The sequence below is a fragment of the Strix uralensis genome, chromosome 3 (genome assembly GCF_047716275.1).
Source record: "Strix uralensis isolate ZFMK-TIS-50842 chromosome 3, bStrUra1, whole genome shotgun sequence".
NCBI classification, from domain to species: domain Eukaryota; kingdom Metazoa; phylum Chordata; class Aves; order Strigiformes; family Strigidae; genus Strix; species Strix uralensis.
This window is the reverse complement of record NC_133974.1, coordinates 72,485,021-72,628,151: the sequence shown is the minus strand read 5'-3', so window position 1 is coordinate 72,628,151 and position 143,131 is coordinate 72,485,021. Positions and strand designations below refer to the sequence as shown.

Here is a 143,131-nt window from a genome sequence, read left to right as displayed (position 1 = left end):
ACTTGGTACTTTAAATGGTTCCTCTTTAGCTCCTATTACTAGAGCAGTTTCTTTTTTCACTTTACATCCCCTCAGAATGTTTTTCACAGGTGATTTTTCGGCACCCACATATACTAAAAGCTCAAACTCCTCTCCCTGGGGACCTAATTTCAATTTTATCAAGGGCTCCTCTGATGTCTTTGTCCCCAGGAAATAGAGCCCCTGACACCCCTATTCTTCTTTAAACATCCTTTCATCCCGCTCTCGCTTTCTACAATTCCGTTGTAAATGTCCCTTCTTTCCACAATAATAGCAGGCTAATGTGTTTTCCCCAATTACTGTCCCTCTCTTTTCACCACCTAACGCTCCAGGTGATTCATTAGAGCGAGATCTCGGAGGCTTCTCCTCTCTCCGCTGAGTTTCTCTGACTGCTGCAACAAGTATTTTTGCCTTCACTCTCTGTTTTTCTTCATCCCTTCTAACATACACCTTCTGTACTTCTCTCAACAGCTCCTGCAGACCCTGATCTTGCCAGTCATCTAACTTTTTTAATTTCTCTCTGGTATCACCCCACGATTTGGCCACGAACTGAGTTTTCAGTAAAGCCTCTCCCACCGGGGAGGTCGGGTCTACCCCCGAACACATTTGTAAAATCTGTTGTTCGCTCTCTGCTTTATTCCCCGGCCGGGCTCCTCCAGCACCGCGCTCAGACCGCAGCGCTCGGCGCAGCCCCCGCGGGGGTGCAGCCGCCGTCGGGCCCCCTCCCTGCGGTGCCGCGGGGGGGCCGGGTCCTGGTGCGGGGTCGTGCCGCGGTCCTAGGGGCCGCCCGCCGCCGCCAACGCCTTCCCAAACCTCTGCCCCACTATTTGTTGTTTGTTTCTGTTTTTCTTGGTTGCTGGTTCTGCTAGTTGATGGAGGGGAAGGAGCGGTAGGCTTTGGTTCCTCATCCTCTGAGCTTCCCTCATGAGGAGGAGGAAGATTTTCTAAAGGCTCCCATTCTTTTTCTTTGAAAGTTTTCTTATTAGTGTTTTTATTCTTTAGTAATAGGATTTTTGATGTTATTCGGGAACCTCTCCACACCTGAGTATAGTTACATTCTTCTTGATTATAGGGTTTTTTATTGCGTACATATGAATTTAATGCCTGACATGTCCAATCGTCCGTAGTTCCAAATTTTGGCCAAAATAAATCATCAGATTTGATAGGTTCTTTGGTCCACTCGACCATGCAATACTGAATCATTTTTTCTTTACTTTTTCCTTTTGTTTCAGGCCAATTATACCAATTTTTTAGCATACAACCCAGGGGACTGTCCTGAGAAATATCGGGCAAATCGCTCCCTCTCTGGGAACCTCTCCGTGGGTTCCCCGAGCCGCGGGATTTACTCCCTTTCTGGCCCATAGTCTTTGCCGGCGTCCTGAGATAAGACTGATCCCGTAAACCCTAGGATAATGCCTAGCCTGAAAACCCTTGCCTGAGTCCTTTCAAACCCTTTCTTTCGCTTCGCTTCGCCCCTTCGCCGGCCAGGCCCCTCGCGGGACTCCGGAAACGCGGCTAGAAGGGCTCCGCACTCGCTTCGTGACACCGTCACGTCTCAGTCACACCGCACTCACTCAGGCAGAAAATCACCCCTCCCGCACCAGGCGTCACTCACAGTCCGAGGTCTTCGCCTGGATCCTTCGCGGGGAATCTCCGGGGAGCGTCGTCTGGGGATTTCGCTTTTCTTTTGCTTGTTCTTACTGCCTTCCGTTCGTGATACTGTCGGTCCGAGGAAGTACCGGAGTCCAGGGGCCACCTAAAAGGTGGGGCGCCTCCCCTGAAAAACAACGCTCCACGGGTCCCGAAGTATCACGTCGGGGTCACCAAATTGTTATAAATGCCGAGGCAGAGGCGAAAATATCTTTAATAAATTTATTTGCAATAAGAACAAGCAAAAAAAAAAAAACTAGGCACGCCGGGGGGCAGGGGGGGGCTTCCCACTCCGCACCGACGAGCACCGGGTGGTGCTACGTCACTCTCTTTTATAGTCCCTCCTTCACATGCGCAGCAGGGTCCCTCAAACTTTCCCGGGCTTTCTGGTGTTGCTGGGGCTCCTGGCAGGGATTCCTCCAATCATATTTTACTTGCGCAATCCGGTGTTGCTGGGGTCTTCTGATGGGGGTCCCGCCAGTAATTTTCCACCTACTTAGCATCTGTCACTGAGGAAAAAAAACCTCCAAATTCCTTTCAACAATAAAACCATGACAAATCTCCTTCAACTTATGTACATGGCAAATTCTTAACAAAGTCGTCATATTTTAACACGAATCACCACCCTATTCTTCACATGGTTAATTAGTTGAAATGGCTTCTGTTGGAAGGTAAAACAATCAGTTGGAAAGCTAGTTAATGAAACAAATAATTAAAGGGTAGGGAAGTATTTTTTAATGACCATGATGCATTTCATAAAAATATGCTTCTGAAAGTATCTTCCTTGTGATATGGCAAGCCAATGCAAATTCTGCAGATTTTTTTTTTTTACACATATTAGCACACCTAGAAAAATATTTCAACTGTCGTACTGCAGAGTCCCAAAGAACTGCCAAGCTTTTTCCCCCCATACCAGTTAGCTCTGCCTAATAATTGAGGTGCAAAAATTCTAGATTTAGTCCCAGTTTCACTGAATTTCCTCATGGGATTTATATCTGTATTTATATTCTGCTTTCTGTCCTGAATAGTTCAGTTACTTTGTAGTTGTATTGTTTAGGATGAGAAGATAAGCACATCAGCAAAGGAGCAGTACCAAAGGCTGCAATGTAGACAGGATTCATGCAGATATCAAAGCAATTGTGCCACACGTTTTGAAGAATGAAAAATATCTTCCCATCAGCTAGGTTCACGTCATCCTGGAGTTTTCCTTCATGCTAGAAATCAATTCCTACAGAAGGTTGTAGGCCATTGTCTGTAAGACTTGCTTCTTCCACATATTTCATGCAGGAGAACAGTAAAATAAATAGTCCCAGATTATGTCTTGGGTTTTGTTGGTCTTTTTCCCCACAAAAGTACTTTGATTTATTAAAGTTAGTAATTTTGAAAGGGAGGAATACTAAAAAACCCACAGAAGCGCTTATTTCCCCAAATGCTTGCAGATAGATATATATATGCAAACTGAGAATGAAAGAACAATATTCTGTGTGGGGAAAAAAACCTGGCCTACTACTGATGTTACTTTTATTTTTTTCATTCTCTCTTTCTCCTTCCCTACCATCCTTCAACCAATGCTTGACCATACAGGTCTTAGAGGCAAGTTTACCAGTACCTGATGTTACTGAAGACAATTTGGAGCATGATGCCCCACCACAGGAGCCGCAGCAGCCAGGAGCTGTTACAGCACCTCAGGAGCTGGATGGGCAGCAGCCAGAGGTGGCTTCACCCCTCCAAGAACCACCCGGAGAGCAAGCAGAGGCTGCTGGAACAACGAGTGAGTAAAAACCTGTATTCACAGGACAGATCATAGAGGCCTGGATGCTAAATGGCGTGAGAAGTTTAAATGGGGCTCAGCTAGCCATCTCCTAGCAAGCAGGCAGTTACTCAGGTGATCTCTTGGTTGCTCAAGTGCTTCTGCTGGGGCACTGTTTTGTTGGGATGTTTTCTCTATAGCAGAGTTCAGATAACAAATGGGTTGTGGATTGAAGGTGTCAGTGTCGGTGGCGGGGGTTGCTGCCCATTTCCCCCTTGGGGACGGTTCTCTGCTCTCAGTGCACCCTGCGGTGCCTCTGCTTGCCTGCTGCCAATCTCTCGACCATTCACCTGGAGGAACAGCTCAGTTGCCACTTCTTATGTTAGGAGTTTCTGCTGCATAGTCCTGTCTCTTCCTTCACAGGGCAGAAATCCTTTTATGTTCATTAATTAGTGACGTTAATAATAATAAACTATTTTGAATTCACAGGAAGGGACAGGCTGCCGATCCGTTGGCTCTACCTTGATTAAAGTTCTCTTTCCTACTGCTTTTAATCAGATTGCGTTTTGACCACAAAGCCTTCCTCATTCCTGTCTGCTCTGCCCTAGGAATCTCTGTCTTGCCTTGCTGCACAGTCAGAGACGTGCTGCTCTTTCTCCGGTGCAAACTGGCAGCCCACCTCTCCTGCCCCCATCAGCCTCTTGTTGCTGTTCCCTTCCCTCCGATTCTGTTTGCAGCCGCAGGGTGAGAGATCCGCTTCAGCCACGCCGCTGCACGCTGACCTTTTTGGCAGGGGTGCTAAGAGGGAGGGATAGTTAACCAGTGCTGGTGTGAGAGAGCAGGAGAGGGATGGGGAAAGGCTAGGATGGAGCACATGCTTCAGTGTCAGCCTGTAGAGCAGCTTAAGGCATTTGTGTAGCCCTTGGTGTACTTTGGGGTTTGAATTCTAGTAAAGGCAATTCTTTGCCACACCTTCAGATGAACTGCCATAACACGATTATCCCAGTGGAAGGCTGCCGTATTTTGTGCTGAACTTTTGCGCTTTTTAAAAAAATCATATTGGTAGAGGCTTTTGGCACTGTAGAAATGGGATGCAACGTGTTTTATCTTTCACTCATGATAAACACGGCTTCTCTTAAAAATTTTACTCTTAAGTGGATAGGGATGGAGAAAGGATACTCATTAAACAGAGTCATGAAGGAAGAGAAAATAGTGATGATCTGAAGTAGTGTCAGAAGATTTCATGTCGGTATTCAGCTTCTGGGTCAAGTAACAGAGAAGGCCTTTGAAAGGGCATGAATTTCAAGTTAATAGTCAAAGGTTATCAATCTTGCTGAATAATTCTGGGTTGTAGCTTCAGTTGTACAGAAACTGCGTTTCTAGGATGTGTAACGAAGAAGAGGTGAGAAGCTTCCTTTGAATGCAGATACTTACATGTGACCAAATGCATGACGTGTTGTGGACGCAGATAGCGTTAGGAATTTGTGTGTGAGTAGATCGCCTGAAAAGTCTTCGCTTTCTTTGATAATCAACTCCTGTGGTTTTTTGCTGCTGCTGTTTTAATCAGGATTTATTTTACCGTTGTCAGTGGAACCAAGCCTACAAGGTAGCATAATTTATGTGAAAGGGAAAACAGTTCTACAGGTTTGCTCTCAAAGTAAAAAAGCCCTTTATGGAGGCAATGCAGCGTGTATTTGCTGGTAACAATAGCTGAAAATTACATCATCTGTAGAGACAAAGAAAACCTGTCCGGTCAAGCATTGAAAAGATAGTTCTTCAAGTAAAGACTATATTCAGATATTCATAACTGTTTATATCCACCCCTCTGGACCTTAGAGAGTCTGGTCCACCTGTCTTTAGGCAGATGAATAAAGGTGGGGAAGAGGTATCTCTTAAATGCTCCATGCAGAGAGATCTCTCCAGATAGAGAAACATACCATTTTAGCTCTACACTTCTTCACGTTCCCCACTCATCCTTTATTTCATCTTGTTTGCAAAGTCTGTGAAGTGAGAAATAAAGCATTGTGACACTGAGCACGGAGGCAACACAGGTAATTGCCTCCAGTAAAAGAAAGTTTATGATTGAAGGGTTTTTGGGAGTTGGTTGGTTTCTTCTTGTCGTCGTTATTTGAATCTCGCATTCAGAAGACAATTTGAGAGATGATCCAGGCTCATCAAAATTGCCACTCTCAGATTAAATGAACTGGGAGGTCTGGTAAATTAAGTGGGAAGTTGGTGCTGGCAATCAGAGCCACAGACAAAGGCTGTGAATGGCTGGTCCCAGTATCCGTGTATCATCAGAACTTTGGAGATATCCCACGTACTCCGTAGAAAAGTTGTTCCTGTAACAGGAGGTCACCTCTATCAGATGCTGATCCTTTACATTTTATTTAATCGTATTGCATCCCTTTCTACTAGCAGTAAGAGCTCCTGGAGCGTTCCATTACTACAAGTATCCGGGTAATACCTTTCTGAAACTGCTCGACAGCAGCGTTTGAGACAATTGAGACTGTAATTAGGTTGTAGAGAATTCCAATTCAAAAAAACTCAAACAAATGACACCAACAAAAAAACCCCAACCCCTAAGTGACAATAGCAAAGAAGCAAACGTTTCAGTGTGGAGAAACAGCAATGTTTCACGTGTTTGTTGTTCGTGAGGGGTGAACTCCTTGGGGCGTTTAACTCGCACCTCTGGAGGTTTGGTCTGGATGTTTTGTGGCAAACCGCACCGAGAAAGCGTCCCAGAAGCGGGAGCTGAGGCGGTCTGTCGTTTCGAAAGGGGCTGTTTCTTCCTGCCGAGCCGCCCTCTCCTCCCTTCGGGGGAAACCACACGAATACTCCAGGTGAAAATTTCAAGCGGGCTCCTTCGGGGCAGCGCGGCTCTGGCTGCGCGCGGTGCCGGTGCCGCGGCGGGGCGGGAAGAGACCAGACGCGCGTCAGCAGCCGGCGCGGGGCGGGGCCGGGCCGGGCCGAGGGGCGGGGCGGGGCCGGGCCGAGGGGCGGGGCCGGGGCGAGGCGCGCGGCGGCGGCGGGGAAGCCCCTTGCATTGTTGCTCTTGTCTCCCCGTTGCCGGGGTTTCCGCGTGTGGCAACCGGGGGCCCAGTGCCTCAGCGCGGGGCGACTCGCTGGGGTGTGGGTGCCGGAGCGCGCCTCCGCCTCTCCGAAGTGCTGTTTGACCGACTCGGGATTTCCTGGCGGTGCGGGAGCGTTGAAAAGGACCGACCGGCTTCGACATTTCTGTCACCGCGAGAACCGTTTCCAAGGCAAGCTTGCGGAGATTTTAAAATTTCCTGTCACCTCAGTCAGACGTTTGATGCGGTCCTTGCAGCACAAGGCTGTGCTAAGTCTGGAGACGCTAACCAGGGGGTTTTCTGCCGTCCCAGAATCTGACAGTGTCTGCAGCTGAGGAACGGAAAGGAAAGGCAGTGACCGCAGCGATGATGCTGTTTCACGTTAATCGGGCAATAATGCAGTAAAATACCTTAAGAGCTAAACTTGCTGAAGTTGAAGGAAATGCAGAAGTTAGCGTCAGTGATATGTTGTAAAAATGTTTGCATGAGAGAAACGAAGCTCTTGCTCTAGAGCTGTTTTCATTTCAATGAAGCAAAATCCAGAGGAGATTAACGCCGTGGCGGGGGGGGGGGTGTCTGCTTGCACGTGTGGCGGCAGGGTCCCAGCCTGTGATACCAAAACCTCGACGCTGTGTCCGTTGAACTCCGTACATCTCATTTAAGAAAGTAGCGCGTGAGCCACTGAAGTGTGAGAGCTGGCACCATAAACTGATTGGGCTTTGTGAAAAGGTAGTAGTATTTGGAGGAGCAAAGAGTTCAAAGGAAAAGACATCTTGCACTGCTGGTTTTGCACAAACTTCTATCGTTCCGTGGGAAACAAAATGGCATTATGAAATTTAAATAAACCAACCCCACTTTTGTTCCTAATGATAACTAATTGACACCAGAGTTTCTCTCGGCTTGCTGTTGTATGCTGTTGTATTTCCTCACTCATGTATTTTTTGCTAGAGCCAGTGAATGAATTCCACAAATAGTGGAGGTTCATTAATGCAAAATACTTTAGCCTCACAACACCTATTGACCACAAAGCCTATGTCTCTATGGTGTCTATGTTACTCTTCATGCAGTCGTTTTGCTAAAGAAAGTTTTTAATCTGTTTTTCATTGTGCATCGTTAGGAGCTCTCAAGAATGCCCCAACGTAGGAGCCTCATCGTTAGGAGCTGTAAAATGAGCTTTTCTTTTCTTGTCATCATTTTAGGTCAGCACAGTTTTTTGGGTTGGTTTTCTTTCTCTCAGAGGTCTTTCTCTGCACGGAAAGTATACGGAGCTTTGCTTCAGGAATCATTACATAATTTCTGTATATTCTTTGAGTAATGATAGGATCGCAATAATTTTTTTTTCTCACATAAGTTTGCCTTGAAGTAAAAAAACAGCAAACAACAAAAAACCACAAACCCAAAGCCCCCACAAAAAGACCTGCAACAGAAGGAAGGAGAATGAGAGGCTATAAGCTGGAGAGGTGCATTTGCAAATAAACTTCGGAAAGACCCACACAATGAGATGAGGAAGAAAAGGAATTCTAGTAATCTTAGAACAAAAACTAGTCGTGACAAAAAAGCAATAGTAGCGCACAGAAGAGGCACGCGGATAATAAAACAAGCATGTTTAGGAAGGTTTGATAAAAATGAAGAAAAATACATTAAAAAAATTATATATATTTCTATAATGGTATAATATAACATTAAATTGAGAAGGAAACTAACTGGGTTTTGTTGTTGTTGTTTAAACAGTTGGACAAACAGAACATTCCAGTGTAACTTTGAAAGAAGACACCGAAACTATGGAGACAAGTCCATCTGACTCAAGCACCAAGGACGGTGTAGTAGCTGCTGAGAAAGAGGATGCTCATACAGTCGAGCAGTTGCCGTCTTTGGAAGAAGACGCAGAAGACCATGCATCTAAGCCACAGTCTTATGATCTGGGATTTAAAAAGGTTTTTAAATTTTTGGGGTTCAGATTCACAGTGAAGAAGAGACGAAAATCAGAACCTGCTGATTTTCAGCCTGTTCCACTGCTTTCTGTAAAAAAGACAACACAAGTCCCTGAAGGAGCTGGTGATCAAAAAGAAGTCGGCTCAGAAGAAACAGCGATGCCTGAGGATGCCCTCTCTGCAGAAGACAACACCAAGGACACACTGCGAAATGAAAAAACAGAAGATGAATCTCCTAAAACGCCAGAAGCAAAGGAGATTTGTTCTCAGTCAGCTGCCTTAGCCACTGATACTGCATCGCCATTAAGAAAATTTTTTACTCGGGGATGGACTCGATTTAGAAAAAAGAAGAGGTTTAGCAAGCCTAAAGAAGATGAACTACAGTCTCCTACTGAAGAAGATGGGCAAGAAAAAGAGGGGGCAACGTTAATAACTGAAACCAGTGAAAAGGAGGAAAAATCTGAGAGGAATGTGACAGAAGTAACTATTGAAGAGCATGAGAAGGAGCAAACTGAAGATGAAAAACAGCAGTCAAAAAGGATTGTGGCAGACATAGGAGTGGAAGCAAGCGGGAAGGAAGAGCTAATCAAGCACGATGAGCAGGAACAAAAAGAGGCTGTAACAGCAGCAACAGCTAAAGAAAGTGCGAAGGAGAAAAAGGCTGAAGATGATCAAGAAAGGAAACTGCTGGAAGTCTCAGATGATCTTGGTAAAAAGGAAGAAGAAACCGAAGAAGGAGAAGAAGAAAGTGAGCAGACAGAGAAACCACTAAACACAAGCTCAGGGGTACCTGTTGTTTCTGACATTGTGAATGGAGAACTGAAAACATCCTCAGAAGTCCTACCTGTGGGAGAAAAACTGGAGTCCACAGAGAAGTGTGAAATAGATGACAGAACTGAAATATCCTCTGAAGAGAGACCTGAAGCAGGATCCTTGGCAATTGAAATTTCTAGTGAACAGCTTAAAAAATCTGAAGGAAGAGAAGGAAATAAACGTGCTCCACTAGAGAAAGAAACATTTGATGAAGAAACAGAGGAAGCAGAATTGAAAATATCACCCACAGTAGAAGACATCACACGAGGAGAAGCTCTGGATACAACCACAGGGAAGAAAGAAAGCAAAGAACATGAGACAAAACTGACTCTGGGTGCTCCTGGATTGAAGTCCTTTTCTACTTCTGAATGTTCCGTTGACACAGAGGATGATCAACAGTCTATCAAACCCACTGATGAAGGATTACAGGGAAAAACTCGCATAGTTATGACTGATACTATCAAACCGGATGAAATGACCACAGAAATAACGCCTGAAGAGGCAGCTGGAAAGAGGCCTCCAGAAGGTATCACAAACGAAGCTGAACTGCTGTCTTCTCAAGAAAAAAATAAACTGCAAGGCAGCCCTTTCAAGAAACTCTTTACGGGTACTGGATTAAAAAAACTGTCTGGAAAGAAGCGTAAAGGCAAAAGAGAAGAATCTAAGTTAGGGGAACAGGGTGAACCAATTCAGCACTTACCAGCTTCCCCAGATAGCCCAGAGGAACAAAAAGGGGAGAGTTCTGCTTCTTCTCCTGAGGAGATGAAGGAAATTCCTTCTTTGGAGAAACCTGTAGACGGAATGCAGGTCACTGAAAATGAAGATGCTGCAGTTTCAGATGTGGCGCGAAAAAGAGAAAGTGTTACACCCTGGGCATCATTTAAAAAGATGGCGACTCCCAAGAAGCGTGTCAGAAGACCTTCTGAAAGTGATAAAGAAGAAGAAATTGATAAGACAAAGAGTGTTGCAGTGTCTGCAACTGAAAATACTATTGATGACAATCAGGGAGAATTAAAAGAAAAGGGGATGGACCAGAAACCAGAGAAAACCACAGAAAAGCCCAAAAAGAAGGCTGGCACCTCTGTGTCCTGGGAAGCTTTTTTATGTGGAGGTTCTTCAAAGAAAAGAGCCAGGAAGTCATCATCATCATCATCATCTGATGAAGAAACTGAACATAAGCTTGGTCAAGAAAGCCAAAAAATAGAAGAGTCTGGACAGAACAAAGAAATGGCAACAGGTGCAGTTCTTACTAGTTCTCAGGAGAGCGACCAAGGACAAGGGAATTCTTCCCCAGAACAAGGTGGAAGCCCATCCGAAGGGGAAGCTATTTCAACACGGAAATCATTTAAAAGGTTAGCCACTCTAAGAAGGAGATCCAAAACCAGAATGGAAGAGAGAACTGAAGACTCTGTTGTGGGATCTAGCCTTGAGCATTCAACGTCGCATGGTGAGCCTGGAAAAGAGGAATCATGGGTTCCATTTAGAAAACAAGCTAGAATCACGGTGACCCACTGCTCTCTGTGTCATCACCTCACACTCTTCCCATAACTTGTTTCTTCTCTGTACAGCTACCCTCACTTTAATGGCCTTTGACTTGGCCTGGAGTTTCAGGGGATATTTCTGGGAGGTAGAAAAAGTGGCTTCCGGTTTTCCTAGATACGCACTCATATGGCACGTGTTTAATGTGTGGGATTTAATCTGCAAACACTCTTCCTCTCTAACAAAGCTCCTTTTAAAATCCTAAAGGATGTGAGCGTTGCCTTCCGTGGTAAACCTGGAGTGCCTTATGTACCAAATCTCTTTGCACTTCGGTGAAATCTGAATCGGAAATGATAGGCACAGTTTCTCCCTAGGATATTTAACTGCACTTGCTTCACTAAGTCATGAGACCTTTACCTCTGTCTTTGAGCCCTGCTTGGGAAAATAAGATATTCTTGAGAGAATAAGTTGTCACTAATAAAGCTTTTTTACTGTCGTCTGTCTTTCAGATGTGCTAAGCATCCATGTGGCATTTGGAGAGATGCCAGTCCTAGAGAACAACTGACAATCCTGCGACAGAACCGGGAGCTTTATTCACTACCCTTTATTCTTAGATGTTAAGATAGTTTTGTTATTTCTATTAAAAAAAACCAATGCCTTCAATGTTGGCTATATCCACACATTTGTTCCATTCGAAGGTCATTTGCCTCTGCCCCAAATACACCACTTAGGCTGGAGATGCACAACCGAATGGATGGACAGACCACTACAATTTGTACCACAGTTATTGTCGTCCCCTCACTCAATGTGTGTCCTGTCTGTCCCATCTCCTTGAATCCCTTCACTCATCCCTGAATCCCCCTCCCTTCTCTCCGCAGTCTTCCTTACCCCCCACATCTTCCGTAGCCGCCTCGATTTGACCTACGAGTGGCTGTAGATGCTGCTTGACTTGTGTGTGAGGGGGAAGAGAAGGGCTGACTGACGGGAACACATGAGAGACTTCTGGCTGAGCTGCAGATGTGGCTTTATCAAACAGCAGGAACTGGATCATGCACAAATTCTTGAGCAAGACGCTCAAGATTGCTGCCTTTCAGTCCCATTCAGGTATCTCTCTCTGTCCTTCAGTTGTATTTGTGCAGGCCTGATTTAGTCAGAAATTACTTCTACGGTGTAGCTTGAAAGGAGATTGAGAATACCCTTCTTCTGTTGTTCCAGACTTCAGGTCTCAGGACTGGACTGTAACGTGTTGAATATTTATATGTATGTCTTAAAAACCCAGTTCTGATTTTAATGTAGAGCTATGATACTTCTGTACTATTTAGGCGTACCCGTAAATGAATTTTGTAGAGTAGCCTGGAGAGGAAATTGATACCATTGGAGCAGAAATTGATAACATGTAGCTTCCTATTTATTGTTCCAGGTTTTCCCCCTTGTAAAATCTCTCAAAAACTTGGCTGTCTTGCTTTGAATATTTATATGTGTATCCTAAACCCAGTTCTGATTTTAATGTAGAACTATGGTATTTCTAAAGACAAAAGGAGAGCCCTGACCTGTGTCAGATCTACCACTCACTTCTACTTGCAGTCCTCCCTGGTTTCTCAGAACCCTCCAGACTTACCATTTCCCTGTCGTCTCGCTCATGTAGCAACCCCAGTGGTACCACAACCCGCAAATTGCATCCTTCTCATTGCAGAGTCTGCTCATTTCTGGTCACTGCCCCAACCAACCCCAAGCCTTTTGCCACACCTACACCATCTAACATCCTTCCCACATACAAGCTTCCTCCTTTCCCAAGCCCTACCTGAACCTCTTTCCCACCACAGCATTTCCTGAAATCCTCCCCGCTCCTTATCAATTCCCTGTCTTCAGCGAGAGGGGCATAGGGAGGGGGGTAAGGGCTTGGTGATTGATTCTGTCGTGGATTGCAAAAAGTTGATGAGACCTTTGGGGTGCTGAGATCTTAAAAGCCTTCCTGTAAGGTGGATTGGACTGACAACAGCTGTAGACCAGAATGAGGGTGGTTTCAAGATGAGAAGAAGCCCCAAGACCCAGAGTCCAGGGCCGTCTGTCCCCAACAGGAGTTGGCCCTCTCTTTTGTTGTTTACATTAAAATCAAACATGGGGTACAAGTCAGTACTTTCAGCTCTTGTTTCTGAAGTGAAGGTTACAGATCGCACTTTGTGAAACTGATGCCCATCGAGTTGAACAATAGCTCACTATCCTACCTGTATAGCAATTTATTTTAAAGTCAACTTTTAGTGTACAAATGCTCTTGTTACGGCAGGTGCTTGCTTCTCCTTGAGGCTGCACGTACAGCAAGCAATGTGACTGATTGCACTGGTGTGATTGCACCATCTGGTGCTGCCCTGCGTGGAAGCACCAAAAGATTTTTTCCTTACCTCAGAGAAAATTATATAAATATTTAAAGCCAAACAATGTGGTTTCAAACAATCCAGTCTATCTCTGTGTGGCAGGTGCATCCGCCCAATGAAAACAGAGCTTCTTGGCTGCTGAAGTGCAGCAGCTCCTGGCTGCCTTTGTTCTCAAGGCCTCATGGTAACCGGGGCCTTTGGCCAAAGGGAGCCGCTATTGACTACAGGTCAGATTCGGCCTGGGTATAAATGGAGTCCCCTGGGGGAGCCATTTTGAGCTCATCCCCTGGAGCAGCACGCTGCGGTCAAGGACTCTCCCCTTGGGTCAGGACGCTGCCCGAGGAAACTCCTCGAGGTGCCTTGGGTCGGGACGCTGTCCTGAGCAGGTCCTCGAGGTTGAGAGCCCTCACTTGTCAGGTAAGTGAGAAAGCATTTTGCGTTGCCATTAAACCCTAGGGAGTGTGGCTTTGTTCTGCGTTTTGGGTTGCCGTTAAACCCTAGAAAGTTGTTCTGTTCTCCTCTCACAGACATTCGAACCTGTAATTTATGGAGAGCTAGTTAACTCTGTTAATAATTAATTTTTTATTTTTAGTGGTTGGCTGCTCATTTGGGAGCCTCCATAACGCTCTGTCCATCGTTAGCGGCAGCTTTCCCCCTTAGCTTTGGGCAATTCCAACAACCTTGGTTGGTTTGCACAGGTTTAAGTTGTCTTGCAAGATCATTGTGCTCTTAATAACACCTCACAAGTGCAAACTTGGCTGAATTTGTACAAACTGTATACCTATGTACGTTAAGTCATATTGCAATAACTGCTCAACACGTTGTTTCTTCTCTGTACAGCTACCCTCACTTTAATGGCCTTTGACGTGGCCTGTAGTTTCGGGTGATATTTCTGGGAGGTAGAAAATGTGGCTTCCAGTTTAGTATATATATATCTATAAGAAATTGTAAAATTTCATGGTATTTAAAATTACATATTTTCTTGTCAGTGAGGATACAAAAACGTCCCCCCTTGCATACCTGCCGCTGCAAGCCTCGGGACCTTGTGCTTTTGAGTGCCCTGCGGCCCACCGTGCAAAGGGCTCTGCTCTCTGGGGCGAGCCTGCTGAAGGCAGGGGGGCTGCGAGAGTCCTCCCTGCCGGCAGCCCTTTGGCTTTCCAGTGCAGCCTCTCGGTACAGGAATGCTGTTGCTGAAAGGCTCTTCGGGGTGTGCAGTGCCTGTCCCCGGGCAGGGCCTCGGGCCAGCCAGCCAGGACGCCTGGGTGGTTGCTCTGGTGTGACTGCACCATCTAGTGCCGTCCTCTGCAAACTCACCGCCGGCCTCAGGCAAAAGGAGGCTCAGGCGGTTCCTCACAAGCCCACGGGGATTGCACCTCACATGCGTGTGGAGCCGTGCTTCCTGTGTCATAACGCCCCAAAAGCTGGAGAAATCGGTGTGGCCACAGCAGCGACTTCTGGCCGTTGTCTTCCCTGTTGGGTGAGCTTCCATCCAGCGTGGACAGCGGCTAAAGAGGAAGGAGCAGGACACGGCGCTAGCTTGCGCCAGTGATGTGTGTGCACAGAAGGCACGTGGGAAATAATAAGCTGCTTCGGTGGGCTCTGAAGGGAAAATGCGGGTTCAGTTCTAGATTGCTAGCTGTACCCAGTGCCAGTCTGAGTCACGTCAGGAGGCGATAAGGCAACAGCAGAAATAGGGCCCAGAGCCACAGCGGCTGCTCACTCGGCTCCTGCTCAGGTGCTGCCCCAAGGCAGAGCTCCTGCGAAGGCCTGATGTGTGCCGGGAGCAGCGCCTTTCGGCTGCCGAAAGAGCGGCATGGACGCTGGGTACCGAGGCCAGAAAGAGAGAAGGTCTGTGCCTCTGCAGCTGTGCAGAAGTAACTGTTTGGTAGTTGCTGATAAGCCTGAAAGTCTTCAGAACTAACTGCAGCAAGCCACGGGAAAGGCGTAAACCAGACTTCCGAGCTGGAAGGCAGGAATATGCCAGCCTACCCCAAAAAGCCTTTGGCAGCAAGTCCAGCAGCAGCCGGGCTGCTGAGGCTCTTCTGCTTCCTGGGGTGATAGAGGGGACACCTGCAGTGTGATGGAAAGGAAGCAGAGGGAGCACTGGAATCATTAGCCTTAGCCAGGGTTAAGTTAATACCTTCCAAAAGGTTCTCCAGCATATGTTGGCAGATATACCAGTATATACCACAAATGATAAAAACCGGAGAACACCAGCTAAAACAAATACAAAGGAAAAGAGCCAGCCTGTCTCTATGCAAAAAAGAGAAAGCAAAATGGGGAAATAGAGGAGCACCCACAGTTACCACTGAGCATAATTGGTTATGGAAAGTGTATTTAGATAAAGAGGGATCTCCGAGTCAGTTAAATGCACTGACAATACCTGTTTTACAGCAGTTGGCTGAGTCTGCCTCATCGACCCTTCATGATAGTCCTCTGGGATCCGTATGCAGGGATGGCGGTGACACAGCATGATTTAAGAAAGTAATGACTAAGGCAGAGGATTTTAGGGATGTGAGCTCTGGGATACCCACATTTGTCAGCACTGACCCTAGAGCATGCATATGCAGGAAACCAAGGCTGGGGCTTGATCCGGTGGCTGTCCAAGGGCTGCTACTTGCCCTGCTGAGGATCCACGTGCCGAGGTGATGGTGGCAGTCAATGACCTCTGCTTTACGACATTCCCCATCGACACAGGAGGTGTAGGTGGTAGATAAGGGCACTTACCAAGGACAGCCTTCACTTAGCAAACAATTAGTTTCAACTGTAGGCATTCATGGGCAAGTCACTACCCACCCACTGGCCAGGGCTAAATTAATTCTGTCTAATGGACCAGCAGTACACTCCACCTTACTCGTAGGTCCTCCCGATAGGTGCCTTTTAAGTACAGATTTACTGAAGGGTCAGTCGTGGGTGGATCCATGGGGAAAATAGTAAACAAGGTCAACCACCTCCTTTACCGCACAGTTTGCCTCAGATCGATGCACCCCCGTTAGCCTGTTACAAACAGGTGCTGCCTTCGCCCACAGCAAGCTAGCTAGCGCTCCACATTGCAAGTTCCCTCCTGGTGCCACCCATCCCCTTACTGAAATGACAAAACAGGCAAAAGAACAGGGGATCACTGGCAAGTCTCATGCTCCTACAAGTCTCCTGTATGGCCTTGAAAGAAGCCTAATGGCAAAGGGCAACTAACAGCAGATTATGGAGGCCTGACCGTTGCTTCCAAACTGCTCACTGCAGCTGGTCCCGGTATAGCTGATATATAGTCAACCCTCTTAATGATGGATGGCAACTATCGATGTGAAAGAAGTGGTTTTTATGATCCCAGCACTGGAGGCAGATAGGATGAGCTTTGCTTTCATCTGACAGAGACTCCAGTATACATTTACCCGCCTATCGCAAGGCTTAAACCATAGTCCCACCGTATGTGTAGCTCATGCTACATCGGCTAAAAAGCTGGAAATGTTAAAATTTCCACAAGAGGTCACTGTGGGGCAGCGCATCGGTGATGTCTTAAGAGGTGACCACTTCGCAGACCTTGTAAACGGGCTACGGACACTTGCTACAACGCACCCACAGTCAACTGGGGTACAGACACCAGAAGAATAGAAACAAGGGCCCAGTCACGAATCCATCATTTGGGGAGTCAGATGGATAGGTGGGAGAAAAACAGACCCCGATGAGGTGCTACAAGAAATCCAGGGGTTACCCCTAACCCAGAATAGGAAAGGAGTTATGTGCTGTGCTAAGGACTTTAGCATCTTGGAGGTCACATATCCCAGGATTTGGTATAACAGCCTGACCACTACATAACTTACTAAAGAAAAATGTAATCTGGAAATGGACCCCACAACACAACGAGGCCTCCAGAGCTGTTAAAGAAAACCATAAATGTGATTCAGTCACTGGGAGTCATCCACCCTACGTGGCCCCTCTCACTACAGGCCCAGGTGGGAGAGAAGGGATATTGGCGGGGACTAGAGCAATAGAGGCTGCCTGGATCCATGCAACATCGCATCAGCTTGGGCTTCAAATCAGAGCAGAATTTTGTCTAAGAATGCAGTTATATATAACAATGAGACTACTATTAAAGAATTATGAAAATAAAGCCTAATTTTGAATAGGAAACCAGAGATTATGTCTCTACAGGAAGAGCATGAAGCTGGGCACTAGGGTCATCATGAGGGCACATACACTTCCCCTCTAGTAAAGCCTTCTCAAAATCTGAAAGAGCATGACTCTTTCTTTCCATGGTGAGCATAGAGTGCCTCACTCCCAAAGTTTTTCACACTTCAGTGAATTCTGAAACAGAAAAGATGATAGGTATAGTCTCTCCCTAGACTATTTATTGCACTTGCTTAACTGAGACCTTCATTACCTCCATCTCCGAGAATTGCTTGGGAAAATAAGATGGTCTTGAGAGAGTAAGTTGTCATTAATAAAGCTTTCTTAATTGTCTTCTTTCCGTCAGATGCGCTAAGAGTTCATGTGCCATTTGGAGAGATGCCAATCTTAGAGAACAACTGGCAAAGCTGTGGCAAAGCTTTATCCGCGAGGCTTAATTCAGGGATGCTAACACTTGCTCTTTTGAAGTCTTCACCTTTTGGTCATGGTCATTAAAAAGCAATGCTGGTAATGCTCAGTATAGCTACACGTGTGCTCCATGCAAAGGTCTGCACAACTGACCCAAGATCCCCACAGGTATTTCAACCCCCTCCCCTCACAGGGGGCAGCAAGGACCCCCTCGCCTCCTCCCCTTTCCTACCAGGAGCAGGGGGCATCTCCTGCACACGCTCTCAGGTGAAAGGGAAAACTGAAACTACAATTAGGGAAGGAAAGACAGAGAAAGGAGAAAAACACATTCTGCTTAGCGCTGACACGCTTGAAATACTTGTTTGGTTTCATTCCAGCTGAACAGGCAGTGTCCTGTGCACTCTCCACAGGGGTTGTGGCCTTCTTGACAGGCCCAGTGTGGCTGGCTGCAGCATGAGCCTTTGCCACAGATGGCCCTGTCAGCTGGAGAGGCAGTCCACTCCTGGACCTAGCCGTCTCTTCAGCAGGTGCTTGACCTGCTCTAGTTATACCCTGGAGTCTCTCCTGGGTTTCTGAGTAGCCGGAGCAACTCGTCTGTGTAATCTTAATACATTTCTTACTGCAGGATGACACCAAGAAATGCACCCTCGTGGTCCCATCAGACATTGAAGAAGGATTTTGCCATTCAGCTGGTAGGTTTTAAAGACAAACTGAGGAACTGCCCTCTTCTGTAGTGCTTGCAAGCTGGCACTTCTGCAAAACCGCCTGCTTCACTTCAGAGCAATTCAATGCTATGCAGGAGACAGCTTAAAGCCTGGAATGTTACTCTTTTGCAAATGACTCCTGTCCCTTATGCTCAGTGGCAGAGACATCAGTGCAAAGTGCAAGTGGTATTGTATCCTTATTTCTTGGTTCTCAGAGACATGTTTAACTGCGTTCCTTGACAGCAATAGGAAATAAATGTGCTCATTTCTCACGTAAGAGTCACCACCGAGGTGTGGCGCTGCAAGTGGGTACCGCTACCAGCAGCTACGTGCCACAGCAAATAAATCCTCTTGGCAGCAGCCGCTGCACTTGTTTCCTCTCACCGTGCAAAACCTCCGCTCCTGTAAGCACTCCGGAGGAGACCGTCAGCAGGGCATGGCCAGACACAGAGTAAGCCATCACCTCACACTCCCTTGCAGGAGTATCAGAAGCAGGAAAACAGTTTGTATGACAATACAACACTAGGCTGGTTTACCAAGGACTTGTGCCGTGACACAAATAAATGTCTTGAGAACTTTTAATTTCTGTAGGGCGATTTCTTTTTGGAGCAGAAAGCAACTCCTTTAGGAGCAAGAGGATCTATCGCAGTTTCTGAAGGGGAAAAAAGCATCAATACAACCATCATCTCCAAATTCCTAGTACGCTCTTCTCTTTAAGACACAGATACAAATCCCATGCTAAAAGATTTCTGACCCTCGAGTTAATGAGAACTGAAGGTGGTGCTCCCATTCTCTGGGGCAAGTATAACTGCATTTGGTACCACCTTCCCTTGCTCAGCTGCCAAGGGCAAGGGGAAAGCACGAGCCCTGAGAGGAGCACTGCCATCAGAGTGCTGCTACCCCGAGGCTGGCAGGGCAGAAGCCACGTGTTCTCAATCCTGCCCATGAACGACATGGGAAGGCAGAAGCCCCTGCTTCCACTCATGCTCTAAGATGGGGGCATGGTCTGACTGCATAGTGAAAACTGTTGCCATTGCAAAGCTATTGCAGAAACCTCTGTGTTATAAATGCAGAGGCAGAACCAGAATATAGTTTTATAAATTTATTGCAATAAGAACAAGCAAAATAGCGCTTTGGTACACCGAAGAGCCGGGGGGGGGGGGGGGGGGGGGGGGGCGCGGGTGAGTTCCCCTCCGCACCGACGCACCCTAGGTGGAGCTGTGCCACCCCTTTATAGTCTACCCTCATGCATATTCACAAAATGGGCGTAATTCTCCCAAAAAGTTTCCACCTCCAGGCTGCACAAGCGCAATAGAGTTTCTCGAACCTTCCCCTAGTCCGCACATGCGTAGTAGAGTCTCTCGAACTTTCCCGGGTCTTTCTGGTGTTGCTAGGGGCTTCTGGTAGGGGTCCCTCCAGTACTTTTCCACTTGCGCAATAACAGTCCATAGGAGTCTGTGTTTACAGAAAAAAACCCTCCAAACCATTTTAACAACAAAACCACGGTAAATCCCCTTTAACTTACATACATTGCAAAATACCTGCAGCACACCTGCTCCTCACATTAAAGTCACTATATTTTACAACACGAATCACCATCATATTCTTCACATCTGCAATGTCACAATCCGCTATCAGTGTAAAATACCTCCATGATACTTCTGTGCCTTCCATGTTCCAACTCTCTTAAAGAGGAAACACTTAATAGAATGTAAAAAAACCCAAATCAACCAACAAAACCCCACCTGAAAATAGGAAAAGTGGTGCCCTGAGAGGCATGGTCACAGTTTTAGTTTAGGTGTCTGCTTCCTAACAGCTTAAGGTGTCATTCAGACCATCCCCGGTTAGCTTGAGTTGCTGTTTCACCACACATCAGCTCTCTGCTCTGCACAGCAGAGCTCTGCACACAGATGAAAGCTGATTCCTGGCTTCAGCCCATTCCTTTGGCTGATTTTTGCTTTTGTTTCTCTAGTAGCAGGTAGAGCTCAGAAAAGACCACGGTGATGTGGTGACCGTTTGTTCTGAGACACACCTTTACGCACGGAGACTCCCCAGGACAGCAATACTCTGGCCTCAAAATCACTCTGGCCAGCGGGAAGGATAACACATCACCCTAGTCAGACCAGTTTTAAGTAAAACTGTGGTGTTAGTAAACCTAGTGGGAGGACTCAGTTTCTGCTACCCACGCCAGTAGCGGGTTTCAGGTGGGGCCAGCCCACGAAGCTCCTCAGACACCGGGGCGGGCGGGGGGCACACGCGTACACAAGTCCCCGCACTCCCACAAGCCGGGACACCTGCAGGAGGCGGCTCGCGCCTGAGGCGGCAGGCGCCTAATTGCCGCCGCGCATGCGCAGCACCGCACCCGCCGCCCCGCGCATGCGCGGCCTCCTCCTCCCCGGCCCCCCCCCCCCCCCCCGCCCGGCTGTTGCTGGTCAGACCCGCCCCTCTCCCGGCGGCGGCCGCCCCCACCGATCCCTGCGGCTGTTGAAGCGGTGGCGGCCCCGCGCCCCGTCCGCTCGCCCGCCCGCAGTCCGGAGCGTCGCTGGATGCCGCCGAGCCGTGAGTGCCAGCTTCCGACGGGCCGCGCCCCCCCGCCCCGCGGCTTGCCCCCCCCCCGCCATGCCTCGCCCCCGGCTCCCCGGCGGGCGTTCTCGCCGCCCTGCCCGCCGGAGGGGAGTCGCCGCCGCCCTGCCCTCCTAACGTGCCGTTGTCTGGGGCGGTCCCGCCCGGCCTGGCCTCTCCGGTGTGTGGCAGGAGCAGCGGTGTGTGCCACAGATGATGCGAACCAGGGGAGAACCTCAGCAGGGAGTCAGCGCGGAGGTGGCTCTGCCACCGCAACTGTCGGTGTTGTAGGAAGAAGGAAGGTGTTTGTTATACGCTCCTCCGATGTGACAGGACAGCGGCGCACAGCGGCACTTACACCCTTCCGAGGCGTACCTATGGTATGTTTTTTTAAAATGAAGACTGTACTACAGCTTTATTGAAAAATAGTTGGTAGGGCAGGAAAACTGAGCTTTAATAAACTCAGCAAACAAAGGTGATGTTTCCCCAAAGGTTCTTTTTTAGTTCTTGTACACAAATCAGGACTTGTCCTGGGTCTCTTTCCTTTATCAATATTGTCAAAGGTGCCTCATGTATGCCTCAAAATGAGATTAAAAAAACCTTCTGTGTAAGAATGTAGTCATATCAAAGAATAAGATTATTATTGAACAATTATAAGTGAATATTCTGTGTACATGTCTGTATGTGGAGGCCTGTGTGCCAGCAGCTGGAATGGTGGTGGTTTGGTGATGGGGCATCACCTTCCTTTCCTCATCAGCGCATGCAAATCAATTGCTTTGAGTGATTATTTCCCTTCACGTCCTCCAAGTACTGGGGTGGAAGGACCTGACCCAGTGTGTGTATAGCCCTCCCCATTTTCCAGTCTTTAATCTTTGGTCAGGAAAGACCTGCTCCTGCTGGGATGGGAAGCTCACACTGGTGGTTTAACACCACCACTGTCAGTGCTCAGGGCTGCCCAAAAGCATGTCCTTGTCCTTATCTAGGGCTGCACTTGCAGGGTATGTCTAACTATGCCACCATGAAATCGACCCGATTTGGAGTCAACCCCTTTTGAGGGGAAGTGGTCAGTCATGAATGGCAGATGTAACCACTTTAATATATATCTATAAGAAATTGTAAAATTTCATGATATTTAAACTTACATATTTTCTTGTCAGTGAGGATACAAAAACGTCCCCCCTTGCATACCTGCCGCTGCAAGCCTCGGGACCTTGTGCTTTTGAGTGCTCTGTGGCCCACCGTGCAAAGGGCTCTGCTCTCTGGGGCGAGCCTGCTGAAGGCAGGGGGGCTGCGAGAGTCCTCCCTGCCGGCAGCCCTTTGGCTTTCCAGTGCAGCCTCTCGGTACAGGAATGCTGTTGCTGAAAGGCTCTTCGGGGTGTGCAGTGCCTGTCCCCGGGCAGGGCCTCGGGCCAGCCAGCCAGGACGCCTGGGTGGTTGCTCTGGTGTGACTGCACCATCTAGTGCCGTCCTCTGCAAACTCACCGCCGGCCTCAGGCAAAAGGAGGCTCAGGCGGTTCCTCACAAGCCCACGGGGATTGCACCTCACATGCGTGTGGAGCCGTGCTTCCTGTGTCATAACGCCCCAAAAGCTGGAGAAATCGGTGTGGCCACAGCAGCGACTTCTGGCCGTTGTCTTCCCTGTTGGGTGAGCTTCCATCCAGCGTGGACAGCGGCTAAAGAGGAAGGAGCAGGACACGGCGCTAGCTTGCGCCAGTGATGTGTGTGCACAGAAGGCACGTGGGAAATAATAAGCTGCTTCGGTGGGCTCTGAAGGGAAAATGCGGGTTCAGTTCTAGATTGCTAGCTGTACCCAGTGCCAGTCTGAGTCACGTCAGGAGGCGATAAGGCAACAGCAGAAATAGGGCCCAGAGCCACAGCGGCTGCTCACTCGGCTCCTGCTCAGGTGCTGCCCCAAGGCAGAGCTCCTGCGAAGGCCTGATGTGTGCCGGGAGCAGCGCCTTTCGGCTGCCGAAAGAGCGGCATGGACGCTGGGTACCGAGGCCAGAAAGAGAGAAGGTCTGTGCCTCTGCAGCTGTGCAGAAGTAACTGTTTGGTAGTTGCTGATAAGCCTGAAAGTCTTCAGAACTAACTGCAGCAAGCCACGGGAAAGGCGTAAACCAGACTTCCGAGCTGGAAGGCAGGAATATGCCAGTGTCCTGGTTTCGAGCAGGATGGAGTTAACTTTCATTGGAGTGTTTCATACCATGTGATGTCATGCCCAGGGATATAGGGGGGCAGGCTTGCGGTGGGCGTGGGATTTTCAGGTCTGGCCCGGGTGTGTGTTGCTGTGGGGGCGGTCGCTGCGCTCAGTAAGCCACTGCTGCATTTTACCTGTTTCTTTTTGGACTCACTATTGTTACTGTTGTTCTCTTGTTATATTTAGTAAATTCTTTCTTTTTTATTCAACCTACAAATTCTCTTCTTTTTTTGTCCCTCCCCTATTTCACCGGGGAGGGGGGAGGTGAACGGCCAGCCACGTGGCATCTGGCTGCCGGCTGAGTTCAAACCTCAACAGTTTTTGGCACCCAACGTAGGGCACTGAGGGTTTTTTTTGAGATAACAACAAAACGGGTAAAATGTGGATTGCTTGCCTCCTTAAGATCTTGTCACCTCATTTGCAATACGTGTTTCCCATGCTGTTGCTCACCTTCTGTGAGAGGTAGGTTAAGATTTTGTTCCTGTTGTACTATGTGATGCTCATCTATGGTAGCGTGCAGTCATCAGTTCTGGGGTCTTTACAGTTGTGTTTGAGAAATGTGGGGAGTTCAAATAATTGGAATGTTGACATAAACATGGTTGCCGTGCTGTTAGGAGCTAGTGTCTTCCTGCATGTGGTTCAGGTTTTGTTCAGGGTTAAGCAACTATTTAAGAATATCACTGGGAAACCTACCCCAAGGTTGGAGAATTATGAGTGGCTGGGTGTGTGGAGTAGCATGGGCAAGTACCTAGAACAGTGGGCACCTCCAGTGTATTGGAACTTCACTCCTGCACAGGTGCAGAATCCTGAAGAGCTAGTGGAATATTTGGAAAAAGTATGTTGTCACCCAGGTAATTCCAGAGAGGCACAGCTCACTGCAACATGCTGGGGCATAGCCCACGCTTACCCGGTGCTATTAAACACTGTTCAGCACCCTCAAGAGGAAGAGAAGGGCTCTGCACCTGCTAACCAAGTAACAGAAACTGCAGCCACTACAAGCCCGAGGACAGGCGCTGAAGCTGAACCAGAGAACCAACCCATGATGGTGTCAGCTGCTCCCATACAGAAGAAGAAATACACAAGAAAATCCCCTTGCGGTGTACAGGGTGATGATGAATCAGGCCCATCACAAGAACAGGAGGAGGAGGCAGAGCCAGTGATAGTCACCCAATCCTTATCCCTGAGTGAGCTGCGAGACATAAAAAAAGATTTCAGCCGCCATCCAGATGAGCAACTTGTTACCTGACTGCTCCGATGCTGGGATAGCGGGGCCAGTGGCATGGAACTAGAGGGCAGGGAAGCCAGGCAGCTGGGATCCCTGTCTAGGGAAGGGGGCATTGACAAAGCCATTGGAAAGGAGACACAAAATCTGAGTCTCTGGCAGAATACTGATGTTGTCCTCTGTCCCTTGGAATGTGTAGGTTTTCCCAGCATTTCTAACGCCGTATGTAAAAATAAGATGATTATATCCATCTAAAAAATCTTGCACCGGTTGCTTCGTGGTACCTTCAAAGAATTCTTCTTGAGTTGTTTCAGGTCCAAACACTCGTGAAAAAGTGAACTTCTGCATCATCTGTTCAGCAGTTTTTTTACTTAGTCAACTCAAAGAATTTTTGGGAGGCTTCAGTACGACGCTTGTTGAATCTTCAAGTGAAACACAGTTCTGCAATTCATTTTCTCTTTCCAACGATGTAAATGGCCTAATACACAGGCAAACTTGTATGTGTCCCTTAGGCTCCAAACTGCTCCTCTGGCTTGTGTTCGAGCTTGAAGAAACCAAAGACAAATCAGGAGAGAGATCTGTTTTAAGATCTTCTATGCTTACTGGTCCTGTTCTTTGAAGTGGCTCAACACTAGCAATATAGGATGGTCTGCAAAATTCCTCTTTATCCAAATTCAGTTCCATCCTGTGCTGTCACGATCTAGAAGTCTTATTCATCAGCTACACAGAGTCACAGGGCAAGATGTTAAAAATGTGCTCTACACTGCAGCCGGGAAGAATGGCCCTACCTGGAGTCTCTGGCAGAGAGCACCAGGGGAGACCCCTGGGGTTTTGGAGTCGGGGATACAGAGGATCAGAAGACCGCTATACTCCAACCAAAAAGGAGATACTGGCAGCATATGAAGGGGTCTGAGCTGCTTCAGAGGTGATTGGGACTGAAGCACAGCTCCTCCTGGGTCCCCGACTGCCAGTGCTGGGCTGGATGTTCAAAGGGAGTGTCCCCTCTACACACCATGCAGCTGATGCCACGTGGAGTAAATGGATTGCATTAATCACACAATGGGGTTGAATAGGGAGCCCCAGCTGTCCGGGAATATTGGAAGTGATCACAAATTGGCCAGAAGGCAAAGATTTTGGAATGGCGCCAGAGGAAGAGGTAGCATGTGCTGAAGAGGCCCCACCATATAATAAACTACTGGATAACGAGAAGCGATATGCCCTGTTTACCGATGGGTCCTGTCGCATTTTGGGGAAACATCGAAGGTGGAAGGCAGCTGTATGGAGCCCCACACAATGGGTTGCTGAAGCTGCTGAAGGAGAAGGTGAATCGAGTCAGTTCGCAGAGATGAAAGCCATCCAGCTGGCCTTGGATATCGCTGAGTGAGAAAAGTGGCCAGTGCTCTACCTCTATACTGACTCACGGATGGTGGCAGCTGCGCTGTGGGGGTGTTTACAGCGGTGGAAACGGAGCAACTGGCAGCGCAGAGGCAAACCCATCTGGGCTGCTGAATTATGGCAAGATATTGCTGCTCGAGTAGAGAATCTTGTTGTGAAAGTACGCCATGTAGACGCTCACGTACCCAAGAGCTGGGCCACTGAAGAACATCAGAACAACCAACAGGCAGATCAGGCTGCCAAGATCAAGCCGGCTCAAGTAGATCTGGACTGGCAACATAAGGGTGAACATTTTCTGGCTTGCTGGGCCCATGACTCCTCAGGGCATCAGGGAAGAGATGCAACATATAGATGGGCTCATGACCAAGGGGTGGACTTAACCATGGATGCTATTGCACAGGTAATCCATGAATGTGAGACATGTGCTACGATCAAGCAAGCCAAATGGTTAAAGCCCATTTGGTATGGAGGATGATGGTCAAAATATAAATATGGGGAGGCCTGGCAGATTGATTATATCACACTCCCACAAACTTGGCAAGGCAAACACTATGTGCTTACAATGGTGGAAGCAGCCACTGGTTGGTTGGAAACTTATGCTGTGCCCCATGCCACTGCCCGGAACACCATTTTAGGCCTTGAGGAGAAAGTCTTATGGCAGCATGGCACGCCAGAAAGGATTGAGTCAGATAATGGGACATATTTCTGAAACAACCTCATAGACGCCTGGGCCAAAGAACATGGCATTGAGTGGATATATCACATTCCCTACCATGCACCAGCCTCTGGGAAAATTGAGCGATACAATGGATTGCTGAAAACTACACTGAGAGCAATGGGTGGTAGAACTTTCAAACACTGGGATGTGCATTTAGCAAAAGCCACCTGGTTAGCCAATACCAGAGGATCAGCTTGCTAGCTGGCTCTGCTCAATCAAACGTTCTGCATACCATGGATGAGGATAAAAGCCCCTGTAGTGTGCATTAAAAATATGTTGGGGAAGACCGTCTGGGTTACTCCTGCATTGGGTAAAGGTAAACCCATGCGTGGGATTACTTTTGCCCAAGGACCTGGGTGCACTTGGTGGGTAATGCAGGAAAAGTCTTAAGGAAAAGAATTGAAGGAAACGTGGGTTTATCAGGAAGCTCCCTTAGAAAGCGTAGGGTCTGCTTCAGAACTGGGCCTGACACAGTCAGCAGAGCGGAGGCAGGCTGGAGTGGTGGGGTGCCTCCTCCATACTCTACAGAGCAGTACAGTAAGTGTACATTTGTGTTAACTTGCATTTTGTGGCTCTGCTTCTCTCTTCTCTGAGTAGGTTTGCTGAGGTTACAGGGAAGCTTTGGTTTTGGCCAAGGTGACAGGCATGGACTGAATCTGAGGAAGACCTGCTGGCAGCGCCTTCAGCACGAGGCCTAAAATACTGGCACTGCAGCGACAGCTGCTCAGAGACGACGCTGAGCTCTGCATCTTGGCACACGTGATTTGTTCAAAAGCATGGATGTGTAGACAGCATGGCAGCAAGGCTGTACTGCAGGGGAAGCATGTTTCATGATTTTGGCTAAATTTCATTAAAATATGTCCTTTTTAATGGCAGGCTTGATAGAAGCCCATATTTAAGGACAGTGAGTTTGTCTTACTTCTAGAGATGATCACGGATCATTTGACAAATATACATTAACAAAGCATCCTGCAAAAGACTTTTTGCTGCTTCTTTGCTTTCCTGTGGTTTTGGTATGAATTGGATTTCATAATCTAGTGACAACAACAGGCATTTTTACAAACCAAAGCAAATGAACAAAACCAGAGCTGTAGAAATGGAAACATACTGCCTCAGGTAGGCCAACAGCTGGGCTTTTTAAACAGTCAGCCTTTATCACTACTGGTAGTATATCACCTAGATTTCATTATGAAGGTATGCTGCTGTAACTAACAGAGTAATATTTACAATGTTGAAGTAGGAATGTTAAATGTAATTTGTTTTCTTTAAGTAGCCTAAATACTCCTAATCATTCATAACTATGAAGTATCTTGCCACATGGAAACATTCGTGGAGTTTTAGGAAGCAATAAATAACAGTGTCAATGACAGAACTCCAAAATGAACTCTCCCTTAGTTGTGTTTACTTTTTAAGATTAAAAGGTGTGGAAATACAATCAAGGAAAAATACTTTAATTTGGTTAAGAATGAATCAGTTTCGTCTTCAGTTGCTTTGGCCGAAGATTAAACTAAAGAACTGTATTACTCTCCAAAAAGGCAAACAACCTGAAAAAAGTAATCCCGCTGTTAAGCAGACTGGGAAGAACCATTGCAAGGGATTGTGATGCCACTGGGTGCCATAGAACCTGCTCTTGTCTAACCAGGTTTCCTTTAATTAAGGTAAAAGATGTTACTTAAAGCAAGCAGAAAGAAATCTACTTTTTTTTTTTGCGACTGACTACCTTTTGTGACTGATGCGATTATTTTATGGGATTTGAAGCTGAAGAGCCACGAAGCAGATTTTCTAAACATTAAGGTAGCAATTTAAGGCCCTGCAGTGTAAAGAGGAGCACAGCTTAAACTATTCAATGTTTGTAACACCAGTATCTAGTAATAAATTCTGCCCCTGCAGAAGCAGAATGATTATCAGACCAGTGACCAAGAAGATACTTGATACAAAGTTGATGAAAAATGTCAATTGTAGAGGACTGCAAACTTTGCTTTCTATTGATCAGATAGATTTGTAGGTGTTTGGTACTTCTGAAGAGGTGTCTTGTCAAGTGATATGCCTGGGAAATCAACTTTGAAGTTACTCCTTCGGAAATACACTGGGGCTGAAGCCCATAGCCTTGAATGATGGCAGATTTTCACTGATTATTCAGTAGTTCCTGCAATCATTTGGTAGAGAATTCACAACTTCAGCAGGTGAGCAGACTGAATGAGCAATGAGCAACGTGGCCACAAATTTCTGAGTCAAAAGGTGAAAGATAAAACCTGAAGTTGTCTCTAATTGTAATAATTCAGATGAGATTTAACAAAGACGCTTGAAGAAAACTATAGTTGTGCTGTAATTACCCAAATTCTTGATGCAGCTGTTAATAACCAGAATATACTGTTCCTAATTCATTGTAGAGGAACAAAACTGCTCAAGCAGCGAGAGGCAATGACTTGAACATCACTATGGAGCATCAGACAATAAAGGGTATTATAGAAAAATAATCTCTTTATTGTGGTCTTTTTCTCTTTACCTGACAGTGTTATTTTCTTAAGAATAAATATTAACAGGTGAAAGTATCTCTGCTGAGCCTACAATTTCATGTTTCTTTCAGCAGCAGTGCTGTCATAACCAATTTCTTCCCCAGCTGCTTGTCCCTGCCCTACGCTGCCCCTTTTTTCTGGGCAGTACACCGGCTTGCGAGGTCACACTGCCCACCAGGCAAGGGGCCTGCCCGAGTGGGAGTCACCGCTTCACACCCTCTTCACCTTGGATGTTGCCAGCAGCAACACTGGCTTCAGTAAGCCTCCTCCCTGTTCATTTCTGCCCTTGTACAATCCGGGAGTCATCTGAAACCCTCTGCAGAGCTAAAATAGGGAACAGATTTGACAGAAAACCAGCATTTTTTAAAGACTGGTTGCTTTTCAGTGGAATCAGTTCACTTAAACCCATTCAACATACAACTGAGCAAACATCATGTTCTCCAAACAGTGGAGAAGGAGAGGTGAGAGCAGTAATAAGGTAAGGACCCAGAGCTGCTGAATGCCTCACAAAAAATCGTTTGGCCGTGTACACCCTTCTGATACAACCAGTCACCTGGGGAATTGAGCTAAACTGTTGTACTCTGCACTTCAGCAGAGCTGGAGCTCTGAAAGAGGAGAAAAAAAAAAAAAAGCATCTGACTAAGCAGTTACTAATACCTGAGGCGGCAGCACCTTTAGCAGCTGTAGTCATTTTGGAAATGAACTTGTGACTATCCCCTATAAACCACAGCTACCTCAGAAGGCAACCTTACCCTGAATTAGGAAAGATTTATTCTTTTGTCTTCCTACTCTGAGAGCATTTCAGACTGAGATGAAATGAAAAAACGCATTTAAAGAAATTATGCTGGTAGATGAAGATCCTAAAAAAGTTTTTAAATGGGCAACACTAAAATAATTCTGTAAGATGTTGGTTTTTTACCTCAAAACACTTTTATACTTTGAAGTAAAATAAATTGATTTTAAAACTATTACTCTAATACAAAAGATGATAAACTCGACACCACTTACAATAAACTTTACAATAATTGTCACCTTGTAATAAACCAGAAAAAACCAAATATGTGCTAAATTTTGTGCTAAATCCACTTTTAAGCTTTAGTAAGCTATTTGTTCACCTGTATGATGGAGGTTTTAGTCTGATAAACAGAATAAATCACTTGGCTTTTAAACCAATTCATTAAGAGCTCTTTCAGAAAAATCAAAAGCCAACAACCTTTCACCTTCAACTCAATAAATCATATCCCATTTAATTAAGTTTTTATTCAATGAAATGATGTATAAAAACTTACAAATCTGAGAACTTAACTATACACAAAAAGATGATATTCAGTTTAAACGTATACACAGAGAAGAGCTGTGGTTTGTGACTTGCCCTCTCCCACCCCTCCCCCCAAAACACACACTGTCTCCATTTACGATGGGGCACTTATTCTGTTCGCTTACGCCTTCCATTGGCCCAGTAATTGCTCGGTGGGCTTCATTGCTGCTGTCAGTTTAGGTTTTTAGGCTACCAGCAAAAAATCTGGGCATCTATATAAAATAATAAGAATCAACAACTTGATTTTTAACACAAAGATGCAGTGCTACCATCAGCAGTAACTAAAACTACAGAATTCACCCTTTTAGTTCTTGCAGACTTTGTCTTGGCTTTGAAAATAACAGGACTCTCACGAGAGCAGAATTTGCCAGCCAGCACTACAGATTCACTTTAAAACAACCATGATCCCCTGTTCCTAGAATGTCTCTGCACCACTTTTTCTTCCTCTTAAGTCATGCCATTAGACCAAATGAAATCATGGACATTCCTTGCCTGAGTAAGGCAATAAAGCTTTTCTCTCTCCTTTCATCTAGAATGACTCAAACCTGTAGCTAACAACACATGCATGTGCTGCACTAATGATGGTACAGTGCTCACCAGTATGTCACTTCTCTAGTTTTCTTTGTAGCTTGGGTGACAACACTTACCCATAAGCTTCTCCAACAGGCAAATAAAAATGCACACAGCTCAGGACGTTTTAAATTTGATTGAAAATAACCTGTGCAATGACTAGTTTTGTCAAACAACTGAAGGACTTTCTGGGCTGAATCTGAGAGTAGACGGCCAGTTACTTAAAAAGGATGTGTGCATTTATTTACCTGTACCAAATACACATACAAACACTTTCTATATATATATATATAAAAATCTTTGTACATATACAGTATTTTTTATATATATATATATAAAGATTGCCATCACATTATTATTACAGCTACTTAAGTCAAAATTTGACTAAGTAACTACTTTGCTTGACTCAATGATGCTATCTGAAACAGATACCCAAAAGCATACTTGAAGGAAAACATAAGGCTAAAAGAAAACCAACACCCTCAGCTCTTTTTAATTCAATGAACAGAGATTTTTGCATTAACTGAGAAAAGTTCTGAGGGTTTTAAGTTATAACCTTAATCAACTTGCATGTGGACTTCTAAAAAGCATGGTGTTTAATTTGCCAGATCTTCTCAAAATGCCTTTTACCAGGGAAACTTATATATATATATATATATTCTTTGCTTACCAAACTGATACTCTGTTTCTCATTACACTCATCATTGTATCTAAATACACTTTTAAGCAATCTAAATTTTGTTTAAAATCTATTAAATTTGGATTAACTAATACTATCAACATAGTTAGCTGTATTATTTTTTCACACGTTCCTTTGTATTAAAATCAATTATGTTGTGGTTTGATGCAAGAGCTTTTTGTTTGTTTTGGTGGGAGAGGCAAAGTCCAATTTCCTAACGTGCCAGTACAGTTCTGGTTGCTGAAGACAAAGGGTGGGAAGGAGGCTGGTGGAAAAGATGGCAGGGGTAAGTGAGGTAAGAGGTGGGGGAAGGAAAAAATTGATTTAATAAAAAAAATGAGTAAAGAAACTTTAAAAAATTGATATAGGTTTCACATTCAGTCTAACAACACTGCTTCCTGCTCCTTTTTGATGGAGGCTAACACTGCATTATCAGTCTCTGTGGCTTCTGTGTCCCCACCACCTAGCAGAATGGAGCGATCTTCTTCTAGTGTAAAGACAGAGTTTTGATTTTGGCACGAATGTTTGACTACTTCATTGGGAGTTGAAAATGTTTTGTCACACAAGTTACATTTGTAGGGCTTGTTGGTCTGTACTAGCATGTTGTCCATTTGACTGCCTTCCTCAAAAGTACAGAGTTCCAGAGTCTGTTTGTCCACCATGGTGTATGTGTCCATGCTCTGGTTTAGGCACACGTGTCTGGCAGCCTGGTTAGCCCTACAAAAGCTTTTGTCACAAGTGCTGCACTTGAAGGGCTTGCCAGTGTGTATGTACATGTGCTCCCTCCAGTGGCTTTTCTGAATAAATTTGCGACCACAGATGGAACATTCGTATTTCCGTCTTTTTACTTCCCTCTCTTGATCTGCCTGCTCCAAGTTGTCTATGTCTGCAATATCAGAGGGGGGCGGTGTCTCTGACTGCTGCTGCCCATCAATTATTGGGGAGTCTGAGATCTGCTGCAGCTCGCTGTCACTAATCATCCCTGCTTCAGGCACTTCCACAGCATCTTTATCAGCTGTGTTGTTACAGAGAGACAAAGAAATATTACTTTCTCCCTGCTGGCTAGACGTGAAGGGAACTCCTGTGTGGATCTGCAGGTGCTCACGCAAACTACTTCGCAAATTGAACCGGCGACCGCAGAGGTGGCAGGCATAGTATTTTGGGAAGCTTCCGTTCCTTTTCATAATGCTTGGCTTGACATGTGCTATTGTGAGTGAGGCGGGCTGTTCATCTGAAGAAGATGCCTCCATGTTGGCCTCTTCTCCTGCAGGTGAATTATTACCAGCAGCAGATACCAATTCTGGAGATAAAGAAGATGGCAATGGGTCAGAAGTGGACATATTTGTCCGGGTCACTTGTGGCAGAGTTGTAGCTAACTGCGAGAGCTGTGAGCCTTCAGAAACCTGCTCTTGGTTCATCCGTGATGTCTGCGGCCTTGGTTCTCGCCCGAGTTTGTCAGTCGCTGATGTAACCTTAGTGGGATGTCTTATCTGGTGATCTGCAATCTGAATGCCGTATAATGAAGATGCTAATGGAAAAACTTGATCCGGGTGAGAAAAAGTTCCCTGACTTGCAAGGCTGGCCTCTTGAATTAGTGGATATGCATGCAGAAACTTTATTCCCTGTTCTAGTCGAACTGGGTCAATGAGTTGCGGTGCCATCTTCCCAGTGTACATCAAATGCAAGAGATAACTGAAGATATCTGGCTGTATGTCAGTTGCTTTCAAACGGACACATTCGCTGAAAGATGAAACAAAATGATCAATAAGAGATAAGGAAGATCTTTTTTACCAGATCTAGGTTATTCAGGCATTAATAAAAATCTGAGGCATCTACTTAAATTCAAAAGACAGAATCTGCAATAAATATCAGGAAGCACTTTAATGTAAAAGAGCTAATCTTATTGGTCACTTCAAAGATGAGATTTTTTTCCTCAGAGAAGTAACTAACTTGAAAGACAAAGCTGTCCCATTGCAATCTACACCTTTCTAAATTGCTCTTATGGTATAGATTTGTTGTCACATATTAATACATTTTGTAAATTGCAAAGATATTTTCCCCCTTTTTTTGGTTGGAATCAAACACATCTGTAGCTAAATTAAAACCTGCTAGCACTGGACTCTAAATTCACAATCCATTAAACTTTTCTCAGTACTTAGCCCTGAGAACACCTAAAATTAATCTGGCACTTGCCTGTTTGGCTTCTGTGTCTTACTCATGTTTACAGCTACAGTTCTGCAAATGTGAGTATCACCTTGTCTCAACTGCATTACGACCCAGAAACTGTGCAGGACAGGGTGTGAATCCTCTGAGGATCTGGTGCAACAGGTGCAGCCTTAGCACATCTAACCTGTGGAGGCCAGGTCCCTTACAAAGCAGAAGGGTAGCTTCTTTCCTTGAATAGGGAGGAATAAATGGTAGCACCAGCAGTACACCTGGTCAGACTAACAGTCCCTTGCGTAGAGCACTCGACAAAGAGAGACACTTTGGCTGTGATGCCCACTTCAGCCTAACAGGACTGAAACCACCACCATCCTCCAGCTGAGAGCATGCCCTATGCATCAAGCTTTAGGATACTCTGGACTGAAACAGCCACCACTCCTCCGGCTGAAGCTGGATCTCTGTGCAGAAAGAGAGGCAAGGTTCACAGAAGAAAGAAAATCAGGAACATCTTGGTTAGGCCAGTTAGCTAACAGAAGAGGATCTGGGATTCTAATAGTTTTCAAAGTTACTTGTAGCTCTTGTATTAAACAAACATTAAATAAAAGATAGAAATCCAGAAACAGACATGACTGCACACTGAAGTCTGAATGTTCTAACCACAGTAGGCTACCAAGCTGAGGACAAAATTATAGCCAATTCTTCCATTTCTTGAGGTGCATCCTTCTTGAGCGCTCTCTCTGACTGCTTCTGAATTCAGATACATTACTCAAAAGTAAACTTTGCAGTGCTTTCTTCCTTGGATGACTGTGTGCTCTTGATGGAGCATCAAGACTGATACATCTGCCTGCACGCCAGTCTCAGAAGTGCAAATGCACTTAGTCCTTGATGTTTACTTTTGGCTAAGAGCTCTTAGCCGAAGAGTTAAGAGTTTGACTCACTTAACATAAACTTTTTGAGATAGTTCCAATAATTGGGAAAAAGACAAAAAAAAAAAATCTTTAAAACAGTCTTACGCTTTCATTATCTTTTCAATGCCCTCCATGTAAGGCTACCCACAAAAAAAAGAAGGAAAAAAAAAAAGAAGAAACAGAAACCCCCTTATTTTCTACAACTATGTAGTATTTTATTATTTAACAGACTTTGGTAAACCGTGGGGAAAAAAAAAAGAAACATATTAACCTCTTTTATAAGTTTATTTCTTAAAATCTCCTAGAAAATCCTTATTGGGTTGTATATAATGTTATGGAAAGTCAAGAATAGTGCCAAGACAGAGTAGAGGATAGCGAGTGGGGGAAGGAAAGTGCAAGAGTGAAGACAGGTTCCTTCAAGTTTTTGATTCTAGGAATTCTATGCTTTTTTAAAGATAAAGAACTTGTGCTAAATTATAACGTTAGTGTTAATTAATCACAGTTCAACTTTAGCATGTTTTAAAGTGAGATTCTAGTTTACAGATAAGACTGGATTTCATATTCCTTATGTCATGGCAAGAAGCAAAAAGAACACTTTCAGGTTTCAGAATGCTGCTAGATGTCTTTAGCTTAGCTAACTGAACAACATTTAAACAGCAAACCTTTTTATAGTTACCTGGTTTGATGAACAAACAACATCTTGAAGTAGTTGGAGAAAGAAGCAAGGACCGATTTGTGTGCCTTGAAGTAGACATCACCAATGGCAACGGTGCAGTCACACAGGAAACCGAACTCTCTCTGAGCATTTAGTTGCTGCAGCAGAATAAGTCCATGGTTGGCCAAATCCATTTTTTTACACTCTGAAAAGAAAATTATTTCCATGTAAAACTTAACAGTAGATGCACAGATGCAACAGTAGCTGTCTCTTAACAGGTATTTTCCTCTAATATCCGTATGTCATGCTTTAGTAACACCTCTTAATCCCAAGCTGCTGTATAAATGGTATCTTACACATAAGCAAGGATCTCTGTTTCATGATGGGCAATGCGATTCACAGAGGTGCAAGTGATTTGCTGATGCTTAAAGAGCAAAGGAGAGCTAGGACCAAAAAGTTCTGAAAAGGCATGGCAGGGGGACTTGCATACAGAAGCATAAATAGCTAAAGGAGAGTAAAAAATATGAATAAGTAGTAAAACAACCTATTTGTCATGGGAAGAACAAAGTATTTTGGCTGCCATTCGTCTGTTCAAACAGGAAAAATAAATCTCCCTTCTGGTATCAGTCACCCTCATCTAAGTGGGTGGGAGAGACAAGAGCAGAACCCAATAAAAGACAAGTTAGATACTTTTAACCTGAATTTTCACTGTCTCTGTATATCTTTTACCTAAAAGTTATGTGTCCATCCAGCTGAATCCAAACCCAGCATTAAATAATTAAGCATTTTTGATGGTTATGCCCTCTCATGGGAAATACCAGATACATACCTGAGTCTTCCCAGGCTGAAACAATGAATTCATTCTAGGTATTGGCAAGCCCTCTGGACCATCAGAACAGGAGGGGCCGATCCTTTTATACCACAACTATTTATTTATTTATTGAGATCAGCTACAACAGCATCTTGTAAGGAGCCTGTGTGCCAGAGTGCCTCATTTTCGCCTAGCAAATCAAGAAACCCAAGGGGTGAGAGGTATGGTTCTGTTCATTGCTGGCCATCGGCACAAGGTAAGATAACTAATGGTAAAATGTGGCACCAACCTGAGCCCCCCTAAACCAGGGCTTCCGCAGCCCCCCACCCTCCCTGCACTTCCTTGTACCAGCTGATGGAGGCTGTCCTCAAAGAACTACCTAAGAGCTATGTCCTGGTTTTGGCTGGGATAGAGCTATTTTTTTTTCCCTTCTTAGTAGCTAGAATGGTGCTGTGTTTTGGATTCAGTACAGGATTTGGTATGAGAAGAATATTGATAATACACTGATGTTTTTTGTTGTTGGTAAAAAATCAAGGTCTTTTCAACTTCCCGTGTCCTGCCAGGGTGCAGGTACACAAGAAGCTGTGAGGGAGCGTAGCCAAAGCCACGGACCCAAACGGGGTGATGGAATATTCTATATTGTATAGTAATGTCATGCTCAGTATATAGAAGAGGGTTGATCAGGAAGCTCACTCTCGCTTCCGGGATTGTGGTTTCGGGATTCTCGCTTCTCTGGGATCGCTAGCCAGGAACGGGCTGGGCATCAGTTGGTGGGTGGTGAGCAATCACATTGTGCATTACTCGTTTGCACTTTCTATTATTATTATCATTATTATTTTAATTTTATTTTACTTCAATTATTAAATTGTTTTTATCTCACCCTACAAGTCTCCTTACCTTTACCCCTCCAATTCTCTCCCCCATTCCCCAGGGTGGAGGAGGGTGAGCGGCTGTGTGGTGTTTGGCTGCTGGCCAGGCTTAAACCACAACAGCTATAAACTTTTTCTCAAGGATTTGAGGGCAGCCTTGGAAGCAAGAATGGATAACGTTGGGGGAAAAAATAGCCAGGGAAACGCATCAGGACAGTTGCGTATGGTTGGATGGATGAATATAGGGTTAGTAAGATCAACAAGTGGATACAAACTTAACCAAAACAAACAGAGCTTTGAGCAGAAAAAGCGAAGTATGAAGTAATGTAGGTCTGTACATAGGCATGTAAAACAGCAAGAGAAGTCAACAAAATTCCTGGGCACGTTATGCCCAGAACAGTGCAGATGCTCTATGAACAGAAAAGAAAGAGAAGGTGAAACCAGGAGAAATGGATCAAAAGCAGTAGATTTCTAAAAAGTCTTGGGTTTTTTTCCCTCCAAATTTATGGAAATTTTAGGTAAGGTACAAACAGCTCGTTTCTTCTATACAGTAAGAGTGTGCCTTTTTGGGAAAAAGAATAAAAGTGTATTCCACATATGCCAATATGTTTAGTCATTGGAGAAACAAGTATTTCTACCTGTTGGACAGTGAAGAATGCCCTCAACCAATAACCAGGCTGAGCAAATGCATTCCTTTGCATTCACATGAGATCAGTGCTCGTTTGAGTCAGGGGTATAAGGGCAAAGAAAGAAATACAATTTAAGATACAGCTGATTATTTTCTTACAGTTAATAAGAGGGAAAAAAAAACCAAAACAGGTTTCAACTCTCTTCAGATCCATCCTCTCCTCCCTAAATTACTGTTTGGATAACTGAAGTTTGTATAAACACTATGCTAAAATCCTCTCCCTCTCTCCAAAAGAGGGAATACTTGCTGTCAGCAGTAACAAAAATCATGTTCATCATTATTTAATCCTGCAAGATGCTCCACGGAGGCAGACTTTGTGATGTTATGGAAAACACACTAGACTTTTTTTTTTTTTTCCTGGTAGCTTTAATTTAGGTTATTCTATTTGCTATATTTTTTAATTCACCAGTGCTGAGTTTGGTTTGTACTTGGGCAGCAAAGCTTGTCAGGCAGAGCAAACCATCAATGTGAGGGAACTCTGAGCCAGAAAGGCATTCTTTCTAGTTATTATCATCCTAAGTTTATTTAGCTTATAGTTTCACCCTTATCCAAACAGCAGTCACTGTGGCAGCTGAAGCTGTTACCCTTCATCAGAGACCTGAATTAATCTTTTCACAAAATGATACAGTGTTTGTACACGTGGGCAACACTAAGTTTTTGTGTCTATTTGAAAGATAGTTAAATGCTTTGAACTGAAAGCACTAGAAGGATTACACTCTAAGGAAATTATAGAGCAGAGAAGAGTAAGGAAAGCACTTTGTCTCTCTTTTATGTATAGAAGGGTACATTACAGGTATGCAAATGTTCAGGAGTTTCACCCTTAGCTAAATAAAATGATGATTGACACCGGCAGGGCTGTATTTTAGCGCTGACCGATTCAACAACTGTGTAAAACACTTCTTGTGCCCTGAAACCCTAAAGGGACAGTCCTTCCATTGCACGGTTGACAGGCTGGCCTGGCTCAGCTTTAGCATAACTTTTGAAATGACCCGATCTGCTCAACGGTGGGTGAGAACCCACGCGAGGCTGGGTCCTTTCCGAAAGCGTCCGCTTATTTCGGAGACCAGGAAGGGAGAAGCGGTGGGCACAAGTCAAGGATGCGACGGAGAGGCCGGTGCCACACCACAGATGAGAAGAGAGAGGCCGAGGAGGAAAACGCTGGCGAGGACGAGGCGGGGGGAGAGCGCGGACACCGGGAGCCGCTCGGGCAGGGGAAGCCGGCCGTGCTGACAGGACACAGCTCGGGCCCGGCCCAGCGCCGCCCGTCTGTCCTCGCACCCCTCGGCGGGGGCCAGGCCTCCCAACAAACCCCCGCGCCCCTTCCAGGCCGGCGGCAGAGGGCACCGGCCCGGCGCCCCCAGAGCAACGGCAGCTGCAGGCCCCGCCTGCCACGGCGGGGCCGCACGTGTGCGCGCCGGCAGCGGGGGGAGGGAAGGGGGCGCGCGCCGTAGCGCGCGGCGGGGGGGGCGTGGCTCGCCGCCCGCCCTCTCTCGTCCCCGGAGTCACGCTCGGCCCCTGCGACGCAGGAGACGGCGCCCTCCCATTGGCCGCCGGGGCGGAAGGCCGGGCGGCCGCGCGCCGCTCTCACTGGCTGCGCCCCGCCCCTCCCGCCCCTCTCTCCGCCCGCCTCCCCGCCCCTCCTCACCCCACCCCCCCCACACCGCCCCCCCGCGCACGCCACGCGCGCACGAACGGACGGAGACGGCGCGAGACGCAGCGCGAGCGGAGCCGCCAGGGCGCGCGAGACGGGAACCGCCGCCGCCGCCGCCGCCAGGGCCGCCCAGCCCTGCCGAGGAGAGACAGGCGGGGCCGCCCCCTCCCGCGCCGCGCGGCGCCCTCCTCCCCCGCCCTTCCCTGCGCCGGATGCCGCCGGGGGGGGCCGCCCTGCTGCGGGCGGGCGGGCGAGAGGGAGGGAGGAGGGAGGGCGGGTGCGCGGGCCCCGACCGGCCCAGCCGAGCCCCGCGCCGGGGCGACACCGGCCCCCACCCCCCCTTCCCTCCCTCCACTCCTTCCCCCTCCCTCCCTCCCGCGGCGCGGCCCACCCCCCCGGCCCTCCCCTCCCCTCCCCTCGGCGCGGGCCCATCCCCCCCCCGGGCTGTGTCCCGGATGGAGCCGCCCGGCCCGGCCCGGCCCGGCGGGGGTTTGTCAGGAGGCCAGGCAGCCCCAGCGGCGCCAGGCGCGGCCCTCCTCCTCCTCCTCCTCCTCCGCGGCCCCCTCGGCCCGCCGCGGCGCGGCCGGGCGCCCCTCGCACACAATGAGGAGGTAGGGCCGAGCAGGCCCCGCCGCGCCCCCGCGTCCGCCCGCCCGCCGCCGCCGCCGCCTCAGCCCAGGCCGCGGCCGGTGCGGCGGGGCCGGGCGCACGTGCGGACGGCGGCGCCGGGATCCCCCGCGGGGCGCGGCGCGGCCGTTGCTCACCTGGGGGGCGCGGGCCGCCGAGGCGCCTGGTGCCGCGCGGGCCGCCGCCGTCTCCGCGCCCAGCAGCAGCAGCAACAACGGAGTCAGCGCGGCGGCGGCGGCGGCGGCTTTTCCTGTCCGGTTACGTTAGGGTCACATGACCGAGAGCGGAGCACAGAGGCTGCAGCGAGGAGCCCCCGCCGGGGGGGAGGGGAGGCGGCGAGCGCTGTGGCGGCAGCAGCAGCAGCAGCAGGAGCCACCCAGCCCCCGCCCGCCCCTCCCTCCCCCGCCCGCCGCGCGCAGCGCGGGCCTCACCGGCGGGACCGGCCCCGCCGCCGCCGCCCTCCCGCCGGGCACCCCCCGGCCTAAAGCCTCCGCCTGCGGCGGAGCGGGGCGCGAGTCCTGCGGCGGGCGCGCTGCCCCTTTAAAACTCCCGGGGGGGTGGCGGCGGGGGTGTGGGGACCGGTGCAGCCCCCCCCATCCCCCCTCCCCCATCCCCCCTTACTGCTCGCCGCCGGGCGGGGGCGGCTCCGCCGCTGCCAGCGCCCCTCCGCCGCCCGGGCTGCAGAATAACGGACCGGGCCGCCGCCGGCTCTTCGGCGGGCCCGGCTCGGGGCCGCGGCAGCGTGCGCGGCCGGGCCGGGGCGGCGCTGCGCTGCGCTCGCCACCGCCTTCCCGGCGCCGCGGCGGCAGAGCTGCCCGCCACCAGCGCGCCCGGTGCCGCCGGGGGTGCCCGGCCTCGACGCCGGGGGGCACCGGGTGGCTCCCGCCGGGCGGCGCTTGGCGGCCGAGCGAGGCTCGGGGCGGCGGGAGGGGGCTGCGGCGGGTTCTCCGTCCGATCTCCCGGGGAGAAGTGGCGGGCACAGGTGCGTCCCTTCGCTTCCCGCGGAGCCACCGGGCGCCTGGAGACGGGGACAAACCGGCGGTGGGATGGGACGCGGCGTCCCGGGGCTCTCGGGCACCGAACTTTTTGAGCGGGTGTCGCCGTCCCCGTCCCGCTGGCTCCTCTCCAGGTGTCATTTCTAGCAGAGTCGTCCTTCGGTGCTCTGGCCCGGCCCGGTGGTGCGGGGCTTCGGAGGGCCGGTCTTTGTGGAAGCGTCCTGGCTGTGCTTCGGTTGAACGGTCAAATGCGAGGTTACAAGTTCACTTGTCAAAAAAGAGCGATTCGGGAGTACAGAAGTGGAAAAGTTGCTTTTTGTCTGTTTAGGCGGACAAGTTATTTGAACTAGGTATTTTTAACTCGGCTTTTTAAGGCAGGGACACAGCAGTCTTCTGTAAAAATCTCATCTGCAACTTTGCACAGTGGCAGATTCGGTTGCGGTGGGGCGCGGAGAGAAGGCGGCTGTAGCCAGGCCTTGTTTTAGCTGAACCTAAAGTGTGCTATAGCGTTCGTGGGTGCTTATAAAACTGCATAAATAAATGCACCAACGTACACAGGGATACGTGAAAAAACTGTCGGTCTTGCAAAAGTTATTAACTTGGAGTCGTTAGTGTGGAGCAGGGAGGCTGTCTTCTGCAAGGGGCTGGGAAGTCCCTGAAGAAAGGGAAGGGTGAGCCCTGCGTTGGGCTTGAGCGTGACTTCTCCGAGACAGAGAATCGGTCTGGGCACGGCCCAGGTCTGCACCTTGTTGTAAGGTGACATCCGCTAACTGGGAGCGGTGGCGCGGACAAAGCCGTATTCAAAGAGAAACTTTGTTGTTGAAAACCTTGTGGGAAGATACTTGGCTGACAATAGTTAAAGAGGGTTCCTTCGGAACCCCTGCCCCGGGGGGCCTGCTCCTGCTATGTTAAGTGTGCTTTCTGTTGTTAGGAACAGCATATGCTACAATGTGGATGATTTGAATTAGGTCCAGATTGTTATTACCTTTTTAAAGCAAGTTATTACCTAAGCAAGCTTTTAGGGGGCTGGCTGTAGCTGGGGTGATGTTTCCACAGTTATTAAGTAAGATATGCTATGGAAAAAAGGCCCAAACTCTTTTCATTTAGTGTCTTGACAGCAAGTGTGCTGACAGAAGGAGGAGGAGCCTTGTATGGTGGTTGGTTTGTAGACCAACAGGTGATTGCAGTTATTTTTACAGGATCTGAATGGATCAAGGACTAGACCAGTGTTATGTGAGTCTGACTCTGCTGTCTCCCACTGAAGTTAATGGAAGTCTTCATAGATGCAGCTTGAATCTGTTTGCATTATATAGCTCATGAATATTCATTTATTTATCCAAGTTAAGCTGCACTTGAAAACTAACTGGTTAAGTTCTAAAAAAAACCCAACCTCAAAACCCAACAATTTATTTTTAATTTTAGTGGAGCTGAAAGCTGATAGTCTGTTTGCTGCTGTTGCAGTAGTTTGAATGAAGCAGCTGAACAGAGCTGCATCTTTAGGACCCACTTCGGGTACCTGTGATGTGCTGAACTAGAAAGGATGCGTTTTTAACAGCTCTCTGAGCTCTGCTATGTGAGCGCATGGCAAAAGTTCACAGAGTGTATTTAACCAGTATACTTGGCAGATTTTTTTTTCCCTGCGTGTTTCCTTTGCATTTCAACTCTGCAAACTAAATACACAGTAAAGAGAGGAGATGGACGTTTGAACTCAAGTCACTTAGTAGTGGATGATTTGTCTCGTTCTCGTGGAAGATGGTGAAAGTGATATAACTTATAATTTTTAATTAAATTGAGTGGGCTCCTTAAGAAAACCATTGTGTTTCTGGCAGGCTTTGTAGCCTGTTTTTTCTCTTTTATGTTGCACTTGGACTACTTCTGTGTTGGCATTTGTGTGGGATTCTCCTCTCTGCTATCTCTGAAACTGGAGAGAAATTAACTTAGTTATGTTTTTTTATTAATAGCTCATAATTCATCTTTAAAACACCTTTGTTTGGACTGCAATACTTTTATCCAGCAATAATGCAGTTCTTAATTTAAAAGTATTCTGTCTGATTCAAGGCCCATTGGAATCTCTCAGAAGATTTCTGTGTTGAGTTTAATGCTGCTGAACTTCACGCCTTTGGTGCTGACTTACACCCGAAGCATGTCATCTGTGTCATAGGGAGCGATAAGCAGTTCATCTGTTGCATTTTGGACACCTGACTTAAGATGTGAATCTAAAATTTTACTGCCATCTCATCTTTAGAGTGTGGTTTTTTTTTTTTAACAATTACAGTCCATGCAGCTGAAATTGTAATTAAACTTTATCCTTGTCTCATTAAGTGGTATTATTGTGCTTGTCGTTTTTACATGCTGGTTTTTTTCCCCTGAGTTTCTTGAGGTACTTGTTTAGGATTTTTCTAGTTTTGTGACTTTTTGAAAGGACTGTTCGGACTGATTCAGATACTGCTGCACACCTGAGAGCATTCATGTTGTCGCTGATGATAGGATCAGTCCCTAGGTTTTTGGGCTTGCTTTGGTCTGCGCGTACCCAGATTAAAGACAGAATTTTGTCTGGTAAGATCATATTTTGCATTGTAAATGAGCATACTGCTGATGATTTAAGTGTTAATAGGATGACGAAAGTGTCTGCTAATCTGAGTAAAAATTCACTTGAGTGGTGGGAGGAACTTGATGCAGACCCAAGTCCTGTAAGTGTGTCTTTCTGGTAGAGTTCAGTCGAAATCTGGAGTGGCGTAGCAGATTTTTTTAGAATTACAGTTAAAACCTTAACAGCTCTAGTGACATTAATCAGGCTCAAACTGCTAAGGTTTTCAGTGAGTTTTCAAATTTCTCAGCATTTTTGAAAAATAAGAGGGCAGAGTCCCCATTCTGAAGAGCTCTTTGCTCACCACTCTCTGCGGTGCTGCTAGCCCACCAGACTGTCACTGGCTCTGCCGAAGCTCTGGGACTTGCACATCCTAGGCAATGGGCAGGAACTTTCCCTGAAGGTGTGGGGCACCGCTTCCACGTTGGCACAACTGTAGTAAAACATGAGTTTATATCAATGTTATAAATCTGTTTTATTAGCACAGCTGCCATTTCTAACACTTCCACTTCTGATTTATGTTGGTGAGAAGGCTCGGTGGGAAGCGCGACAGCTGCAGTAGCTTCTTGCTAGATGAGTAAATATTGCACCTCTGATAGTCTCCAACCTTTTCATCCAGGGCTGTATCCTCCCTTCCTGTCAGAATTTTTCACACTCTCGGTCCAAATCTCGCTCGTCTTTCACACAGCATTGGAAGCACGAAGACACGTAAAAGCGATCCCCAGGAAAAAACCCTGACGAAAGGGTACAGCAGCCATTGTGGAACAGCTCTGCTTTTTCTCACCTTGGCTTCCTTGCCATGGGGAGGCTGTTTGAGTACATGTGTGACAGGTGAGTGATCAGCCCCTGAGTAGATCCGAGCTTTCATGTTTTTGTGTTGTCCTAGAGGTGAAGGAGAACTATGGTGTGTAAGCCACTTTTTGTGTAGGCTGTATAAGGTGAAAAAAATGAAGAAATAGTCTTTACCATTCTGTAGGCTAAGCTGTTTTTCTGGTATCTATATATTAATTAGGAATTGTTTCTACACCTCGTGAACAAAGCTTTATCAACAGCTAGTGAGTAGCTGCAATTTAGACTGGGGAAATAATAATAATACTACTAAAAAAAAAGAAGATCCTTTTACTAGTACAACGTATGTCATCTAAGGAAATGGTTTAACTTTATGTATAGAATTTTTCTTGTTAGGAGTCTCATGTCTGTCAGGAATTAGCGTAACTGAACTGACACAGCTTCTGCAGTGTAGATTAGCCCTCTACTTCCTGGCTTTGCCTTAGTCCCAGGTTAGCCTGTTATGTGGGCCCTGCCTGCTTTTAACTGGAAAAGTTCAAACATGAGTATGCATTCTTGGCTGGAGTGATTTTTAGTGGAGCATGGCTATAAAGTTACAGTAATATATGTACTTGCATGTTTTGCTTTCCTTAGAAAAGACAGGATTCAAACTGCACCTGTACCGAGTGCCTTTTGAAAGCCCATGCAGGTGAGGTATTCTGTAGAGAAGGAAGTTCTAGGTGAGATAGCGTTGATACTATGTTCACAGTACAATCATCTGAATGGTGACTTCAAGCTCATGAGATACTTAATAAACATTTTGAATAAATAGTTTGTCAGCATTGACTCAAGCTTAGCTAGGAAAGTGGGGGGCAACAGTAATTGGTGATTACCATTGCTTAGTAGTCGTATTTTACCAGTTTGGAAAACGTATTTCTTGAATGGTTGGAGCCTGAAGATGAACATAAACAAGCAAATGAATGAACGCTGTCGGAGAAATGGTGATACTAGCTGTAGCTGCGATGCCTTCAACAGCTCAAAATAGAGTGAGGGGAAGAAAATCTTGTGCTTGTTTTAAGTTTGTTTAATAACGTTTGTTTAAAGACTCAGAAATGGGGGTGGTTTTCATGCTATGGGTGTGAGGAGAGGGAATTTTTTTGTTCTGTTTCCCCAGTGTGACTGGGTCTGTCCAACTCTTTGTCAACTGGAGGACCCCAAACTGTTGGAATTGCTTAGTTTGCTGAGATTCAGCCACCTGGGTTTCACGTGTAGTACAGAGTACACAGGTGATGGCAAGAAGTATGTCACTGGCAGGCACTCGGGGAATTGGGAGAAACAGGCTACCTGCATACAGTGTATAGATACGGCAAAATAATTTTCTAAGGCTGATAAAGATCTTTCCTTTCCTGCTGATTGTAAAAAATTAAGAGTCTCTTAAAAATCCTTTTCTCAGCTGGGGCTATATACATTTCAAGACCCTTTTTCCCTCTCCTAGATAGTTAAGCTTTCTTTTTTCCCCCAGGATGACAAATGTTTTGGGCAGTGGCTCTGTTTTTTAACCCTGTGCATATCACTTACTGCATGTGGCTACCTCAGACCATGCATCTCTTTTTGGTAGTTGTCACTCTGGTATCATAAACCGGTCTGTAGACGAGGGTGATGAGACTCCTGGCAGATGTTAAATGCCATCTGTTGAAGGAAGGTAGCACATCACAGACAAGTAGTTTCTAGCCTGTAGCCTTTCCCTGGACAGTATCTTGGTTCACCACAACCATTATCAGTACCAAGGACATCTGTCTGTGTCTTGTCTTAATGTTGGGTGCATTCCTTTACAAGGCAACTTTGTTACTTAGCTATCAGTAAATAGATGGCATTTAGGTGGGCACAAAGTATCCGGCGTTTTTTCCCCCCTATGAAACTTTGAACTGAAGTTTGTTCAGTTCCTAGGCCTAAGGTAGGATGGGGATGGAGAGACTCGTTCTCACATGTTTTAGTGTTCCTGTATTTTTGTTTCAGGCAGGTGCTTGAAGTTGGTGAGAATGTCGTCCTCATCGAAGCTTGTATGTGCTGGCTGGACTGAATATATGTTATGTTTGCAGAGAGCCCTAGGGAGGTGTCATGTATGTGCAGTTGCTCATCCAGCCAGCAGAGCTGATGCGCTGAACAGCACAGTTGAGAACAGGGACCGACACTGTAGCCAGTAGAGCTGTTTTATTACCCCACAAAAAAGGGATGGGAAGTCACAAGTCCCAACTCTGAGCATTCTTTGCTGTTCTACAAATAGCTGGTCTTAACGACAACTTTCTAGCAGATCTGCCAAAGAAAATAATCTGTAAGTTGTCCTTTACCTCATCTGATGGAAAAAAGCACAGACAGAAGCAGTCTGCACAGTTAGGATCCTTATAAAGGGTGGTCTAACAAGGTTCCGTATGAACAGAATTTTGCCATTCAGTCTTAATTTTGTGAAAAAGGTTAAAGTTTTAGAGTTCTGGACATACTGGGATTCCCCTCTGGTTTTCCTTGCAATAGCAATAAATAAAGAATATAAATTTATTTCCCCCCCTCCCCTCGGTGACCCTTACTGATTAGAATAGACCCATTTGGGCGAAGGCTTGCACTGTGCAAACTGTGAAGATGGTTCTTTTCAGTTTCACTATGAAGGGGTGTGGGGACGAGGCAGATGAAAGACAGGGGTATCCTCACAGCTGAGGCAGCTTTGTGTCGCTTCTGACATGGGGGTCTCACCTTGTCTCTGCCATAAAACTTCCCCCAGGTCCCCTTGCACGGGGTCCCCAGCCTGAAGCAGAAACAAAGATTGCAGGTGGGGAGAGTTTCCTACGCGCTGTCCGGTTGCAGGAGGGCTCTGCTCTCTGTGTGTGTCGTGCTGTGAAAGCTCAAGGTAGGTTCTTGCTGCACTCAACTTCCCAGCTTGGTGTTGATTCTTTATATGTAATATAGTGAGAATATTCTCACTTTGTAAGAAGTTGTACAGTTAGTTGCCAAACCAAAAACCCCTCATACTTTGATGCAGCTGCCAATGGGTACCTTGTGAAAATTATGGATACAAAGGTTTAATGTACAGTTAGGGCTTAACTGAAGCTGCAAAACTGCAGATAAGCCCCTCAACACAGTAAGTAGGATTGCAGGCTTGGAGGGAAGAAGAGTGTGATTTTTATGGATACGATTTTATGTGCTGATATAAACTGATTTAAGGTTTTCAGAAGTAACTGTGCTTCTCATGTTTTGAGGTGATTGACTTAGTAACTCTTAAATACAGTCCCAAGACAGAACACTTGAGATAATCAAGCCTAGACATGTTATGCTTTTAAAGAGCATCTAGGAGTCCTCAAATGACTTGTTAAAACCACTTTCCTGATAGATGCAGTTGGCCTGCAAATTTACATTTTAGCAATTTAGGTGAAATACTGAAACACTGAATGTGAGATGAATGGGAACTTATGTTCTTGAGCGTAAATATTACACCCAAGCGGGAGGGAAAAAAGCCCATTTGTCTAAAGGGGTGAAAAATGCTTGCTAGAAAAATTACAATTAAAATTATAACCTAATTCTCTGTTACTGGAATTAAGTGGTGCTTAGTAAGTTTTTCTGCTGCATAAAGGGTCTGATGTACTATTTCTGTAATAGCCCTGTGTAAGTCAGGAGATGGGTGCTGAGGAGCTGTTCTGCTGACCGATTCACTTCCCTGAGTGGGGCTGACGGTTCAGACCTTCTCAGCAGTTCAGAGAAGTGGTAGCTGAGCTGTTCCAGAACCCAGATCTCCAGGTATGACCTGTTCTGATTCGGAGGAGAAAGCCTACCCTTAAGAGGAGCTGCTGCTTCTTGGGAGGCTCCCATGCCACAGGTAACATAATTTATGGCAAAAGGATGGGTTTGTAGTCAGGTGTTTTTTCCTCGCTTTGCCTGACTTTATTCTTTTCATCATCACATATGTGTGTGATGTATTCAACAGGACTAATATCACACTTGGAAGTATTGTTTTCAGGTGAAGCGAGAACAGTAAGCTACTGCAAACATAGTTGCACTTCTAGCCTGAATTTAGTCATCGTCGCTTGTTAATGATGCTTCAGGAGCTTTTAACAGAATTCTTAGGTTATGTTCCTCAAGCAGTACAGTGGACTAACCTGTCTTTGAAGAAGGTGATACAACAACAGTTGTATAGTAGTTCCTGAAAACACATTTAGAAAGAGAAGTTGCTGGGGAAAAAAATCCCCTTATCCTCCGAGTAAGTGATAGTATTCTGGCGATAGCAATCTATAGACCTGTAGACTAGGATTAAAAAAAAAAACCACCTAAACTTTTACCTTAGAGGATAATTAAGACATCTTACCCTACACTAATTCACTCCTTGCAGCTTGTACTGCATCAGTAATAGATAAGAATTGGGTAATATGATAAGGTGGACAGCCTAGTAATAAGAGAAATTTTGTGAATCTTACTTTAGTTTATCATTCTGCTACAGCTTCCTGTGACCTCAGAAAAAAGCTCAAGTAGTTCCCCTTTCATATAAATACTTCCTAAATGAATGTATTCCCATCCAAGTATGTAAATACCTTTTTGTGATGGGTTAGAACGTAACATTAAATATATCTGCCAGGCATATTAAAATCACGCCAGGTAACTTAAGGAGAACCAGTAGTAGTGCTCTTTCCAAGCTTGGGACACTGTCACGGCTATCCAAGAAGGAGCTGGGGAGAATGAGGGAAAACTTCATCAACAGTCAGAAATGCAGGAAGTAGTTAAATTCTCAGCCTCTTTTTAGCTGTCAAGGGGACAAGGCAGTGGAGTCCTTTACCAAATGAATCTAGTCAGCACAGAAGGGATCCATCCTTCCGTCCTTGCTTATTAAGACAACAAAGCTAAATCTCGGCCTGCATCTGGGCACACACGCTAAAAAACTTCCCCTACAAATGCATCGTTAGGATCTCAGCTTTACGCTACCACATCCACAGATTAAGACTTCTCTAACATCACTAGTACAGCAGTTAGGAATAATGTACACAGACTGATTTATTTTTTTTTTTTAGTAGAAGATGTACATATTTATAGAGAGATACAATTCCACTATTTTCTAGAAGCATACAACAGACAGGAATTTTCTGGGCCATATGGTCTTTATGGTTTTGTCAGTTTTCTTCTTCCTGAGTTTCTTCTGTGGTCAGAAAAATACCCTTGCAAGTTCAAACAGAACCTGTGGAATAGCAAACACATTGATATGAATTTTTATTTGATTTAATAATCCTTAAAACAGTTTACATTGTAAACGAGATAATCTGAAAAACAGCTACAGCTGCAATTTAAAAGTTACTTGCAAGGAACTGAAGACTAGTCCCCTCGTACAGTACATTAATAAAATAATCTTGATTCTCAAATTATGAAGTATATAAATTGCACTTGTTACTGCATTTTCAGTGTGATAGTGGGGAAAAAACCCACCAACCTCGATGGTGATGAGTATTACTATCATCCATTCCAGGCGCAGAGCGTGCTTTTCATTCAGGTGGTTTCGCATTAGGTCTGTCAGCTCCATGCAGTGCTGAAGCTTTTCATTCATTACCTGCAAGAGATTCCAAATACATGGAATACAAATCTGGATTGCTTAAGTGGAATGAGATCACTAAAAATAAAGGAACACAATCCACAGAAGGGCTCACTGAATGGCACTAGGAAGGTGTTAACACTCCTCTGCGAAAGAAAAGGACAGAAAGTCCTGTAAGGCAACATGCACAAGCAACAGAAGTCTCAATATAAATGAGTCTGTTATTTCAATAGGTTCACAAAAATAATAGAAGTTTAGATATGCATCTGTGGGTATTAAACTGCTTCTGGACAATATCTACTCGTGAAAACAGGCACAAGCAAAAGAAGATGCAGCTTACTGGAATTCCTCAAAAGTAACTAAATACTTAAGGTTGCTGTACCACCAGAAGAGGTAGTTTTCATGCTTCTTACTCTGGTTCAGCAGTAAGCATTATGGCACCCTTCAGTGAACTGACCTGAATGATCATGTCAGTAAGAAGACTGCTTCACGTCTCAGTTTTGTAACTTGCTTTCTTGCACACATTTCAGAACAAGAATTAAATCTCCTCTTCTCATAACTATTTAAAGCCTAATTTAGTGGCTCAGGAAATATGCAATCCATTCATGTGAAACAGGGTTGAGGCAGGGTTGTTAACCTAAACTGGGTAAAAGATGTGAGTGGGTTACGAACGTATGGAAAAGGGAATAGTGTATAGGATCCTGTTATTCTTTATTCAGTTCTACAATTAAAACAGACATTCATGGAGCAGTCTGTAACCCTGCTGAGCCAAAGACAGCTGATCTGTGTGGAAAATTCTCACAACAGTAAGACACCTACCTTAACTCTGCGATTAATGTTGAGAAACTGGCAAGTCTTGTCATAAAGCTCTTCTAGTTTTTCTCTGTCCCAGTAGAAGTCAGGTGTTATTAGCAGGTCTGAACTCAGATTTATACGGTGTCTAAAAAGAATGGGTACTGCAGTAGTTCAAACTTTCTTCTGGTTAATGTATCAGCAAATATTTATATAGCAGTTAAAAGAATCAGGAAAATTTTCCTGTAATTTTAAGTAAAATATGAAAAGAATCTCCTTTTGTAATAAAAATAAAATTGTGGTGATTGTTTAAAATTGCTCACATCTCCTAAAACTTTTCTAAGAGTACTGTACTGTTTAACAGTTTTGAGTATAAATGACTTTTGCCTCACGGCAACATTGCTTCCTTGACTATGCCAGTAGCTCGCTGAAGCTGAAGTAGTACATGAATTAAAGTTACTGGGGAGCTCCTTAACAGCTTGTTTATATCTTCAGAACTCTTCAAGTGTGGCTGGTACTGCGTGCTGGATATGTGAGCACAGCATGCCTTGCAGAACCAGGCTACCGTCTCAACGTTATAAAGGCTAAGAGCTAAAATCTCCCACCCTCAACCTACTGCTCACATAAATCTTTGGAACTTAGAACATCATTGTTCATCACTGGATGGTCCTTCAAGTAGGGATATAAAATCCAATGTTTAAAATAGGAATTGCTTTTTAAATATACCTATTTCTTCACTGATTTTGAGTTTTTTTGTAAAAGTGGAATGCTCTGTATTCTCAATCGCCAAGTTTCACTTGAGGGGGAAAAAAACCCCATCAGATTCTTACAAGGTAGCAGTGATTTCCCAGTAAGTCAAGGGCAGAACAGAACTCACAGAAAAGCTTCACTAACTCTAGGCTGTAGTTAACAGTCCTGCCTGCCCCTGCCCTTCCTCCTGGTATCCTCTGCATACTCTAGTATCTGCTATAATTACTGGTTGTGAGACGTGTGTTGCTGGACCCAGGAAGGGAAGAAGGTGTGGAATCTGGCCATTTAGAATACGCTGCTTAATGCCTGTCTCTAGTTGAGATGCCACAGCATGAGTGGTGAGCCAGTGGGTCCTCTGACTAACCTAAACAGCACACAGAGTCTCCAGCCAAAGGAAGGTTGAAGGAATTCCCCCCCCTCCCCCCACCCCACCCTGCTGTGTTCAGTGTGTATTCTGGTCTTTGTACCATGCCCGACTTAATTTTTAAGTTCTGTGTAATACAATGTCTGGGGTGTAACCAAAAAAGTTACCTTAATGCGAAGAGTTCTCCAATTTTCTGCATTACATCTGCATGAGACAGTTTTACCTTCCTTCGTGACTTTAGTATCTGCAAAGTAACAAGCTTTTTACTGCTCAGTCAAGTAGCACGTACCAGTACTTATGAAGTCTGCAATTTTACAGCCTGGAGTGTGTATCTGAGTTAAGATCTGAATGCGTATCATGCATATGAACATTTGTTTTGTTTGCTTATTGCCTGGCTTATCTAGCTTTAAGAATATCACCATGCAACTGTTCATCCAGGTTTTTCAATAAATCACTGAGTACATCATCAGTATCTATACAAAATCCTGGAGTATTTTCTATAAATGATTTCCTAAACAAGAGATCATTTGTTTTTAATTCCTACTATTGTTATTTTTAAGTCATGATAGTGTTCTTTTGCCTTGCTACTACTTAGCCATTTAACAGACTTTTTCCTTACAACAAACAATGTATTACCATTTGTTTCCTTCATAAAAAAATAATAAAAATGCTGTTTTCACATTTGAACCCTACAAATCTCATTTTTATATATGACATCATACAGGCTTTGTACTTTGAGTCTCATGAAAAACTGTGGTTTAAGTAATTCACTCAAACTCTTAATTACATTCAAGTTAAAGCACATTGCTTGCAGCCCAAGCTGCCACACGCTGTGTTTGGCCAGGTTTTTAAAAGCTGCTTGTCCTGTTACGCATACACAGTCAACAGTGGCAGATGACAGTGGCACAACATGGGAAACATTATTCCAACCCTTTAAAGACTGATCATTTGTTGTCCTTCCACTTTGCAGGTGTTCTGAGCTTCTCTACGTTGAGGGCTTTACCATCAGATGTGTTAAGCATTCAGCTGCTTTTTCCATATCCTCAGCTGTATCTAGATTGATCTTTTACAAAGCACAGGAGAAAAGGAGGGGAGAGGTACAAAGACGACCTCACCTCAGGAATTGACTGGATAGATTCCACGAAGTTATCCAATAATGACTCCCAAATCGCCAGCTTTACTGCAACACAGAGGTGACAAAGCAGAACACTGTGAGAGGTATATATGCTTTCAAGTAATCATAACTTTAAATCTGCCAACATGCTGCTTCAAGACATGTTGATACATACAAACGTTATTTGCAGCAAGTTACTGTTAGTATTATACAACTGGTGTTCATACATCTACGGATGAATCTGGGTTGGGCACTGGCACAGCTCTGCATGCAGAACCACCTTGAGCACAGCAGCTCTCTTCTCCAAATGATCAGTTCAGACCCTGGAGAGATTTTGCTTCAGCTCAAAAGTTGTGTGTTTAAGTGCTCTACGGTATGTACGAAGCCTTTGCTAACTATGTTCCAAGGAAGCTGGAGACCGTGAGCTGTGCTGGAGCTAGGCTGACTTCATGGGCTGCCACTCAAGAGTCTCCACTGTGTTTCTAGTGTCCTGCAGAACTCTGCTTCTCCATTTGTCCCATATTTGATGCAGCATGCTCATACCATGGAGAGTTAGCTTGTGTAGACACACCACCTGTACTTGTTGAAGCTAAATTCAAACTTAAGCAATCTCCCGTTTTGTTTTTAGGTGAATATACTGTTCACTGAAGACACAACTTCTCTTCTAGGGAAGCTGTTCAGCACAGGCAATGGCAACACAAATCCCACTATGTCTCAGCTTGAGCCTGGAAAGGTGTTTCTACAGGAAGATGATATAATTCAGGCCTTTGTTCTTTAGCCCACAGATTCCCAGACAAGAATGAAGTAGCAACAGATGAAAAATTAACCTTATTCACTCAGAAAAATTAATCAGGGAAGATTTAATTGTCAAAATGAACTCTTTTGTGGTAGTAATCGATAGCATCATCTAGTCAGGACACTGATAGTAAATCCAATGCCAAGCATTTTTCACATTCATCTTTTGAATGCAGAGGCTTAATCCAAGTCAGTGACTTAAATGACATTTAATTTAGCCCCTGAAAAAAAGCCAACAGGCATTTCAGCTATCACCAATTATTTGACAGAGATTGGTTTCTGCTGTGTCATAAATTTTACTTGGACTATACTTGCATCCTTTATTTTTATTGAATGTTATTGAACTGGTTTCCTTTAGGAGGTGCGTATCTCACACTAACATAAATTGGTACCAATTATCCCCTGGGAATAAATCGTTTGCTCCATTATATGTGGCACTACTCTTCCATGCAGTGGCTTTATGAACAGGAAAACTATAGAGAACGAAAGGCTTTTTTTCTCAATAGTTCTTCCTTCGACAGTCAAGAACCATTTAGTTATGCTGTACTCCTTGATCAAATGGTGTATCACTTCAAAAACATGCCTTCTGTTTCTTGGTGTCTCTTCTGTTTAAAGGTACACTTCCCCAAATACTACAGGAATCTTATAATTGACCCTAAAAGCACTAGGGGTAGACAGACCAGATTTCCTTTAAAGGTGTTTTTGAGGACGGCCTTACTGCTGCTAGCTTCTACTCTCACCTCCTACCTCATTTGAGATCTGAAGCAGCAGAGGTGTATTTCCTCAAGCAGCAGCAGCACCACTGCTGAGCCTGACTTCTTCCCAGTGCCTCCCGCTGTCTCCTGCCATGGCTAATAAGCCTGGAAAACATTATCTGTGACTCTGGCCCACACCTTTGGTACTGGTACACCTCTCCAGCTGGGAATCACTGCACTACATTACTTCTTTAGCTGACATCTAGATTTTTCTGATAGAGGAAATGATGTCTGAGTGAATTACCTAAGATTACTGACAGGATTCTAATACTGGACTCTACACTCATTGCTATCCTGGAATAGTTCTCAAGGGTGGGGAACAGGATGCTTCAGCAGAATGTGTATCTTTTGCAAAGTATGTTTGCTTGTGTGCTTTGTTCATCTTTGAAACAATTTACATTGAATGAGGTAATTCCAATTTACAGAAAACAAGGTAAAAACTTTAAAAACGAATCCTCCCACTGAAGCATAATCAATCGCTACACAGTTTGCCTAAACCAGACACCAAGTCTTCTCCAACCTGTTGTTGTACAAGTCCCACTTATAATGACATTTCACAAAATCTGGAGCGTAGGCTGATAGTACAAACAATATTGACTTACCAGAAAGACAAAGGGCATTTGAAAAGGCGAATTTCTGCAGAATAACTTCTTCACTATCCAGCTCAGAATTTAACAAGATTTCTCCTTTATGAAGCTTTGACTGACCTCTGTTAAAACAGGATTGAAACATCTTCATTGACTAAGCCACCAGCAAAGGAACATTTAAAGAACAATCAACAATGCAAGAAAGGTTGGTTGGTTTTCATATAAAGCACGCCGTATCTATATGGGTATCATCCCCATCCTTGCATTTTACTCATGTTCAACCTGACAACAACCAAATCACTGAAAATTAGTTCCTCAGCCTAAGACTAATATGACCAAATTTTCTAGGTTTAAAGGAAACTGCAGCAAGCTATGATGGTAACTACAGCATTACTATACACACACAGGTAGTTCACAGTAAGCAGGATGCTGGCGCCTCTCCTGCTCTCTATCTCCTGTGTTATCTTTATGTTTCTGTTTTCCTTTTCTTCTGTCACTTTTATCAACACTACTCCCTCCCTGCTATGATGTTACTTTCCCTGAAACCTCTATTGCACAGGGGGCCAGGAGCAAAGAAAAGGGGGCATGACAGTCATTCAATTTATCATGTCAATCTCACTATGAAACTTTCATAAACACAATGGAGTATGTCAGGAATCACAAATTACACAACTGGATAGTACCTGCAGTTTTCAAACGGCCAGGAAAAAACAAAAACAAACCTGTCCTCTTATCAGGTTACCTTAAATAAGGTCAATCTCATTAGCTCAGCTCCTAGTGTTACAGTGTCCTGTCTAGGAGTAGTTTTTTGGTGCTGTTGAAAAACTGCAAATAATTTATATAATCATTTACACTGAGAAATATTTCTGTAGAAATCATTTGCTCCCCATGATGAAAAAACATTATTTAACAAGGCAAGACAACTTGCCACGTTTATTGTTCCACAGTATTCAAGTTACAACTTTCCTAGAAAGTGAAGTATGTGCAGAATTCCATCTTTGTATATGAACCTAGAGGGCACTAAGGAAAGCTGATGTAGAGAATCCTCTTTAAAATCAGACTTGTCTCAGCAATGTGTATTTTTCTGTGAGGTGCACAGTTTCTGTTTGGGACTGCTGAAGAACATGCTCAGTTGTGTGGGCATGGAGCTTCGTAATTTACAAAATCTACTGCATAACTAAGTCACAAAGGCCATTACTTGCAAGTTTAGCAGTACAGCAAAATTTGTCAGTTTAGATTTATTTTTTTCTCCTTTCCTTATTTCACTCTTTTGAAAAAAAGAGTAGTATTTTTTAGTAGTTGCTTTTGCCTGAATTTGTTTTAGGTGTCTATTAGCTTTTATATAAAGAGTGCCTGAAGATACTTACTCTCCTATTCTATAGTTCATCTCTTCATTCTCCCAGTGGACTAGTGCAACTTCATATGGCTGAATTTCATGCTGTTCTAGCACTTGCATGACATTCTTCATCTAAGAAAAAGACAATTGCACACACAGGAACAGTTACTGTGCAGCATACTAGCACTCTACAAAGATCTCACATCTAATAGGTTGATGAATACAACTTTCATGCTGAAGTTATTTAAATGAATAGGTGTGATAAGTAATAAGTAATGAAGTGACTATGTAATAAGTAATGAAGTGACTATGAACACGTTTTACTTCTGAAGCTATCTGTAGCTGTGTGGAAGGATTTGTGGCTACGAACAACTGCAAGGCATCTGTGAAGACTGAAATGTCATTTAATGTCTGCATATATCATATATCATATCATAACACAGCAAGGATTAACCACAGCAGTGGTAAAGGCAACGCGGACATATTCAGTATTGTAACAATGAGATGTACAAGATTTTGGCAGATGTCTGAGTGCAGGAATGAATCTTTAGGATAAGTACATCAGGTGTCTGTTTCTGTCAAAATTACTTGTTTTCTGCTAAAATCAACAGCTTTGTTTCAGCTATCAGAGGTTGGGCTGTATTACAGAAATCCTTTACCACTATAGAAGTCTGTAAAAGTGGTTTCAGCTGCCCATATTCAACCCTGTGAACAGTTAAATGTGCAATTTTACTTGCAGAAGTAATCTCACTGTCATTTTATTCTCAAGCACACTAAAACCTGATGCAGAAAGTAAGAGCCCTTTTCTCTCACAGAACTTTCTCCTCTGACATCTGACTTAGGATCCCTCATCCTTATTCCCTCCTATGTGCTACAGGGCTCCCCTCATAAAAATCATTCTGCAATTAGAACAAATTCTGAACTACAAAAAGCACTCACCTACAGGTTTTTAAAAGGCATTTAGCTACACAACAGCCAATAAAAAACCCCCAAAAAACCCAATACACTTTTGATGCCTAAAATCTTTTAAGAGGTGAATCTTCTACTAAGTCATACCTAAAACAGTCTTCCAACTGCTTGTTTCATAATCCTAAATTTAATATATGACTAGTACCTGCCATATATTCCAAGTCTCATGGTAAAAAGGATATGAAAAATTATTTTCATTTTTTAAGCAGTGTCTGCTGCTAGGCCAGTCAGCTCAGCCAACCAGCTATGCTGTGTCCAGGGACAGTTCAGCAATGCAAGCCCTGCTAAAACAATGCCAGAGTTAACAGCCAATCCATAATGTAGCATGCCAGACTTCAAGAGTGTGTTCCCTTGGATCCAGGTGCTCTAGCTGGTTTGTGAAGTCATTACTAATGCAGTAATAATTACACTGTTAATAGCCTAACCATCTCTTCCAGACCTACAACCAGCTCAGGCTTCCCTAAGGATTTAACAAAGCTGTACAGACTGTAACCTATTCTGTGAAATTCCTATGTCCTGTAACACGCACACTTCCAAAGTTCTACCATTGCTCTGGAAAATGAGAAATTGTATTTCTGCGGCAGCTTTCTTTTATCTAGTCAGAGTAATACAAAGGCTTCCATTGATTGATGTGAGTTTCTTCTAGACACAGCCTGATTTTATAGAAGGGACTACCTGTGACACAGTACATTTAATGAGATGTTCTGGATTCACTAAATGGAAACGCTTGCTATTAGAGGCTATCGCGTCACACAATTTCCTTTTAAAAAAACAAATGAAACTCTACCTCAAAGCTAGTTTTGCTTTTTGCCCTTGCTATTTTTGGTGAGGAAGCTGTTGCACAACCTTCCTACTCAGGTATCTGAAAACAGTATTCTACATTTTAAATTCCTATTCCTGAGCAGTCTGTAGTTATTACTTCTTCTGTTAAGTGTCTGTTAGTTTAAAATATTTTTTCTTCTCCTAACAGTCATTCTGGAGTACTTTTAAAAAGCAATTTTGTCCATTCACAGTGATTCTCTATGTTCTGTTTCACTGAATTACTTTCAGTTTCGGTTCTACAGATCAGCTTGGGGGTTTTTTGTTTCAGTTCATAAAAATGCGTGCACAAAAATACCTCCTCTATTTCAGCAAGTTGTTTGGAAGTTAAAACTTTGACTATGATTTCAATAAGCAGAAAGAGGCAGTTTTCCTCTTCTTTTATAAATAAAGCTAGCAAGGGACCAACTAAAGTTACTAGTACTGACCAGAAAAACATGGTATCAAATTTTCAAAGATACTTAAGCACATACAACAAAAGATTTTTCAGAGTACTCCCAGTGGGTAGAGGTGCCCAACTCATAAAAATCAACAGGAGTTAGTCAGCTAGTCTTCAGTAATACCTGTGAATCAGTAGCGTAGTTACAGCCATAGCATCCTAAGTGTGCTACAGGCAAGGTTTGAAGGGAGAACTAGTGTCTTTTTGTAGACCAGCTGATATACTGAAACCCCCCAAAACAGACAGGAAATCAGGAACATTTCAGGTCTGAAACAGAAAAAGTGAACTTGAATCTGGAAGTTGTTCGTGTCTGGAAACAACTGCTCTGTGTTTTCATTTACCTTAATGAAAATCCTCCTGTGAACTTCTGTGCATCTCAGTATCATCTACTTAATACAGCATTTAATTTCTCATACTCTGCCTACAGATAAGATCGATACTTTTTGTATCAAGAATGCATTTTTATTTAACCACAGTCATAAAAAAATCAATAGATTACAAAAATTTTAAATAACTATAAATATATTCATAAAAAGAGATATGCCTGTGGCTTACCTCTTGGTCAGCAAAGAGCACCAAATTATCATAAGGGGTATGTCATTTCAATATCGACATACTTTAACAATTATGCCAACCAATACAAATCTTCCTTCAGGAAAATTGCTAACTGTCAGAAACACAAAACAATATTAAAAAGTTGCTTACAAATTTTGTCTCTTTCAAAGTTATCCAAATATAAGTTTTGAATAGTTTTGATTTTTCCTAACATAAAACACAGCACCATGAGGGCTGCTATAGGGGAAAACCACTTCCGGCTCAGCCAGACCCTGTACAGTGGAATAGAATAGAATGATTCTTTTCTTCTAACACATTTTCCATTATATTAGTGCCTTTCAAACAACCATTCACAGGTTGATTTTTCTGACCTACTTCTTCAGGGTGTACAGCTGCAAAAAATTTCTTTTTGTCAATCTCACTAGATTAAAGTTTCATATTTTTGGCCTTAAATAGAAAATGTTACCCACTTTGTATGTTACACATATATTTACTCATTTTGTGCAGAAAGTCAGGTTTCAAAGGTGATACAGCAGCAACCCACACACTTGAGGGCAGCAGCAGGCAAGCACCTGTACGCATTAGGAGAAGAATAAGGCCTTTTCCTTCATGGAGAGATCCAAGCTCCCAAGCAAAGCCCAAGCACGCTGAGCTTTGTGGGGCTGACAGAGCATCTGCTTAGGAAGTTCCAACAAACAGTTTTGCTTTACTTACACTTTTCTCTTCCACATTCCAAAACACAACAGCCCCTTCCCTGTTAATTCAAGGAAAAACTGAGGTGTAATTATACTGTTTTAAATGTATTTCAATGCAATACTCAAACTGTAGAGTGAGTGGCAATTTTTGTCATTGTGAATCAAGAAACATAATACTACCTTCACAAAACCTACATAAGTTGCTTTTTAACCATGCTTTAATGAAGAAAACATGAGAAGTTATTTTTTTAACCATTTGAATAATTCTGATATTTTCTTAATCATTCTGATTGGACAGTTAGTTACTCCTTGAGTTTCATGAGGTAGTATGATGCAATGATCTAGCAAGCTGCACTACTTTCACACCACTGCTATTAATAAAATAATGTTTTGGGCACGACTTATAGCTTACCTGAAGAAGAAAATCATGCCAGGATCATCTTCTTTTGCAGATTTCTCAGTACCAATCACCAAAACGTTTGCAGCATCTAGTTTGAAATAAATGAAAAAAATGAATTAGTCAAACTTCTAAACAGGAACTATAAGCATGTAATTCCAGTTTGACAGTTACATGCTAACATGTCAGTCAGCCCCATATTTTATGTTTCTGATGGAAATGTTTGCCAGGAAACAACTACAGTATCAAACTACACTGCTGCTCTGAAGTATCGCACTCTAGACAGACTCAGCTGCTATGTTGAACTTCATTGGAATCTTTAGTTAATGAAACGTAACAGTTTTGAAGAACAAAAGACTTAAAATTGATGCAAGGCACGGTAAATAACCAGGAATAGAATACAGAAGTGGACACACAATGTGACTGAACTATGGAAGTTGCCCTCAGCTGCAGACAAATTACCATTCAAATCTGTTTGTCCAGAAGATCCTTCTCTTTTCTATATAGTAAGGGACTAAGCTACACTCAAACTGTGCCGACTTTGATTTGACAGTCAGGAACTTGAAAGACCATAACCCCAAGACAGGATAGGGTACACCTGCATCTTCCTTCCAATCAGAAGCACGCTTTTGAAACAAATCTTCCAGCCACCCTCATTTACCACACTTCTGGATGTGCACTGCAGAACAGTGGCAGAGTATACAAACTGGATTTTTTTGGCATTAAACTGAAAGAGGAGCTCCAAAAATGCAGCTGTGGTACTCCAACCACTAATGGACATTTGTTACAAAAGACCAGACTTGAGCTCGTGTAAGTAGAATGCCTGAAAACAAATGTGGACGCTGACTTCTCAAAACAGGGTTTTAGTTTGTTCCCTACAGGTCTGCTCCACTGTACTACTCACTAATATAGATAAAGTTTTAGAAGTCCTGATGTGGCTTTGACAAAAAAAAGGTCACTTTCCAGCATGACTCATTTTGTTGCAGAATTAGTGGAAGATAGACCAGCAAAACTCCCTACTTCTATTATAAAGTGTGACTTGACTGAGAGGAATTTGCAGGGTCTAACACCTAAGCCTTAGAAAGTTCACCCCTTTGCAGAAAGATCACAACTCAAGGGACAAGACATCAAATTCAGCCCGTGTACAAATTCCACCCTCTGCTTTACTGCTCAAGCCACAGAGGCCAGGTGGACTATGGCAGCAGAGAAAGATGACTAAGTATCGAATACGCTTTTGCTAATATCAGAACTGAGACTACACAGCTGGTCTGCATGAACTCTTTAAAGACTTTTCTTTCACTTGCTGTTCCAGTTCAGAAACACGTGATTTTATGAATCACTAGAGCAAGTTTTGGGTGTGAAGTCTGAGCTCACCATGGAAGAAACATTTGTTTGCATTTTCTCATTTGCCTTTGCAAATATCACCCTTATCTTTATTTATCCATTCCAGCCAAAACATACACAATTCAAGAGAATTTGGTCCATTGTAAGTGCAGGTACAGGATCTGACTGTAAAATGTTTTTAAAGACGTCAAAACCAAGCATAATGCTTAGAAAGAACACTACAGAGCAACAAATCACAACTGCTGATATAGATTTCTATGTGCTAATATTTTTCGATTTTCCAAGATTCAGTGCACAAGCCAACCACCACAACACATCAGATCTGCTGGCACAATCCAACATCCTTTCATCATTACTTCCTCCAAGTTTTTGATAAACAGAGTATCATGAGGGGTCAAAAACACCATGAAGAAATGAAAGTACTGGCAAAACCCACACTCCCAGGATAAAATACTAGCAACAGCAACATTTGCCTTACGATAATTCACAGTCATGCTGGGGACTGTACAAAGTTTCTGTCCCAAAGCTGTGACACCAATGTTGGTTTTAATACAAAGAAATTACAAAGGAACATGAAGCCTATGCTCTACAGCACCTTGTCTTTCTATGTTCATCTTTCTGAACAAGACGATCATTAGTAAATCTTGTGTTTGAAAGAAACCACTGGAGTATTACTGCAGTCGATTATTAAGTGTTTGAGAGGCAGCCAGATATTTGATAACCTCTGCTGAAATTCCCATAAACACTGTCATTCTCTTAGCTTCATATAATCTGTTCATTCAAAAAAGAAAAAAAAAAAGCATTCTACTGCCAGTGTATGAAAATCACAGCTGTTCTAGGGCACAAGGTTCCTTAAGCTATAAAAAGCTCCATTTGTTTTTTTCTTGTAGTATACTTCAGCTATTTCCAAGCCATACTTTCCCAAGTCTTCAGATACTTTGTATGGAAACCAGAACCAATTATTTTTCTGAAGCCTAGCTTAGTGAAGTATTCAACAACTGCTGGGATATATTTGGCCCAACAACAAAAAAAAAAAAGTATCAACTGTATTCTCTTTACTAGAACTAAGCATTTGTATGTATATCTTTTCACTTTCACTTTGTTGGCAAGATTCTCTCTTGTATGCCTTTCTCTCCAACTGTCAGTGATTTACATTAATAAAGTGGGTATGGAAAGAAGATGCAACACTTCAAATTACAAAACTGTTTTGGCAGCTGAAGCACTACAGTATCACGTTACTGAAAGATTAATTAAAATAATATTCAGAATTTGTTCAGTTAGTAAATTTCTGTAGAAATTCTTTGTATCAGAAAATTTCCAAATTTATTTTTCCTGCATGCATCTAATTTTTCAATACTTTTAGTGTAATTGTAATTTTGGGAAAAATTATCATAGGGTAAACAACAAGTGCTGGTTATATTGTGTCCTGGTTTAACTAGGATAGGGTTAAGTTTCCCCTTAGTTGTGGTTTTTTAGGCAAATGGAATTTTTAAGGAAAGCAGTATTTTTATAGGCAGTATGATATATTACAGGGTATTACCAGAATAAGAATACATGAAATTAAAAAAATTATATACCCCACCCATAGTTCATTTCTCAAGGTATAGCATTGCTTTTAGTATGTTTCAAAAATCTACCTCTAGGCAAACTTCTTATTTCAACATATCCATGTGAAGTCAGGTCATGACACAGATTACCAAGATGATACTCATCTGCTGTTGCAAAGGCTGTGCACTGCATCAGATTCTGTGCCAAAGGAATAAAGATTGGAGTTAGGGCAAGGCTGAAGCAAGACGTTCATAAGACAACTGTCTCAAATTTATCATGAGTGACATTTTTCATTTATTCAGTCCTTCCTATGATATCCTTGCCAGGCTGTCCACCTGCTGTACAAATACTAGTAAGATTATTTGCTCCCTGGTAAGTGGGAAAGCAAATCACAGATGGAGATCAAACCAGGTGATATAAGTTGCACCAAAAAACTTTGTGATAGAGCCACAAAGTGAACCCTTCTTCCCTGAATGCCAATCAAATGCTTTAAGAGTAGAGCTACACTTGCTACTGCTCTCCCATCCTACAGCTTAGGACATACTCGGCTGACCACTGAAATCAAAAGCAAGACACCCCAATATCAGCTGAACATCTGTATTTTAAAGATAAATGGAGTTCAACTATCCCAGCCTGCTTATCAAGCAGAAGCTCCAACCGCAAACATCACGCTCTTCCAGACACAGAGCTCACTGCCCAGGTAGCTCCCGGGGTACGACCCACTGCAACACTGCAGCACAGAAACTCACAGATCTTCCGGGCCAGCTGTAGGTGCTGCAGATCTACAGTGCCCCTCCTGAGCTGAATCCTGCACTAACAACGTGGTCTCCACTGACACCACAGTCAATCAGTATACAACTGTCAGAGCTTGTCTCAGTATTCCACAATCTTAAATAACTAAAATGCCATATTCAAACAAATAACTGGAAAAATCATACTGACTTGCAATGAGACTGACTCACGCATGGCAAAGAAATCAGAGTCATCTGTGTAAAGATTTTCTTGATTAATCAAAAAGGCACAATAAACCGCTTTATAAATTCTACTACTCATTTTAAGTGGATTTCTTTGTTCTGATACCATGTATGTCCCATGATAATGTTTTTCAGTACAATGTAGTGGAAGATATCCAGAAAGCAATGTGTCTCATTGTGTATCGGTCAATTCCCAGCTTTTTGTAACTAATACAAATGGGGATGTAACTAACAACAAATGAACAAAAGAACTGTACTCATCTGCAAGCATTTATGCCCACAATACACTTCAACTTAAAATCCAAATTATATTCTCACAGCATTCATACACAATCAAACATTAAGGCTTAAAAAGGTGTTCTATTCCTTGGGGGCCCCCGTTGCCAGTCATCAGAATCACGACCACACACTTAAACCTTCTTTTCTTTTTTAACGTTAACATTCTGTTATCCCTTCCAAAGCTCTGCTTACACATCATAATTCAGTGATCACTAACAAAAAATAAACTTTAAAAGTAATTACAATATTCAGTGAGCAATTCTGTAGGCATATTTCCACGACTGCTGTGAGGCTGAGTTAACAGTGGAACAGAACTGTTTTAAAGTTCCCTTGCTGCAGTACCTTTGAGAAGCTGCATTATCACAATTCCATCTGTATAAATCCATTCTCAGTCTCTAAATTGTCAATGCAATTTACATATTTCAGATTCTTCCAGAAAGCTCTGGTTATTAGAAGTACACATGGTTTGCCATGAAACTCTTCTGTCAAGAGGTAAGGGAGCAAACTCTTTATCTTCTAGCTAGTATATAATCTGAAAATCTCTATCCTGCTCTGTGCTTCCTGTAGTTTATTACTTGTGCTATTGTTCATTTCAAGGCAAGTGTACTACAGGACAGACTTTCTGTCTTACTGCTGCAATTTTAGCTTCAACATAAAGACTTTACATTTAGTTAGAACCAGAAGTTTTCTGCTAAGACTACATGCCTGAAATAGCATTTTGGATATGCACTAGTTTGGTTTTTTTGCAATGTACTCTTTCACTTAAATTTTTAGTAAAATCTTGTTTGATGGAAAACACTTAGATTGGGTGTAATTTGAGATTAAGACACCTAATATACTTGTCCACAGGCACTCTAGATGTCTGAGCTCCCACAATAGTTGGTGGAGATATAGCTAAAAAGTCTATACTCTAATGAGTGATTCAGCTAATCCTAAAATAGATGTGTTAACTGGCAGATCAACCTTAATGCCATGCTTTCTGCTATGTCACTGTCACCTGCAAACATCAAAAAAACAGAATACAACATCTGTACTGGTGCTAGAAAGAAACTCCAGCTACTCACCACCCTCCTGCTTTCTGCCTACAGCTGGGGCTTCACTGAGATTCTGTTCAGAGCACAGCAACAGCTATCCTTAGGAGTAGCAAGCCTAAGTACCACAACAACTCATTTTCCATACCATTGTGCCCCCAACAACTGTTTAGGCTCATAAGTCTCCTCAGCCCATCCCTTCCACTTTAAGAATACAAAAATTTTTAAGAAAGATAACCTGTAAGATGAACTTAAACCCTTATATCACCACAGGAATCAGTCTTTATCTTAAGCATAGTGAATACTACATCTTTACTTGAATTTCAAGCCTTTTCTATACTATATATCATTGAAAATTAGCTCAGGGGCTTTTCATGCCATCAGACTTTACAATTAACTAAACTGAGTAGTGGTACAACTCACAGATGGACTGACTAAACCAGTTAACTGCTTTCAAGTAACTCCTCCATCTATCCTGAAAAACTGGTCTTACAACCATTTATCACTGCCAGTGCTCAGCACTCTGCCTGTAAACAACCCAGGAAGGCCAGTGCCAGGGAGGGGTGGGAAGGACCTCATTCCCTGACCGTTCTGCCAGAGGAAGGTGTCAGCTGTCAGGCCCGGAGATCCTCAGAGTTCATCTAAGGGACAACCTTAGGAGTGGGCCTAGAGCTGGTGTCTCAAGGGGCAGGCGGGGAAGGAGAAGACGCAGCAGCCTGCCCCTAGGTAATGGCCCTAGAAATAGGGCCTGCGTTAACTGGAGGGCTCTCGGTTGCCTCCACACAAGTGCAGGAAGGCAACATCAGCTTTTTCAATACCACTATTTAGAGAAAAGTGATGGCGCGCTGAAAAAAACTTCAAGGGTTCTCCATTTGCCCTACTTCTATTAGTCACCTTGCAAAAATCAGCGACACCTTTACGTTATTTTTCCGTACTACATATCTACAAGGAAAAACACAAACAGGTAAAAAAAAAATGCTTATTCCAAAATATTGTCAGCCTGCAGTCAAGGTGACGGCCTGTCTGTATCCCTGTAGATGGGGCTATACATCTGACAAAACAACATGGGGTTTATTCAAAAATAGCAAATGTTTCTCTTAGTCTGAGTTTATGTGATTTCTGGCACAGCATTTTGCCATGTGGAAGCTCCCTCAGAAAGTATATTATTATTTCAGTATATCAGGCAGTTTTCTCTGTTTCTCCACAATGGAGGAAAGTAAAAATAACAGTGCATATTACTTGCATACATATATATGAAAATGTCAAACAAAGAAACTGTTTGCATTCTACGCTGCCATTTAAAAGCCTCAAGAATCTAAAAAAAATGTCACTTCAATTCACAAATAACAAAAAGAAGCAACCCCTCAATGTAATGTTACAGCACGAATAACAAGCTTGAAACATTACGCGATGTTTCAGGACTTAACATTCTTCACTTTCTTTTTTCAAAGCAACAGAAAAACACAAGTGGGAACTAAATTGTCTGTAATGGAGTCTTTATGTTGCATTAGAGCATACTCCTGCTCATCATACAAAATATTAAAAACAGAAGCTTAGATGACGAGAAGTCAAGCATTAAAACTTCCATTTCTGTGCTCACATTCAGTAGATCATGTAATAAGACATATTTTGCAATGTGGAAGCTATTTCTGGAAACACAATACTTGTTTCATCTATAATACTGTTTTATTAACAATACCCTGGAACTCAGTTGTTGTAGTAGCTTGAGGAGAACAGTGACACTTCTGACACTGGGATTTTCCTTGGATATCGTGTATTCAGGTATGCTTAAGGTCTGCCTTGGCTAGTATTGAGGCTTGCAAAGAACTATCTTAAGGAGAAACAGGCACAAGTATGCACTGTTCAACTTAATCATATCTCATTTTATCCAAAACTGCTGCTGCAGTTACTCTGTAGACGTAGGAGTCCAGAGATCAAGGTGCTATGTCTGCACATGGAATAATCTTCCCCAGGTAATACTGGCTACATCTGCACCTCTGTTTACCATCTGAAACTTAATCTGAATATAAACTTTATACTATTTACTTTCATCTTGGTTTCTGTTTGAGTGAAGCCTTAAAACTGGGTAGAACTGGACCAGTAAGGGTATCTAGGAGAAGTTAAATTATTCTGAAAGATAGACTTTGTTTCTCAATATTAAATGTGATTTGAGAGCACTGCATAAAATTATTTTTAATGAATTTTGTCTTTCCTCTTTAATAACCACTTATCTTCCCTCCACTTTTGTTTACACATTGCTAATAAATCTCCATTTTATCTTCAAAATACCAGACACACTAGTTTCTACCAAGCTTGTTTCTGTTTGCAGAGTTCCAATCCCTTTGTGGCCACACTAAGGTAAATAATGAAATCCTCCTCACCAAATAAACATGCTATTTTCATTAAAACATTAATCTAAAACCAAATCTGAATTTAGATTGATGAAATTCCCTTAATGTTATACAAACTGTAAATTTTATACTTTACCTCACTGTCTGAGAGTAGTGGCTGGTTAGTCCTGGATGGCTGCTTGGTCCTTGGTGCCTTCGGTGGCCTCTTAACTGGCTGGTTAATGTGTTTTGGAATAATTTTACCAGCTGATACAACCGAGTAAAATCTTGATGATGTGTTCCTAATATTTTTAATAGGCTCCGTACTGGGGTAGTAATCTTCCATCAACACCACACCAAAACGTTTCCAGGATGGAAAAGAAAACTCCCTGCTCCGATAGCAAACATTTTTTCCCAAAGCTGATACATTTCCTTGGACCAATTTCCAATTCTTGACTTGCACACATTGACTTGTCAAACAAGGGGAAGCAGTTTTCAGAGCACACAAATTCCAATACTTCGCTGTTCTGTGAGATGTTCTGTCAACTTCATTATCCAGCTTTAATAGTGGACGTCCAGTTTTATTAAAGTTTTGGCACTGGCATACTGTTGTTAAAGTGTGGAAAGATCTAGTCTGAAGACGCAGAAGTTTCAGTCTCATTGCTTTGCTCAGAACTGTATTTAAAACAAACAAACAAAATCTGCCATCAATGCTTTGGAAAGAAATATTATTGTTTTCCCCTTATCCAAAAGGTGACCCATACTCCTTTTGCATGTGTTAGTACTCCTAAGCACATAAACACTGGTGGGGTTAAACAGCTTTTTTTTCAATGCTATGGAAATACTCTAATTAAGATCACAACACATTACTGAGCTGCATGCTTGCAACACAGGGTGAAAAAGAGATTTTTTGCTATGTTAACATGTAAGCAGGCATCTTTTCCTTCTGTTGCTCATTCTGTGCAGCAGTCTGCACTCTCAGTAACCTCACTGACGAAATTACTCATGAGCCAGCACACACCTTAAAGAGGACATCAGACTCTGTGAATCATTATTTTATACATAATAAAAACAACCATTAGATTACTATATGACTGTATGGGAACGTCACCTACAGAATACACACACTGATCAGCGTCAGCTCAAACTGTTGTATCGCAAACAGCCAAGCACGGATCCAGCTCCACTCACCTGTCATGAGCAGAGCGAGAGCCGAGTCACCCAGGTTACTGTCTTGATCCTGCTAGTACATACTGGTGCAACAGGGGCCACAAGGCCTGCCTGCAGATCTACCTGCGCTGACGGAAACACGACAGTGTCCTTATTCTGTTACTCCGAATTAAGGTCAAGCTTATTATATTTACGCTACGGTGTACGAGCTAATCAAATGAACTTTAACAGTATTCACAGACAGTACACTGAACACCTCAGCGGGTGTGTTTCACTCACTGAAAAATTGCAGTGTCAAGTCCCTGCCCCCATCTGCTTTTGTCCCTGGTGACACAAAATCCACCTTCAGCAAGTCATTAACAACAAAAAAAAGTACTAAGTTTCTTAGTTTGAAAAAAATGCCAATTTCCGAGTATTTTTCAAAACCTGTATAAAGAAGGATCTTCAATGCCACCCGTACACTTAATGTAATGGTTCAAATAAGCATTGTCTTGTGAGAACAAATCATTGGATGCTAACTGGAACAAGCCCTCCATCCTGACAAGGATACCTAGACGCTAGCACAATACATGCACAACTTGAAAAAAACCAAAACCAAACCTCACCCTGACATAACTTAATGGAAGGGGAATACACTAATTCTGGTAAAAGAGACAAACAATCCCACCGGAAAAAAAAAAAAAAAAAGGACATAAGACACCTTTAGGCTACCACAGAGTAAATAATCCATATTGGGCATAATTTTGTATGTTCTTCAGTTGTAGTTTTTTGCCCAATTTGTAAGCCTTCTGTTTGCATACTTATTAGAATACACTAATTATTTTCATTTTAAACTTGTCCTCTATTTACAAAGCAACCCAGAAGACTCTGCCCAGGACAAGGCACATTTACCTTTTTAAAGGCCTGTTACCTCTAGATAATCATGAGAGCTGAAACACTCGGCAACTGCAACCCAAGGTGGTTGAGAGCCAGGACAAGGGGCCAAGTCTCTGATAGCGTGGGGTAACTAGTGAAAAGACTCACAAATGCCAGGTACTCTCCTAGCCAATAAATCCTTGTGTTGAATCACAGCGATCCCAGGGGAGATTTTTAAAACTGTACAGGCTTACAGCAAGCTGTAAAGAAGTACCGATCATGTAGGCTAAATTGCACCGTGGAGCCTTAACGCCGGATTTGTAGCAGTAGAGGCACCCAGCCGGGAAGGGCGTAACAGAGCAACCCAAGAAACAGGCAGGATAAAGAGCTACCGCAAGGCAGCAGGCGCCATCTCTGAGCAGCAGGAACAAATCTGCGCTTTATTTCCCAACGACTCTTTATACAAGACACACTTTATTCACGCCCGTTGCCTTTCCAGCCGTGAGTCCAAGCTTACTGCGGCTGAGCCAGCAAGATGTACGAATAAACCGGGCCCACTCTGCCGGCGGGCGGCCCAGCTGCTTCCTGCGAGCCTCACAGCGGCGAGAAGCCCAGGCCTCATCCGCCGCGCTCCGGCTGCCCGCGGGGTCCCGCCTGCAGAGTCCTGCTGTCCTGCGCCCCGCTGCCAGCGCGCACGGCCCCCGCCCAGCCCCCGCCGGGCGGCGCCAGCGCCTCCACTCCCCCAAGGGAAATGGCGGTGGCGGCACCACCCCCACGAGCGCCCCCTCCGGTATGCGCGCGGGGAGGGGCCCCGCTCCCATTGGCTGTCCGCCGGGGAGGCGGGCGCAGGCCGCCAGGGAGCCAATCGGGAGGAGCAGGCGCCCCGCCTCCGCAGGAAGCGCGCCACCAGCACCGCCCCCGCCCGAGGAGGCACCCTGAGGCGATTGGGCCCCGCCCCGCCGCGGCGGGCAGCTGACGGGCGCCCCTGGCGGGCGCGGGGAGGCGCCGCCGCCAGCCCGTGCGTCACCGCGCGGGTGGCCCATTTCCCCCCCCCCCGCCCCGTTCCGTAACATTCCGCTTCCGCCACAGCTGCGCCACCGCCGAGGAGCGCTCGGCCGGGAGGCTGCGGCGCCGCGGTACCCGAGTACGCGGGGGAGCGGCCCGGCAGCCTTCCCGCTCCGGCCGGGGCAGTCCGGGGGCGGAGGAAGGGATGGGGCAGGAGATCGCCCCCACCTCAGCACTTCAGGCTCTTTCTCACCCCTGAAGCTGCCTCCCCCCGCGCGGCCTGTGGCCGTGCCCGCGGGGGGCGCGGGGCCCTCCCCCTCGCGGCCACATCAGAACCGGCGGGAAGGGCGGGAAGGGCGGGTGAGGCCGCCCCGCCTCGCTCACGGCCTCCCGCGGGCGCTGCGGCAAGGCCCAGTCCATAGGCGTCCGTGCCACCGACCCCTCCCCCCGCCGCTGCTCCGGGGGGGGGGGGGGTGGGGTGTCCCTGCAGGGGCTACACAGCCCCCAGCACCGGCTCCCGTCGCAGCGCCGGCCGGCGGGAGCCGCCGAGGGCAGCCGCCCCTCCCCTCCCCTCCCCTCCGCCCGCCGCCGCCGCGGGAGGGGCGAGGCGGTTTCCGCCGCGCGCCAGCACTGACCTGGGGGAGGGGGCGAGCCGCTCTCCGCCGCGCGAGCCGCGGCCCCGCCCACCGCCCGCCGAGCCTCCGCCAGGGCGCGCGGGCCGCCAGGCCCCGCCCGCCCGCCCGTCGCCGTGCCGCGCGGCGCGGCGGGCGCGGCTGACTCGCCAATAACGTCCGGCGGCCTCGCCCCGCTTCCGGGGGGCGGTCCGCCGGCTCGCGGGGGCGGTGCAAGATGGCGGCGGTAACGGCGCTACCGGTCTCCCTGTCGGGCAGGTTTAAGGGGTCCGTCATGGCCTGACGCGCTCATTACCGGCAGCGGGGTGGGGGGGCAGGAGGGCGCTGAGGGCCCGGCCGGTGTCCCCCGGCTAGGGAGCGGCTGCTTTCGGGCGCCGGGCCCTTCGGTCAGGGCCTCCGGCCTAGCAGTGGGTGCTGGGCTGGGCGGGGCCGGGCCGGGCCGGGGGCCGGCTCTCGGCCTACTCGTGCGGGCGGGGGCAGTGCCAGCGTCGCGCTGTGAAGAGGCCCGCTCGGCCCGGGGCCGCGTCGTCGGGAGGCGGCGCTGTGGGCCCCGTGCTGCCGGCTCGGCTCGGCTCGGCTCGGCTCGGCTCGGTTCGGTTCGGTTCCGCGCCTCCCGGCGTAGCCGAGGCCGGCGTTGCGTCGTCTCGCCCCCGCTTACCGCTGGGGTTGTGCCTGCCTGTTACTGACCGGAATAGGCCTTGAGAGGGTCTAAGTTGTGTTTCTGTTTTTCCTTGGTGTCTTTGGGTTCGCTGTTCGGTAGTGGGTGACTGGTCCGTTCTGAGTCCTTGAGACTGGGGTTCCGTCTGACGGGATAGAAATCTTCAAATAAAAATCATTCTTTAAGCTGGGTTCAAGCTGTCTATGGGGCGGGCCATGTTTTGCTCGTCCTTCTCATAGAAACAGCGTTTGGGGAAAATGTAAAGCAAGTATGTAGCGGAGAGCAAGTAGCGTGGGTTTTCTTGGTGATACGAGACACTTAAATCTATGCTTTTAATTTTAAATTTCCTTGACTTTACATCTGGGTAACTGAACAATTAGAGAATGTATTTTAACCTAGAATTAACTGCAATTTTCACTCTTTTGTCAGGGCCAGTCACTTAGCATTTTCTTCCCTGAAAAAGCTGCCATTTATATTTTTCTTCAAAAGTACATCCAAGAACATGACCAATTTGAGATTTTTTTTGTTTGGTTGTTTTTTATTGGTGTCTACTGCTTTAAAGGCACATAAACTTACTTTTAAGACCTTGCATTTATTTTAAAAAATAGAAGATATTTCATCATTTCCTCTCAGTAATAAAACTTTGATCCTCTCCTTTTTAGATCCTTTGCATATTTTACAATTAAAGACAGACTGCCCCAGATCCTCACAAGAGTTATTGATACTTTGCATCGACATAAAAATGAATTTTTTGAAGAACATGGTGAGGTAAGAGTAAGGTCTCTTTTTGCCTGAGATTTTTTTCCCCTTAACCCTTGAGACCCCTTTGCTGACTTGTTTTTGCTGGTTTCTTACTACAGTCACTACTTGTGGTAGGTTGACCCTGACTGGATGCCAGGTGCCCACCAAAGCTGTTCTATCGCTCCCCTCCTCAGCTGGACAGGGGAGAGAAGATATATCAAAAGGTTCATGGGTCGAGATAAGGGAGAGATCACTCACCAATTACCATCACAGGCAAAACAGACTCGACTTGGGGAAATTATTTTATTACCAATCAAATCAGAATAGAATGAGAAATAAACCAAATCTTAAAACACCTTCCCCCACACTTCCCTTCTTCCCAGGCTTAACTTTGCTCCTGATTTTCTCTACCTCCTCCCCTCTACCGACACAGGCAGATGGGGAATGGGGATTGCAGTCAGTTCATCACATGTTGTCTCTGCTGCTCCTTCCTCCTCAGGGGGAGGACTCCTCACACTCTTCCCCTGCTCCAGTGTGGGGTCCCTCCCATGGGAGACAGTCCTCCACAAACTGCTCCAGTGTGGGTCCCTCTCACAGGGTGCAGTCCTTCAGGAGCAGACTGCTCCAGCGTGGGTCCCCCACGGGGTCACAAGTCCTGCCAGCAAACCTGCTCCAGTGTGGGCTCCTCTCTCCTCATGGGTCTGTAGGACCTGCCAGGAGCCTGCTTCAGGGTGGGCTTCCCACAGGGTCACAGCCTCTTTCGGGTATCCACCTGCTCTGGCATGGGGTCCTCCAGGGGCTGCAGGTGGAGATCTGCTCCACCATGGACCTCCATGGGCTGCAGGGGCACAGCCTGCCTCACCATGGGCTGCAGCGCGGGCTGCAGGGGAATCTGCTCCAGTGCCTGGAGCCCTGCCTCCCCCTGCTTCTTCACTGGCCTTGGTGTCTGCAGGGTTGTTGCTCTCACGTATTCTCACTCCTTTCTCTGGCTGCAGTTGCTGTTGCACAGTAACTTTTTCCCTCTTCTTAAATCTATTATCACAAGAGGCGCTACCACTGTCACTGGTTGGCTCAGCCTTGGACAGTGGTGGGTCCCCCTTAGAGCCAATGCCAGCTGGCTCCATTGGACATGGGGAAGCTTCTAGCAGCTTCTCACAGAAGCCACCCCTGTAGCCTGCTCGCTCCACTACCAAAACCTTGCCATGCAAACCCAATATGCTTATCTGCCTTAATCTTTTTGTTGTTTTTTTTTGCTTTATCATCTCCTTCTTGTTGCTATTTTTCAGTAATTTTGTAACTCACCTTTCTGATCTATCTGTTCTGCAACTTCTTCATTTTCTCAGGTTTTTGTGTTGATGCAGTGTTTAATAGACTGTAACATCCTCTGAACATAGCAATGTTTCAATATTCTCTTTCCCTCTAATAAGCAAAAACTCCAATCTAAAAAGAAGTCCCACATGCAATTCATTTTAGGATGTTAGGTGTAAAATGAGCTTCATTCACCAGAATGTGTTGGTTCAATTTGTCTCTGATTTGTCAGGGACTCGTCTTTGGCAATTAAAACTTCCCACTTACATCTTTCGTGAAAAATTGATCTGTGTCTCTACAGGAATAAATGTTCAGAATAGAAACTTTTGTTCTCCACTTATTTCAGAAAGGGGTTGAAGCAGAGAAGAGAGCTATATCTTTCCTCTCCAAACTGCGGAATGAACTGCAAACAGACAAACCAGTGACCCCTTTAGAAGATGAGCTGCCTGATGCTGCACTGTGGAACCAATACTTAGACTACCAACGAAATTTATCAAATGGGAATGGGGAACCGAGTTGGTTTCAGTCACCTTGGTTGTATGTAGAGTGTTACATGTATCGAAGAATTCATGCAGCATTAGCACAGAAGTAAGTACTGGCTTGGTATATTACTTCACAAAACATTATTCTTTCCCATTTTTATTTTAGGAGGAAGACAGCTGGGGAATAAAATAAAGGAAAATCTTAAACTTTTACCATATTCCTTTTCCCTCATCTTGCACCTCAGATTTAAAATGAATACTTTTTCTTCTTCTATGCAGGTGAATTTGAAGCTTATTAGGGTTTTTTATGCTTCAGTTTCTATGACTTTGTCTACATGAAAACTTAAGCTTGACTATATAGCTTAACCTTCTTGCGGACTAATGTGCATTGACATATGAAACTTATGTAGTATTTCTAAAAGGTTTGTTAGTCTAGAATTACTTCTTAAGACATATGTTAGTCTAAAACACATAATCAAGAGCCACTAATCTGTTGGGCATTCTAATTTGTTTTGCTGCTTGAAATGTGAAGTTGCCGTTTGAGAACTGTTTCTTATAGCAGTAGACTCAGCCTAAGCAGCCCCTGTTGTTCATTCTACACCATCTTCTTAGTTACTGCAGTGTTTGCAGACCATATGTTGCATCGAACTTTGGGAGTTGATCCTGGTTAAAAATAACTTGGCAGGAAAAACTTGTTGTGCTCGTACTGTGGAGGAGTGCCAATACAATGTAATGGGGTAGGAATGAGCAGTTTTAAGTTCCTGCTGCTGCCAAAAAAAAAAAAAAAGCTCCATGTGTACTGGATTTGCCCTTAGTATTACAGAGACGCATACAGTAATGGGGCTGTTTCTACTGATATATTGTGTAATTTGAACTCTTTTAACAAAAACTTCAAATATGAGATGAATCTGCACTTAAAAAAACTGAGCAAATACTTTTCATTAGTAAGCTTTAAGTTTCTTAATCTCCATTCTTTAGCTGCTCTTAAGCATATGCTTGGGTGGAAGTTCCATCTTTTATCAAAAGGTGTGTGTGCAAATATGTCTTATAATAGATGAGTCTGTATTTCTTACATATTACAAGAACTGAATTGGTTTGTCATCTTTGTCACGTTAATTTTCCGAAGTCCTAGTTAAAAACTTTCTGAAGAATAACTTCATATCAGGGTAAGGGACTTACACAAACAACCCTTAAACACCCTTAAAATTGGGCCAGCAATTCACTACACTAGTTCACTTGTATGTTTTAATTCTCTGTGTCTGAAGACTGGAATTCAGATTTGTCACTGTATGTGCAGTTCCCAGAATTGTTGTGACTGAACACTTGTTCACTTTCAGAATATATTGCTAGAAATATAAAGATGTCTTGCATATTGTCTGTTTCAGCAAGATACGATATCAGGCTGTTTTTGAGATGTGTGAAAATCTAGTATGACAAATTAGAAGTGGAAAATCTAACTAGGGCCTGTAGTATGGCCTAAAAAAGCTGAGCTTCAAGCTTGCGTTTCCAGGTGTTCCATGTGCTGTCATGGAAAATGTGGTAAGTGTGTTAATATATATTTGTTCTCCTTCTATTTTAAGCCCACCTATTGACAACTTTGACGTATTTAAGGAAGGAAAAGCTCAAAATTTCTTTGAATCCCAAGAGGCTGTTATTGCCTTATGCACTTACTTTCAGGAACTTCTTAAAAACATCAAAGATCTAGATGAAAAGCAACTTCAGGAGGAACTCTTTAAACTATTGCAGGTAAACTAGTAGTGCTTAACGTAAGAATTTAAAATGTCTTTCCTATGTCACAAATAAAAACTTGAGGTTATAAAGAATCTGAACTTCATACGGAAATTAAAATATAGCTCTTTTGTTTGTAAAAATGCAGTGAAATCCTGACAGCCATTATTGTATTGCTGCTACTCTGGAAATATTTAAATATTGGTTACTTGTATTAAATGTGACATTTTCATTATACGGCTGATCTTCATTGTGTATTTGAAAATCCAGTTTATTCTCCCTCAAAACCAGTATCTCTAAAACATTTTAAGTCAAGTTCCAGATGGCCTTTTTGTTATTTAGGTATAAAATTTTAAAACAGTTCATTTTATTGATACTCTGAAAATTTTTAGACTTCTTTGGAAAAAAAAGTTAAAAGTCCATCTGGGCCAGAAGTGGTTTAAAAGCTTTATAACCGCATTATTCTTGGAAAATAATGCCTTTGGGTAGAATACAAAATATCATAGGATTACAAATAAGTCCATTAGCTGGCAACAGTGCACACAAAGTATTTGATGAATCTTTATAAAGGCCTCATTAGTGTGTACTTAAAATACATGCTCTTACTTGGCTGCATGTAATAAAAAACTAAACCTGCTTTTATTACTATTTTTTCTGTGTTCCCACTGATATTTTCTGGAATTACAGTATGGAGAATATTTGTGTTTTAAGCTTTATCATCAGTGTATTTGCATTGATCTAAATCTTCCGTCTTTGTCACTTCTGATGTATGTTTCTGATGCCTGCATAAATACAGAGCATTGTTTGGTTTCTTACACAAAATCTTATCTCTGTTAAGATTTCTGTACAAGATGTTGAATTGTGTTAAAGCTTGGAGGAAAATGTGGAGTTGGAGCCTTCATGTCCCTAAAAGAAAAACAAACAAACAAAATCTTTAGTGCATGTGAAGTTTAGAATGTAACTACAGTGACACTTAGCAATTTTTTTTGTTTCTTCTTCCTTCTAGGTGTCATTGTGGGGCAATAAGTGTGACCTTTCTTTTTCAGCTGGTGAGGACAGCTCTCAGAAATCTAGTCCTTTACAGTCCCTGGAAAGCCTGATACCTTACATCTTAGTGAATGATACGGAAAAACTTTGGTCACTACTTGTAAACGCCAAAAAAAGAAATACAGACAAAAGTAATGTTAGATTTGACATAATCCTGGATAATGCTGGATTTGAACTTGTAAGTGATCTTGTGTTGGCTGACTTCCTATTATCGTCAAAGCTAGCTGATGAAGTCCATTTTCATGGAAAAAGTATTCCGTGGTATGTGTCAGATACCACAAAGCATGATTTTAACTGGACTGTTAAACAACTGCAGTCAGCTAATCATATGTGGATGTCTAGATGTGGGATAAACTGGGAGGGCAATTTGAAGAAGGGAGTTTGGGTTTACCATGATCACATGTTTTGGACTTTGCCACATGACTTTTCCAGTATGGCTGAAGTTGCTCCTGACTTGTATGCTGATCTACAGAAATCAAACTTGCTTCTTTTCAAAGGTGATCTAAACTATAGAAAGTTAACAGGAGATAGAAAATGGGAATATACTGTTTCGTTTCATCAAGCCTTGAACAAGTTTCATCCCGCGCCTCTCTGTAGTTTGAGAACACTGAAATCTGACACTGTGGTTGGCCTAAAACCTGGACAAGGTGAACAGATTCAGGCTTCTGAACCTGAATGGATGGTAAGTGGAAAATATGGGGTAGTTCAGTTTGATGCTGCCCTCTAGTTAAATGGTTCCTAATATTCTGAAAGAGACGTTCAGTCTGAGCTTTAACTGCTTTCTCTGTTCCATGCTTGGCTTCAGCAAAGATTCTTTTTTGTTTGCACTTTTTCCTCCTAAGTGATTTGTTGGTTTTGTTCCACAAAAGACTTCAATGTTGTGCAAAAGTTTACAAACTCTCTTTGTATACATAAATCAATCTGCATATGGGTATATTTTGTTTTCCTGATGTCCAAACTCAGCAGATGTTTAAGATGAACATTTAGTTGTCCATAATGTTTTTTTCTTCATCAGTGGGTATGGGAGTTTATGGCTAACAAGTGAAAAATCTGCTTCAGAAACCATTTCCTCAGTCCCATGTTAGCATGTATTTACTTATTTCAGGATAATTTGTGCTCTGCATGCCATGCATTGCATGAAAGTTAATATTTTCAAGAATGCACAAACTAATTCCAGATAGATTCTTTGCAACCCATTGCAGGATCATATTTTAAAACTTGAAAATTGAGTTGACTTCTACCAAGACTTTATTACATAAATTGTTTTTTACTTGCTTCTTGTGTCTATAGACAAATAAGTTTCGATGTTTTGAGTATAGTTCACTGTATCTCAAGAAAAGAGTTCTTGGGTGATACCTGGTAAATATTAATTTAGAATTTGAAAATTAAATATGAATTTTAAAATACAAGTGGATGTTGCTAGCCAGTTTGCCTGTAGGAGGGGAGTTGTTCCATCTGGTAGGAAGATTAGTGGGAGAAAAGACAATCTCAGTTTAAGAACATGGAAGATATTGTTTATCTAAGAACCTCTACCAAAAAGAAGCACACAAAAAAAACCCCAAAACAAACCAACCAACCCACCCAACCAGTTACTTTATTTGGATTTTAGATTTAATACAGATTTGAATTAAAGGTGGCCTGTCAGCGGTGTTTGTGGTTCAAGCACTGCTGCTGCTTTCCACTGTGGTAATTCTCTTTATTTGTCAAATGTATTTGTATTTTTTAAGAAGGATGCCATAATTTTCACCGGGGAAATAACAGCCCCAGTTGCACTGAGAAGTATATGCTAGAGAAGCATATGCCATACAGGTTGCTGCTAATTGTAGTTGTTAGGTGCTGATTTCTTCTGGTCTACCCTGGTCTCAAATTACTTGGAATTTTTTTAAAATTCAGGGATATATTAGTGGATATTCAGAGTGAAGTGAAATGAAGGTGGAAATGCATTAGCCATTTATAAAGGAAAAATTGAAAATAGATTCTGTCAAGTCTTAATGTACTTCTGTGGTTTGAAATAGGGCCTTTGATATGGGACTAATGTAATGCCAGTGATAACCACAGGTTTGTTAGAAAATGGTGGCAGAATTACCCATAGAGACTTACTGGGTTATGCTCTTCTGTAGAGCTGCTAAAATGAGGTGAACTCACCCCTGGTAGCCGAGGTGGCTATGTCATAGAGAGCAAGAGTAGACAATAGAGAAACTTCCTTTTCCATTCTGCAGACATCTTACACAGTGAAAAGGAGGGCACAGAAGTGGCCTTGTTTGAGTACGTTCTGGAAGTGGTGCTAGTGCAAGGCAATGAGAATGACTGTGTGGTAGAAAGTGGATTTAGAAAGACTTTTGCGCTTACAGTTAACCTAAAACAAGGGTAAGCATTGGCAAGCCTAAAGAAGTGGCAGGGGGAAGATGGGGCACTATTTTGTACCTATTTCAGGCTTTGAAAATGAAGCTGGATTCCCTTTCTGGTCAGTGAAATCACTGGCCAAGCATGTCTTCTGAAGTGGAGAGAATCCGCTGCTGCTTATCGTGTTTATACAATAAAGATCTATACAGTGAATAAATATGCTCCAACTACGTATGACTTTGATTATTTGTGTTTGTGGTGGCCATCTTACATCTGAAAGTATATTAATATCTTAAATTTGCAAGGTCAAGTATTCAAAAACTAAGACACTAGGAATTTCAGGAGGCAATGTCATATTATAGGTAGGGTTCTACTTTTGAGACCTGGGTGTAGTGTTCTCATCTCCTTTGTATCTCTGTCTTAGTACTCATAAAGGATAAATTCATGCTCATCCTTAGACACCTGATTAAACTGTATAAATGGGAAATCCAGCCAAAAGAGCTGAAGGTCAGATTGCTGAAGGTCTCTGACTGAAGAGAGCTCAGGGGGACTCCAGCTTTGGTGCTTTAATCAAATACATAAACAACGTGATGAATCTGGGCACTGGAGCCTCAGTTTCTCATCTGTGAAAATGCTGTTAACTTGTTTCAAATGCACTTTGAAGCAACAACTTTGGGTCAAGAACAGAGGGACGGAAGTTGTGTAATATGTGCAATGAAAACTTCCTGCCTTCTTCAGAGAGGCAGAATGATTAGGGGAAGAAATCTGCTTTGCCTGTGGACAGGTGACTTAATTTGCTGGAGGGTTTAAAAGTGTGTAATGGACAAGAGAAGGGATTGTTTAATCGTTGAGGCCACCCTTGAAGAACAGATTTGCCTCTTTACACAGTCCTTGCGTATGCTGAGAAACTTGGTTTTATTTTTTACTGGTCATTAATCTGTGCTCAGGTTGCTTTCAAGCTGTTACTTCTTGGAGCTCACAATGTAGATCAGTAAAAATATTCTGAAGTTACGATAAATAGAATCCTACAAAATGCTAAATCAGACGATGCAGCAGTATTTTCTCAGTATTACTGAATCATCTCATTGGAGATTATTGCATTAATACTTGTCAGGAAGTAGGGTGGTGACTTTGTAAGTACCGTAAGACATGTAATTCTCAGATTAACATTCAAATACTAATCTAAGACATGATGTCATGCTGAAAAAAAAAATTAAATTAGTTCTATTCTCCAGTTTAATAAGTGAGGACTTTTCATCTTTTGTCCCTCACAAAGAGAAGTTTATATGGTAATATACAGTGTGACTACATAGTTACGTGAGGAATGCGCAGCAGCAACTTCCAAATCCTTAATTGCTTGACTTCTGTAGCTGTAATTGCAAACTGCTATCTACAGACAGAACTGAATATACAGCATCCTTTTCAGTTTGTTAAGTGGCTGTATTTTTGTAAAATTTGGATTGATTCTATGAAAAAAAAAAAAAGGTGCTGTAATGCCGGTGTTATATTCTCCCATGCCACAAAGAAGTAGTGAAGACATACTCTGATGAGGCACTGTGCTCTGCTGTTGGGTAAGCTGCAGTGTAGTTGAAAATAGGAAATGCTTTTGTAGATACTCAGTGTTAATTACTTGTGTAATACAGCTTCAGGAAATGGCAGCATGTGCCTACTGCATTTAGGTGGAATTTACTGTTACACAACATAAAGCATACAATATAATAATAGCATATGCTATAACATAGCATAATTTTTCTTGAGTATTCAAGGTTGCTTCTGTACGTCTGTTACAACTGATTGCCCAAAATGCTTGTACAGCATAACTCAGAAGCTACTGATTTGTATACCCAGATTCTTGAGATTTTAATTTCATGTGCCATATGAATATTTACAGCAAAAACAGGGGCAGTTTCAGTAATTCTGAGGACCACAACAGACCAGCTATCTTTTGACATGTATTTTTTTATTCTACCTTTTGAGCAACTGTATTTGTAAATCAGCTTTTGACAGCAATGATTTTCATTTGTGACAAAACAGGAGGGAGAGTAATGTCACGGGCACAGTGAAAGCCAGTACACACATCTGTCCGAATATGTGATAATTCATTATATAATATATCTATATATACAATCATTCTGTGTGTATATAAGGCTTCTTCAGATAAATTAGTGTGGAAAATAAGTTGGTTGTATGACTGGAAACTGTTGCAAGAATACTGAAATAAATTACATAATTTTTGTGCAAAGGTCAAACATCATTATACTATTTCAGTGGCTGAGAAAGCCAACTTAAAATAATAGAGGTCTTGGTTCCTGAATTTTTTTGCTCTGAAACAGGTTTTATACAAAAACCTGTAAGGCATATTTATCCAATGAGATTTTGAAAGATACAGATGCAAGAGACTGGTATCATAAAATGTTCCTCTTCATGAAGACATGGCAGTATTAGGGAAGTTTTTACCTTGTTACTCTTCCAACATTCTTGTTCAAATTTCAAAACCTTACAAAGCATTGAGAAGCTCTTAAAATGTATCTGGTAATTACATGTTAAGGTTGGTGCAGCTGATGGTGTTGTTATCAGGATCACTTCCCAAACTGATAGGTGCTCCATGTCTTCTCAGCAAAAATGGAAATGTCGTTGTGTTACGCTTGCTGTAACTAAAATATTTCCAAATCACTTTGTTTTACACACCTTACTGATGCATAAACCCTAACTACTGTTGTTGAAATAGTTCCTTTCAAGTTCACAGAGTATTTGTATTCATGGTTAAACTACTTACCTACTTGTTCCATGTGAAGCATACTATCTCCTGTACTCTGTCAGACAGCACAGGAAAAATGTTCACTCTGTTGCATGAAAGTTGTCTAAAATATAAATTCCAAATTTTGCACAGAACAGTTAAATTTCTTTTATTAAGGTTTGTTTGCTTACAAGTCTTCTGTTTACCCAAAGTTACAGAACAGAAGTTTGGGTTGTTTAAAACAAAAATACAAGTTCCAGATCACCTAAGACTTACCTAAGGTTTTTAAAATAAAACTGTGAAAATGTGCTGGTTTAAAATGGTTCTTTTATTTCTTTCCAATATGGCATGGGGAAAAAAAAATTCCTATACCATGGACTGTTTATGTTTTCCTATTTGGTTGTGGTTTTTTTCCCCCTAAAACAGGTTTTCAAAACTTCTGTAAATTTCTATTCTAGCTGATACAGATGTATTTCTATTTCTATCAGCCCTGAAAATAGAAAGGCCAATTAAATAAATTATATAGATGAATTAATCCACATTCTGTCTCAGCTTTACAGTTGTGAATTCTGCAGATATGTTGTGAAAAAGGTTTTTGTTTACACTTGTTTTTGAATTTTGGCTCATTTGACTTTGTTTCCACTGGAAGAGAAGTATAAAATGTCATGATGATATAGAATGAATAAACATATTCAGTACTTGTATGCTGCTTTTTTTTTAGCACTTTTCAATAAGCTAAATAATCATTGTCAATCAGATTTCCTGTGAAGAAAAAATTTCATTCTTGTGGGAACTTCTTTTTATCTTTCCTGGGATTTCACTTACTTCTTCCAAGTCTTTGATGAAGTAAAAGATTAAGAGCTGAGCAGACTAAGGTAAGATACATCAAGGTATATATTGTGGACTTTTTGGTTTGCTTTCTTAATGTTAACTAATTGATTACTCTCATACTATCATGGTAAGGCTGATGCTTTCTAAGTGACTATAATTGATAAAGGACCTGATGATACAGTTAGTTGCATCTTTCAGTGTGTGGTTCACACTGACTTTTGCCTGCAACTGTGGTATTTTGCTCAGGGATTAATTTTAAAGGAAGACTTGGTTCTTACCAACTGTGGAGATACAGTGCCTGGCACCTAGGCGAACTGGACGATGGAGTAGAGGCAGAGGACATCCAGGCTTCCTATTCTATGTATGGAAATGGCTGTACAGAAACCCTGTGTATTCAGTGCAGTGCTGTTTAATGCTGACACAAGGTGCAGGAACATCTCCAGACTCTCTCCAGTGAACTTCAGGCACCTGCAGAGAAAGGCTTTCTGCCCCCTTAGCTGTTAACATACAGAATAAATACTGTGCTGGGGGTAATCACATAGAGTTTCCTTGAAATAGTTGGACAAGGCTCAATCTTTAAAATGCTTGTGTATATTAAAATAATGCAGCAGAGATGGACCTGCAAACTGGTAAATCCATGCTTTCCTTCAGTGGTGTGTATAGGAGGTTGTCAGGAAACAACTGGATTTTAACAGCCATTCATGGCCTGGAATAGGTTTCAGCTTTTATCTCTCACTTCACAAGAAAATGTGTTAGCTGTCATAGATCAGGAGATATACTGGGTTCTGGTCCTAGATGGCTTGTATACAGTATAATTGTTATTTTGGTCGAGGATCTGTGTGTGTAAAATACAAAACAATTCTGGAGAAAGGGTTAGGGTCCAGGAGTGCTCCCTCAAGCTGGCTGAGGGATCCCTTCACCTGCTCTTCCTTCTGTCCAGTGACTCTTGTGTTGTCTGTGTAAGGCCCTGTTTCAGCCCAGGGAGTATGTGTGCCCATGGCCTAAGGTTACAGAACGAGCAGACAGATAAAGTTCAAATTCCTTCAGGCAGAGGAAGGCCTACAACTTGCTGTGAGGGCTCTAGCATCTTTATGTGAACAAAAAGTGTTCCTGTTTCTCTGCAATGGGCTGTGTTCTTGATTTCAAGCAATCTTGAATTAGAGCTGCACTTGAACGCCTTTGGGACGTGTGGGATATGCAGCTGTGACTGCACCAGTGGCATTGGATTTGGCCCTTGGAAGTTTTGCTGCTACTTTTCTGGATCATGATGGACCATTAACAGGAGCTAGTTTCCCAGTGCAAATCAGGGAGTTTCAGTACATGTGTGGAAACCCAAGTTCCACATACAGAGAATTTCCAAAATAACTGCATGAATTTAGACATTCAAAGACTTTATATCTGGTTTAAGTTCCCCAAAATAAAAATGACCTAATATGTCAGCAGCAGCTTTCAAAGAAGAAACTCTTAGATTTTCAAAGAAAATAATTTCTTATAAATTGTCCTTTTTTTTTTTTACCATACTTCTGTTTCAATAGCTGCAAGTATCATTTAATGGATTTTTTTTGCCTTTGCTTTCATTTAACACTGTGCACTTACTGTTGACGTGATGAGCTGGAAAGCAGCCGTGCAGTGTTTTATTCTATGTCCTGTCTCTCCTGTGTCTCCATACATAGATAGATAGAAATATGCTAGTCTGTGCTTTAAAGTATTTTTTAGCCAAATATTTGCTTACACGGACATTATCAGAGAATCATAGAATGGTTTGGGTTGGAAGGGACCTTAAAGATCACCTAGTTCCAACCCCCCTGCCATGGGCAGGGACACCTTCCACTAGACCAGGTTGCTCAAAGCCCCATCCAGCCTGGCCTTGAACACTTCCAGGGAGGGGGCATCCACCACTTCTCTGGGCAACCTGTTCCAGTGCCTCACCACCCTCACAGTAAAGAACTTCTTTACATCCAATCTAAACCTACCCTCTTTCAGTTTAAAACTGTTACCCCTTATCTTGTTACTACATGCCGTTGCAAAAAGTCCCTCCCTGGCTTTCTTGTAGGCCCCCTTTATGTACTGGAAGGCTGCTATAAGGTCTCCCCAGAGACTTCTCCAGGCTGTACAACCCCAACTCTCTCAGCCTGTCCCCATAAGGGAGGTGCTCCAGCCCCCTGATCATCTTTGTGGCTTCCTCTAGATCTGCTTGAGCAGGTCTCTGCCCTTCTTATGTTGAGGGAGAGCTGAACACAGTACTGCAGGTTGGTTCTCACAAGAGCAGAGTAGGGGAGAGGGGGAGGGGGAGAATCACCTCCCCTGACCTGATGGCCACACTTCTCTTGATGCAGCCCAGGATGTGGTTGGCTTTCTGGGCTGTGAGCGCACATTGCTGGGTCATGTTCTTGTCAGCCAACACCCCCAGGTCCTTCTCTGCAGGGCTGCTCTCAATCCACTCATCACCCAGCCTGTATCTGTGCTTGGGATTGCCCTGACTCAGGTGCAGGACCTTGCACTTGGCCTTCTTGAACTTCATGAGGTTTGCAGGGACCCACCTCTCAAGCCTGTCCAGGTCCCTCTGGATGGCACATCCCTTCCCTCCAGCGTGTCGACCGCACCACACAGCTTGGTATTGTTGGCAAACTCGCTGAGGGTGCACTCAGTCCCACTGTCCATGTCACTGACAAAGATGTCCCAACACTAACCCCTGAGGAATGTCACTCGTCACTGGTCTCCACTTGGACATTGAGCCATTGACCGCAACTCTTTAAGTGTGACCATCCAGCCAATTCCTTATCCACCGAGTGGTCTATTCATCAAATCCACGTCTCTCCAATTGAGAGACAAGGATATTGTGCAGGACAGTGTCAAATGCTTTGCACAAGTCCAGCTTGATGACGTCAGTTGCTCTTCCCTTATCCACCAGTGCTGCAACCCTGTTGTAGAAGGCCACCAAATTCATCAGGCACAATTTGCCCTTACTGAAGCCATGTTGGCTGTCACCAATCGCCTCCTTATTTTCCATGTGCCCTAACACAGGGCTTTATCCAATGCTACTCTGCCAAACAGATCCCCGAAGAAGCCAAAGTCTGCTCTCCTGAAGTTCAGGGTAGCGAGCTTGCTGCATGCTCTCCTCGCTGCTCTGAGGATCTTGACCATCACCATTTCATGGTCACTGCAGCCAAGGCTGCCCTTGAGCTTCACACTCCCCACCAGCCTCTCCTCAGTGAGAACAAGGTCCAGCATAACACCTCTCCTCATCGGCTTCTCTGTCACTTGAAGAAGGAAGTTATCATCAACTCATCCCAGGAACCTCCTGGATTGCTTATGTCCTGCTGTGTTGTCCCTCCAACAGATATCGGGGTGGTTGAAGTCCCCCATGAGGACCAGGGCTTGTGAACATGAGGCTGCTCCTATCTGTCTATAGGGGGCCTCATCCGCTCAGTCTGCCTGGTCGGGTGGCCTGTAGCAGAACCCCCGCTATAACATCTCCTCTCCCTGCCTTCCCTTTAATCCTGACCCATAAGCTCTCAGTCGGCTCCTCATCCATCCCCAGGCAGAGCTCCATGCACTCCAGCTGGTCATTGACATAGAGGGTTCCCCCCCCCCCGCCCCGTCTCTCCTGCCTGTCCTTCCTAAAGAGCCTGTATCCATCCATTCCAACACTCTAGTCATAGGATCCATCCCACCACATCTCCGTGATGCCAGTAAGATCGTAGCCCTGCAGGCACATGCACATTTCCAGTTCCTCTTGTTTATTCCCCGTGCTATGTGCGTTTGCATAGAGACATTTAAGTTTGGCCCCCAATGAAGCTGATTATCTTAGTACTCCTCTTGTTTCTCCCTCATTAAAGCATAGCTTGTATTTTGGATATACCACTTGAATTTACAAAAAAAGTTCAACTGTGATTTCTAAAACTTCAGAATATGTTATTTGTGAAGTGTAAGTACAGTGTTTGTTACACCATGAAGCTTTGCATTTTCATTATTGTTGTTTGCCTTGTGTTTCACAATTAACTTTTTGTTTTCAATCTGTGGTTATTCTGCCCTTACAAGATAAGAAGGCATGTAGTAATACTGTCATAAAAATGTTTAGTTACTGTTTTGTCATCCAATGATATTTAATAACTGCTTATGGGCAGGCTACACTATTTTATTGCCACATAGGAGATCTTCAGGAAAACCTCTCCAGAAGTAATTTCTTTTTCCCTGACAGTTCTGGGAAATGACTTGCTCAAACCTGAAATATGGGGGGTGGATCATGCTTAAACAGATTCTGTGTTAAAATCTCACTGCTTTCTCAAGCCTGATTAGTTCTCCATATGCATATTGCATTTTCACTACCCTGCTTTGTCCCAGTATGGGAGATCAGGGTTGTAAAACCAGCTGGCTTATTTCCTTCAGAAGATTTACTGACCCCACAAGATGTCTCCATCAGTTTAGCTGAGCTGTGCGGATTCACATGGGATGAGGACAGTGTTAAACTCAATGTTTCAGGGGAAAAAAGGACTCCCTTTTTGGTCAGGCAGAGGAACAGCTACTTAATCAGACAAGTTAATCTATTCAAACTTGCCCGCTATCAGATTTACCGACACAATTTACACACACATTTTAGTGATATTGTCTCTCCACTTTCCCATATGAACCTATTTTTTCCTGATAATGGCATTAATACCTTTTCTACCTTGAAGTCTGTAAATGTATTATAATGTATACTTCCAGGGAGGCAGTATCTCCCTTTGTTAACTGAAGTTGTATTTTCAAGTATATGTTTAGGATCTCTACATCAAATCGTCTGTCACTGGTCGTGAGACAGACTTCTGCATCAGCTGACAAAGAAGAAATGGGAGGAAGTCCCGTCTTGATTTCTTCACTATTTTTTTGAGTAGGTTTGAGGATTTTGAGGATAAGGCACTCCTCAAGAAAACTTTCTCTACTACAGGATGCGATACTAGTGAGTTGAGGGGGTGGAGGAGGAGGAGTACAGCTTGGTGTTGGGACATACTGTGCTTTTGGAGCTGATACCTTTTGGAAGGCAAGCAGATGAGAACCTTGGCAAGTTGTGCCCATGATTTTCATGCCAACTATTTGTAAAAATGTGGCTGTTTTAGTTATTCTAGCTAAATTTGTAGATAATGAAGTCCTGTGGACTAAATTTCCCCTGAATCTATTTTTGAGAAATACATTTCTATTTACATTTCTTTTTACAAGAAGTGACATAGAAAAGACGAGGGCTAATGAGTACAAGATTGGACACAAGAGGAATATTTTTCACAAAGAGAACAATCAGCCCTTGGAATAATCTCCCTAGGGAAGTGGTGGATTCCTCAGTGTTGGACACTTTTAAGATTCAGTCGGACAGTGTGCTGGGCCATCTTGTCTAGACCATGCTTTTGCCAAGAAAGGTTGGACCAGACAATCCTTGAGGTCCCTTCCAACCCAGTAGTCTATGATTCTATGATTTCATCTTCTTTTTTAATGTTATTAGTACACAATTCTTTTCTACCTCAGCTATAGCTGCTTTTAGGTAATGAGTGAAATGTGTATATGCATTCAGGAAATAATTTGGAATTAGTGTGCATGATAAAACACAAATACTTCACCTTCTCAGTATGGTGTTAATGTCAATGGCTTGAGGTTAATAACAAAGCTTTTTTATAGTGTTAGTAAAAAAAGAAATTTTGTTTTCAAAACTAAAATTAAATGTTTTGATTCAGTCTTTTAATCAATTGTTATATTGTATTTAAATTCCAAGATCTGTGAACAGTAGAATTAATGAAGCAAAACTTTCTTTTCCCCTAGATTCTGTTCCATGGGTACCTGAAGACCTGGCAGTTCACCTTATTTCCTGATGGGGCATTTAAAAAAAAAATAAATCAACAAAAAACCCCACCAAACCAGCAAACAAATTTCAGTAGACATTGTAATACTACACAGAAGTGTAGTGCAGGCTTTCCATACAGTTGGGGCATCTCAGTGTTCATTCTGTGCTTGGCTGTCTGTGTTTCACAATATTTGCAGGTAATTAAGCATCATTCTGACTTAACCTCTGTCAGACTTGCTTGAGATTTGTCAAGGACTTGGAAAAAAAAATTGTTAAAGATTGTTGATTTTTCTTTAAATAATGAAAATATTTTTAAAATATTAAAAAATTAAATATGAAAAAAGAACATATTTAAAAGCAATTCAAATAATAAAAATAAGATCTCACCTTTCATTAGGGAGTTAATAATTCCATTCCTAAGAAGGGGTTTGGCTCTGAGGACTTTGTGAATCCTTTCTTGAATAAATGGTGTCTCAGGGCCTAGGTCTGTCTATTGCAATGTCCACGCATCTGTACGTACCACTCTTCCAGTGTTCCTGCAGGCCCCAGTAAGCTGCTTTTTTTTTTCCTTCCAGTGGGGCTCTTATGTTACTCATTTCAGTTTTCTTTTTATTAAGTTCTCATATGTCTGCAGACTGATTTGCTAGCAAAATACAGATATTGACACAGAAATATAATTTTAGCTAATTTGTATCACTTGCTAGGGAATTGCTGGTTCAGGTGTCCAGAAACATGGGGTACATGGAACGATTGCTCTGCATCCATCCATACTCCACAAGATACAAAGGATGTTTCCTTCATCGGGTGAGGGCAAGCTATCCACATCATCACGTGACTTTTAGCTTTGAAATTATTCTGATATGTCCATTCTCATTTACTTATAGAAAATTCAATTTAGGAAACTGCAGAACTATCTCAATTGTTAGATTTTTGAGTGTACTGGCTACTGGAATTGGGGTTTCAGATCCCAGATCAGTTACAGCATCTTTCCTCAATACTGAGCTCTTTCACGGAAGGTAAAGATTGTAGTTATTTTTTTATAATTTTCTGTTTTAAAAATTAGAGTGACTTAATTAGGTACATACATTCAAGAGATTCTGCATCATTCTTTGCTTAGAAAGGCTGAGAACTTCCTGTCTGTGTATTTTCTGTAACACAACATGAAGAATCTTATTCATGAAAATGACTCCTTGACATTATTTTTAATGAAAAATCCTGAGGTAACCCTTCCTAAGTTGTTATTTCCTGCCCCTGTTAAGCAAAAAGAAACATGGAGTCCTTTTGAGAACTCTACCTGTAGTAGTTAGCAAACAAGCCTAAAGCATTTTAAAGTGTGAGCATCCTGTAATAAGATACTTTTTTCTTAGTCAAATGGCTTGAAGAGTACTATACCCCCTCAAACTGCCCCATTCTTTTTCAGTGTTATATGATATTTCTGCTTTTCTTCATCCTTTTTTTCTTGCCTCTTTTGATGTTATTCTCTCTACAGTTCATCAGATCAGTGGGGGTTTTTTAAGCCAAATAACCTTATAGATCTATGGTAAGATACAGCTGTATAAGCATTCTCTCCCCATCACCAAGGGCATAGAAGTGACTGAAGTATACCTCTTGAACCAGCTGTGGCACTGCAGGACTAGCGATGGAGAAAAGCACTCAAGCACATGCTTAAGAAAGTTAGGACAAAGTTTCGCAATCATTTCATTCTGCATCTGCATGCTATTCAGGATGGATTAGGCTGTAGTCAGATGCTGGATAAATCCAGGATGATATTTTTGTCCAAATTTGCAGAGGACATTAAAACTCATGCCAGACTTATGCTGGTTTTATGTAAGACTGCCAGTACGAATTTAACCTGTCAAAAATACTGGATAGATTTGAATTGCAGAATGAGTTTACACTGGATCAGCATTTTGCACCATGTGGTGGTAGCAGCTTTGATCCACCACGTTTGAAGTTATAAAAAATTTTGGTTGTGCTCCCTAGCCAGCAGCATAATATTTTAGGTACCTCACATAATAGAACAGTCGCAGACATAAAAGAGGGGGGAAAAAAAGTCAGCAACATTATCCTCATAAAATATTAAGGCTTTATGTTAATTGAGGTTTATACCACTTTGGGATAAACTTTGGCTCGGGAACTGAATGCAATTTAACTGGGAACTAGGGATTGCCTGAGCGTTTCTCTCTGAGCTGTATGGAGACAGCCTGGGCTCACAGGTCCCCCCTGGCTGAGGTCCCTGCTCTCCTCCTCCGGCCACTTTCTTGCCTGGCTCCTTTTGAGAGTTCAGCACTGCAAAACTAGGGTCCCTCCTCCCAGGCAGCAGTCGGTTCAGGGGTGTCTCGCTTCAGAGACATGCCTGCAGCACATGCTGCTCGCAGCTACCTAGTCTGCACCCCCATCTGCTCTGTCAGCACTGGGTAATTTTGATTCAGAGATGCGCTGCTGGTTTCACTCTACTACAGCAACAGTAAGAGCATTTGCATAGACAGTCCTCAAGAACAACGGTTTTCATAATACGTTTTTATACCCCCTATGCCATCCTGTGTTGCTGTTAGCTCACCCTTTGCCCGTGAGGATGAACTGGAAACGTGCCACCAGGGAGCTGTTGTCACCTCACGCACAGACGCTCCCTGAGATGGAGGCTGATGACTCCTGCTGCCTGTGCTGCACGGCCTCAGCCCCACATGGGTCTCCATATCCCCTGATCTGTTCCCAGGGCTGCTTCCTCACACTGAGTGATTTTTCTCCTTTCCTTTATGAGTTTAGTGGCAGATTCCAGCCGAGGTATGGCACTGTTTATCTCTGTGCTTTAAGTGATGTAGCGTTTTAAATAGGGTGATGATCCACACTGGCAACCCTCTGCTTGGGCAGGGGTCTCTGTCCTTGGCAGCATAAGTGAAATGGCGTCAGGCACACGGAAAGGACAATCCCCCCCCCCCCGCCCCCCCCCAAACGGTACTATCCCTATCTTTTTCATGTTCTTTTCTGAAAAACATAAATAAAGCAGTGTTCCTAGGAAAGGTGAGATACTTTTTTGACTTGAGTACAGAAATGGTGCAAGATCGCACTGTCCCCAGACGCACTGGGACTGGCCTAAGCGGCTCACAGGGTCTTCAAAGCAAACGATGTGCAGCACCGATACACCTGAAGGTTTGAGTTTCTATTACTGCTTGCTGCAGTTCCTACTTTAGTTTATCTACTTTATTTGGAAGGGAGGCGAGGAGGGGGAGGTCCTCTTTCAGCTGGAGGTGCTCGTTTTGAGGGCTCTGGGAAGAGAGAAGGAAACCCTGCCCGAGTAAGAGCATGCTGCTGTTCAAATTTCATCTGCTCTGCTTGCCTTTGTTTTGACTTTTTTAGGAAAATTTTGAGGTAACTTTCTCAGGTTTATTAAGTTTTGTTGTGTAACGTCTATTTGAAGTGGGAAAAAACGTTTCTGTGAGCATCCCTTTGTAAAGGCTGTTCACCTTCAGGCGCCGAGCTCTGTCCCCCGTTCCCTATCCAGGGGACCCCCACGCTGGGAGCCCCACGGCCGGCCCGCCCTCCCTGGCCCCGCCGCCGCCGCCCGGGCCGAGGAGGGCGCAGGCCGCGCCGCCCGCTTCGCGTTGCCAGGGGGACGGCGGCACACGGCGGCGGCCGCCATGAGCGCTGCCAGGGCCGGCGGCAGCGGGCCCCGCGCGGCCTCCGCCGCCCCTCGGATGGCTGAGCGGGGCGGCAGCGCGGCGGCGGAGGTACCGCGCCGCTGGGCGCTGGGGAGCGGCCCGGCCCTGCGGCCCGCCGGCGGCGGTTTCTGCGGGCGGGAGGCTGCGGCCCGCCCTGACACCGCGTCCCCGGGAGAGGACGAGGCGGGAGGCAGCCCGGGCCCGGAGGGGGGGGCGGCCTCGGCGGCCGGGCCTGGCGGGCTGCAGTCGGCTGGGCCGGGGCGCTGCAAAGCGCCCTCGGGCTCCCGTGAGAGCCCCCGGGCCGGGCTCCAGACCCGCTGTCCGGCCCAGGGCAAAGCTGGCGGCAGCGGAGGGGCGGAGGGGAAGACGGAAAGGGTAGAGGGGGTTTGGTTTAGATGGGTTTTTTTGCAGTTCCCCTATTAGAGAATAAAGCCCTGATTTTGAAAAAATCCCACTCTTCCTCCCTCGGTCTTCAATAGTTGTTTCTGTGGAGGTTGACTGACATTGAGGGTGGCTGTAAATCCCTGTTGCAAGTTATCTTTTCAGTTTTAAATTTAATTTTGATTTTTTTAATAAAAAACAACTGCAGCTGCAGAGCTGTACGCAGTGGTAGACGTGCACTTCAGTTGTAGCTCAATGAACTTGAGTTGATCATTATAGCTTATCTTTACAAATTCAAGGATGAAAGGTTTTTCTTATTAAGTGTTGCAGAAGGGAGTATCATAGAGTAGGAATTTATAGTTATCTAAGAATTTCTTCTGCCTTTGAAACTGGTTTGCTGGCTTTGATGTGAATTTAAAGGAGACACTCCAGGATATTGCTTAGAAGGATCAAACTCTTTTGTACTAAAGATACAGTAGAAAACTTCTAACAGTTTCGTATTCCAAAGGATAAACAATTTATTAGTGTGCGGATGGCTCAGCATCTCCTTAATAGTTGAAGATTGATTTTGTAATTATGCTATATTGTTCTGAGAGAGAAAGTACAGAATTTTGGTAGTTTGTCATGGCAAAATCAACTGCCATTATATTAAATACAACTGTTTTGACCCGACTACAAAGTTTTTGTTAGCACAGCTTGGTGACAGTAACTTGCTTCACATCCTACTGACCTGAAGTCAAATAGTTCGTGAATGTTACTTTCCTGACTCAGAAGCACATTAGAAACCATGTATTTCTAAAATGTGGGTTGCAAATGGTAAATCAAACTACAGCAGTAATCAGTCTTAACTCTGTATATACCAACACACTATATCTAAAATACTGCCTTTCATTGACAGTAGTATAGTAGGGATTGTAGGAAAATTGCAAGAGTGTTGGCGTTGCATGATGGTCTGTTTTTTAAATCTCTTCATTTAAGCTTTTCTCTCACAGAAGTTATTTAACTCTATTCAGCACTGATAAAGTAAAAACAGTAGAACAAGTGGTTTGCAAAAATCCCTGCATAAGCACTTAATTTTGTCACATTTTTCTCCTAAATTTTGTCTTGGCAATTACCCTTTTTATTCTTTTGAGATTAAACACAGCAGCTCCTTCTTATTAATTTTGGAAAAGCTGTGAGACAAGGTGTCAGGGAAGATCCAAATTCCTTAATTTAGCCATACAGGCAAAGGATGAAGTAAAACAACATGTTAAGTAATATTTACAGTAGGTGATGTATCTCTGTAATTGCCTTGAGATGACTGCTCTCTTTCATCATATTAAATGCCTTTGTTATATTTAGATGCAAAGTCACCTCATCCTGACAGAGAGGAAAATGAAAGATGAAAACGCTTTAACTACTGCTTGTAGTACTAGAGGGTAAGACTAAAGTTTTGATTGTCACGAAACTTTCATTTGGGCCTATTAATCAACTTGAAATTGGCCTCTTCGGTAGATGAACAACACCAGAGAGTGTTTTTTATCTTTCAGTAATACCTTTCAATGATTACTGTAAAGGGAGGAGGGCAGAGCTAAGCAGTACCCTTCTGAAAGGAATTTAGAAAATCTCTTTGGTAATTTGAGTTGTTGGGAACACTTCACTTAGTTTTACATGTTTCTGGAACAATAATGCATAAAAACTCCACAGGCATATAACAACAACAAAAAAACTTTTCAGAACGGCATGCACAAACTGCAAGCAAAGAGTTGGGCCTAGTTACAGGCAGAAATCAGAGAGGGGAAGGAAGACTTCACTGAGCAGGAAGTGATCAGAAGTAATTGGGTATTTCTGGCATTTTATAATGTGGAAGAGAAACTGACAGAACATAAATGATTTTGAAATGCTACTTGCAAATTTTGATTTATGTTAATAAAGCATTATCAAACATTTTGAAATCTCTGACAGGCAAATTGGGCAAACTATTATCTAGAAAGAAGTCAACTTTATTCAAAATATACATGCAAGATGGTTAATTTGTGAACCATTTTTTTCCCCCTAAGTGACTCCGATTCATTTTAGTCTGTTTTTGCACGTGTTAACAGAATCCGACCCAGTGTGTAACAGTGGCTCTCCCTTCTCAAGCTTATTGCTGTGTGTAGCTGCTGTGGCTATTCTGAAGCAATGTTGTGCTGGCTGGCTGGCTAGCTGCTGCTACCAAGAAAAATCTGCAATAGCCAAGTGCTACCTGCCTTCCCTCCATTTGATTCAGAAATGAATTTCTAAAAACTGTCCAGTGCCTGATTTTCATGTAACGTATATAAAATTTGCTTATTATCCTGCAGATTTTATGAAAAGAAACATATTCTAAAACTTGTCTTCCTTTATACTAGGATAGCTTATTTTGCAAAATAAAAATTGAATATTCCCTGCATGCTGAGGTAGAATTTTCTTTTAAAATCAATTTATACAAGATAGTTTTGAAAATGGCCTTGTTAGAACATGTTTTGATTGTTTAATCAGAAAATTAAGCTAGTGAGGTTGTGGAAGGCAACAAACTTTTAATATTAAGTTTCTAGCTGTAGTTAGAATAGTTACAATCAAAACATAATGCTTAAGCTTCTTTTTCCATTAGTTCAGCCCATACACAATGAATTCCTCTTGATCCCTATTGTCCTGAAGAGCACCTTAGCTTCCCACAGATCCAACAGCAAGTTTGGGGGCTAACATTTCCTTGTGATTTCTCAGGGAGATAAATTCTGTGTGGAAATTCTTCAACCACACATTCTTCCCAGTACTTCATGTTGAATGTCATCTTCATTCTGGCTGCACCAAATAATAATAAACTGTGCTGCTGCATTGTATTTTCAGAAATTAGAACAATGTTTATGCACATACACACCCATGAATATTAATTTGTCTTAGGAAGAAATATTACATATTAAGGATATCTCATTTTGTTTGTTTTCATAATATAAACTGTCATGACACTGGGATTTATACAAGTTATTGAATAGCCCACTGTACTGAGTTCTGTATAAAGTTGTAGGTAAAAAGGGCCCGCTAGTTACCCTAACATCTGAGGAGAAAAAAAGATGTAGTTCAGTTAAGACAGATCACGTGATTATTGCTCAGATTTATTATTTATTTTTTGAATTTATCATTGTAGAAGAGATTCAGGATAAAAAGAGAGAGAAAATAAAAAGTTGGAGCACATCAAAAGTAGTGGCAACAGGAAGCGATCACTGTACAAAGCCTGACTGTTTAGCTGAACTAGTGAACGTAACCCAGAGGAGTCAAAGTTAAGATGTCTGTTTTAGTTAGATGTGGGTTTGAATATTATAGAGGCTGTCAAAGCTTATAGGCTACTAGAGAAACTTACAGTGTTCTGCTTTTATGTCCTACTTTGCTGATGGTAACCTATGACATGGTAAAGCAGGTCTGTGAAAAATTAATGACATGTGTCATCATATTGCAAATCTATTTAATTTTCAACCTCTCTTCTCCCCTCCCCCCCATTTGTTCTGTAGAAGCAAAGGAAGAATGGAGTCGACAAAGGTTTGTGAGTCATTATTCTTGGTATGCCAACCCCAGTGTGCTTAGGTGCTTTGGAAACAGGAAGGAGAAATCCCTGTCCTGAGTAGTGTCCATCTGCTATGGGCAAGAGACAATGCATTGGCAAGTCACTCATGCTTAAATGCTTACTGAGGGCTTTTGGTTTCAATAGAGATTTTTTTTTAAAATATATATATGTTTTGGGAAAGGGGGGGCTGTGTCAGTGATGGCAGCATATGCCAGATTTGAAATAAGAAATATAGCAGGAAATAAAAGAAAACCTGACAAAAGCAGAACAGGAGTGAATGACTTGAACAGTTGGCCAGTTTCAAAGTATACAGTGAGGTATAAAACTACTGAATTTTCTTGAAGTTCTGTTTTTCCTGAATCTGGTGAAGTTTGCCAACTGCAGGACGGATTCCAGGGAGGTGAAAATGGTTATCTGGTAAAAAATGAAAACAAAAGACCCCACAATAACAACAATGACCTTATGTTGTTGATCTTCTAAAGAATGCCTGTTGCGAATAAATCTAAAAGTACAAGTAGATATTACTCTTAAGTATTATAGGTTTAGCTTCTGTTTAGTATTTGAAGTGAAATGAAACCTTCATTTTCTTGCAGGTAAGTGCAAAGGGATCAAAAAAGATAATAATGTAAATAGGAGAAACACCCAAAAGCTAGAATATTTATCGCTGATTGAGTGATAATATATTAAGGCTTCTCCTGTCTACTCCTCTTATTCTTTTAACACTTCATTCATTCTATTCTCTTAACAGTAATCAGTATAATCTACATAGTACTCATGAGACATTACAAATCTGAATTTTTCCAGAGATACAAGAGTGCCACATCTGCATTACAGATTTTACTCCTATAGTAGAGTCATGCTCAATTAATTGCATTGTTACAGGTACGATTAATGATCAGACTTGTGAATGGCTGCTGACAGAACAGAGAAAACCATTTACTTAAATATTAAAGCGTGTACATTCCCTGCCAAAAGTATGAGAATCATACCAACTTTCCTAGTATGGTGTCACCATGTATGATTAGCTTTGTATTTACTAAGGCACTGGAGGATGCAGAAATCTGCTTCTCTAAATCTCACTAAGACTGTAATTGAGTGAAACGGTAATTCCCATTGACTTTTGCACCTGACTTCATTTAAACCTATTTAAAGCCTTCTGGATGTGTATCTGCATCTTTAAAGTGCTCGTCACTTTAAAATCTAGATTTGTACGACAAATGTAGGTTTCAGAAGTTCCAGCTGCAAAGGGTTTTCACATGTTGTTTATTACTGCTGAATAGGGGTCTTCCTTACTCAGCTACGCTCTGAAATTTTTTTATTTCATCAGTTTTGAGATGTATTCCTTCTTTCTGTAGTCAGAAGTGGTTGTGTTTAGGGAAGAAAAAGAAAACATACATCAATATAGTAATATAAATATAATAACATACATAAATAACATGCACAGTGTTACTCTTTGCAAGCTCCAGCCATGGTTTTGGAGGCCTGAAAAAAACCCTCTCTACATCAAAGAATTTAATGTGGTTGTACAAGGTGAAACAAGTGGAGTAAAACAAAAAGGAAGACAAAGTAGCAAAGAGACAGCACATACCTTCCCTTACTCCCTCAGAATGGTGATAAAGTGTTGAGAAAATTAGCAGCCCTTTTATCTCAGAGACTGTGTACTATGTTGTACATGGCCGTGAGCTGTACTACATGTATCAGTCTGGCTTGATGAGAGTGGCAACTCCTTTGTGAAAGAGCACAGCTGAGCATCTTTGAGGGAGATGAACGCGATTAAACTTGATGGATCTAATCCAGTGTGTACTAGTGCATTGGAGAAAGATTAAAGAAAAGAGCTGACAATATTATAGAAACTAATCCGAGGTAATTTATCCTCTGCTACAGTCCAAACTAGTAGTTTTGCCTGATTCCCACAGATTTCTGTGTGCATTTCTTGGTAGAGGCTTATTTTACTAGATGTTCACCTATTTAGAAAGCTGTTCATTATTTTCGATTTAGAATGGGTAGGAGCTGAACTTGTAATTTATCTCGGCCTGGAAACGAATGCTGATGTAGTAGAACATGAAGTGAAGACATCTTGTCTCTGTCTCCATTGGAATACCTGTCATTAACTGGGGGAGAATTGCATTTTGTAATGTATGCCTAAATGCACTAGGGTGGCAGTTTTGTTTGTCCTGTGTGGGAGCTGATGGAATAAAAATCTCATGCTCTGTCCTCTGCCATGCTTCCAGCATCACCTAAACAAAATCTTGTTCTGCAGATGTTAAATTTCATCATTTTGTAGTCACTATCGATTGAAAAAAATGTTCTAATGAAATTCCTATCAAGACCTCAGGTCTGAATTTTCATATGAAAGATTTAAGTAACAAAGGCAAAGAAATCCACCACATTTCTGCTCTCCTGTAGAAGAGCAGAACCACACAAGAATGAGAAATCTTACTATAAAGAGTCTAAAAGGCACAGCTAAAAGGGTTGTACAAGTGGGGTGAAGGAGACTGTGCTAGAAGCGTAGAGCCAGTGCTTGCCATCTATCAGAAAGGCTTGAAAAAGGGTGAAAGGAAGTCAGTATGGTGATTGCTGGGGATGAGAAAGCAAGCTGAAGTTATGTCCAGGTGATGGAGTTCAAAAGGACCTTAAGCCTTGGCAGATGAGAAGTAAAAGCACAAATGGGAAAGCCAAAAACTGACTTTGAGGAGCAGGTAGGAGTGTCTGAATAGGCATGGGTCTCTTCAACCTGGTAGCGAGACTGTGGAGGTGAGATATGGTAGAAATCTGCAAAATCAATCATAAGTGGCACAGAAAAGATTGATAGCCATTGATTTTTTTCACCATTTCTTCCAAAATGAAAATGAGGGGGTGTGCAATGTAACTGAAGTCTAAAAACCAAATTGGCTCTTTGTGTAAGAGACACCTGAGGACTCCCTTTGGGTTAAAGTTTACATGGGTTGAAGGAGTGACTGGGTAAGTTTGTAGAAGAGGGACCTTTTGAATGTTGCTAAATACATAGAAACTGCAGGAAATAACCTGAGCTGAAAATAGTGGGAGGTCATGGGATTGTTGAGGGGGAAGATCTTACATGCCCATATACTTTAGCACTGGTATTGGTGACTGAACTTGCAGATGAAAGTGGTGACTGGTAGAGAAGTGAGTGTTTATCCTATTTTTCAGTAAGGGTCAGTTACTCTAGCAATAACATATTTGGAATAAATGCCCTTGAGTAGCTTAATCAACCAAAAAAGCACTGAAGCAAAAATGTTCAAAAAATGTGATGTCTAATGGTTTTGTTTTCATGCTGTCTTCCCAGGAATCTCATGATCATGTTCTTTTGGATATTCCTGTCACTAGAGAGCTGATGAATCACTATCGAGCTGCAGCTGAAACTGCTCAGAGTGAACTTGCAGCACTTGCGGTGAAGTATGATTTTGCCCAGTCAGAGGTACATTTAAAAATACTTTCAAATTCTTCTCCAAACTTGAGGGTTCTCTACAGTCACATTCTGCAGAGAATAGAAAGCTTGCAGAAAGTCCAAAACTTCTTGCTTTTGGTACAGAAATTTTTTTTCTCATAACCTTTTTAGAATTTCCATGTGATTTTTACTCTGCTTGCTTCTGTGTTCAAGAACTAATTATAATCTTATATTTGAAAGATTTAAAGCAGTCTAGCTTTTTACCATCATTATCATCTAAATGCAATCTTTTTTAATTAAACCTGAAAGTTAATATTTCTAAATTGTGGTTGTATAAAAGTTCTAATAGATGTCCTCCTGTTGTTGCTGGTAAGTTAAGATACAGCTGCCCATCCTCATCCATTTCTCCGTTGTTCAAGTTACAGCTCCCCAGATTTGTTTTGCTTTCATCATCACTGAAGTTGTGTTTGAGTTAATGAGGTTGATTGTAACTAGAGAGGCTGAAGAATGCACACGCATTCTTTTCTGCTGTTTCTGCTGTGCAGATGCTACTTCTCAGGAGATGGGATTTATTAGATGATAATTTTTACAGTTACTGTATTTTCACACATTTTTTTCTTTTTAACATATGACTGACTAAGGTTGATTTGATCCAATTCAGCAATGTGGGCAGTGGTCAGTTTTAAAATGGAATCGAATTTGCCTTTAGGAGACATGAAATGCTTATATTGATTTACATACATATGTATTCAGGTGTATATATTCATAAATATACATAGATACATAAAGTTCAATGGAAAATTGTGAACAGTTATCCAACTAGTTGTTTCAACATCTGTGCATTTTACAAATGTGTATTTCTATTGCACATTGTAAAGTGCTTTGTGGTATACTTACATAGCACTTGAACATCAAAAAAATACTATCAATGAAATTTTTTTTTTTTTAATTGTGGGTAACTGAATATGGGAGACAGCAAGAACATGTAATATTATAGGAGAATGAATTGTTAATACAGTGTCCAGCCAGAACTACAGGGATAAGTGTCCATCGACTGAGCTTGAATTTGACCAGTTGATCCTGAAATTACTGCAGAGTTCCCCTGCATGTAATGGCTATCCAGGATCAGTCCTTTAAATTTCAATTTTAAAAAGCCATACAGAATCTCACATTCTCATAGAAAGAATTTATTATTGGAAATGTTGAATGGCTTTACTGCCAGCATGACTGACTGATTTACAGATTCTTTCAGCACTGTGCTTGCATAAGCAAAAGAAGAGTCAAGAAAGCAGCTGTTCGTGCTCTTGTTAATAAAGACCTTCATGACCCAGCTGAGGTCAGAGCCCTGTTCTGCTGAGTGCTCTGTAAAACTCATGATATGGGATTATTCTTGCTTTTTCTGCTATTGGAACTGACCACAAAGACAGTGGACAGAGGAAAAAATATCACATTTTGCAGATGGGGAGTTGAACCACAGAGAAATTTTAAGGTTATGAATGCTTTAAGCTACCATAGCTTGGTCCAGCTGCCAAGCAAAGCAATCCTATTGTTCTTTCAGCTGCTCATTTCCTTCCCCACACTGCCCCATCCCTTGTGCTGGCACAGATGTATGTGTAGTTTTATGGGGCACTGTTTTGTTGGGGAACCGATGCAATTGAAATTCCTTCTGGGTTGGTTTTTAGCCTGATCAGTTTCCCAATCTTATTTCACCTCGTAGCCATATAAATGCTTCTGCTAGCACAAAGAAGAGGGTGGACTGTGGAAATGAAGCCTGTGAGCCTGGGAAGAGGCAGAGCTGCTTTTCTCAAAGTCAGTGCTGCTTTATGTCAGCTCTAAAGTGTCTGATAAACCAGTGCTTGCAGGTGAAGCATAAAATCATCAGAGACTATGCTGCTGCTGCTGCAAGAGTGATCCTTCTGCCTGACTCCTCAGTATTAGCCTTTTCTCTGTGATGTGGCCAGCTCCCCTTCCTCTTCCTCCTCTGTAGAAAGTGAATTCTTTTGTCAGCTGAGTTAGTTAAGTTGTTTGTGAAGGAGTCAGACAAATACCAGAGCTGGTGCAAGGGAGAGAACAGGCGTGTGTGGCTGGGAGCAGAAGTGGGACCTCTCTTTTCCAAGGCAGTTGCCATTCAGTCAGCTCACCGGCCTCCTGGAATTTCTCCAAGTATTTTGGGTTTGGTCACACTGGAAGTCTCTGGCAGAGCAGTGAATTCCCTGAAGTCCTGAATTGCAGCTTATTGTCTTAAATATTTATTGCCTTAAAATGTTTGCCACGAGTTAAAAGCCCTAGCACACGTCATAAAGAGCAGTTAATGTGGCTTATTTATTTGGTTGTTAATTTTATGTAGTAGGAGATAAATGCTTCGGATTGCACCTTGCTGCTTATAAGTGGAGCTGTCAGGGAAGCTGAAACATGCCTTAACACTTGTGACAAAAAATCCACTTTAAATTACTTGTTCCTTTTAACAAAGTAAACTACTGAAATTTTATGTGCCTGGTGTGTCTTGCCTCAAGCTCAGTCTTCTACAGAAGATTGTAGCAGAAATAGTTCAATGCAAAATGGTATTTTTAACTAAAAGAGAGAAGGGAAAGTAAAGAAAACCAACTGAACTCCATGAACTGTTGGGAAGCTCTAGCATCATCTCTGGAACAGGTCCCTGACATTTGGCGGTGATGTTTCTCCTCCCACCCTTCTTTAAAAGGTCCTCTTGCTGTTTCTGTGTAAATCCAGCTACGTTTAATTGGATTATCAGACCAAAAAACCCCTATTTGCATAAGATGAGAAGAGGTTGCCTAACAGCACAACTGTCCAAAAATTTCTTCGCCTCTGAATATGCTGCAAATCATCGAAAGGTTCCACCCTCATACAACTGGGTACTTTGCTGTTACAACTCAGTGCAGCTGTAGATCATCTGTGGAACTGTGCACCAGAATTGGGAGCAGGGAGGAGGCAGACAAAAAAGAGAGAATAGTGGTGTTCATAACTGTATTGTAATGCAGATGCACAAGGGAGGTGAATTAAGGTTGTGCAGCAGAATTTAAGGTGGACTTTTCCTAAATTCTGAGTTTGCAAATCAATTTAGCTTCCTCTAAGATATTGTCTTGAAAAATTGTATTGTATTGCACAACAGCAGCTTTTGTTTTTACAGACCTCTTCTATTGCTTTTTCCTAGTTATATGAAAATAAACTGAGTCTTGTAGTGATAGAAGACTCTGAGTTGTTTCAAAATGTGTTTCTTGTCACATTACTAAACTTGTAGTGCAGTCAGTAGTTTCAGCCTGGGTAAAATTCTTCCTTTTTTAATGAATTTTCTCCTTTTCTATCTACAGCTTCTTGAACTCAGGTCCAGAATGGTCTCTAAGGAAGCCTCTTTTCAAGAGCTGAAGGCTGAAGCTGAAAGCTGCAAGGAAAACAATGCTAGACAGATGTCTCGCCTCCTGTCTTTGCAAACCCGAATTCGGGAGATGGAGGAAGAGGCGTGTGTGCTCACCACTTCTAAAAACCAGGCTGAGCTGACAGCTCGGGTGGCATTCAAGGAAAACTGGGAACTGAAGGAGGAGCTTCATGAGCAAAATGCCAAACTTAAGTAAGATTCATGTGAGATGAGAAACAATTTTTGATTGGAATGACAGGAGGGTGCAGTTGCCAATGCAGAAAAGTATGTTAGTGAAGAGACTATTGCAGATCTGAACTCTGTTACAATGCCTTGCACAACCGTTGTACTTGAGTGTCTGGAAGGTATTGAAATTTGAATTCTGGTTTGAGTTGTTAGGCCGTAAATGGGGTTCTGAGAGTTTTGTCCTTTGGAGGAGAAACAACTGTATGAGTCAGCTTGGTGTAACCTCATTGCTTACAAAAAATGAGGACAGAGAGCTGTTTGAACACAGTAGAAATGATAGTTTCGGTGTCCTCATTCAGGTATTTCTATGTATGGCACTGGGGCAAACTTTGTGCCTTTTACAGCGTACTTGTGATGGGCAGTATCTGCAACTATGGTCTAGTGCCCTGGTCTGTCCTTATCACATGGCATCTTTTGCAGTCATTTACCTGTCACTTGACATGCTGCTGCGTGGGCTGTGCAGTGGTGAGTGACTGTGTTGCTGCACTCTTCCAGTCCCTTTTCCTCTCTTCTGTGTCACAGCTGGAACTGGAATAGTGTCAAGTGAATTTCTTCCTTAGTGTAAAGCTGTACATTAGGAGCAGTGTAATAAAGAAAATATGGTGTAATTCCTAGTTAGTAGCATCCTGAAGGGGGCATGTTAATGTTTGGTTAACGGTTGTCCAGCTTTCGGTAATGTTAGCTTTCTCTGACTTTTTTTCTACTTTCTTCTGGACATTGCTGTGTGTGGGTTTTTTGGGGAATTGTTGTTGGTGGTGTGGCAGTGGTTGTTGTTTTTTTAATGTGCATACTGATTGAATAAAACTTTCCTTAAAAGATAGTATCTTTAACTATACTGTTCTTAGTATAGTGTGTCAGAGCACTGATCTGCCAGTTCTGCGTAAGTGCTGATATTTCAGGTCTGTGGGAGGGAGACTGATACCAATGTTGATCACAAATAAAATTGATTCATGTGAAAATACTCTCAACTCTAAAATTCCAAAATCAGTGTCAGTCATTACTAGACACCTACTACTAGACACCTTGTAGACTTTTATAATGGATTTTTTTCCCACCATTAGAAGGCTAATATCCATGTCTCTTTCAATCTCCATGTCTAGTTAAGAGCAAGGTGAGTGTTTACCAGATGTCTGTGTTTCCCAAATCGGTATTTCACACAGCTTTTCCAGGCTTTGTACATTAAAAGTGGGTAATTAAATCATTTTAAGATCTAGAGAAATCTATTGCGGTGCACTTGTCTATTACCAGCTGATTTGCCAAAAGGCCTGCCTGGAGAGTGCTGATGTTGATCACCAAAGATTTTAGAGATGATCCCAATGTAAGTGAGGAGATAAGACAAGAAGCGTATTATGCATCCTAGCAACATAGAAAACATCACAGTCTGTGACATAATGGTTGTTAAGATTCTTTAAAATGCTGCTTCTGTGAGAAAAATAAAGGAAAAAAAGCCTCCTATCCTGTTGCCTAACTCACTGGGAGAAAGCTACCAAAATACTGTGTATCATACTGGCCTAATCATGACAGTGATATGATCAATTTTATGTGGCATAAATCTCTGCTGTCACTCCCAGTGGGGTCCCGGCTGCTTTGTTTTGCCTGTGACCTTGTGTTGGCACTTCTGTCTATGTTGGGACAAGGGAACTGCTGTGAGAGAGAAATGAGCAAAATAAAAAGCTTAATTTCCAGCTCTACCAATCCCAGGTCCAGTTTGCAGTGCACCTGGAGTGTACCACTAGAGTGCTGGCAAAAGGGAATGGACAAAGGGAGGGCGAGCTTGCTCTTTTGGAAGAAACATGTTGGATTGGTCATGAATCTACAGTGTATGTTTTCAAAGCTTTTTCTCATCCTCAGCTAACGGTTACATGTGCCACTTAATACTAATCAACCTATTGACTTAATGAGCTTTAGCCACTTAGTCTGGCCACCTTAGTAGTATGTGACACATGACCTGTCCTAATCAGGTATTCAAGAAAGATTTTCACTGAAAACAACAAATAAAAGGGAAGAGCAAGCCAACAGGCGTGAAATGCACAGTTACATTCTATACCTAGGGATATAGTAAAAAATGTTTAATAAATTCTGTGATTAGTTTCCAAGTTGTACACCTCTCCTATTGAAAATGGTGCTTTTCTACTCAACAGGTCTATTGCCAAGGTATTTTTAGAGCCTGAACTGTGAAAAGCTTTTTTTTTTTTCCTTTTCCTCCCCTTCTTTTTGCTCATTAGTTCTGAAGAGCTAGCAAAACCGTGAAAGAGCTGCGTTCTACTTTTTTGTACCCGATTGCCTATTTTCTAGGTGCTCACACCTTTATGGCCCTACTGGAGGTAATTATCGTAGACTTGTCAAGTATGTGCTTTGTACTTCAGATTGTTTATTTTTAGAAGCAGGTATGGTTCTGTGTGTGATGTGCCTTGATTTTTCAGAGCCACAGAACAGTTTGTGGGCTTGGTGGTCAATCTCATACAATATTCTAACATATAGGCATGCATGTATGGCACGTCTGGAGCCTCATACCTTTTCACTTCTGACGCACCCCTCCTCACACAGAAGTTTAGCGACCATCTCACAGCTTAGTTTTGCTGGGGCTATAGAGGAGAGGAGGGTGCCCGGAGGTGAGGAAGCTGTGAGGCACTGTACCTGCTGCAGAAGGCAGAGCTCTTTTTTGGCTCACGGTGTGTGCTGTGCAGTAGTAGTATGTGGAAATATCCTTGTCCTCTCCAGAGCAGTAATTAATGTTTTCCATTCCTCTCTGTTATCCTTCCACTCTCTTCTACTTTGCAGCATTGACAACTGTGCTGATCTCCCTCCTGAGGCAACATCTTAAATTTTTTCATGGACCATCCCTTTTCCTTAGTGATTTAAAACCATTTAACATACTGTGTTTGCACTCACTCTCTGTTTTCTATGGAGTGATGCTGTGTTGCCTGTTTGATTGCCAACCTAGAGAGGAAGAAATCAGAAAGAAAAAAAAATGAGTCCAGAAATGACTAGCATGCCCACCTTGAAAACTGGGAATAGTGCTATGCTCTGATAAGCATATGAGTTTCAATAAAATATTTGCTCTGGACAGCTGTTTGGTGATATCTCACGTCTCATTTTATTCTAATGTTCAAATCTTTGTGAAGAACTTGCTTTAGAAAGTACCTTGTTTCTCAGTTGGAAGCTCAATAGTTTTGTCTCTTTCACTCTACCACTGAGTACTTCTCTTATGGGTGTTATCTGAGAGGTACTGGAGTTGATATTTGGATTACACTAACTGTCATTTTGAACTTTGGTTGGTTGGCTATTTGTTAATCTGTTTCTTTGTAGTTTTTCAGAAGTGATGCTCAGTGTTGCAGCATCGTGAACAAGATTTGAATTTACACATTTGCTACCTATGAAGACTGCGGCAATGCTTGTTTGCTGGACTTGTCTTTGTGCCTGGCAATGGGAGGGATATAACCACATTTATGGCAATGAGTTAAACTGACTACTCTGTTATTTGGTTGTTTGTTCTTATACAGCATTTACAAACCAATACCTGCTGTTAATGTTGGTAACAGATGTTTCATGTGGGATATGTATCGGCATGATAGGCACCTTTTCAGAGTGATGAAATCAATGACAAAAAGCTGCCTTTTCTTCCTACTTTTGTAGTAGTCCCTTGATGTTTTCTCTTTTAATCAATCCGTTTCATGGGTGGTGTTACTCTGCAAGACTGGATGTACAGCAAAGTACATCTCTGTCTGCTTCTGCTGGTAAACTTCGCTTGGCAGGTACTCCGGATGTCCTACACTTCCATTAGTCCAGAGGGGCATCTCTTTCCCTGGAGTTTGTGATCAGCACTGTCAGCCTCATTAGAGAGGGGATGTGAAGTGCTTTTAGCATATTTTTACTATAATTGGATCACTCTCTTCCCCCTTACTTTTTGTAAGCTTTTACTTGCAGTGTCCACTTCCAGTATCTCGAGGGCACTGTTTATTGATGTCACCTGGTTCTTGTGTTTCATTGAAATCTTGTGCTGAGAATGAGGTTGGGATCGTAGAAGGTTCTTTGAAGTGCTAGTCAAAAGGAAAGATGAAGAAATGTTTACATATAAGGCAATGACAAAAGTTTTATGTATTAAATAACAGACATAGAGAATTATATGTAACTTTTAAAATTAATTTTGTGGTATGCAGAAGCTAGCAATTATCTTGGGATAATGTCTTTTGCTTAGAATTCTGTTTCAGAGAACATTCATCCTGATATGTCTGGTTTTTTTTCTGTCTGATTAGTAAATATTTGAATGAGTGCGAAGAAAGCGTGACTCAAGCTTCTAAGATCAACAGAAAGTATGAAGAGCTCCTTACACAGCTTTCTGGATTCTTGAACACAGACATCAGAGAAAAAGAGAAACCCCAGGAACATTTAATGTCAAAGGTGATTATGTGTAGGCAAGGGTTTCTGTACAGCAATTTAATAGAAGAAGATTTGGTTGTCAAAGTAATAGAGCAAGCGATGAAGACAAGAATTGTTATGTTAAATAATGATTTGCAGACAGTGCTATCATTTAAGACAGATTTTTTTTTTTTTTCTTCCATATTGGGCTGATTTTCAAAGGTGCTGAACACTAATAGACCTCAGTGAACGCAGTCTGCTCTTATCTGCATGAAGTGTTTTATCATCCTGTAGTTCCCAAGTACAGCCCTGATTAGATACTTGGTTGAAAGCTTTCCTGAAAACATTAACACTGGGAGTTACTAGGTGATGTGTAAACTGTACCACTAGAACATAACACTTATCTTGAGCTGACATGTCAGTAAATAGAAACATCTGAAATGGCATACCCTAAAACAAGCTTAACTATGCCCTGTAACAAGATGCTGTAAATAACTGTGTGGTGTTTTTGAGACTTAATCATAAAACTTTATTATTTCTCTTCAGAATACTTCTGAAGCTCCAAAAACTAAGACTCCATTTAGGAAAGGAAAATTGTTTGTATACTCTTTTAACCTTTATCTATGCTGCTGAAGGGCAATTTTTCCTAATTTTATATATTTTTTCTCATGTTCTGTCTAGTCTTTTCTATCCCTATTTTTCTTCACTTGGGAGCCTGCTAAGTATTTTGGGAGATTCTGTTTCATTATATTCATATTATTATAAGAGTTCTGGCTATAAGGAATACTTAATAAATTAAGATTATCTAGGTATGTATCACAGTGATTTCTTAAAGTACTTGCCCTCATAATATTACAAGCACATTGAAATTTTAATAGATACTCTAACAAAACTTAGCTAGTTGTCATTAGAGGCAAAAATGTTTGTATTAAGCGGTAACTCTTACATGCTTTATGTTAAGGAAATAACTGGAGTTTAAAAAAAAGTATATCTTGATGTCCTGTTTTAACAATGTAGTAACAAATCTAGTTGGGAAATATAATTTGTGCTGAAAACTTTGTGCATTAGGAAAATTTAGGAACTCATTTTTCTGTTTGGGGTCATGGCACGTCTACTTAGCTTCTTTTCCACATTGTGGTTTTATTTAAGACAGAATTGATCTGCCTTAGTCTCAACAAACGTCTTGCCAGTAGGAGTCAGGGTACATTTTTTACCTTATGCGCTCTTTGAAGTGCCCATACTCATCTATTCCACTTCTTGGAAATAGCATAACGTACCAAACCAGCCCTAGAATCCTGGAAATGACTCCTTTTTCCAAGGTGTCGGCTGCCCCTGAATATACTTATGAAATAGCTGTTACTAACTCAAATCTCCCCATGCCTAAAAAGTTTCAAGCTTAAAATGCAACCTTCAGTTTCTCATTCCAAATGAGAGGCATAAATCTTAACAAGCCAAACTGAAATTGTCTGGTTTTCACATGAAGTTAGCTACATGATCTGTTTTCATTTTCTGATCTGCTTCATGTCAAGCACAGATAGGCAGCGACAGTAACTCTCCACCTGTTTAATAGATCATAGAGATTGTGTGGGAGTAAATCTGAACTACATTACACTAAGGTGTGGGTTTCTGGTGGGAATATGGTTCTCATTTTAATTGCCTTTCTACTCTTTTTAGAAAGGAATAGTAGTGTGCAATTATAAATCTGACCTAGGAGTGACCAGAAACACCATGTCTTTATTGGGATGATTAAGACCAGGTATACTGGGATGAATATATATCATTATTAAGTACTTTAAAAAAGTTACTAATATTTGAATTATTTCTCTAGGTCTCTGAACTATGTAAAGAAAATCTGACACTAAAAGACCAGGTTGCTACTCTTCAAGAAGCTATCAATGTCCATGAAATGGAGTCCAAAGCTAGTAGAGAAACTATCATGAGGCTTGTTTCAGAAGTGACCAAGGAGCAGAAAAAGGCAGCAGGATACTATCAAGACATGGAAAAACTTAGTAAGGTACATAATTGCATGACATGTATGTTTGTCTAGTTTTCAAATGTTTTCTTGAAATTTCAAATTAATTTTCAATAGGAGTTTTATTAAGAAAAATGCTTCTGAAAGACTTCTGGTTATTAGGGTCCTTCCTAAAAAGGACATTTTTCTAGGGTAATTCACAGCGTCTTGAAAACTCCAGAATATGTGGAGATTAAACAATAACGTAGTGTAAAATAGATCCGATTTAGACTTGATATCTTCCAATGATGCTTGCAAATTTATATTTTTGCTTCCTTCGTATTGTTGTAGCCTTCATTGTGCTTGCACAAGCATGTAAATAAACAGATGTTTATAGACTTAATGAGTATATCTGAGGCCCAAGCATGAAACAATGAAAAAATGCTCTTTTAAAGAATATTTATGTGATATTGCAAGTTTTCTGAGGATTATTCTACTCAGTTTCTTTAAAAATTCTAATGAGAAATTGAAAGGAATTGATAGGACACTATTTTACTCTTTCTCTTAAGGAACTGGAAGTAAAGTGTCTTGTCTTCCAGACACCCTAGATTATCTTGTTTCACTGCATTATAAACTTGTATTTCATAACCTTAAATACTCAGTTGACTCATACCCAAAAAGCTCTAGGCAGTAGGCCTAGGCTCTTCTAGGAAAGCACTGTTTTGTTGTGGGGAACCCATAGAGGAAATCTGTGCAGCAGGAATGATGCTGAAATGAGAAATATAAATTAAGTTGTAAATCAAGTATTCACCTAATTAATCTAGATATAATTTGGAAAGGAAAAGGATGTGATTTAAGAATTTAATTGCTCCAGGAGAACTCACCATTAAAAGTTTTTGTACATTGCAAAGGATGGATGAAGAAAATGAGCTTTTGTAGCAGTTTCCCTTATTACTTTGTACTTTGAGCGATAACTGGAAAGGGAGCAGTTTACTAAAACCATAAGGAAAATTTCCCTCAGGTACTAGAGCAGTGTGGTTAAAGCTGATAGCCAGAACTTAGGAAAATAAGAGAAGAAACTTAGACTGCCAAATATGTAGCTGAGTTATGTGTGACTGAGTTTGTAGAAGTTTTGAACATAAAGGCAACCTTGTGCAAGTAAATTTTCAAGTGTAGTATAACACTTTCCCCGCCCCCCTGGCATTACTTTTTTCCTGAACAGAAGACCACCACCATACACTTTAAAGGATATAGTGTTCTCATTTGGTTGTAGGCAAAATACTTAGGACATGAGAAATAGCTGACAGTGTGCTCTGAAGAAGAAAGAATTTGTTGTGGGGAAGATAAATATTAAGTTCCACAAGGGTCATAAATTTTACTTACTGCTGAAAATACTTCTTACTAAGCTGTGTAAAATTTTCTAAGATTCAAATGGGAGGGAGAGAGAACCTGCACCAAAAACTTAAACAGGTCCTTTTTGAGAACATTTTGTTCTCATACTTTACTTCAAACACAGGTGTGTGAGTAAGAGCAGAGTGTAGTTTGTTCACTAAGTAAGCCAGAATCAGGAGATGTTTTAAACCAAGGTAAGGGCTTCATTTGTGACTTGTTTCGCAAGTTTGCTCTGACTGCCTAAACATTTCCAAAGTTGAGCTAGTTTTATGAGAAATATTTTCCTATTGTTATGGTGCACATGCCAAATACATAATTTATTTAACCCATTTTACAGAAATGTCTTGCTAAATTATTAGCATTTCCTTTCAAGGAAGCCCTGTGCCATCAGGGCTTATCTAGAGGCTGCAGATTCCTCCAGTGGTGTTTCAGTTTAGCTACTTAAATTTGCAGATACTGAGTAAATCTGTTGAGAAGGTTTTGCGTTCACAAAAGCATATTAAGAAATTCAGTATTGAAAAAACAAGTAGAAAACAAAAAATGCTTCAAATCCACATATCTAAAGGAGGATGTATGGCATCCCCTGTTCCCCTGATGGGTGTATTATTAGGTTACAGGAAGGGCATCAGTGGTACAAAGTCATTTTGACTTTGTCGTATACTTTGCTGCACAGTTTAAGCACATGAACAGTGTTGCACATGTTGTGACATGTTCCCCGTGAAGGCAAAAAGCAGAAATCCATACTGTTCCTGTGACAGAAGACACCCACGTGGCAGTGTGTTTCTGGACTGTTTCTTGAGCTTTAATTAATGGAATTGCCTGTAGCAGTTTACCCAGCACAGGCTGAGTACAAGTGACTCAAGCCTCTGTTTGCCTGAAGCTCCCAGAGCCAAACATATTGGCCATCTTCTGTGTTACAGATTGAGATGGTGGCCTGTTTCTCCCAGTTTTCTCTCAAAATTCTTCCTGTGTGTATAGAAGCTGTTCCATCAGTCTTCTCCAGCAAGCCTCAGCCACCTCACTGTTCCCTGCCACCTCTCTGAATCATTGCCAGTTTTTCTTGCCGGGTAGTTACTTGCTTCTGCTCCTTGGGATTTCTATGAACTCCCTCTTTTGACAAGGTGCCTTTCTTTGTCCTAGGAGGAAGCAGCTATCTAATGATCAATTAAACAGATTGTAGATTCCGAAACTCTTGAAGAAAATGAAAGCCAGCTGGTTATGTTTTAAGTTATGTGTGAGAGCAATTCAGAATGTACTTTAGTATATTTGATACTCCAGTATTTGTTGCAGGTAGCTGGTTTTCATTTGAGGAGCATTAGCAAGTGAACAATAATTTTCTCTATTCCTGTCTCAGCCTCACTGCATCACAATAGCAAACAGCACACAACAGAAACTAATACAGTCTTGAAACTAATATAAGTAACAAAAGCAAGCCACCAAGCTGTTCTTGTAATGTATTACTTTTCTTTTAGAATTCTGAACTTCTCACATTTCTCACCAAATATTGCAAGGACTTGCTCCTGGAATTCTGTAAATATTGTGCATACCTTTATTCTGGCAGTGCTGTGTATCAAATTTGAATTTAATGGAAAATAACTTTTAAATGCTGCCCAGATTTCTAGACTGAGAATCAGAATACTTGTTCTTTCTTTCTGTATGTCCAGACAGAATCATAACATTCATTGAGAGCGTCTGTAGGTCCTTAAAAATGTCTTATTTGCTCTATCCAAGTTTCTTTCTAGTATTTAATAAATTCCTATACGGTATTTATTTCAAGTATAGAAGAAGATGCATATATTCTTCTTCCAGATGAATTTGCCTTTCATACAGCTTTGCCATTGATGAAATGCAAGAACTAGTAAATTGGCTGGTTCTGTTTCACATCTTTGCTGATGATTCAACCTGGAAATATTTGTGATTCCTCCTGAAGTGTTAATTTAAACATCTGTTTTGCAAAGATGTGCACCGTACAATGTCTTTAAAGAACATATTTGAAATATAATCAAGTGACTTTAATTAATATCAATATATCTGCATGTACTACTGATGCAAAAGTAACCAAGAAAATAATCTTCAGTATTCAAGACTGACTTGTATTAAATTGTTATTAATTAGTAAAATTTATCTAAGTAGCATCTAATCAGTACAAATTTATTAAAATCAATTGACTGCATAAACACATAGTTAATTAAAATGTATTATTTAATGAAATTGATTAAACTTGAGAAACATGCCTACATTTTGAATATACCCAAATACTTTGACTGTAGGAGACACAACCAAATGACTGTTTGTTCTTGTACCCATAGATAAAGTAATGAGATTCTCAGTTAGAACCTGTGGGGGTTTTTTTGTTGTTTATAAGATGTCATTAAGGAAATATATATTAGAGACAGGTTTCAGCAGACATCACAAATATTTCCAGGTTGACTCATCAGAGAAGACAGGAGATAAGAGCCAGCTAGTTTACAGTCCTTGTGGTATAACAGTAGTAACTGGAGATGCGGCTGGTGTAAGAAATCATCTGGAAGATACCTGCATTCTCTTTTATACCTTATTATTACTGTTGATGTAACGTGGGTTTTTTTGTATAGATATGTGTAATTGACTTAGTATATTGAGGAGCTGATGCTGATTGAGGTGCCGGTATTAATAGAATCATAGAATAATTTAGGTTGGAAAAGATCTTTAAGATCATCAAGTCCAACTGCAAACCTAATACTGCCAAATTCACCGCTAAACCATGTTCCTAAGTGCCACATCTACACGTCTTCTAAATACCTCCAGGGATGGTGACTCAACCACTTCCTTGGGCAGCCTGTTCCAGTGCTTGACAACCCTTTTGGTGTAAAATTTTTTCCTAATATCCAGTCTAAACCTCTCTTATAGCACAGCTTGAGGCCATTTCCTCTTGTCCTATCACTTGTTACTTGGAAGAAGAGACTGACACCCACCTTGCTACAACCTCCTTTCAGGTAGTTGTAGAGAGGTCTCCCCTCAGCCTCCTTTTCTCCAGACTAAACAACCCCGGTTCCCTCAGCTACTCCTCATAAGACTTGTGCTCTAGACCCTTCACCAGCTTCGTTGCCCTTCTTTGGACATGCTCCAGCACCTCAATGTCTTTCTTGCAGTGCAGGGCCAAACACTAAACACGGTATTCAAGGTTCAGCCTCACCAGTGCCAAGTACAGGGGAATGATCACTTCCCTGGTCCTGCTGGGCACACTATTTCTGATACAAGCCAGGATGCTGTTGGTCTTCTTGACCACCTGGGCACACTGCTGTCTTATATTCAGCTGACTGTCAACCAACACCCCCAGGTCCTTTTCTGCTGGGCAGCTTTCCAGCCACTCTTCCCCAAGCCTGTAGCATTGCACGGGGTTGTTGTGACCCAAGTGCTGGACCCAGCACTCAGCCTTGTTGAACCTCATACAGGTAGTCTTGGCCCATCGATCCAGCCTCTCCAGATTCCTCTGTAGAGCTTTCCTACCATCGAGCAGATCAACACTCCCACCCAACTTGGTGTTGTCTGCAAACTTACTGAGGGTGCCCTCAATCCCCTTGTCCAGATCACTGATAAAGAGATTAAATGAAAGTGGCCCCAATACTGAGCCCTGGGGAATACCACTTATGACCAGCTGCCAAATGGATTTAACTCCATTCACCACCACTCTTTGGGCCTGGCCATCCAGCCAGTTTTTTATCCAGTGAAGAGTTTAAGCCATGAGCAGCCAGCTTCTCCAGGAGAATGCTGAGGGAAATGGTGTCAAAGGCTTTACTAAAGTCAAGGTAAACAACATCCACAGCCTTTCCCTCATCCACTAAGCAGGTCACCTTTTCAAAGAAGGAGATCAGGTTAGTCAAGCAGGACCTGCTGTCCTGGTTTAGCTAGGATAGGGTTAAGTTTCCCCAGCAGTGGGAGGGAAGCTCTAGCCCGGTTATTCATATACCGTGCTGACCTCACCTCCTGGCGCCCAAGCGCGGGAGCGCGGAAGAGTTGGTTAATGTGTGTGTTATGCGATCTCTCTGCTCTCACTGCTGTATCGGTAGATATTTTGCTCTGTTCATTGTTATTACTGTTATTGTTATTGTTGTTGTTTGTTTTGTTGCTGTTGCACTGTTGTATTAAACCTCTCCTTATCTCAGCCCCGGGGCTTTGTATTTCACTCCCTTTGTGGGGGAGGGGCAGCAGCTGCGTGGTCTCAGACCCTGGCAGGGACTAAACCACCACACCTGCCTTTCATAAACCCATGCTGACTGGGCCTGATCACCTGGTTGTCCTGTACGTGCCCCGTGATGGAGGATCTGGTCCATAACCTTCTCTGGCACCGAGCTCAGACTGACAGGCCTGTAGTTCCCCAGATCCTCCTTCCAGCCCTTCTTGAAGATGGACACCACATTTGCTAACCTTCAGTCCACTGGGATCTTCCTGGTTAGCCAGGACTGCTGATAAGTGATGGAAAGTGGCTTCATGAGCACTTCCACCAGCTCCCTCAGTACCCTTGGGTGGATCCTGTCTGGCCCCATAGACTTGTGTGTGTCTAAGTGATGTAGCAGGCCACTAACCATATCTCCCTTTGGATTATGGGGGCTTCATTCTGCTCCTGTCCCTGTCTTCCAGCTCAGGGGGCTGGATACCCCAAGAACAACTGGTCTTACTATTAAAGACTGAGGCAAAGAAGGCATGAAGTACCTCAGCCTTTTCCTCATCCTTTGTCACTGTGTTTCCTCTTGCATCCCATAAAGGATCATGATATAAAACCCTCTCAAATTATTTAATCTAAATACTCTGCTCTTCAAAACAGATGAAAGCCCAAAAGCCCAGAGTTTCCCCTGGAAGTGTAATAAGGGCATTGGTTAACACACGGCTGCTCCAAGAAATAAAAGGGAGGAGAAGGACTTGTGGTTGTGCCAGGGGTTGTAGAGTGATAGATGCTAGTGAAGGACAGCAGTTATGCAGGAATCTGCTACGTCAGGCCACATAAGTGTTGTCTAAACTGCGCAAGTGGCCAGTAGCTGGTGTGTGGGCAAGTTTGCGGAAATACTTTTGGCCATATATCCTCTCAGCTTCCATCAGTCTGGGACTTCCTGATTCAAAGTCTGCATCTCAATGTTAACAGCTGCTGCTGCTATATGACACAGTCTGAATGTTTCACATAAAATCTCATGACAGCCCTTTAGAAAATGGCCCTGTTGTTATTAGTGAATCTTGACCAAAAATAATCAGTAATTCCTCCAGTTCTGTACATGGGACAGCCATTGGTTCCTGAAAGATTGTTAATTAAAGCTTCACAGCTCTTCAGAGGGCTCACTGGAAAGGGAAGCCTTCATGTTACCCTCTCTTCTGAAGGTGTTTTGTGGGAAGACTTTTGCAGAGCTTCTGAAACTAAACTTTGCCAAACTTGCAAGCCCCTGGGCTTGATTCCAACATGCAAATGGATAAGAAAATGTGGTTGGATACTTTTTAGTATTGGAAGCCCACAGATTTTAAAAATTCATGTAAATAAAAATAAATTTGCTCAGCAGTTTAAAATTGAACAAAACCATTCCTAGGGCCAAAAATTTCAGTACAAAAAGAGAGGTTTTGTACCTTCTTTGATATTTTTTTTCTTTAGAAGTTAAGATGAAAGGTGGTGCTGAAGATAAAAGTCAGTGTTATCATAACCTCATCTGCAAAGCCACGATAGTGGCTTTTTTAATAGTGTGGGGCATACTTCTGTAATGCCATGCATGCAAAATAATTAGAGAAAAACCATTTTCACAGCCTGTTTTAATCTATTGCATTAGATGAAAGTGAATATCTTCATTTTTGCAGTATACAGTTAGGTAAATGAGCAATTACATTTGTATTTACTTACAACCATAAGAAAATGCTACAGTACTTTTGGGAGGTGGACCTGTTGTGTTTTCTCTGAATCTGCTTCAGTTGTACTGGTGGGTTTTTTTTGGTTTTGGTTTTTGCTTGGTTGGGTTTTTTTTGTTTTTTTTTTTTTCCCTTTAGGAAGGGAGAACTAGAAGAGGTAATTTAAAGCTCTGGAAAACTTGAGTGTGACCACCTGGATCACTTTGGAGTAGGCAGTGTTCACTCAGACATGCTAAGGAAATTCAAAGTGGAAATAGATTAATTATTATTTATAGTATGTAAACTGACACTTAAAACTGTCTCACGAATAGTGACTATTTTGACTAGTATCCACTTTTGAAAAAATGATTATTGGATGAAATGACAGACCAACAGACATGTATGTATATGACATGCTAGTTGAAATCTTGAGAAATAGGAAAGAATACAGTATAGTAAGGAAGAGTTATCACAGCTTTAAAAAAATGTATTGTAGATATTGAGATCAACAGAGTGAGGATATGTATTAATATGTATTATTACTTAAAAGATCTTATCCCTTCTTGTTTCCTCTCTTTCATCTGTCTGCCTGTTTAATGCGATTGTATCTCCTTCATTTTGTTTTGCAGTGTTAAATACAGCTCTTTTAGCTGTTCCTTATAAAAGAGTTCCTCTCTTTCTCTGCTTAAAAGGCAGAAGTAATTTTCCCCACCTGTTACAGCCTGAATGCATTTTCTGTGAATGCAGCTGACCTAATATAGAACACATGATTTCTCATGAGGGAGGCCTTGCCAGTGTCCTGTACAATGGTCTGGGTACTCTTACATCTTCTCTAGTCTAGTACAGGTAGGGGTGCCAGCAGGTGGGCGTGCGTAGGCTGTGTCCCAGCCTGAGTGGGTACCTTTAAGTACAGTACTATGTCATATGAGCCCTTTTGCTCTGGTCTCAGATAGTTAAAGAACCCTTGGTGCTACTTTTTACATCTGCAGGTGAGCATGGCCATGGTAGATCTACTGCATCCCTGGTGTCTAACACAGGTGTCATTGACATGGTCTACCCTGGGTAAATCCACCTAATTCTGTTTTCTTTGAACATCAATTTCCATGATTATTCCTGTTTTCAAAATTGGTTGTGTGTCAGTGTTAGGTAGCTTTTTTGACCCTACAAGCTGCATACCAAACCCTTTATATAATTCAGAGCCATGGGACATTAGCCATAAATGTTGAGGAGCCAAAGAGAAAACACAGAATCACAGAATCATCTAGGTTGGAAAGGACCTTGAAGATCATCTAGTCCAACCGTTAACCTAACACTGACAGTTCCCAACTACACCATATCCCTCAGCGTTATGTCGACCCTACTCTTAAACACCTCCAGGGATGGGGACTCCACCACCTCCCTGGGCAGCCCATTCCAACGCCTAACTACCCGTTCTGTAAAGAAATACTTTCTGTTGCAGTTTCATCCTTTCAGTCTTCAGTGATGGAAATTGTTTTATCTGCCTGCACTGATCACTTAGGCTCTTAGGGGTTTGCATGTAGTTGGGATACCACCTTTACATGTCACAGTCCCTAAATTTCCAAATGCTGTTCAGTGCTTAGGCTGACCTTGCTGAAGCTAGCCAGTGTAAATGCTCTCCATTCAAGAGAGGTTTCAAGGAGGATTGTTCAGAATTTTAATGTTTTGATTGTTATGGCTTTTCATTCTGTAAATTGCTAGTTGTGGTTTGTTTTTTTTCCAATGTTTGGGCATAAACAGGCTGCAGTTCCTTATTTTATACCTTGATCTTTTGATTCAGCTGTGTTTGTTTGCAGATGTTCACAATTTGAAAAAAGATTCTAATTACATTGACTCTCTGGTACTGGCAAACTACTTTTGCACTGCCTTTCTGAAAGAAAAGATACATAGTGCTGAAAACTGTAATTGAAATAAACCACTCTTTATTCTTTGCTGTAATTACCATAATGTAATTCTGAGCACAGGTGGGAATTTTCTATTGATAGGACTTGTTTAGAATAAAAAAGAGAGAATGGCAAGGAATCATGCCAACATTTGTTTCCAAGAGAGTTCTACAATTACTTTAGAAAGGGGTAGTAACAAATAATTTCCTAAATGACAGGGTTTGTTTTGGTTTGTTTTCATTTATGTGTTTGCATGTTTTTCTTTTTGAAGCTATTTAAAAATTTTAGTATTTTTAGTATTGTATATTTATATTTTATTTCCAAGGTGCCTCCCAAACTCCTTTTTTTGTCCATCCTCAGTGCTGATCTCGATAAATACTCCCAGGTTTACTACTTGATTGGCAGGTATTCCATTAATACAGATGACTTATTGTGCTACACAGCAAGCACACATAGACCCTAAGAGACCCTCAAGTGGTCACCATATTCACAGCTGCTTTGGGAACAATTCTTTAACTCTAGGTACACGATCTTAGTTCATATCAATCCACCTACTGAGTCTCTACTAAACAACTGAAACTTCTGCAGAAATTCAATCACTCTCTACAAATATGCCATCCTCTGACATAATTTTGTGTCTTTCCCATTTGTTCCTATCAATGAGATAATATCCTGAAGAATGAAGTCTTAGTTTTTGCTATACTTTTAGTTGATTTCACTGCAAATTTTATTCTTGTATATGAAGGTGTAAGCACTCTTAATATTGGTACTGTGAGTAAAGGAAAGAGGTTCACAAACTGTCTGAATGAGAGATATGATTTTTCCTTTATGTTTAGATGGCTTATTTTTCTTTCACTTTTCTATCACGATTTGTTTTTGCATCATGGGTCAAGGTACACAGTTCTGTCTGTCTGCTCTGCCCTGTTGGGTCAATATTTTCTATACAACTGATGTAGAAATATATGTACTGGCTATTTTTTCTTCTTTCCAAACTGAGTCTTGATTCATCAGAAGGTAAAGGGAAAATAACTTTTAAAAGCTCTGGACTTAGAGAGAAAGGACCATAGGTGTCAGGGGTTGAGTGAGAACCATGACAAAATGCCAGAGATCTGAGGATGTCCCTGAGCAGTAAATCCTATGGGCTATTCAACAGGTAGCCTTATTTTACAGTACCCTGTCACCCTACCGAAGATGATGTTGTCTTTGAACATATTACTTCTGAAATGCAAAGGACTGACTTCTTTTTTTTTAAAAAAAAAGAACTTACAAGGATACTAGATAGAACTGCCATCCCATTAGTTCTTCCCCAGTCATGCTTCTGCACACCAGCAGTCCAGCTGGGCAGCAGACGGGGGCAGTTGTAGGCTCTGTGGAAGGACACATAGCTCTTTGTTGACTTTCTTCTATTCCTCAGACAAATTTGGGTAATAGGGATTTTGCTTTCTTCAGATGATGACATAGCTCAGAATAATTCCCTTTTTGAAAATTTTTCTGACTGTTTCACAATCTAAGGATTTATTCTTTGAGGTGAAATTGGCATTTGAGCATTTGCACCATCTTTTCTGCTGTCTTAACATCATTGTCTTTTTTTGTTTGGCACCTCACTCCCCATTTCTATGCATAAATAATCTCAAGAATTTTTGTCACATTCAGGTAAATTGATCTCAGGGATCATCTCTAATTCTGCTCCTTACACCATATTCAGAGTTTGTGTGTATTCTTTTGGTCAGCCCTGAATTACAGAATCACAGAATCATCTAGGTTGGAAAAGACCTTGAAGATAACCTAGTCCAACCATTAACCTAACACTGACAGTTCCCAGCTACACCATATCCCTCAGCGCTATGTCAACCCAACTCTTAAACACCTCCAGGGATGGGGACTCCACCACCTCCCTGGGCAGCCCATTCCAACACCTAACAACCCGTTCTGTAAAGAAATGCTTCCTAATATCCAGTCTAAACCTTCTGTGGTGCAACTTGAGGCCATAACCTCTTGTCCTATCGCTTGTTACTTGGTTAAAGGGACTCATCCCCAGGTCTCTGCAACCTCCTTTCAGGTAGTTGTAGAGGGCGATGAGGTCTCCCCTCAGCCTCCTCCTCTCCAGACTAAACAACCCCAGTTCCCTCAGCCGCTCCTCGTACGACATGTGCTCCAGACCCTTCACCAGCTTTGTTGCCCTTCTCTGGACACGCTCGAGTAATTCAATGTCCTTTTTGTAGTGAGGGGCCCAAAACTGAACACAGTAATCGAGGTGTGGCCTCACCAGTGCCGAGTACAGGGGTAAAAGTACATTGGTCAGCACTGTACGTCTTTTCCAACTGAAATATTCTGTGCTATGCTATTATTTCCTCTCTGAGGTATAGTACTTTGGCTTTATTTGTGTTACATCTTGTTTACTGTTTTCTAATTATATTATTTGAATAAAAAAATAAGATTGCTATAGTTTCACAATAAAAAAATTGGTTTTTGTTTACCTGCAAATGTTATTCATGTACTAGTTTTTGAAGGCCACTTCAAGAGGTTAGTCTACAGTGTGATTACAGCAGCTTTGGGCTTTCATCAGTTTCAGTGGGAGTTTTCCTATGAAGTCCTGATGTTGAGCCCATATGAGCAATATGGATCCTGATTTCTCTATCTGCAGTACCTGCTTCTGAGTTATTCCCTGCTTTGTGTGTGGAGGAGAGGGGTTATAACAGGTTTTAAAAGTCTGGTTTAATCTTTCATGTATTTTAGGATCTTGACAGCGCTATAACAGGGAGACAGAGTTTGGAGATGGACATCAGAAACCTCCAAGATAAACTGACTGCTAACCAGAAAGTTTTGGATGCCTCAAAATGGGAACTACACAATCTGAAGAAATCTTCCGCTGAGCTGGATGGAAACTTGAAAAGCAGCAGAGAAGAGGCCAGGACTGCTCAGGGCTCTTTAGTGGCTTTTAAAGAACAAATTGCTACCCTACTCAGCGATGGATCTGCAATAGTTAAACCTTCTGAGAAAGACATTTTGGAGAGGATCCAAGAAATAAATTGCAAAGTGGAGAGTAAAGAAATAGTAAGTGAGCAAGCACTGCACTTGCCCAATGTGTGTGTGTGTTCTCTTTGGATCCTTTTTCAGTTTATTCATCTCTTAGAGCGTTGGTTCCTTCTGCTTAGGTTTTGAGATTACAGAAACGTTTAATTTTGTTGTCTATTGATTTGAGATAATAGGTGAAAAGCATCTATGTTTTATTAAGTAGGAAGAGGTCAGAAATTAAATTAATAATGGATGTTGTTAACAAGAAAAGACATGGAATGGTCTTTCAGTTAAGACATCGAAATTTGGTTTCAGTATCACTTAGCGGACATCAAAAGTGGCTGCATGGTTGCTATGATTTAGTGGAACATGTGAACAAGTATGGATTTGCTGCTACAGTAGTGACTTCAAGGACTGACTTGTTTCTCAAAGCAGACATAACTGATGAGTTGCCCCAGGCAACTTCTTTCCCTCCAATTCTCAAAACCTGCATCGAAAAAGAAAAAAGTATTTTTACACTTATAGTTAAACATTGTTCAAACCGTAACTGTTCACCATCCAGGAGAAAGACAATAGGAAGTCAGCTGGGTATTCTAATGCTTTGGGTTGAGCCGTTTTGGCTGGTAGTGTTTGCAAAGGTGTGTTTGCATGTACAGGTAGAGAAGGGACAGCTCCGGAGGAAGGCCAGAATACAGTTTGACCAATGTCAGTATCCCAACACTGCACTTAAGTTTCTCACTTGCTTACAGAGGCATATATTAATTTTGTCAGCAAGACTATTATGTAATTAAAAGTCACACACTAAATCAAAAGCTGTTTTCACTGAGCCACTGAAAAATAACTTCTGTGTCCTTGCTAGATTGTGAGATTCTAGCATCTCCTGTTGATGTGATAGTTTTTTATGTTAGCAAATGTTTTTGTATTCCGTCCAAGATTGGAAATAGCTCTTGAAAATATCCCTGTGCATTTTGATTAAATATTTTGTTAAAAAATACAAAACAGCTCCCCTATACCTTAGTTTGAGAGTCAATATGCCAAATTGCAATGAAAACAAGCTTTGTAAAGATTATTAACATTTGAAAGTTGATCCACTGAAGTGGAAGTGTGGCAGCAGCTTTTTAATATAGAAGCTCTTTACAGTTTTGCTATGTGTCATGGAGTGTTGTTTCCATAAGCAAAACGTTTTCAAATTGAAATCTAATGAGAATTTTATGTTCACGTGTGTTTGTACTACTTGTTTCAGCATACAGTATACTCTGTTAAATGTTGATTATTTTGAGAACTGCTGCAAAAGGGAAATTTAAGTTGTCTGGTAGCTATTGAGTAAAAAGGTTTTGCTCCTGGGAATGCTTTCAGGTAACTTGCTGCTTTTGTAAGATTCAGATGCAGCTAAGTTGGTTTGTGTACTACATTGAGCAGCTGTTAGTCGCTTTGTGACTTATTTCAGTTCTTGTTCCTGATTTTATTCCTTAATATTAGCTTTACATGCTGGGTTTTCCACCTGATCATCCTGCAGACTGGTAGTATTGGGGAGGATTCAAACTCGGTGTTTATTTTGCTGCAGATACAAACTTTTTCAGCTGCTTGAGAGGAATGTGGCTGGTTCTCCAAGTAACAGCAGTGATTTGAGAAGTCATGTTCTGTTAGAGAACTACTGTAAAATATACAATAATCAAGTATTCTTTTTCTAAACAGCTGCGATTATTCTTATTTTAGAAGTAAAGATACGGATGTTCAGAAGAACAGGTATTTTTCTATAACACTGTTAAAATTCATTTATTTGGGTGCTATGGTCTAATGTCTCTGTCTCTCTCCAAGAAAGACCTGTTGACTTTTGCAACGGAAAATAACTTCCCCCCCCTTTTTTTTTTTTGTCTGAGGATGGAGACAGATTTGATTTTCAGTATTATTGCTATCAAAATTAAATATATGTGCTAAAAGGAAGCCTTTATTACTAAAACAGAGCAGGTATCAGCTCCAATCTGCCGCTGCCTAAATCTGTGCTTTGGAACTAAGATGCTGGTCTTATGGTTGCCAGTTTTTGTTGGTTTATTTTTATATAGTAGAGAAGCTATGTCAGGTATGTCTAGTATAGCATTTTGCCTCTGCTAGCAAATACAGCAATTGCCTGCTATACTGCTAGCAATACTGCACCAAAATGCTGGTCCTTTCTAAAAAAAAATTTGTGGCTCAGTTTCCTGAACCATAAATATTGGCTTTAAAATTAATATTGCTTGGTGAATTTGGTTGTTGTAGTTGAATGATGAAGTTTTGTGAATTACTGTATTTGCTAAAGATATTAAGTGATGAAGGTTTAATGTTTTACTGATCAACTCCTTTGGAAAAATTTATTTGCATGGCCCCCAAGTGAACTATGTTACTAAAGGAGTGTGGGCATCTATTCTCAGAAGAGTTTCTGCATTAAGATTAGGGTCTTTGAAATAACTAGGCTAAAATGCCAATATTATGCACCTGTGTATTTATTTCTGATAGATCATAGACTTTGTCATCAAAAGTTGTTTTACCCTGAACTGCTTTTCCTTCTGCAAATCAGATATAAAAAAACATTTTCTAAGGTTCCATTTGTAAGGAATATACATGTTGGTATATGTCAGTCAGATTCCTACTGCATCTCTGGGTGAATTTCTTTCTAGGATTTGGATATAACATCAGTGTTAGGGTATGTATGCTTTACTATCAGTCAATCAAGAAAAAGGTTGTCTTCAGATAGGATTTCTTATAGAGCTTCCAGTAAACTGTCCAGCCTTAAGTAAAAGACCCTTAAACAAGTCATCAAACTTCTTGGCAGGGTAAATTAGCCTGTAGTTTTGCTGGTGCCCAAGCCAGCTTGTTTCAAAACAGCCCCTTTGTGGCTGCAATCCAGCAGCAATGCCAGGACAGCTAGAGGTATGAATCCAGCAACTGAGTGCCTTGCTGCTGGAAATTAAAAATGTGCTAATGAATGCCCTGATGTATAACAGGAGGAGGATTACAATTAGACCTTTCCTTTCCCTCAGTAAAGATTGTTTCATTTCTGTCAGGGCATTGGTGCAAGCAACTGCCTTTGCAAAATAGATTAAATGCAAGAATCTGGGAGAAAGAGGACCCTCCCTGTTTGAGTGTTTTGATGCCTTCTCTAAACAGGTTTTTAATTTTTAAATCATCTCTGCAGCTCCTCTGGGAGTTTTATGTATAGAGTCGTATACACCAGATGAGCTGGCAAAATTTGCATCTTTACATCCAACTATGTCTGGCCTACCTGTGCACATGCACCTGTCAAACGTTTAAGTTTTAAAAGGCCTGTGAGAAAATTATTCACTACAACTGCTATAGTCATAGTTTCTGTGAAACTACTATAGCCATATTTTCTGGAAAATCTGAAATGCTCTTGAAGATTATGTCTCCTATTTATGGTGATTTTGGTATCTGAAGGGCATCTGAGTTAGTGTCATTGTCTGTATACTAGCCCTTAGCATTAACATCAGCAAAAATTATAATTTCATTTGAAAAAAATCAGCATATACTCTGACAATGTCCCGTGATAGGTATTCTACTGCAGATTAAGAAACTGTTTTGAATCAGTGTCCTAATGATCTTTTCAGCTGTTATAGTAAGATGTATATCATCTGAATATCTTTGGACAGCTCTTGGGTGTTTTTGTCATTTATTATTTGTAACATACTGGAAGGGTTCATGGGCACCTGGAGTTCAAGGCAAGCAAATGTTCTCAGTTCATACAGAGCTCAGCCCTGGTTATGAGGTCTCTGGGTTCAGGTCCTTTCTGTTTGACAAGTTTCGTTGCAGATCTGTTGCAGCAACCTAAATTCACATGGCGAAAACTGTTTCTCTTGACTACCTACAGCTGATCTGATTGTAGATTATCTTAATTTTATCAGTTTTTGTCATTGCATATTGATATACAGACTCTTAAATACCAAAATGGATTAGGCTCTACTGCTGCTCCCATTAAAACCTCCTGTTGTTCTTGTTTCTTAAAGATTTTTATGGCAGTGTCATAAATGCATATTTGGTTTTAGGGATTTATCCCCTTTATACTTCCAAACAAAAGAATTGAGTGGAAAATAATTTGGAAAATTAAATGAAACACTGATAAAAGCAGAGTAGTATGTATTGACTTAGGGCTGATGAAGAAAACCACAACCAAATAGAATGTGAGAAATTATTAGGAAAAAAGTTGAGAAGAAAATGAAAGCCATAATTATGCCACTGTATAAATCCATGACTGCTGAGTAGCACACACAGTTATAATTTCATTCAAAAAAAGGGCCCTCAAAAAGTACCAGGAAGGGCCATAAGAGTGTCTAGAAGCTTCCATGCAAGGAAAAGCTCAACACACAAGGACTTTTCAGCTTGGGATGGTGAGTGCAATGCAGTAAAGCAAAATCCAAGTTGTAAGTACTGTGATAAGAGATGTGGCAGCTCTAATGCTTTTCAGCTGGTAGGGATCTTAAAAAAAAAAAATTGTACTAGATGTACAGTTGTGTGTGCGTATATGAGATATACATAAAACAGTGGAAGTTTAAGATCACATCTTATCAAACCAGAATAGTATAGCTTATTGATTGTCAAGATAAAACTGAGAAGAGAATATTGAGTTGTAATGTTGAAAAAGAGGGAAAAAAAATGCCACTATGATGTGAAGAACCTTGTAACTTCTTCCTACATGCTGTTTTTTTGCACTCATCGTAATTCTACCATGTGCCTGTCTCTGTGACTTTTGGGCTGTTGAGGGAGATGCCCTACTGACTGCATAGCTGTAGCCCACTTTCTGTTCTGGTATGCTGTGGGGCTGAGCCTGGTACTTGCATATGCCATCTTCTTAGCACAAGAAAAAATGAAAGCTTAGCACAAGAGAAAAATAAAGTTCAGAAAGATTTTACTGAGGGTTATTTAGTTGAACCCTGTTGTACCCAAGGTAGGAGCTGCCTCTGGAAATGAGTATTTGCAATTTCTTGTAACACAAGAAATAAAAGGTCTTCGTCTGAAATTATCTGGTAGCCACATTAAAACAAAAAGCAGAAAGTGTTTTTTGCAGGCTGGCTGATCAAGCTGCACAAGTCATTGGCATGAGAAACTGTGGAGGTCAAAACTGCAGGACCAACAATGCAGCGTTTGTAAGTCATTGGATACAGGTGTGGGTGGGTAATAAAGGTGCAACTCTATTTCAGGAAATCCCTAGGTTGTTGATTGTCCCTAAACAAAGGATGAAGGTTACTCCAGGATGTTCTGGAAGATAAACTGACAACTTGGTGGTTTTGTGGTCTCACCTTCTGTGGTATGATCCCTCACCTTCTCATGTTTATGGAACTTTGAAGCCTGTAAAAGCCCCATGTGGCTGGGCTGTGCCCAGAGCTGCTCTGCAGCCTGATAAAGAGACTCTGGGTTCTCCAGCAGCAGAACGTCTCCGTGGGCACAAGCTACTGAAAGCTGTTTTTTTTCCTGCTGAGTGATATTGCAGAATCACAGAATCATCTAGGTTGGAAAAGACCTTGAAGATCATCTAGTCCAACCATTAACCTAACACTGACTGTTCTCAACTACACCATATCCCTAAGCGCTATGTCAACCCAACTCTTAAACACCTCCAGGGATGGGGACTCCACCACTGCCCTGGGCAGCCCATTCCAACGCCTAACAACCCGTTCTGTAAAGAAATGCTTCCTAATATCCAGTCTAAACCTTCCCTGGTGCAACTTGAGGCCATTACCTCTTGTCCTATCGCTTGTTACTTGGTTAAAGAGACTCATCCCCAGCTCTCTGCAACCTCCTGTCAGACAGCTGTAGAGGGCGATGAGGTCTCCCCTCAGCCTTCTCTTCTCCAGACTAAACAACCCCAGTTCCCTCAGCCGCTCCTCGTACGACATGTGCTCCAGACCCTTCACCAGCTTTGTTGCCCTTCTCTGGACACGCTTGAGTAATTCCATGTCCTTTTTGTAGTGAGGGGCCCAAAACTGAACACAGTAGCCGAGGCGCGGCCTCACCAGTGCCCAGTACAGGGGTAAGATCACTTCCCAGTCCCTGCTGGCCACACTATTTCTGATGCAAACCAGGATGCCATTGGCCTTCTTGGCCACCTGGGCACACTGCTGGCTCATGTTCAGCCGGCTGTCAATCAACACCCCCAGGTCCCTCTCTGACTGGCAGCTCTCCAGCCACTCCTCCCCAAGCCTGTAGCGCTGCTGGGGGTTGTTGTGGCCCAAGTGCAGCACCCAGCATTTGGCCTTGTTGAAACTCCTACAGTTGGCCTTAGCCCATCGCTCCAGCCTGTCCAGATCTCTCTGCAGAGCCTCCCTACCCTCGAGCAGATCAACACTCCCACCCAACTTGGTGTCATCTGCAAACTTACTGAGGGTGCACTCGATCCCCTCGTCTAGATCATCAATAAAGATGTTAAACAGGAGTGGCCCCAAAACCGAGCCCTGGGGGACACCACTCGTGACTGGCTGCCAACCGGATTTAACTCCATTCACCACAACTCTTTGGGCCCGGCCATCCAGCCAGTTTTTTACCCAGCGAAGCATGTGCCCATCCAAGCCACGAGCAGCCTGTTTTGCCAGGAGAATGCTGTGGGAAACGGTGTCAAAGGCCTTATTAAAGTCAAGGTAGACAACATCCACAGCCTTTCCCTCATCCAATAAGCAGGTCACTCTGTCGTAGAAGGAGATCAGGTTTGTCAAGCAGGACCTGCCTTTCATAAACCCATGCTGACTGGGCCTGATCATCTGGTTGTCCCACACGGGTTGTGTGATGGTACTCAGGATGAGCTGCTCCATCAGCTTCCCGAACACCGAAGTCAAGCTGACAGGCCTGTAATTTCCTGGATCATCCTTCCGACCCTTCTTATAGATGGGCATCACATTGGCCAATTTCCAATCTGTCGGGACCTCCCCGTTCAGCCAGGACTGCTGGTAAATGATGGAAAGCGGCTTGGCGAGCACCCCAGCCAGCTCCTTCAGCACCCTCGGGTGTATCCCATCTGGTCCCATACACTTGTGTATGTCTATGTGATGCAGTAGGTCACTGACTGTCTCCTCCTGGAATGCGGGGGGGTCGTTCTCCCAGTCTCTGTCCTCTGGCTGAGGAGGCTGGATTCCCTCAGTACAACTAGTCTTGCTATTAAAGACTGAGGCAAAGAAGGCATTAAGCACCTCAGCCTTTTCCTCATCACTTGTCACCATGTTTCCTCCTGCGTCTAGCAGGGGATGGAGGCTCTCCCTGGTCTTTCTTTTGCTGCTCACATACTTATAGAAACGTTTCTTGTTGTCCTTGATAGCTGATTAATTTCTAGCTGGGCTTTAGACCTCCTGATTCCTGCCCTGCATAGCCTCACAGCGTCTTTGTAATCACTGTGAGTGGCTAGCCACTTCTTCCAAAGGCTGTAAACTCTCCTTTTCTCCCTGAGTTCCAGTCAAAGCTCCCTGTTTAGCCAGGGTGGTCTTCTCTGCCACCAGCTTCTCTTACAGCACCTGGGGACAGCCTGTTCCTGAGCCATTAAGACTTTCTTCTTAAAGTGTGCCCACATAAAGATATGTGATGCAGAAAAGCGTAAAATGTGTGTGTGGGGTTCTTGCAGTTTTATTACTGTCTAGTGTTTTCTACCACTGTACAACCAGCAGTAATTTCTCAGTGGTTTTTAGGCAGGCTGGGTGCAAACTATTGTTTGTATTTAATTGCAGTCTAAGTTGGAAACCTTTCTGTGCCATTAAAATTAATGGGAGTTTTGTGTGCTTATTGTTCATTTTATTAACAGGAGGCAAACAGATGCTTAAAATGAAGAGACTGCTCGATGATGAGTGTCTGAACACTGAGTTACAAATGCAACATAATTATTTAACCAAATAATTATATGACAGTAAGATGAGGAGAGAGGGAAAGAGGGAAGCAAGCAACTGAATAGAACTGTCTTTCAATATTTGGCAGCAGTGTAATCAGATGCTGTCAAGCATTTAATTTATAAGTAGTTTACAACTTAAAATCCATTACATTATATGTAGGTGTGGCAAAGTTAACAGTGTAGGGCTAGAATTGTTTTCATAATTGTTAGTCTAGTTTCCTGTTATAAGATTTTAACCTTTTAGACTTGGGCTTTGACTAGATTACAGAAATAATTTTTTAAAAATAATTTTTTTAAGCAGAATCCTTCAGTTAAACTTAACCCTTTAACACTTAACATCTGGGAAGCACTCCTCTGAGACTTAGTTATCCATATCTACATTCTCACCAATATGCTGCATGTATTTTCTAAGTCACTTATCTGTTTTTTCAACTCAGCTCCTCGATAGACTAGTGATTTTTACTGGTTTATTTTAAGGAATGTTAGCTGACTGCCAGATATTGCTGGTTTGCTAACATCTTTGGAAAGTTTGTGTCTAAATTAGTTTGTATTTTTTTTATAGATATTAGCCCCTTTTAGTCAGTTGACTCATCTCACATATGGTTTCTGCTGTTCTCTTCTGGGTGTCCAACATGTCACCACTTCTGCCATTTTCTCCTGGTGTTACAGCAGATTTTAATATTTTGTCATTTTAAGTGCATGTATTTTAAAAGTAGATATTTTACCCTCTTTTTAATAATTTGAGGATGCATCTTTCATATCTTTCTAACATTTCTACACCCACCTAACTCCATATGTTTTGTTGGTTTGCTTGCTCCTTAGATGGTATCTCAGCTTGAAATCCAAATAGCTAAATTGACCGCAGCTTTGGAAAATCAGACTGGATTGTACCAAGAAGCTCTGGAGAGGAGCAGGGAAGCTGAAAAATGTTCTGAGGTTTTCCAGGATCAACTGAAACACTTGGAAGAGGAATTACTGTCTGGAGATCTGATGCAAGATGGTTTGAAGCTTGAGAAACAAAAAGTAGTTACATGCACTATTTTGATGCATAAAACTCACTAAAGACAGAGATACAGCTAATTGTATTGCATCGATCAACTGGAGTATAACAGTACTGCAAGTAATGCAAATTAGCAAAGTCAGGCATCATGCAGAGAGTGGTAATATCTTTTCTTTGATGAACAATTTTAGTTGGAAAAAGTAGCTAAGATTTTGAGTTCAGAATCCATTTACTGTGAAAAAACCCACCACAGATTAAAAGAAGACTCTGTAAATACATCAGAGGTCCTTCAAGAATTCTCTGATCTTAAAGCTTTCTCTGATCTCGCTGTCTTTCTCCAATATACTATCTGGTCTGTAGTCTCTCAAGATCTTGCAGTCCTTGATTCTTTTATATCCTTAGACCATCAAGGCAACCAGGATTTTTTTATTAATTGTATGAATGAACACACTGTTAGCCTATAACACACATGCATACTAAGAGTTTGAAAAATGACATAGTACCTGGAAAGCTAAACCAGCCATCCAGTACAACTAAGACAAAGCTGTAGCATGTCACCAGGCCAAAAGCAATGCTTAGAAAGTTGCATTTGCAAAGAATCAACAATTTGGTGCTGTCTGTTTTGCAGTAGTCTATGATACAATAACTTTTATGAATGAAGCATCCACCACATTGGTAGCAAACCAGAAAATGGAGCTGTTAATTCCCCCCTGCTTCCTCTGTGAAGAACATGTGGCCCTAGTTTCTTAATTTCTCTCTAGATTTTGCTGCAATAGAGAGATTTTTGTTGTGATTTTTTTCTGTTATCACAACTTCAGCGATTTCTTCTGCTGCTGTTTTTCACTTTTTGAACCAGAAGTATCATGAAACAAAAAGAGATTCTTGCTATGTTTTATTGTCGTGGGCTCAGGCAACAGTTATGGAACTGGTTTGTTGCCTTTTTTTTTCTTTGTTGTTTCTTTGCAAAGATTATGACCTGCAACAGAAGTAAGAGAAGACAAACATAGTTCTTAACGAGAAGGAGAGCTTTGGATTTTGCAAGAGAGCCTAACTGAGACCAGGGAACTAATGCAATTGAACGGCATGACAAAAGAAGGAAAAAACAGATTAAATAACATTTGATATGTGTATGTGTTCACATCAGTAAACCAGATGGAGATGCAATTAAAATAATCTTTAAAGCAGTTTCTAAACCAATAAATGTTATTTGTAAACTTGCTGTTCCAAGGAAGGGCAAAAGGCTGACTCTGTTAACATTCCTGTCTCTCCTCAGAATACATTGGATCTCACCCATGGCATCCCTGGTACCAGTTTTATCTGTTTTAGAGCTCACAGCAGTGGGCAATCACAGCACTTGCAATTGGTTGGGATGCAGCTGTCCTTTTTAACTTCTTCCTGCCAATGCATGTTCGTGAAAAGCAGCAGAGCTCCAGACAGGAACTGGAGTCAGAAGCAGACACACATACCTAGTGCTCTTATTACTGCAGAGGAGCAAAACACAATCTGGTCTTGCAAAGAAGATACAGTAGGTCCAGGGATTTATGAACAAAATAAATGTTGACTAAAAAAGGACAAATGGAGAATTAGCAATTGTCAGGAGTGTGTACTATAAACATATCATTTCAGTACATTATTTCTTGTGGATAGTGGGGCTTGGCTATGTAGAGTTGTTTGCTGGTGTAAGGGGAATTGCTTTCAAATTGTACTTCAGGACTTCTAATGAGGTTTTGTTACTCTTTTATTATTCTTTTCCATATCTCATCTTAGTATCTGAAATTTCTGGAGCAACTTAATGAGAAGATGAAGCTGGATAGCCTAGCAGCAGAGGTTGGATTTGATATGAATATGGATGCAATTCTAGCCCGTGTAGAGCAGTTAGTGAAACTGGAAGGTGATGCAGTGATTGAAAACAAAACTATGGCATATAGCCTAAGAAGGAAGGTAGGCAAAAAAGACATACTGTTTGTTTCAAAGTTAAACATTGTTATGGTTGTATTTCTATAGTGGCTTGCTAGAGGCAGTAGATTGGAGCTCATATATGTACAAGGAATTTTGAAGATGTTCATTACATAAAAAGAAGATAGTAAACGTTCGCAAACTGTGCAAACAGACTGCATATTAACACAACTAAAACCACCAGTTGGTTAAATATGTGATACTTTTCACAACTTCTTAAATAAATGCATGAAGTTATGCATGTTTATATGTGTATATATGTCTACTTTTTAATACACATTTATAATATACTTCTGTAAATAACTGTCATAGATATTTAAATCTAAAAGGATCTGCTGGGAAGCAGGGCATCTTATACAAACTTCTCTAGAAACTAGTAGGACATTGGTTGTACTTCACCAAGAATTTAAGCGTTTCCAACAAGAACTGTGCTCCTTTAGGAGCAAATCTATTCACATTTGGTCAAACGCCCCTCTGTTATCCTGTTATGACAGCATGAAATCTGGTTTTAGGCTTATCAGAATGGTGTAGAGCTTAGAATTAGGTCTGTTTAAGGTTTAAAGCAACACTGTATTTTTTTCTGGAAGCAGCTGCCTCTCTAGGAGGGTATAGTATGTATGTTAATACTCCTCAGATGTTCCAGAGTAAAGCCTGGCAGCTCAGCTCGGGTAAACTGAAAACAGGTAGCTCCCTGAGCTCCAAAATTACAAAACTCAGCTGCTGGACCTTATATTGCAGCAGTGGATGAAAACTTTCTTATTTCTGTATGTAGATTGTCCTTCTTGCACACTAGCCTTAATTAACTGATTAAAGATGGAAATATCTTAATCTACCACCACCGAAACCACTGTCTCTTTAATGCATCTCTCTTACCTCTTGCATTTGACTAGTGTCTTATACTTCAGACAATCTCATATATTATGAATGATGCACAAGTATTTATGTTCAAATAGGGTGCAGTGTGTATGTAAATTCATTCTAAAAGATAGTGCACAAATTCAGGGATGGAGAAGCACAATGAATTGGTAATATAAGAAGTATCAAGTCAGTGTATATATGTTTATACAGCTTTACAGAGTTTTCAAGAGAGGAATAGGAGTTCGGGTTAAATATGCAACACGAGGATTAAATTTGCAAAACAATCTGTGTAGTACCATTATCTTTCACATGTAGTTTTTCAAATATCCTTGTGTTTGGAAAACTAGTTGAAGACTCAGAAAGAAAAACTTGAAAGCAGAGAGCTGCACATGAACCTCCTGCGGCAGAAAATAATGCAGCTGGAAGAAGAGAAGCAAGTAAGGACTGCCTTAGCTGTGGAGAGGGATGAGGCCAATCTCACTGTCAAAAAGTTACATAAGATGATAGAGAGGTTACAGAAGCAGCTTGATCTGGCAAGGGAAATGAATACTGACCTAAAAGCCAAGCTGTCTGAAACCAATGAACTTAAGGTGAGTTAAAAGGTTGCATTTGTGCTTCTATCCATTTTTCTATTCTGGTTGGATACAGCTGGAGTTCATTTACAATAAATGTGTCCATGGAGAATTGCTCAAATCCATCTAGGTGGGGAAAGCAAATATAATATTACAATGGTTTGGGTATTTTGCAATTTGTCTTGATATACTAAGTAGCACCTGTAAAGTACAATGTGAATTTTCAGGTTAGTGTAAGAAAAATACGATATATGTCTCCCTTTCTTTCCTGTTGATACGGTTGGAATCTTATATTTTCCCATACATTGTTCACAGAAGATATATTCTGATAGGTATGGGGGGGGGGAAAAAGGGGGTTTTCCGCATAAAACAGGCAAGATGCTAAATTTTCATTGTTCCCATTTTATTACATTGCAGCGCTAATAAATTACCTGCTTTAACTCAGGTGAATACAAGTAGTTTGCAGCCATTGATAGCTTGCTACCACTGGAAGAAAGGAAGATTGATTTTATGTGAGTTTATATCTTGTGGCTGATGGAGTGAAATAGATAAGTAGGTGCACGTTCCAACTGAACAGTTTTTACCAGCAAAACATTTGGCAACTTTTTTTCACACTACTTTTTCAGGGGCTAGCAGAGAATGAACTCTCACTGTGGGTTTTTGTCTGTCCAGCTACTCTTTTCACAAAACCTGTAGAGAATTAACTGTCTTTGAAACAAAAATCTTTTTCCTAATTGAGTTGAGATTGTCCAGTCTCCTTTAATAACTTTTCAGTTCACCTGTACATGTGATTTCATCAAGAATCCATAAGAACCCACATTAAAGTGCTTACTCATGATTACTCCTGATATTTTTATTATTTGATCATGTTAGATGGAAAAGTGTGACAAATTTAACATTATGTTATTGCAGATCAAAACTTTGGAGCAGAACAGAACTATAGAAGAACTCAATAAGTCTCAAGGCAAATTGGAAAGAATGAAAGAAAAGGCTGAGAAACAACTTACCTCTGTCAAATCAGAACTTCTTTTAAAGGAGCGTAAAGCTACTGAAGATAAAGAAAAAACCAAAAATATGTTAGAAGCAGTTACCAGTGAGATGAAGGTGCTTAAAACAACTCTTGCAGAATTAGCAAAAAGAGAGAGACAGGTACGTGTATAGGTATTTGACAAATGCTAACGTCACTTAAAATATAAGAATGTGGTACAGGTGGAGCAGCTATCCAGCTGTGCTAAAAACTTTTATGAACATTAGTAAATAAGGAAATTTTAGCTCACACATGTGAACCAGATTCGCAGTTGTGATTCTGAGAGGCAAAGCTATTCTTCAAGTTATATATGCAAGAAGATGAATAATAAATATAGGCATTGTTTTCTTTGTTCATTGCAAAATATATCACCTTTTTGAGAGGTATAACAATGCTTTAAAATCCTAGTATCTTTTTAAGGTATGTTTTTTCCATATATCTTAGGTATAAAAGTTACCAACTTCTCCTCATCCATTTCCTTTTGTTTCTCCTCCTCTGTCTCACACTTTCTCCTTGCCAACTGTATGAGATTCAACAAGGCTAAGTGATAGGACAAGAAGAAATGGCCTCAAGTTGCACCAGGGGAGGTTTAGATTGGATATTAGGAAATATTTATTCACCAAAAGGGTTGTCAAGCACTGGAACGGGCTGCCCAGGGAAGTGGTTGAGTCACCATCCCTGGAGGTGTTTAGAAGACCTGTAGATGTGGTGCTTGGGGACATGGTTTAGAGGTAGACTTAGCAGCGCTAGGTTAATGGTTGGACTTGATCATCTTAAAGGTCTTTTCCAACCTAAATGATTCTATAATTCTGTGTTGCCATGTATAGGCCATAAATTCAAAGAATGTTGGAAAAGATCAGAAATTTAAAAAAAACAAAACCAAACCAAACCAGACTTAATATTAAATGTAACTATTCTGGATTGATTTGTGACGTATAACTGTATTAAAGTTTAGGTAAGAAAGATTTTTGTGGTAACTCACCTTGGGGAGGGTGTAAGGGGTTTGTGAGAAACACATTAGTAAATGTGTTCCATTCTAATTAAAAAAACTGTTAAGTATGTATATACTTGGCCTGCATATTGTGTTTTGTAGCAGCATTATAGATGGCATAATTGTTTAAAGCCAATGGAACGCTTCTTTACAGTAAAAAGTGTGTAATTTTAAATTCCTTATTCCAACTGCTTAGAACTTTGTTAGTTTTTCCAGCTAAAATTTTTACTCTATATGTTGGCCTTAGCAATGGCTCTGGATGAAATTTAAGAATGCTATTTCAAAAATGAGCCAGAAAAATATTTTTTTGCTCATATGGAGAAAAGACCAACAACCTGGGGATCTTTCTTCCTGGGAAATTTTAGGACTGTTTTGTTTTATAATGAAGGTTAGAAACTTGGCAGGAAAATTTAATTTCTTTGTATGTCTCATGAGGAAAGGAAGCAATCTGCACACAGAAGAAGGTATGAATTATATTCAGGAAATTATTCCACGGAGTTACACATTATTTGCTAAAAACACATAAATGTTGAATTTTTACTGTCCAAACCCAAGGCTTCAAGCCACTTGAATACTGTAGCAGCGTTCTTTGGCCAAATTTGAAGAACATGGGAAAAGTGAGGTTAAGTGGGCTACAAAGTGCATAATGCTTAAGCACAGCATAGCACTCGTTCTCAAGCTGTCTGGGTTAGTGAAAGGTAAATCTCAATTTATAATTCACCAGCATCCACAATCGTCTGCAGCACAGGAACATTTCAAATACCTGCAGGTGGAACTATACTGCTAAACTGGGAGCAAAGCTGTTGGCAAGACCAATTCCTGGTAATTGTGCAGTGCTGATCAGCAGTAATGGCACTTTGAGAATATGAGAATTGCCAGTAATATTCATAGCATATGCTCTTGTATTTTAACGTTTACTTAGCTGAAATCTGTCCTTAAAATAAAGCTACTGTTGCTAAGTCAGAGAATTAATTCTAAACTCTCTCACTAATTAACACATGAGTTTTTTTCCTGACTTCTTCTGAGCCGTTACCCAGGGAGAGTTGCGTCCTTATCCCCAGCCCTGTGTAGTTCTTCACCTGCTTTGGACTCGCTCAGTCTTCCTTCTTGGGGAGGGTAAACCAGACCAGACTTCCCTCACTCTCTGTAAAAGGTAGCAAATGCAGATGTTAAATACTTCTCTGAGCATGTGTATATATTTAATCTGAATATAAGCACAGCCATATCATCTGTGTATGTATGCATTTATAAGAAAACTACTAGAAACTGAAATTGCTGTTACCCGATCGAGTTGTTGATGTGACCAGGTTGACCGTTGGTACATTCATTTGCATGTTTTTTTCAGGTACACTCTGCTGCTTTCCATGGATATCACTATGTGTAATGTTAAATAACATCATAATATTTTGTGGCTGTTTTCCATGCTGTCAAAATTAAAAGTACGCAGAATTGATCTACTGCCAACTGGTTAAGACATTGATTTGTCTTCTGATCATAAAGAAAGGCAGAACATACCCAAGTGAAGTCAGAAATTAAGATCAGATTGAAATAATTTAAAATTAACTCATAATTGGGATTTAACACAGTGTTTCTGGTTGTTCTTTGCTCTTTAGACTGTTAATTCCTACTAAGTTTAAGAGGAAAATTTAGCTTTGGCATTTGTGTCTTGTTCCTTTTTTAACTTTTTTCCTTTTTTTTTTTTTTTTAAGAGACTGCACAGAATCAAAGCATCTGAATTTTTAGAAGTGAAGACCTGTAAGCAGGGTGTAATAACACTGCCAGTCTGCTTTAGGATTAACAGTCAGTTTTGGTGGCTGTAGCAAATAACAGCAAAGGGTGCATATTCTTGAGTAGACATATAAAACCAGTTTAAAAAATGCTGTTTAAAGCATTATAAAATCATACTGTAGAGTAAAAACCATAGAGAGGTGAAGCAATACGTGGAGTCAAAAAAGTAGAGATTACTAGAATGGATATAAAGTGAGGAGTTAGTTGGATGTATTGAAATTTTACAAGAGTAAGTGTAAGTTTACAAATATCCATACTGGATTTCCTCTGTCTGTGGGGTGAACAGAAAACCTTCCTGATTTCATATATCATTCTTGCATATTTCTGAATATAAATAAATAAATATCAACAGAGCTGACATTCATTTTAATAAGACTAGACAAAGGGTATGTATAACGACTGATGACAAAAGGATGTTCACAGGGACTGATAACATGACCACTGCAGTCAACTAGAGATTAGCTAATAAGTCCTTATTTGCAGTAGTACTTGGAGTAAGAATATAAGTATCAATGTTTTGGTTAAGTTTTTGATGTTTTTGTTATAGAGATTTTTTCCAGTCTTAGTTTCCTTTTTTTTTTTTTTAATTTTTTTTTTTTTTTATATATTGGAATAAGACAGCATAAAAACAAAATGTAGTGTCTTGTTTTTTACTTCTGCTCCCCTCCCTTATATCTTGGGTTAATGCTCTAAATTGCGTTAATTTCCTCTCTTTTACTTCAGATAATTTTACTTCAGATTGTGACTATCTTAGTAATACTAACTGCTATTGAAGAAAGCCTTAAATAGAGTTAAGTGGTACTTCTATTAGCTTCTAGTATTTCAGCAGAACTGTTGTGTTCTTAATACCTCCATTGCATTGGTTTTAAAGCTGAAACACATTTCTCATTTAATTTTTTTCTAGATCTTATATGTTTTAGTGAAAGATTTTAGAAAGTTGTTCATGATGTGCTTACAGCACTGTATCCACTTAAGAGTATGCACATGCATCTCTCTCCGTGTGAGACATTCTAAAGATCGTCCAGAGTGAATCATCTGTTGCTTTTGTTTGGAGTTTTTAAAATTCAGGTTCAATTTTAAGTTCTGGTGGGGCATTTTTGCATCCAAGAGTGATGGTTCTCTTTGTCAGTTTATGTGGAGAATTTCTCTTTGTCATCAGGTCTTCTGTATTTTCACTGAACTACAGCTTGATCTGCACTGTACTTTATATGCCACAATATAATAGTCAGAAAAGTTGTTTTTTGTCTAAGTGTTATTCCATTAAAGTGGAAAAAAATCCTCAATTTAAAATTCATATAAATGAATGGCTTAAAGGATTTCTTTAGGAGCTCTGTGTGCTTTCCAGTTTAGGTTATTGGCTGATTAAAGTTACTGAATTCTTAACATATTAATTGCACATTCAGTATAGGTATGACCTACTTTTTGTATTAGAAAAGAGTGATATGATTGTTTATACGTTTTAATTTGTATCTATTCCCTCTGGCAAAATCCTGCCGATCAATAATCTGCATCAGTGCATCAAATTTAATTTGTTTGCATTTGATACATGGTTGTAGTACAATTTGGTTTACTCACAGTTGCTATAATTAAATTGAACAGCCTGCAATAGCAAAGATGGGAGAGCAAGAAATTTGGTGCAAAGCGCAGACCCTACTGTGCTCCAAGAGGACCAGTTGGGTTTGCTGTATAGATGTCTTGTGGGGGTTTAGTTCATCCAAAGACTGGATCTTTGAAGAGGGTTGCCTTGATCTTTTAACATAAAGTCTGCATGGAAGCAAATTCCAGCTCTGCTGCCTGCTTATTCGTCCGTGATCCAGATGTATAAAAAAATCTTTAGCTTCTGCTAAATTGTCCTTGCCCAGCACACTGCCAGAGCCCCATATCAATGGCCTCCTGGCTTGGTGTTGAAGAGAAGATACGGGAACTTGGGGGTTTTTGGTGTTACATTGTTCCAGTGTTTCATCCAAGACAGAGAGCTGGGACTGAATTGTTGAATCCTTCTGCCCTATACTGTCTTGGTTTCCATGTTTGTTTTTTTGAACTGATGGCAGCTCCTTAGGGTGTGTACTGGGATGAAACACACTCTTTGGCAAAGTCTTGGAACTGAGACCTTGTCTTCAGGGGTTTTGCAGCTTGCCTCACAAATGTTATAACTGCTTTAGAGTTCTCCACAGTATTCCTAGGGTTGGACATGTATTTCGGGAGTGTTTTTATCTCTATTTCAGGAGTTCATTTATCTCCTCACCATTAGCTGTCAGCTTGATTGGTGGAGTGAGGGTGCTGCCACACCAGAGCGCGAGTCTGGCTTCTTGATGGTTTTGATGTTTCTGTGACATTTTGAATCTGTCATGCTTGGGAATGGGGATCTTGACATTCAAATACCAAGACAAGCATATATCCTCCAGTAGGAACATTTTCCTCTTTTAATTGTGTGTTGATGATAAGGGGTATTAAGGCATTGGTCATATGGGCTGTGTAATGCACTGTCCATTGAAGAGGCATTGAAGTTTGATTTATAATGATCCATATTGTGAGTTGAGAAGAGTAAATCAGCATTCATGTTCGTCTGATCTTAAGTTTTTAATCTAGTTACTGGCAGGGTCACTAGTGATCACAATTACTTGTGGATGTCTGTCCATTTGGAACTGCAGAGAGAAACCTGGTTTCTTTAATTATTTTGCCAAATACCCTTCCTGTGATATATTTTCAGCAGCTAGGCACAGAAGGAAAATGAGCATTTCCCAGGCTGCATCTTGAATTTTGGCTGCATCCTGATTTCAAGTCAAAATCAGACTGCAGGATGTGCCAAACCTCCACCCTTCTTCTAACTTCCTCCTTTCTGCAGTGGTTTCCACAAGGAAGTGCGGGGTGGAGGGGAACGGTGGCAGGAAGTGGTCAGGAGTTTGAGATCAGGACCAGGACCTTCGCCTCTGCTGTGGGATGCAGCCACCAGAGTTTCCAGTTGTCTGTGTAGTTTGCAGTCATCTAGGTCAAGTACAACTCCTCTTCCTGTCTTTTCCTCAGTTTTCGCTGTTGAGTCAGCAGGGAAGATATGCCTGTGAAGGATACTAAAGAACACTTGAAACTCTGTTTGGTGTTCAAGATCCCTAGCACCTCAGCTGTTTACGTGTTTTGTTATTTGAGGTACGCACCAAAAGGCTGTTTCCATCCTCTTCAGCTTCTCTGTATTGAGCAACAGCAGAAATTCCTATATTTTGCACTGCTAATACAAATGCTTGTGTTTTTATGTATGCATATATGTGTATGTTTTCCAGGCATCTCCTTTGCTTGGTATTTATTTTAATTCCTTTCTGTTTGCTCTTGCAGCTGGCAGATTTCCGAGAGGTGGTCTCACGGATGCTGGGCCTCAACATTGCCAGCCTGGCTCTTCCTGACTATGAAATCATTACACGTCTTGAAGGCTTGATTCACTCTCATCAGCACCACTACTTCCCATGTGTGTGCCTCAAAGAAGTGGCAAGGGCACCAGAGGAACACTCGCAAAGAAACGTACAGCTTCTTCACTGAAACACAAGTTTTATAAGGAGACAAAACAAAGTAAAATTTTCCTTTGTGCTTGCCTACCTGCTAGATGTCCATAGAAAGCAGATATTTATTTCTGTTCCCTACTCTAGATATACTGACTTGGGCTGATTTTTAGTGTTTCAGTAGGGAGACAGCTGAATGGGTAAAGCCAGCAGCCTAGAAATAGCAAACAGAAAATCCCTGCGCAACATAATACTTCTGCTATGAAAATAACAGTCAATATGTGAACAATGTATAGCCCTCCAGTTTCACTGCAGATGCATTGAAGGCATGGGCCACCTGAGGTCAGTTCACAGTTTTGGGAAGTACTCGCTGTTGAATGTCAGCTTCAGTGACATTCCGTGTGCTTTTTACCTCTGGGTGAAGGACGAAATAAAGTGGGAGTTGTCCTGCTGCTGTTCTTGCAAAATGGGACCTCTCTCTGCATTTTTACGTATAAGGACTTCAGCTCCAAGAGTGGAAGTTAGACAGAGGACTATCACAATTTTGGGACAAGGGATTTTTTTTCTTCTGTTGTTTTCCTTAGTCTGCTCTCGTGTCAAAACAAAGTTACACTTTTTCAGCAAAGGCTCTTTCACAGGGTCCGGTCATGTGCCTGATGTAGATATATTTGGTAAAATTGCATGTTGCCCTTGGTCATGATACCTTGAAAATTTTACTTCTAGCTGCTGTATTCCTTGGGCAATTAATCCATAGGTCAAATAGTGGCAGTTCTTCTGAGTTAATAAAAAGTTATTTTAAAATGCTTATGCACTACAGAAAATAGTTGAATTACTAAAGTCTTTATTTTCAGAAAAGCAATGACAAGGTATCCAGAACTACCTCTTAATCATAAAAGCTGCTTGTCTATCACCCTTTCTGAGTGTTGTTAAACTTCTTGATTTTTTTAAAGAAATTTGAACAATAAATCTGTTTTAATAGCACACTCAAACATGATTCTGTGTTTTCAGTTGTCTCTTCTCATTATATATTTTGTATGGATGTGCAGAACAGTAAAGAAGACTTACCTGTTTATGTCTGGCCCTTTGTGGACTTTCTGCAGTATCTGAGCAAATGATAACCCACTCACTAAAACTGAGCACAGTATTTTAAGAAAAATGAGACTTTTTCAAGGAAGTGTGGTAATTTTGGTATCTGGCTAGGGACTCAAAGCATTATAGGTTGTTTTTATTTCACTTGCCTCTGAAGAATCATTTCTCAGTGACTTGTTAGTAAAAAACCAAAAAACACCCAAGCTTTTGCAAAATCACTCATTTGAGGAGATATGGTAAATCATATATTACTATACTCCTGTGGCTATCTGGATTAAAATCAATTTCCTTTCTTGTTTTATAATGAAACATTGTTATTCATGTACAGTTTAATAAATGGAATAAAGGAAAATGCTAATATTAAATTATATAAACTTAAACTTAGGAAAGCACAATTTCAAAGTAAGGTAAAAGATTGAAATATTTTT

General features: G+C 42.2%; 4 protein-coding genes across 13 annotated transcripts; 2 read left to right on the top strand and 2 right to left on the bottom strand.

The window, feature by feature from the left end:
- The first annotated feature begins 8,579 nt into the window (after positions 1 to 8,579).
- LOC141941642 (A-kinase anchor protein 12-like) lies at positions 8,580 to 11,277 on the top strand. Its single transcript, XM_074864611.1, has 2 exons — positions 8,580 to 10,680; positions 11,222 to 11,277. The coding sequence occupies exons 1-2, from the start codon at positions 8,580 to 8,582 to the stop codon at positions 11,275 to 11,277; spliced, it is 2,157 nt and encodes a 718-aa protein (XP_074720712.1).
- Positions 11,278 to 28,874: 17,597 nt separating this feature from the next.
- ZBTB2 (zinc finger and BTB domain containing 2) lies at positions 28,875 to 40,479 on the bottom strand. Of its 3 annotated transcripts, none has more exons than XM_074862847.1 (3): positions 40,008 to 40,479; positions 35,246 to 35,429; positions 28,875 to 33,238 (listed from the first exon to the last, which is right to left on the bottom strand). In XM_074862847.1, the coding sequence occupies exons 2-3, from the start codon at positions 35,416 to 35,418 to the stop codon at positions 31,876 to 31,878; spliced, it is 1,536 nt and encodes a 511-aa protein (XP_074718948.1). In that variant the 5' UTR covers positions 35,419 to 35,429; positions 40,008 to 40,479; the 3' UTR covers positions 28,875 to 31,875. The 3 variants fall into 3 exon arrangements, with proteins under 3 accessions (XP_074718948.1, XP_074718951.1, XP_074718949.1); XM_074862850.1 differs by lacking the exon at positions 40,008 to 40,479 and adding an exon at positions 33,849 to 34,119 and having other exon boundaries at positions 35,246 to 35,340; XM_074862848.1 differs by lacking the exons at positions 35,246 to 35,429; positions 40,008 to 40,479 and adding an exon at positions 33,692 to 33,842.
- An 8,751-nt stretch (positions 40,480 to 49,230) lies between these two features.
- Positions 49,231 to 71,435, bottom strand: RMND1 (required for meiotic nuclear division 1 homolog). 6 transcript variants are annotated; one of them, XR_012628168.1, is made up of 13 exons: positions 68,842 to 68,940; positions 67,808 to 68,325; positions 63,126 to 63,234; positions 60,160 to 60,235; positions 59,767 to 59,806; positions 56,302 to 56,402; positions 54,950 to 55,056; positions 52,799 to 52,863; positions 51,851 to 51,927; positions 50,597 to 50,717; positions 50,235 to 50,419; positions 49,679 to 49,795; positions 49,409 to 49,429 (listed from the first exon to the last, which is right to left on the bottom strand). XR_012628168.1 is itself a non-coding variant. In XM_074862844.1 (12 exons), the coding sequence occupies exons 2-12, from the start codon at positions 68,309 to 68,311 to the stop codon at positions 49,397 to 49,399; spliced, it is 1,350 nt and encodes a 449-aa protein (XP_074718945.1). In that variant the 5' UTR covers positions 68,312 to 68,325; positions 71,316 to 71,435; the 3' UTR covers positions 49,231 to 49,396. The 6 variants fall into 6 exon arrangements, 4 of the variants coding, with proteins under 4 accessions (XP_074718945.1, XP_074718944.1, XP_074718943.1 ...); XM_074862844.1 differs by lacking the exons at positions 50,235 to 50,419; positions 68,842 to 68,940 and adding an exon at positions 71,316 to 71,435 and having other exon boundaries at positions 49,231 to 49,429; XM_074862843.1 differs by lacking the exons at positions 50,235 to 50,419; positions 68,842 to 68,940 and adding an exon at positions 69,950 to 69,972 and having other exon boundaries at positions 49,231 to 49,429.
- A 19-nt stretch (positions 71,436 to 71,454) lies between these two features.
- Positions 71,455 to 142,603, top strand: LOC141940952 (coiled-coil domain-containing protein 170-like). 3 transcript variants are annotated; one of them, XM_074862841.1, is made up of 15 exons: positions 71,455 to 71,579; positions 72,633 to 72,738; positions 74,366 to 74,607; positions 76,082 to 76,247; positions 77,236 to 77,958; positions 99,900 to 100,031; positions 103,331 to 103,587; positions 107,877 to 108,021; positions 109,808 to 109,993; positions 121,801 to 122,118; positions 130,757 to 130,957; positions 132,702 to 132,875; positions 134,096 to 134,338; positions 135,233 to 135,469; positions 141,454 to 142,603. In XM_074862841.1, the coding sequence occupies exons 1-15, from the start codon at positions 71,530 to 71,532 to the stop codon at positions 141,652 to 141,654; spliced, it is 3,381 nt and encodes a 1,126-aa protein (XP_074718942.1). In that variant the 5' UTR covers positions 71,455 to 71,529; the 3' UTR covers positions 141,655 to 142,603. The 3 variants fall into 3 exon arrangements, with proteins under 3 accessions (XP_074718942.1, XP_074718939.1, XP_074718941.1); XM_074862838.1 differs by lacking the exons at positions 71,455 to 71,579; positions 72,633 to 72,738; positions 74,366 to 74,607; positions 76,082 to 76,247; positions 77,236 to 77,958 and adding exons at positions 92,314 to 92,365; positions 94,378 to 94,454; positions 96,543 to 96,570; XM_074862840.1 differs by lacking the exons at positions 71,455 to 71,579; positions 72,633 to 72,738; positions 74,366 to 74,607; positions 76,082 to 76,247; positions 77,236 to 77,958 and adding an exon at positions 92,635 to 92,724.
- The last annotated feature ends 528 nt before the right edge of the window (positions 142,604 to 143,131 follow it).

Coding starts and splice junctions, on each gene's coding strand:
- LOC141941642 (XM_074864611.1), top strand. CDS start 8,580: ATGCCTGAGGATGCCCTCTCTGCAGAAGACAACACCAAGGACACACTG. Junction 10,681..11,221: donor TGAGCATTCAACGTCGCATG/GTGAGCCTGGAA, acceptor TCTGTCTTTCAG/ATGTGCTAAGCATCCATGTG.
- ZBTB2 (XM_074862847.1), bottom strand. CDS start 35,418: ATGGATTTGGCCAACCATGGACTTATTCTGCTGCAGCAACTAAATGCT. Junction 33,239..35,245: donor TTGTTTGTTCATCAAACCAG/GTAACTATAAAA, acceptor TTCATCTTTCAG/CGAATGTGTCCGTTTGAAAG.
- RMND1 (XM_074862843.1), bottom strand. Junction 52,864..54,949: donor AAATGCCCTTTGTCTTTCTG/GTAAGTCAATAT, acceptor TCTGTGTTGCAG/TAAAGCTGGCGATTTGGGAG. Junction 49,430..49,678: donor TAATACTCATCACCATCGAG/GTTGGTGGGTTT, acceptor GCTATTCCACAG/GTTCTGTTTGAACTTGCAAG.
- LOC141940952 (XM_074862841.1), top strand. CDS start 71,530: ATGGCGGCGGTAACGGCGCTACCGGTCTCCCTGTCGGGCAGGTTTAAG. Junction 76,248..77,235: donor AACTCTTTAAACTATTGCAG/GTAAACTAGTAG, acceptor TCTTCCTTCTAG/GTGTCATTGTGGGGCAATAA. Junction 132,876..134,095: donor CATATAGCCTAAGAAGGAAG/GTAGGCAAAAAA, acceptor TTGGAAAACTAG/TTGAAGACTCAGAAAGAAAA.